Genomic DNA, 144179 nt, shown 5'->3' on the forward strand with positions numbered 1-144179 from the left:
TTGATCACTGGCCAGAGAAGTATTTCTCTTCTATATGAGAGCAACACATGGCACACATCAGAGGGATATGTGGCCCTCGTCTAAGGCCTGCTGGATCATGTTTGTGTTTGTTCTAATTCAATTTTCACTGCTGAGCCAGCATCACACCAAGCACACAACTGTAGAAAAATATGTACTTTAACTTATTTTTTTTCTTTATTTATTCCATTTTTATTATCTATTTCATTTACTTCTTATATATATATATATTGACAATTTCAGTAACCATATTATTGTGGTTGTCCTTTCCAGTGGTGCACAACTGCACTGCATAATTCTGGGAGCTGTTTCTCATAGTTGGATTAATTAGTGGCAAAATATTAGAAACAGTATGATGCGGTGCAGTTCCAAGCAACTGCAAACTACAATCCAAATTCTAATTTTATCTGCCCATGTCAGTGTCAATGAAGTCAGCATTATTGATGAAATGAATACAAACACAATTAAACAACTCCCCCACGAGATAGAGCAACTACATTCTTCATGCACTTGCACATTAGAATGCATGAAAAAAACAAAAACAAATCAGATGTCACTGTGATGAAGTACAACCATGCATTTCTAGTTATCCTTTGAAGGCAGAATTGTGGTATACCTAATAAAGTGTCCAGAGAGGATACTGCAGTTTAGAATCAATACAAGTGTAAAAAGAAGTTAATCGCTTAAAAAAAAAAACATAAAACTTGTTTGCAACCTTAAGTGATGGACACATACCCTTACTTAAATCAATGAATTTCACTTTTTAACATTTGTAGCTCTCCTAAGAGTAAAAAAAAAGCAAAGTGTGGTTAAGAATAGTAGTTCTCAACCTTAAATGTAATGGCAAGTGATGGACATGCATCGGGATGCATTTTGCCGTGAACTTTTAGTTCTCAGAAAAGTGTAAAAAGAAGTTAACCTTAAAAAAAGATTGAATTAGTTATCACGTAACCTTGCATAAGACTTCATACATGTCGCTTTTTAACAGTCTTTGCAGTCACACAAGTGTTAGATAAAGTTAATCGCTATAAAAAATACAACCAAATGTAATCACGAGTGAGTAAATACTTTATGTACTGGCCACTTGAAAATACATTCCCAGCAGTGCTTACAGTATGTGACCAACAGACAAACAGTGTTCCATCTTGTGCGGCGAAACCTTTTAAACCACCAATGTAAAAGCCTGATGTGACCTTGCCTTGATGCCCGTGAGCTGACAAGTAGTCCATGAAAAGATGAATTACGTCTGAATTGTGGATTTCCTGGTAATACAGGCTGAGGCTATATACTGTATAGACAGGATAGTGCAGAGCTAAAGGGTATGCTTGTGGATTGTTCTTGTTGCCTCCCTGCCTTGTTCTCTTTTCACTCTGTAATCATGAATATTTTGTTTTCAGATGCGATTCAAATAGAGTTCCTCTGTTTCCAGCTTCAAGCATGTGCTGAACTAATTTCAAGAACAATAAGATCCTCTTAAGATCAATTTTTTGGTTCCCATATGAAATAATGACAATATACTGACAGTCTGTTCTGGGCTGAAGCTGTCACCAGAATAATCACTAATATTAACTGTACAGGCAATGTTTTAAGTAACATGCTAACATTCTCATATTAGTCACATTCATAACATTCACATTATACAAGTGTAAAAAGAGGTGTATGTCGGGGGTTGGGCATCGTTTGAATTTGAGCGATTCCGATTTCTCGTTTTGATTCCGGTTCATGAGGAGTCTTGATTCCAATTCTTTTCAGAGGTAGAGTCATAAAGGTTTGCATGGTTGAAATGAGGGTGCTGACCAAAGTTCTTGGATGAACTGTCTGAATGCCTCCATGTTTTTTTTTTTATTATATAAACTTTTTATGAATTACTTTACGATGAATTTCTCACAGGGCTATTTTCATCCAGTATATAAATAGCAAAATATTGAACTTGAACATAAATGTTTTGAAGTCTCTTTACATATGAGTACATGTTCACAAGTGATTTTTATTTTTGAAAACCTAATGAAAAAAACAACCAGACATGTCCTGTTGTTTACATGTTGGAGAGTGTCTCATAATGCAGAATAGACAAAGTGTAACTTAACTTATGTTACTGAGTTCCTACAAACCTGCGTGCAGAAAATCAAACAAGTATGGTGAATGCAGTAACACTTGGTCAACTTCCTGGGTAAAGCTAGCGCTAATGTCAGGTCATTTGTCTATGCAAAAGTATACAGCCTTACGTTAGCTGGATATTTGAGTTGGCCACCATATTCGCAGTATAAAGTACAATTTGTTTGCTGCTTCGATGTTGTCATAAGATCGACGTAATTTATTGTCTTACTTATCTGACTGATTGGAAGAAGTGCACCGTAGGCTACTGCATCAAAAACAGGGCACTCTGTAATTTGTACACCTTGAATCCGGAGGTGTTTCATCATGTGGTGGTGCACCCTCCTTTGCATGATGTGATGGCGTTCCAAATGTTGCGCTGCGCCGACTGTTCATTTTTCTTGCAGAATTTCAGCCAAACTTTTGAGAGCGCCGTCGCAGTGACCATGGTTGAAATGGATGGACACAAACACTTACTGCCCCTTCTTCTTTGTTGGTGTTCACTGGCTTCTTCTTCATTGGTGTAATCCAGCCATTTTTTCTGATCGGCGGGCTGGTCGATCATCGAAAGTAGGAAAAAAATTAACAATCCCATGAGAACCAGAATCTTAGTCCCGGCTCCCATCGATGCACGATGCCCAACCCTATTTACCTTTATATGAAACATTGGATCAAATCTGCTCTCAACACCTATGGGAAATACTGTATGTAACCTTGCATACCTTACCTTAATGCATTTTGCTTTCTAAACATTCATTTTTGAATAATTCATGCATTCATCAAGTGATGGACTCTTATGGGAAATTACATCGCGTAACCTTGCATAAGATTCATAAGTCATAATTTCACTTTTTAACATTCCTAGCTGTAATACAAGTGTAAAAAGAAGTTAATCGCTTAAAAAAAAAAACATAAAACTTGTTTGCAACCTTAAGTGATGGACACATACCCTTACTTAAATCAATGAATTTCACTTTTTAACATTTGTAGCTCTCCTAAGAGTAAAAAAAAAGCAAAGTGTGGTTAAGAATAGTAGTTCTCAACCTTAAATGTAATGGCAAGTGATGGACATGCATCGGGATGCATTTTGCCGTGAACTTTTAGTTCTCAGAAAAGTGTAAAAAGAAGTTAACCTTAAAAAAAGATTGAATTAGTTATCACGTAACCTTGCATAAGACTTCATACATGTCGCTTTTTAACAGTCTTTGCAGTCACACAAGTGTTAGATAAAGTTAATCGCTATAAAAAATACAACCAAATGTAATCACGAGTGAGTAAATACTTTATGTATTTCACTTTCACGTTCACTTTTATAATCCCTCATACAAGTGTAAAAAATAAGTTAACTGCTATAAAAAAAAATTGGAGAAAACTTGTTCCCAGCCTTAAATTTAATAATGAGTGATGTCATAGAAGTATAAAAAGAAGTTAACTGTGTTTGAATAAAACGTATACTCACCCTATATTACTGCTTGAGAGGTGCCTCTCTTCACATTCTCCATTTATTTCTATTATTAAATTAGCCATATTGTACTGAGCAGCTGGGACAGAGAAACGCATTTTATGGTCATTGTCAGATTTTTTTCTTATTCTTTGCCATCATCGCTGCTACTCTCCTGGGGTCAGAAAAAGCCAAAGAAAAAGCAAAATACACTAGTTAATCCTTTAGCTAGCGCAAGACAGTTTTTTTTCCATCTATTTTTTAATTTAAACTGATGGCCCATTACCCTGTTATGGAAGTAATGTGAGCATAAAGCTAACATCTGCACAGATGATCTTTTATCCCTCCAACTGCTGACTTCCCTTACAACACATTTTAATTAAGAACGACATGAGCTAATTCACAGCGTGCACTGGTGTTTCCTCCTGGGTCCTCGTCGGCTGTTTTCATTTGCTGGTGTTGAGCTGATGTGTCTGCAATTTATTTCCAGGGGAGACGCATGTGAACGCTTGGTGGGACGGCTCCAGATGAGCACTCGATGACGCTGTGAGTAAAGCACATCACGCCTTCTCCTGGACCACACATACTGCCGATGTAGTGTGCAATCATGCTGGTTAGAATTAGGATGTTTTTTTGTGAGAGGACATTTGTGTAGCATCCCATTTTTTTTATAGATTTTCTTAAAAGGAGCAGTACAAAGCAACACGAGGCGGTGAAGATTTTAATTGCCGCCGACAAGCTGTTGAGTCATCAAGCTGTTATTCAAACGGTGACTTAGCAATGTAAATATGTCAGATACATAATCAGCTGCCTCGTATCGTTTCACATGTCGGGCTGTTTCTTCCTCCTGCCTTTGAGTCTGCTGGGATCTTTTTTAAAGTGTGATGAGAGTGTGAGAGGCAGGAATAGAAAGAAAGGAAGTGAAGATGAGCTTCAGAGTAGGCTGCTATATCTCCTTGCCTGATGCCCTTGGTGTGTGTGTGTGTGTGTGTGTGTGTGTGTGTGTGTGTGTGTGTGTGTGTGTGTGTGTGTGGAGCTTTAAGGCGTCAAACTCCCACAGGCCTTGTCTGTTCTCTGGGGGATGGCGAGAGGCTGGAGGAGTGTGAGCGTACGTGCACTTACACCTGAAGCAAGGCAAAGTGCAGGCAGTAACACTTTTTGGTGTCATACATTTATTTCCCCCCGCCCCTTGTCGTCCTCCCCCACCTGCTCACCTTCACACTGATGCAAAAGCAGGCAACTGTCAATCAAGAGCAAGGCCTAAGCACTCACACTTACTGTACATACTGTAAATGAACATTGGTGTCCATGGTGTGACATTTGCATCACAGCAATGTGAGATGTGTTATGGAACTTTAAAAAAAAAAAAAAAAAACACAGCACTGCTCGTTATTTCGATTCATTTTTGTGGGAAGGGGTTTGTAGCACAAGGGCAATATTGAAACGTAATCACACAGATCTTTGTTGGCTAAAGCCTCCCTTGTCTTGTCATAGCAGTACAACCCTTTTAAATACCAGTTTAAAAGGTGTATATCCTCCATGTTTTCCTCAAAGGGAGGAGGAATGAACAGCCACTAGGAGGTGTTGGCGTATAGCAGGGTTTCCCCTAGGATTTTTGAGGCTGTGGTGGTGGGCTGCATGGGAGGGCAGACTGCCGCCGCTGTGTCGTGCTGTTGCTGCATCTGCAATTTATTTTTATTTTGACAAATAATTTTCAGGTCTTATTTATTAACTTATTTACTTAACTTTGATCAACAACCAGCAGAACATGAACCGAGAGCATTGCAAAACTGTTCATTTCATGGCAAAATTGCTGAGAGCACTTAAAGTGAGAGACTCTAAAGTGTCAAGCTTCCTTTTGTTACCGGGCCCACTTAGTCCAATAGTACTATGTGACTAATACAAAAGTACAAAATTTGCTACTATTTGACACAAACCTAAGTTTACTTTGATGCCTGTTTTAGAGTAATACGAATACATGGGAAATGAATTGTTCAATAATATTTTTTTTTTGTTCAAAATAACACAATTAACAAAATAACAATTTAAATATTTTGATCTGTCCTGAATAAACAGTATAAATTCAGAGTCTAGATTTATGATAGCACAGGTGTATCCAACTTGCAGCACTATTAAACTATTAAAACCCTACAGAGACCGCTAGTCATCAGTACAACCAGGAAAGCACCGAGTAAAAAGGGCCATGTTGGGTCCCCTGCAGCATGGCCTTCTGTTAATAGCAGCGGGGAAGAAGAGGACTTCCAGGCTGATAGGAAGAGATCTCATGATACTGGAGGCCCAAACAGGAAATGAAGGCTGATGCGACTCATCTGAGTACCAGGAGGAACATTTTTAAGACTGAAGAATGTAAAAACTCTATTGTACATAAATAAGGAAAAGCGAATAGCTGAAAATATGGGGTACTACTCAGGAGGTGGTCAACATGTAAACGGAACAGGAATTATAATGAAAAGACAGTTATCCAAATCAGTAATTGGATTTTGGCCCCAATCGGAAAGAATCCTAATGATCAAAATGAAGGCAAAGAAACATTAAACAAGTTTACATGCCAATTACAGGCAATAGTGATGATGAAGTAGAGCAAATATATGAAGACAAACAAATGTCTAAAATGTCTACAAAATCAGACAAAATGATCTTTGTTAAAGGCAACTGAGAGCAACGCCACAGGAACACATCATACATGGAGTCCTGACGACCTCTACAGAAATGAGACGTTTTAGAAATATTACCAAGGATGTAAGACGTTTGTTTATTTCATTTGTAACATTCAAATGAAGTCAAAGGAGATCAGTAGAGCTAGAAACAATTAAACACACAATACCGATTTGCTTCTAATTAAGACTTTAAACAGAGATATGCAGTTGAAGCAGACAGTATATACAACTCACTCACTGTTGAAAATCCCATACAAACTGAAGAAGAAGACATGAATGGTATATAATGTAACAGTCTATGACTAAAGCAGCTGTAAACATCCTTCCAAAAAAAAACAAGCCAAGAAAGAATGGATAACAGCAGAGATTCTACACAAAATGGAAAAGGAAAATAATGTAGAACCATAAAAATACAATGAAATTACACAATCTCGTAAAGAAGCCAATGAAAACTGGTGCGATGAGAAGTGTGTGGAGATTGAGAAAGTGGATGTAGAGCATTGCAGCAAAGAATTACACCAGAGTCCAAGTCCAAGTCAATGCAATGACAGGTAAAAGAGAAAAGAAAAATGGTATCAGGTAGGAGTATCACAAGACTAGACGATGCATGAGATTTTGTCGAGGAGACGAGACAAGATTTTAACATGTAACTTTTAAGAAAACTATTAACTTTTAAGAAAAGTAAAATGGAAAAAATCTAAAAAATATATGACATTATGTTGCAATTTACTAATTTAATTTCTACTTTTATTCTCTGGGTTTTAACTCAGCGTGAGTCCTGTGGTCCTCTGTCTTTCATTCTTTTAAAATTTAATTTAATTTAATTTAATTTAATTATTTTACCTACTTCTTGTATTTATTGCTTTTATTGTTTTTACTTCTTGTTTCAAATATTTTACTGTTTTAATTTTCTTTGTTTTTATTTGATCTTTTGGGTTTTACTGTAGTAATTTGTACTTTTACTAGTTATTTATGGTTTTACTAGTCTGTGCAGCAATTTGGAAACAGTGTTTATAAAATGTGCTATATAAATAAAGTGGATTAGATTGGTTTGGATACTACATTACCTTGCATTACTCCTCACGAACCACAGTGAGAGTCGTTATCCACAAACGGCAAAAACATTGAACCATGGTGAACCTTCCCAGGAGGAGGCCAACCACACTTACGAAACCAAAATTAAGAGCGCAGGACAATGATGCAAAACACACCTCACCTTTGAATGGCTGAAGAAAAACCAAATGAAGACTTTGGAGTGGCCTAGTCAAATTCCTGACCTGAATCCTATTGAGATGCTGTGGCCTGAACTTAAAAAGGCGGTTCATGCTGAAAAAACCTCCAGTGTGGCTGAATTACAACAATTCTGCAAAGGTGAGCGGGTCAGAATTCCTCCATAGCGCTGTAAGAGGCTCACTGCAAGTTATCACAAGTTATTGATTGCAGTTGTTTCTAAGGGTGGCCCAAGCAGTTATTTGGTTTAGGGGGCAATCACTTTTTCACACAGGGGCATGTAAGTTTTGTTTTTTTTCTCCCTTAATAGTAATAAAGTTTCACTTAAAACTGCATTTTGTGTTCAATTGTACTGTCATTGACTAATATTTTAAATTTGTTTGATGATCTGAAACATTTAAGTATGACAAACATGCAAAAAAAGAAATCAGGAAGGGGGGCAAAAACTTTTTCACACCACGACAGTCATGGAAAAAATGATTAGACCACCCGTGTTTCTTCAATTTATTAATCCATTTTAATGCCTAGTACAACTAAAGATACATTTGCTTGGACACGTATAATGATGATAACAAATATAGCTCATAAAAAGTGTTTAATTTAAGAGCTGATATCTAGCAACTTGCTTATTCTTGATAATAACCAAAATCACTTAAGTTCCTACATGAATAGCTATAGCATTGTACTGCCCCAAAAAATTACTTCTAAGCTATTTTTGTGGTCATTGTTATATTTGTCCAAACAAAGGCACCTTTAGTTGTAGCAGGCATTAAATGAACAAGAAACTGAAGAAACAAAGGTGGTCTAATAATTTTTTCCATGACTGTATGTGTACTGTATACAGTATATATATATATATATATATATATATATATATATATATATATATATATATATATATATATATATATATATATGTATGTATATATATAATATTAATGGACTCATTAAACACTATTTGAATATTTGTTTTGTGAGCGTTCACTCAGTTTTGTGTGTCATCACTTTATTATACAATAATTGGTTATACTGCGGGCTGCACGGTGGCTGAGTGGTTAGCACACAGTCACACAGGCCACACAGTCTCTGGGTTCGAATCTCTGCTGGGCATTTTCTGTGTGGAATTTGCATGTTCTCCCCATGCATGTGTGGGTTTTCTCCGGGTACTCCGGCTTCCTCCAAAAAACATGCATGTTAGGTTAATTGTTTGTCTATATGTGCTCTGCGATTGGCTGGCGACCAGTCCAGGGTGTACCCCGCCTCTCGCCCGAAGTCAGCTGGGATAGGCTCCAGCATAACCCCCGCCACCCTAACGAGGAGAAGCGGCATAGAAAATGGATGGATGAATGATTATACTGCAACTTTCCTGTCTTATTATTTATTTGGGGTGTTATGAGGTGCATGCCATTGAGTTCAACCTTAATGACTATATAATCTTTTATTATGCCCTACTTTTTAGAACATATCTTCTATTTTTTCTCTTTCTCCCCTTGCAAGTGAAACCAAGTGGGGAATCGAAGGAGGGAGCAACCAGAAGGCATGAGAGTGTCCTCTCATTGTGGCAGGGCTGGACTTTTCACATGGACCATCCATCTGTCAACTTTCCTTCTCCCTCAGCCTGTGATGGATGACTAATCGTCTTGCATGGTAATGAATGAAGGAAGAGCTGGTGGTGATGGTGGTGGCAACACACAAATGATCTTATTTACAATGGACATATCTGGGCATTTGTAAATCAGACACTTGTCCTATGGGGGTACATTAGTGCATGCACTGAAGGGCATACAGTAAATTATCAATATAATAGCAATAGTGGACTTAAAGGTGAACCACATGTGACAGTGAACTGAGCAAAAGTACCGGTGCATATGGCCTATAGGGGTTCATTGATTTGTCCAGAATGTCTCGGCCAGATGAAGAAGTGAGATTGAGCTTGATTGATTAATTGCATGTTGTGTGTGTGTCCACAGCACATTGCCAACAGTGGCGTCCCAAGACTTATGTCCACATATTACACTGCATGGTCTTTGCACGTGTCAGCGATGCAAGCAGGAAAAGGCGAATAGAAGCATAATTAGATTGTTTCGATGATGGAAAAGGGTGTAGGTGGGAGAGAGGGAGGTGGACAAAGGGGGACACTCGACATGATCGTCTTGTCTGTGTGGGGAGCTGACTTGGGTCTTATGTTTTCCTCACAGTGCGCATGCGTGATCCCATCTGAGCCTCGCAAAGAGCCGCTAAGTTGCGAGTGGAGGTCGCGTTGGGAGCTTCTGCATACGTTCTGTCTTCTTATTTTGATTATTTGGAGGGGACGAGGACTGAAAGAGATGGCGTTTGTACCGCCCAGCGGCGCCACCGAGCCGAGCCTACCTTCAACCTGTGGATAAAGAAGTGTGGACCAACGTGGGATTCGGCGCCGGTCCGCTCGACCCAAACAAAAGAATTTAAAAAAGAAGAAGCAGTGAGTCGGACCTTCAGTTTATGAATGGCCCTGACATGGAGGAAGTACCGTTTCAGAAAGTCCGAAGCAGGAGGAAGAGAAGTCACTGTCCTCCGGGCTTCCCCGTGAGGAGCATCGCCTGCGAGGACGAGTTCGACTGCAAGGAGCTCGAGTCTCTCTTCCAGAACTACAACCTGAAGCTGGAGCAGACCTCCACTCTCAAAGCTCTGGCCGTGCTCATCTTCATGTCGTCCACGCTGGCTGGCGTGGAGCTGCTGTCCGGCCCCAGCCTCACCATCTCCAAGGGTTCCCACCCGGTGCACTGTGTCATCTTCACCTCCTTGTTCATCGTCACCAACGTCAAGTACCTGCAGGTCACTCAGCTGCAGCAGATCGTCAACCTGACCCTCCTCTTCGGATTCACCTTCTCCTTCCTTTGCTGCCCCTTCTCCCTCGGAGCCATGGGTTTGGAGCCCCCGACATCCCCCGACCAGGGCGTGTGGCAGCTCATCCTGGTTACCTTCGTCGCCTACGCTCTCCTGCCCGTCCGGACGCTCCTGGCTGTGGTCTTTGGACTGATGGTGTCCGTCTCCCACCTGATTGTGGCCGCCACATCAGTCACGGTGAAAACACAGAAATTATGGAGGACGGTAAGTGTCATCTCACTTTCTGTTTGCATAAGAATACACTAAAAGTCCCTTTTAACATCCACTGATGTACCATATATGGCTGACTCGTGGAATTTTTCCCCAAGGTACAAATATCCCTAAGCTGTAAAAGACTACTTTTCAATTAGTGGTCCCTCAGTGCAGTGTACACTACTATAGGCTAATCATTGGACTGTTTGTGCAAAAAAGGGCATGGAAAAATCAAGTGTCAGGGATGCAAAGGCACCACACTGTACACCTAACGCAGGGATTGGCAGCCTGTGGCCCACGGGCCATATGCAGCCCATGACAGCATTCAGCTTGGTTCACCAAGCATTCTAAAACTAAAGAAAACCTTAACATTTGAACCACATTTGTTCAGTGTTTACAATAATAAAGGTTTGTTTGAGAGTTGCATTGTATTTGGGGGGGCCAAATACAATGGGGGGGTCATGCCAGCCCTAAAGGTGCAAATATATGTTTTTAAAGGGTGATGGGAGTCCGTTTTGTCTCTCAAGGTACACAGTACACTGTATTATTCAAATTTTTGTATTTAATGCCAATGCAAAGCTCTGCCATACTCTAAAATATTTACCACACTGTATGGCTAATATAATCGTAAGTAAAATAGAAGCAATATGTTTACGCTAGCCAAAAATCCTCTATATGAGAGGAGCGCTCTGCTTTTTGTAAGGACCTACTGCAAAAAAAGTGAGTCAAAGATCCTCTATATATGACAGGAGCGTTTATCTGTTTTTAGGAATCTACTTCAGAAGCACAGGTCAAAGGTCCTCTATGTGAAAGGAGAGATTTGCTCTTTTTCGGAAACTACTGCAGAAGCACAAGTCAAAGATCCTCTTAATGACAGGAGCGGTCTGCTGTTTTTGAGGACATACTGCAAAAACACTAGTCAAAGATCAAAAACAGTGTTCTGCTGTTTTTAGCTATGCTGTAAAAATGTAAACTTAATTTCCAGGCTGGTCTGATGTTGTTGAATCGCCCCGCCCACTAGTACTAGTACAACAATGACCTTACGTCTTTTAAAGCCTAAAATACTGATAAACCATGTGTCAAGGGTACAAATGCACTACTTTGGAGGGTACCATCTCAGGGGCTACCAAAAATAAAACTAGAATGATCCTAATTTGGATCAACAGCAGATTGGACACTTTCAGAGACACCCAGCTCCTGCATACTGGGGACTTTTGTCATTCAAATTAACACATTATTTACTGTGTACATTTGTTCTTTTAACCCAAAACACAGAAAAACTGAATGCGTTCCACCTTGATTCATGAATAAGCCTCTCCATAATGTTGTGTAGAAATTTGTTCAATATTTTTAATTCTGCCAAAAAATACCCAATTTGCAAACAAAACTGCAATGCAATCCCAATTTCAAGTGATATTGTAGGTAAACTTAGTCACTGAACTCCACATTTAGGGGAACAATGTGTTGTCACTGCAGGGTCACCTTTTTTGCCCTGTGGGACCTGGAAAAGAGCCACAGGAGTGCAATAACTAACTAGGCATGGTCTCCTATTGGACCATTATTTCTGGCAGGGAAGGACATAGGGCTGAGCACTTCAATTCAGCACTGAGGACAGCTCCTTGTGGTTCAGTCACTTTTGAACCACGGGTGACAAAACATTCAAAATACTGCAGGATCAACAAGGCAAGCAGGGAGGGATTTGACAAAAATAGTGAACTTGAGCACGATAACAGGCCATGGTTGGCTGGTGGTGATGCATACAAGCAGAGAGAGAAATAGTGTGACTGTTACCCTGGGGATATGAATCAGCCCCAGAGGAGATGGCTGGAAATGAAGGAGTGGAGTGACATCCTGCCAGCAGCAGCAGAAGTAGGGCAAGTCCAAACACCACACACCCTCACGCACACACATACACACACATTTTGACAGTTAAACTTAAATTTAAACCTATAATCCTACAGCTGCACCTACTGCAAAAACCCAAACACGAGTAAAAGATCCTCTGTGTGACACAAGCACTCTGCTGTTTTAAAGGACCTACTGCAAAAACCTCTAGTCAAAGATCCTTCATATATTCTACTCCTGCACACTTAAACATAAACATTTTTATCTTAATTAACTTGAAATATTGAGCATGATTAACTGGTTAATCAATTTTATAGTAATTCCGAGTCAAAAATGGGTATTTTGCATGGTCACATTTTGATAGTTTCACATGAGCACTGGTCAGTAATAAGTAATCATCTTACATATCTTTTATTCCCATCTGATGTTGGCATCCTTCCGTTTGAATGGCTTGAATTTTACCTTCACTTTTTCGTCCACTCACGATGTCTATGATTTACGTCTGCATATTAATTTAATACGAAATTGAAGGGGAAAGTTGAACAATCATGATAAAGCAGTATCCGAAGTACAAAAATACATAAAACCAACGATTAAGCCTAATTTTTGGGGGAATCCCCACTCACAGTAACAGGCTTTCACCGCTGCACCGTGCAGGGACTGGAACACCACTGTAAATGAAATCTTCAAGATTAAACACTCTTAATGCACAAAATAATCATCAAATGTATTTAATTGTTCATATGACGCACACAGAGCAATGAACAACTTCATGCCCATGTGCCTTCTGCTTTCTGCTCCGTTTTCCTTGGACCGTGAGGTGTTCGGGCGCACCCATAAAAGCCACAAATTGTTTTTAATTTTAATTTACGTACCCCTATTACAATCAGTGTATCGTATAATCGTATAACGTAAAAACCCTATAACGTAAATGTTCTCGGAACGGATTATTTACGTTGTAGGGGCGTCTACTGTACTGCAAATGCGCTAGTCAAATATCGTCCACATGACAGGAGCACTCTGCTGTTTTTAAGTACCTAGAGTAATAAAACCCTAAATTTAAGAATGTAACTCCTCGTTTGAGGTGTGAGCAAAGCAGTCAGATTGACCCCCACCACAAATGGAACATCGCTACCTCCAACACTAGGATGTGGGTTCCATTCCAGGAAAAGCAAATTAAGATTTGATCAGTTCATCACGCGCTCGGCTGATGACAGTGTATTTGCTGAGGAGATTGTTTCTCCACCCCCCTCCTACATCGGTGCGGCCGACGAGACACCTCAGCAGCCCGTGTGAAGGACAGTGTTAGCCGCACGGACACAGAGACAGCTAATCCATTAAGCTTGGAGATGAGCCCTGTGGCATGACCCTGCACACACGCACACACACATTTCAGACCTGCACCACATCCGTGGCCCTGTCTGCTTGACATATCTTATTTCCCAAGTTTATTACAGTACTTCTTCCTACTTTTTTATGTATTTTAAAAACACTATATTTTAAAAATATTTTCTCTCACCACCCTCATTATTTTAGTGTCATTCAGTTATAGACACATTAAGTTTTTATTACTAATAGAAATATAGAATCCTGGTTATTACACCGATAGGAACTAAAAAGAGGACATTATTGTTCTTTTAGGACTGAGTTTTCATAATCTTTTCAGCTCAAAGCCCGAATTAGAACTTTGGTTCCTTCCCAAGATCCAAACCTACCAAAAGACATAATTGATAGGCGTAGCATAAACATACAAATGTATGGAAAAGTTTGAAGTCACTGCTTTAGAGGTACCCAAAAGTGCAATGATTTTTTTATGCTCACATTGAGAGTACAGTAAATTCTGGACTATTGAGCGCACCTGAAGTCCCACCCACCAAATTTAAAGAATAATTAAAGCTGCGAGCAGTGTTGAATAGGCCCTTACACCCCCACGCAACTTGGGGTTCACGCGAGTTGGTGGGCACGCGGACACAGGACTCGACGTCAGTATACCTAGTTTGAAAGAAAGCGGGGCGTCTTGAGCAGAATTTTCACATGCATAATATTTATCCAGTAGGGTGCGCCGTCTGAGTCAATGTATACACACAGTAATGGACTGGTGGGTGACCTAACCCACTATTAAAAAAATTTGGGATGATCTGACCATGTGAATGTGACGTTAGCGTCCACCTGACTACTCTAATGCACTACGCCCTGAATCAGCTCTCTAAGCATCATGAGAACTGTAGTTCTTTTAGCCATAAATTAGCCGCATAATTGTTTAAGCCGCAGGTTTTAAAGTGTGTGGAAAAATTTGCGGTTTATAGTCCAGAATTTCCTCCCAAAAGTGAGTACACCTGTCACTTTTCAGCATGCATTTTTACTGCACTTTAACTTCTGAAGCGACTATACTATAGAAAATACTTACAGTATATATACCATACATTACAGTAGTCAGTGTACAGCTTGTTTTGTCGTATAGATTTACTAGCCACTAAAAATTACTCAACACGCATACATTTAGTAAGTTAGTGTAGATTCTGAGCTTTACGACAAAAATGAAGCTCATACAACATACCCTTGTAACAGTATCCACCATTTTGGGAGGACTGTCAACAAGACTTTGAGTATCTGTGGGAATTTTTGTCCATTTATCCATTTGGTAGGTCAGAGGTCACTAATGTTGGACTTGAGACAGGTCTTAGTGGTTAATGTAGTTCACCCCAAAGGTGATCACATTCCTTTATGGACCCTGCTTTGTGCACTGGGAACCAAAAAGGACCCACTTCTACAGTTGCCACAAAGTTGGGAGCATTTGACTATCCAAATTGTCTTGGAATTTAGATACAGACATAAGTGGTGTGTCCCAAGACTTTTGTCCTTGTGGTGTATGTGTCCACAAGACTGAAATAAATGAACTCCAAAAGCAAACACTCCCAAACATAACCGTAAACATCTACAGTTTATAATAACAGCCATTAATGCAGCGGTATCTCTGGTGCAAATTACAAAGAAAGCATTATTGTCTTGTTCATAATTTCTTTGCAGAATGACATAATAAAAATGTCACTACTACCGAAGATGCACTAACTTTAGTTATTGCACCACAAAAGAGCTAATAATTTAAGTCAGACATCCGTGGACGCTACTAAATATCCATTCTTATTCATTTGTGTTGTTACCGGCGTATTTGGGAAACAAATCAACGCATACTAGCCCTGAAATGACACCATAATGGCGGGGAAGTAGCGTGTTGTAAATTTGTTTAAGCGCTCTCGTTTCATTACCTACAGCTATAGAAAAGATTAATGATGAATGACCTGAAGATATGCAGAGAATAACGTATATAATTGTATATCTGTCCAAGGGTAACAGTGTGAATGTGAGTGTCTTGTCTGGTTCATTGTACAAAGTCAAGCAACCTTGAGTGGAGAAAAAAAAAATCAAGGTGAAAAGCAGCCAAGGATGAAGCAGGTGACACATTCTCTCATGCTAAAATAAAGACGCATCATAGGAAACTAGTTCAATTCAGTTTTAGGTACATTAAATTGGGTGGTGTCCAAACTATGGCCCTGGGGTCATTTGTGGCCTGCAGTTCATTCTATAGTGCACATTTTCAAAATAACGTCATATTTTTTTCAAGACCTTATGATATGAAAGTCACATTAATAGGTGTCTCCCAAGGCCATAGTCCTTTTATAGTGGACGTATGTCCAAAAACAAACAGACCCAAATACAAAAGCAAACATGTTCAAGGTATTGGGGGTCATTTGCACAACTATGGCACTGTAATTTCTGCGTTAACGGAATCACAGATGGAATAGCGGAATTGGCCGATAAAAACGGAATCTACTGTTAAATGTAGAATCTCGCAGAAAATGATAGTGTGAATGTAATGCTGTCATCGTGAGGAGGAACATTTGTGACCAGCCCCCTCCTGAACTTAACATGTCAACCTGACAAACCGGCTAAGTCGGCGAAAAAACTCTTACTTGTCACCGAGCATGAGCTCACGTAGAGCAGTGGCCAGTGCAAGCGGGCTGGGTTAGCTTAATTTAGCGGAGCATGGTAGTGCAGCTGTACGTGTGCCACTCACACAGGCTGTATGATGGGATGGGATGCCCGCTGACTTTGTGCAAGTTGGTTGTGAAATAAGGACAAGAGCCAAGGTTGCAAGAGGCACCGCGCTAATACAGTACTACCTCACTTAGCAACAGTCAAAATACATTTTCAACACACACCACACTTCTGTTCCTGTTTAATAGTGGTAACAAAACAAGGGTGTCAGAAAAAATAGCTTGCATTAATCAAGTGATTGCAATCGCTAACCACAAGCATGGATAAAATAGTTGGTTGAGGATTTTGTTGCAATGAAAATGTAGAAAAGTTGGTGAAGCTACAGCCGTTTTTGAAATACTGAGCAGCAAATGTCCAGTGATCTATCGCATCAATACTGTAAATGTAAGGGTTTTTGCATTTAATGAACACACTGACACAAAAAACATACAATCTATGGTGATAAAGTAAGTGTAAAAAGTAAAACAATGAATTAAAAAAAAATTAAATGGAAAAAAACAGAATTTAGGAACAAATAAAATGGAATTTGGGAAACAAATAAAACCGATTTCATTGGGCCTACTAAGCTTGTTCTTTATTGTCCATTTTTGTTCTTTATTGTACATTTTTTAGAAAAAAAAATCTTGACGTTATGCTATTAATGTTAAATTATGATAAGAAAAATGAAATAATAATGAAAAATGTTTGTATTTGAAGCGAAATTCAATATTTTCTGTCATGAGCCAAGCACTCTTGTGCTCCTCCATACAACTATGATTAAAATGAATTATTTATTATATAATTTATTCAAATAATACTACTCCTTTTTTTCTCAAAAATGTGATGTTTTTCTGAAAGATGTATACATATATTTTTGGAAAATATTCTCATACTTTTTTTTTTACCTTATTTGGTTCTAATGCAAAAGGCAACACTCAACAATATGTAGTACCTCAAATTAATGTCAAAAATACTTATATATATAAAAATATTTGTTCTTACCAAGCACTTTTTATGTTAGACCAATTTACTTGTCGTAATATATATTAATATGTACTAAAATATGAACTATACTCCTTAAAATAAGCAAAAAAATCTGCCAACAGAATAAGAAAATTTGTTAATTTTAATAAATATGTCAAATTTGAGAACATATTTCATAAGCCAATTGGTCAAGCACATAAAAAAAAAATTGGGTCAGTCAAAATATTTTAATATTTTATATTTAAATATATTTTTTACCTTGATTTCTGGTGTTTTTTTCCCATTATAACTAACTAGAGTCCGAAAATGTCTGAGAATAAATATTAATAGCAACAATAATAAATTTGGTATGGTGTTCATTCACACCATATCTTTTCCACGTTGACACAATATTTCACTTTCCGACATTTTGTCATTGACATATTTTCCCCACTTCCTGTATGAAAGGATGGTGTTAAAAAATAAAATCAAGAAGCAAATAGGAGTTAAAATACAGACACTATATAACTTCTGAGGTATTAAGGGAATAAATACAATTTGAAAAATGATAAATTGTGAATAAATGGTTAAGAATAAAAAAGAATACATTTTAATTAGTAAAACATTAAATACAATAAAACATTGAGGATGTTGACTGCAAAGCTGTATCAAGTCTTTGTGGGTTATGTCTTTAATTTCCTTGTATTTGATGTAATCTTCAATATTTGTCCAGTTCCTTGAATGTCGTTAACAAGTACTTTGGCTCGCTGCGGTCCTCCATTTAACCTGATTTGCAGTTGGCGCTCCGAGTGCCTTGAATTTTCCCCCTGCTTCCTTAAGTCGTGTGCCTTCTTGACGATGTCAGCATTGCGTTTTGTCAGATGCGCTTTATGATGATGACAGGTGTTGTGTTGTGATTCCTGACAAACCTTGGGGTGCATGTAACCATGTTGTTGACATCCACATCCACCCCTTTTGACTGCAGAAAGTTGGTCACCTGCTGCTCTGTTGGAGCAACATCTTGTCCTCCTTCGTTATCAGAATAAGACCTGCGTGTTATGTGAAGCCCAGTCACAATTACATTGCTCATGCGTGTCGACTGCTCCAAATCATCCGCTCTGCGCATCATTTGCGATATGTGATCCTTTTCATCATTTTGTTTCTTAAATACTTTTTTCACTTTTCCTTCCAGCCCATGCATTTGTTTCCGAAGTGATGCATTTTCATTCTTCTAATCCTTAATGTGTTTCACTTTCGGTTTTCATGCTGTTTATCTGTTTTGCTGTTTAGCTCCTCCCTTATAACATTCAATATCACAATTATCTCCTGTAGCGTACCTGGTTCCTGACCTCCTCCCATGTGCTCCTCCTCTCCTCCTTGGAAGATCAAGGAAACAATTAGCTTGTCGTGTTGGCGATCGTCAGCACTTTTTAACGAGTTAGTTCTTCACGCTAGACGGTATAAAGCCAGTCGTGTCAGGAAACAGATCTGTAATTATAGTCAAGATCTGTGTGCAGGAAAATTGCCAAAATAGTTCCAAACTTTGAGATTGGTGCAGAGCTTCTTTCAGTCCATCCACACAGGAAGTGACATCACAAAAAAATTGCTTAGATTTCAGGTTTTGCTGCGTAAAAGCATATTGTCTGATATTTCACACTCTTTTATTGCACCTCGTACCTTATGTTGAGACTGGTCAGTGTATAAATGCACAAAAATACCGAAAATTCACCGATGGTACATGTACTATTTATGGTGTTTTCATTTTTAACAGGACATGAAGACAAAATGACCCACAAGACTCAACATCAGAAACAGTTCCTTATTCTTATCAAATGCAAGACAGTTCATTTTTACCGTATTTTTTTTTCTTATCTTAGCTGGTTGCCAACACGGTGCTGTTCACCAGCGTCAACCTGTCGGGCCTGTTTGTGCGTATCCTGACGGAGCGAGCGCAGAGGAAGGCTTTCCTGCAGGCTCGCAACTGCATAGAGGACAGACTCCGCATGGAGGACGAGAATGAGAAACAGGTGCGGTCACATTTTGTGCACAATGAAATGACAATGAGGCTGTTTTAGACGTGTCATTGATCTGATGTACTCTCGTTTTGCATCCAAACACATATGCAGGAGCGCCTCCTCATGAGCCTGTTGCCCAGGAATGTAGCTATGGAGATGAAGGAGGACTTCCTGAAGCCCCCTGAAAGGATCTTTCACAAAATCTATATCCAGCGGCATGATAATGTCAGGTAGGGTCCTATCAAACATACATACAGTACATACCACAGTGACCCCATACCCATCTAGGCACTAAACGTAAACTGACCATAAACGCGTTGAACAACTGCATTATACCGTGCATTTAAAGATTTGCCGTTGAGGATCATTAAACAACCCAACATCTACTAACATAAAAGATCCAATTAGGGACTCAATATAAATGGGATAATGGGCCACTAGTGTGCAACTTTTGGGTCATCAAGTCTCAGCTGCTCCCTGGAGGGAAAAAAAACGGCCTGTGATGTTTGGGCGTCCTGCTGTTGAATGAGGCAAATGAAACGATGGCAAGTAGATTTCTCTGGTAGTCATGCATGCAAATGATGTTTCACTGGGAGGCAGTTGATGATTATTATGTTTCTCAGGAAGTTGGACGGTGAAACCAGTAGTAGAGGAACTCCAGAAAAACACATTTCCTCTTTCCGGGGCCATTAAATGGATGGATGCTGGATGGACGCTCCCTAAAATAGATGGGAGTAAAGTTAGTTTCAGAACATTAACTAGACACTCCATTAGGTACAAACTCTAATGAGATCCAAATACAACATTTTTAAAGATATTAATGCGCTGTATTGAAAGGTATGAAAAACATGGGACCTTTTCATGAGAACATCCATTTATACATAAAAAATGTACGAAATTTTTATTGATAGGATAGAAAGGGTACACCCCTACAATACTTTTCTCTCGCATTAGGAGTCACAAAGTGAGTGATAAGAATATCCACTTATTGCTTTTCTTTGCCTTTCTGTTTATTCAGACAACACATGCACACATAATAAAGACGTGTGCTGTGATGTTCGGCGTGTCTGTGAATGCATCACGCAGTCATCTAACGACAATGAGGAAGTGTCATTCCGATGATGAAGGGACAGGAGGCATGTTTGTGAGTTGGAGATAGTGTGAGTGAGTTTTCGGGTCAGAATAAAGTTATAAAATAGCGTCAGACTCTGTGTGACTCTGTGGGGACTCTACACTGTTCCCCCACAGAGACGTGGCCTGTAATTATGCTAAAATAATGCTACGTAATTAATGAAATCAATTAGTCACCAGTGTTAATGCGCTATTTTGGACAGCCCCAATGATAAGTTACAAATAATAAAGATATATATATATATATATATATATATATATATATATATATATATATATATATACAGTTTATATATATTTTATGATTTTTATTTTTATATATATTATTGATATACATTATCATGTGTTGATTGTTCTTGCAAAGGCAGACAATTTGATACAGCGCTTGTATTGGATATCATTAGATATACAGTACGGGAAGTGTACCTAATGAGGTGTCCAGTTAATGTATGTTTGATTATAAACTAATGTACCGTACATTTGACAAAAGTCAGGAAATTTTTGCCCATCCTCGTCAAAATCTATGGGGCTTCTTTCAAAGGAACAAACAGGTTGATTTCGAATAACATAGTACAGGACTATGTTTGATGGAACTGAGTTCAGTCAGTCTGCAATTTTGAAATGATTTACTTGTTTGCTGTTTTTACTTGCCCTGGAACAGCAAGTTTTGACAAGAAAAGTTTGCTCAGCCTCGGGATTAAGATGCTACAAGGGATTACATGCAATAGAAACGACAACATTCTTGTTACATAACACACTTTGTATGTATGTATGTATGCAAGTGTGTGTGTGTGTGTGTGTGTGTGTGTGTTTGTGTCTAAATATGGATACCATCTGAAAGGAGTTTTGCTGATTGCTTTTGTGCCTTCCTACTGATAGTGCACCCTCTGAGAGCCATCCAGATCGGACGCAGATGGGATTTATGTCGTTGGGGTGGACTTTAATTAGAACATAAACAGCATGTGGCTCAATTTACTCCAAGCTTTCTTTATTATGTTTTAGAGAAAGGTGGGCAGTGTTTCATCTGATTAGGCTCCAGCCCAGCGGATATTGTTGTGATCAGTTGCTAAAAATAAAAATATGATTAAACTCTGCCGAACGTGAACGTGGGAGCAGTGAATAAATTGGGGGATATTGAAAGCAAGCACTGCAATAATTATAACCCGAAAGAAATCCTCGTGACATTTTGTGCCATTCAGTGTTATTTTCAAGCCATTTTGGCTGTGTGGAATGAATACAGGTCACACTTGTACAAAAACGAACACATTTGTTCGTAGTCCTCCTCAAAACCATTGAAAATGCAATATTTGGTCCCACATTTATCATAACATCCAATAAAGTCCTTTAAGATTTCAATGTGGACTGCTGGCTTTAACTTAAAATTAGCATATTTGTCCACCAGATGGTGCTATTTTTTTCCATTTAAAGCATGCAGCAAAATCTCATCCATGTGACTGTTTTCTGTGCCTTGCTGCTGGAATAATAAGTGTGTGTTGCTGTTGATATTCAATAAGATCTGGATATTCAGTATATGTGGATATTTATTACACATTGTAAATAGATGATGGATCATTTAGTGAACATGACAAGTTTGTATTCTAGCCTTTCATTATTGAAATGGCACCCCCAAACATTCCAGTTGGCTCAAAGTAAATTATTCTTCACACAAATGCTAATTTCCACAGCAAATATATTTGCCAGCTCACAGTAAGATCACAAGTTCACATGAGTGCTAAATGCAACTTTACACATCCAGCTCTTTAAATACCTTTTCAAAATTATTCAGAGCTGACACTTAAACGGAATAAACACTAACAAAGTGGAGACAAACTTTCTTTAATGCTGTAGAACGTATGAATTGCTTTTGTCTTATTTTCCAGACAAATCTCCATTTATTTAAAGCAGTAGGATGGGTAAGCTTAGTGCATGCTTCACGTACAAGACAATGCAAGTTGGAAAAAAACCCATCACGCCACGAGGGAGGCCACATGAGGTCATTCCATGTGTTTGCTGTACAAAGAGCTGCTGAGAATGAAGCGGTTATGCTATCGCTGCTGTCCATCCAAATGACATTATTTTTTATAATTCTGCATAAAATGATGTCCGGGCATTGCCTCAAGGCTCTTACTAAGCATTCAGCAGCCTTTCGGTTGTCTAGTTTGTATTAAATACAAAGATCTGTATTAAAATAATTACTTGTCGCTGCTGCCTGGCATCAAGCTGGAGATGCTTGAGTGGAAATAGAAAATAAAATTAACTGGAAAAGATAAACTTTATTTGGCTCTCTCGGTCTTTAGTGGGCTTGCAACAGGATTTATTGTGTTACCTCGAGGGATTAGATAACTGGACATGTGTTGTGTAGGCTGCCTATTCAGAATCAATTTGGGTGGTATCCAGTCCTTTGCTCTATTATTGGCCACTGTTCTGTACGTAACCACAATGCAAGTTAAGGTGTCACATTTGGCACACTGCTGTGCTGGAATTCAATTTGCGCTAATGCAACACTGAAACATTCAAAATATTTGTCAGTCACTCGCAGGTTGTCGACGTTAATAAATCCGTCACTCCTCGTTTTGGGTGACGTATGACAGACAACACAAAGGCAGCCATCACTGGACATCGGTATTTTTCATACAAGTAAATTCGCTTCTAATGAATCATAGCAACAAACAAGATCAAATTACACAGAAGTCGAAGGAGGTCCCCCTGCCAAAGTTTTGGAGGTAGTATCACAGCTTTACTGTATCTGAGCCGTAACAGAGGCAGGATGGCTCCTGTAACCACTTTTGCCCTCCTTGTATATGCCGGATTTTTCCCAGCTTTCTCATGTGTTGCTCTTCCTGTGTGAAGAGCACTTAAATGGTAATTTTCCGGCTTTGGAGGTAGAATCCGAGCCATAACAGAGGCAGGACTGCACCTATAGCACATTTGACACTCGCCATATGTAGGCTTTTTTCTCTGCATTCTTGCTGTACTGTTCTGTGTGAACTGATTGGATTCAGGGCTTCCCCTGGGATTTTTTGAAGCTGTGGTGGTGGGCTGCATGGGAGCACGGACTGCTGCCGCTGTGTCGTGCTGCTGTTGCGTCAGCAGATTTTGTTTTTTATCGTGACAAATGAATTCTTTTTTTTTTACGTACTATTTTTCAAGGTACAAAGTGCATCCCTCGGGTCACATACTTTTATCTGGTCGCACGTGCGCATGTGCCAACACGGCAGACCGGTGATTCCAGTGCATGTGGAATGTGGGAGGAAACCGGAGTACCCAAAAAAACTCCTGTGTGAACAGCACTGACATGGAATGAGGTTACAGCCCAGCAATTTCATGCTCCTAAGGTACAATCCGAGGAGTAACAGAGGCGGCACTGCAGACACTGTTTACATAAGCCAGCTCTTTCCTGTCTTTCTCATGTGTTGCTTTTCTGTGTGAACGGCACTGACACAGAATGAGAGAATTTCCTGCTTCGGAAGTATCAGAGGTGGGATGCCACCTGTGCGAAAGTGTATCAGGCAGTGCTGAGAGCCGAGACTCACTTCTCGAGCTGGCTCTGGTGTTGTTATGCATTTTAATTATTTGATTGCGGAATGTTGAGTGGCTGTACGAAAGCACATACTGTTACTGCCCGTTTCCCTGGCCTCTGTGTAAAAGGCAGGTGAATATTGTAAATGCCAGGTCTACTCCTGTTATGGCTCTCATGCGCCAATTATGTGGAATTTCTTATGTTTCCATTGGAATGCCAGGACAGGGGTGTGAGCCTCCACACTTGACACCCACCATGTTGTTTTGAAAGCGATGTCTCTGTCGGACAAGTACTTAAAACTTCACATCAGACGCCGTAACGTAGTGATGCCATCGTCACAGTTGTGCTGATATCCCACCTTTGTTGGTTTCTGTGTGAAAGGCAGAGGTAGCTTCTGTTCGAGATATTTTGTGGGCCTTCTGTGTAAAAGAGGCTAGTGACTGAAATAGTCTTTTTTTTAAATGGTTCTTCCTTGAGCCATGTAGAAATTGCATATGCGGTCTTTGCTCTTCATCTTTCTGTTGAAATGCCAAATGAATGAGGCTATTTAAAGAGTTTTTATTTCTATATGACACAATTTTATTTCCATGTGCAAAATGTAAGGCATTCACGTGTGCAAAGTTTCATGCAAATCTGTGATGTAGTTTTTTCAGACTCATGTTTGCAACCACCACCAGTACCTGTACCAGTCTATAATGACCAGCTTTGTGGAAAGAGGGCTAACAAGGTATTGGCGTCTGTATGATATCCCTGAATGACTTCCCTCCAGCACCTAACAGGACACGTCTTCACCTTGATCCCCGTGAGAATACTCTTGTTTCTATTTTGAGTCGCTGTGCTTTGACTGTGCCGCCAGTCAAAATAGGGCAGTTGCTGTCTCTCTCTTTCTGTCGCTCTTTTTTAAATTTATCTTTGCCTGCTGCTGGCCATTAATTGCAATCTTTGATTAGTTTGCTGTACTGTAATCCAAAGTTAATGCTCAAATCGACAGCCAAATGCCATTTAGGCAGCATTCACCTGTGTTGGACAAATTCATTTTAAAAAAGTAATTAGTTACAGTTAGACATGCTCAGTATTGGCTTTCTTACTGATATCAGTTCTTCATTTCCAAGACCAATATCGACTGTTATCAGCATTGTCAGCAGCTCTTCCCTCAAACTCATGTCAGGTGACTTGTTGTGTCATGAATGAACACATTATGCTTTGTGATGCCACTGGATGCATTTCACAAAAAAAACGTTTGTCTAAAATATGACAAGTACTGCAATGTGAGTTATAGAACATTTTCTCTCAACAAAATAGTCAATAATAGTCATTGAAATAGTCATTGGAAAATCATAACAAGTAATGGATGATATGAATGGATGTACTGTATATGCTAGATTTATGTAGATTATTATTTACGCACATATTACGCATAATTAGTTTAAAATTAAAATAGCATAAAAATGTGCGCTGCACGGTGGCCTAGTGGTTAGCATTTTGGCCACACAGTCAGGAGATGTGGGTTCAAATGTCCGATGGACATCTCTGTGTGGAGCTTGCGTGTTTTCCCCGTGCGTGCGTGGGTTTTCTTTGGGTACTCCGGTTTCCTCCCACACTCCACATGCACTGGAATCACCGGTCTGCCGTGTTGGCACTTGCGCACGTGCGACCAGATGAAAGTATGCGAGTTGAGGTTTGTAACCACAATGCCCACCTACTGTACCTGAATTTTACAACTGATTGGCTTTCCATGAAATTGTACTCTACTTTTAGCCAATCGTCATGACTTACCTGTCTGTCACCATTCTCCCCTCGCCAAAGAAGGACAGTCAGAAAAAAAAACCTTTTTATTTGAAGCTCCTGTCCTGTGCCTGAGCGAGCCAGGTCAGATAACAGCTGTTAGACATCGGTGAATAATAACGTGCCGCATCTCACTGTCTGGAACGGCAATGGCGTTATAATGTTTGAAATAGTAATTCATCAGATTACCCATGACGGGAAAACGACAATTAGAAAACACTGGTGTTCACACATGTCATGTTTGGTTCTAAAAGGAATTCTAGTGTGTTTGCTTTGCTAGTATGGTTCTTTGGTCAAGTGTGAACACACACCAAAGCAAGCGCAACGAGACCGCCTGGGAGTGTATCTTGGTCCCCTTGCACGTTAACTCTGGCGCACGCACTAAAGACGTGACACGGCAAAAAGCAAAAGCAAATACATTGGAAATAGGGCTGCAACTAGAGCCCGACCGATATGGGATTTTCGGGGCCAATGCCGATACCAATATTGGGCGCTGAAAAAGCCAATATCCGATATATCGGCCGATACCCCATATATCAGTCGATATATGAAATAAGAGCATTGATATGCACAGGGTATTAATATACATGAGCATACATTCTTATAATACCCAAAATACAATTCAACACAAAGAAGCGGAAGACCAAATTACCAAATTAAAATAAGGAACTTTAATTAGTAACACTGTCAACATAAGGACATGCCTCTTTGTGATTTACCTTTAGTTGTTGCCACATATTTGTAGTGTTCTGTGCTTTGCTGGTGCTGGAGCCCCTAGCTAGCTTGCGCAATGCAACACCAGAGTCTTTTGGGAAGTGGCTCCTCACCTTACTCTTCCCCTCTGCCTGTAAATGAAAATATATAGATTTAGTGCATTTTGGTAATTAGCCTAGAACATTTTTTAACATTTAACATTTTAAATTAAAAACAAGTGGCTGCATTCAGCTTAAAGTGATAATACATAGGCTAATGTGAGGTGTTACATTTTACCAATATCAATTACAATATCAATTACTCATATTTACTAGCTAGCTGGCTAGTTCCCTCTGAATATTTGCAAACAGCTCAAAAACAAATGCTGAAGCAAACATTAAAAAGTGGAGAAAAAAAATAGACTACAAACAAAATAAATAATGAAAACATGCATCACATTACTAGACTTAATACAAGGGACTAAGCTACATTTTATGTAACAATGTAGCTGTTTTCAAAACATGCAATATATAACATCCATCCATCTTCTATGCTGCTCACTAGGGTCGTGGGTATGCTGGAGCCTACCCCAGCTGACTTCGGGCGAGAGGTTGGGAAGTATGAGGTGAAGTGGGACGCTGTGTATATCTGCATATAATCTTTATTTCACTTTAAAACGCTGTACAATAGTATTAGATCATGGTGGACATGTGGATTAACAGTTGCATCTATCATTGTTTATCTCACAGAGATGCAACTTACATGACGTTAAAACACTGTGATACTAAAACTTGCGTGGAAAAAACTAAAATGTTCTTCTTGAGTTTAACATGGTGTACAAAAAGGTTGATTGTTTCGCCGTTTCTCTCGTCGTCTCCTCCTGCAGCCGAGCGAGTGAGGCAGGTAGAGCGGCACCTCACTGCTCTGTCTGCGTGTGAGGGAGCAGGGCAGGGAGCAGCACAGAGGGAGTGAAAGAATCTCTGCGCAGCAAAAAAAGCTAATATATCACATACGTGCATATCACATGTTACATATTCATCCATGTTGATTCATCTGTGATACGTCATAATCGCCCACAAGCGGCAATTAACAATTATTTTTGTAGTCGATTAACCTGAAGCTAACTGTTACGATTAATCGAGAAATCGGTTTAGCTCTAGACGGACCAAATAATTATGAACCAAACATAAACACTTTATGGTTTGGTCCACAACATATCAGAAAAGAGGGAAAAATGTCGATCACTCTTTACCAAAGTCAAAGCTGATATGTGTGAATATCTTGTTTTGCCTAAAATACAAATATAATACGTCCGCTTTCGTGGATGACTAGGGAAATCAAATAATATTAACATTTGGGAGGGTGCAATCAGAGGATATTTACATTTTTAAATAAAAAAAAGGATTCATCGAATACCGAAATACTTGTCGATTATTTGGATAATCGATTAATCATAAATGCATTAATTAATTTCTGCAGCTCTCAATGGAAGTGCTGACTCTCTGCTCTGCTCTCTCCCTCTGTGTGTCATCACAGTGCTCTCGAAAAATATAGTGGGGACGCTTTCCACACCGTCTTAAGGTAGTAAATATCACAGAATATTCAAATAACTTACATATTCAACCCAGCAGGTTTGGAATACCTGTACCTGTGTCAAGTCCTTACTTTTATTCATATGTTTTCTGCTGCCCCCATGACAAAAATATCAGGGTTTTTTTTTTTGTTTTGTTCTTGACCAGAATAACGAAGCAGAAGTGTGAACGTGACCTTAAAGATCTCCCCAATAATCAGAATAATAATTCATTCTTCCTTTGTTTTTGCCCATTCCAGCATCCTGTTTGCAGACATTGTAGGCTTCACCAGCTTGGCCTCCCAGTGCACCGCCCAGGAACTGGTTAAACTCCTGAATGAGCTGTTTGGAAAGTTTGATGAGCTTGCCACGGTGAGTCAGGCTTATTTTAGCCATCAGTGTTACAGTGTCAGTGTTGACTGTGTCGCTCTGGATGCATACCTAACGTTGACACAACTATGCATGTCTACGTACGGTGGGTGCAGTGCTCCAACATGGCGTCACAGTGAATACTAGAGGCCCCTTTTTCATGTGTAATTATTGTGCGGTTCATTTGAGGAACTGTTGGCAGAGCATTTTAATCTGGTCCACTTTTGCCCTAGGCTAAACGTTGCCTCCATGCTGGCTGTGTGAAAAGACTCAATGAAGTTGCAATTGTCTCCATCTCTCTCTCAGTTTGCATGCAGGGAAAGAGCTCAACTAATCCCATCTGTCAATATTTCACTCGTATGTGCTTGCAGTGCTGCAGGGAAGATCTGCACTGGGAATTTGATTTCACACCAGACTTAAATTTATGTTAGATTTTAAAAAATGTGTTATTTGACTGACGCTGAGCCCCGTAAGGCACCCCCCTTTCCCGCCACAGCATTATCTACTTGTAATCTACCCCCTGTTACTTTCACCAGGCACATGCCCTTGTCAAATCCTTTAATCCAAAAAAGATTACAACTAAAGCTTTTTTTTTTTTTTGCTTTCGCAGAAGTTTTTTTTCCTACTGTCTTTGCCCAGTTCTATTTTTAACCTGCTTGTTTACATGCAAAAAATAGATATGACTGAAAGGAGAATGGTGACATGTTGTATTGAAATAGTTAGCACATCTTTTTAAGTACTCTTTGAATCAGGGTCAGGCTGTTTAACAAATGCAAGCCACCGTCCCACACTTTAGTCTTGTCTTATGTTGAACATGTCCTCACGTACGCATAAGAACTTCCTACATTCACTGAAATTCTATCCATGTCGCCTTCACCACAATCGCAAGTGAAAATACCAGCTTCATAAATCTAACCCTAATTCCAACACAAAAACCTCCAACTACTATTTCAAGTTGGCCTATTATGCATTTTTAAATGCAGATCCAACAGTAATACAGTATGTGTTCCTTTTGATCACCAAGTGTGAGAAAAGTCAGCATGATCATTTCGTTTTCCTTCAATAAACAGGCTAAGTGAGCATGTTAACCATAGCCATTACTGTTAAAATGTGAGTGTAATGTTAGCACTGGATCTCACATAGCTACAGTATGTTAGTGTTGCTAACGTTTGTGTCCTTCTGTCCAATTCCTTAATGTCATGATGTTGTCTGTGATATATGGCATCTACTGTATTACATTGGACAAGTGCATCCTTATAATTTCTGGTGAGTGGAATAAACTGGCTGGATCCAGCTTGTGAGGAACCAAGACCTGTCCACATGGAGCACAGAGCTCCATCCTCAGATGTTGGAGCCTTGCTCTTACCCGAAGCCCTCACTCGTTCTGATCAACTTTGGCAGGAATTGGCGCTGCCAGTGACTCATAGCTGCGGTCACTGTGGACACGAGCGCTCCTCCTCTCGTTTCTTAGGAAGAGCGGGTGATATAGCACATGGCCACTGGGCGTCATCGCCGTAATACCATTCCAGCACCGTCCCCACACCACCTGTCCACTCTTTGGGCTCTTCAAGCTGCATGGGAATTGGGCCAGGAACACACTGTCCTCCTAAAGAACTGTTCATGTTGCAGACCAAGCCTCTTTCTCTCGGTTCCTTCCCTCTCTGCCACTCTAAAGGTTGCACTTTCATATGCGGCATCATATCCATGTCCAATAAAAAGCATGTACGGTAATCCCTCGTTTATCGTGGTTAATTGGTTCCTGACCCGACCGCGATAAATTAATTTAAGCGAAGTAGGATTCCTTATTTATAAATCAAATATTTTTGTAAATAGAGCATAGAAAACTCGTTTATGACCCTCTGCATACATTTTTAAATGTTTTTAGAGCCCTCTAGACATGATGTAACAGCCCTATAGTCACCTTTACACTCCTATTACCCAATATAGTACATATAATCAGAGAAAATGAGCCATTTAAGATAAGAAATAAAAGTCATACTTGTGTGTGTTTCAATAAATGTTTTCCCGGCGTGTGCGTAGGAAGTGACGTTGAGTGTTGTTGAGTTGTAGCTGGTATACGGGCACAACAGATGATGATGATGATTATTATTATTATTGTTATTATTGTGCCTGTTATGAGATAATTCAAACCTGCAATAATTGTTGACAGCAATGGTGTGTATGTTACTAGTGACACCTAGTGGCCAGTGAAGACTACAGTTCATCAACGTCCTTTAATCCCATCCATACATCCATCTTCTACCGCTTATTCAAGGTTGGGTCGTGGGGGCAGCAGCCTAAGCAGGGAAGCCCAGACTTCCCTCTCCCCGTCCAGCTTCTACCAGCAGATCCCGAGGAGTTCTCTCCAACGTGTCCTGGGTCTTCCCTGAGTCCTCCGACTAGTCGGACGTGCCCTGAACACCTCCCCGGGGTGGCGTCTGGGAGGCATCCTGACCAGATGCCCAAGCCACCTCATCTGGCTCCTCTCAATGTGGAGGAGCAGCGGTTCTACTCCGAGTTTTTCCCAGATGACAGTGCTTCTCACCTTATGTCTAAGGAACAGCCCACCTTACGGAGTAAACTCATTTTGGCCGCTTGTACCCATTATCTTGTCCTTTCGGTCACTACTCAAAGCTCATGACCATAGGTGAGGGTAGGAACGTAGATCGACCGGTAAATTGAGAGCTTTGCCTTTCGGCTCAGCTCCCTCTTCACCCCGACAGACCAATGCAGAGTCCACATCACTGCAGACGTACCAATCCGCCTGTCCATCTCACGTTCCATCCTTCCCTTACTGCTGTCCAGTGGTCTCCTGTCAGTGCAACAAATGTGGCTTTGGCCAGCTGGTGCAACTTTGTTGCCTTTTCATTTCCATACAGTTTGTGAATTCTTGTGACGACAGTTCCTCTTGGAGGTGTTCTATATACCGTAATGGGCCACCTATGGCTATCTGTATGAGGTTGTGAAAGCCCCTCGTTGATGGATCCGGAGTCTCTGGCAACCCATCCAATAACTGCATTGTTTATCCTAGTTGTTGCCTTTTTGTTGGTAAGTCCGAGCCTGGTGCACTTCGCCAGTGTAGCTCGACAACCACGGCTTGATCCCACGTTGTCAGCATCCTTGCTAACGTTAGCAAAGATATGCCTAGCCCAAAGGTGGTACTTCAGACTTGTTGTGCTTCGATGACAATTAATCACCGCAATATGTACACACAACTTTGCTTTTATCCAGACTTCCATAAGGTAGCTTTTTAAATTGAAATTTCACGTGAAGCAGACCACTGTCCTCCTCATTCGTCGCTGCTGGTTGCATTTGCTCCGCCTTTCACCTCTCAACTCGAGGAATGTAAACATCCGCGCAGGAGGACTATGCGGTGACATTGTGGTGAAGCTTCGTGATGTAATTAAATTGCGTTATTATTTTCTTTAATGCATTAACATTTTCAGATGAATCATGGCCGTTAACGCGGTAATGTTAACAGGCCTGATATGTATACTGTATATAAAATCTATTTTTTAATAGGCCGTATTCAACCATGAAACAGCATGATTTATTAATTATTATGTTTGAAAAACCGTGACAGAGTGAAGCCGTGATATTTGAACTGTGACGTGGTGAGAGACAACTGTACACCCCTCACATTTCCACAATAATCTTATTACATCTTCCCAGTAGACAGTACTATAGAAATGAAACGTGGATACAACTTTGAGTAGTCAGTGTACAGCTTTTATCACAGCATAGACTTTTCCCAAACGTGGGGAAAAGTGCTTTGCTTCGGAATGTCACAGTGCATGTTGAAATTCATGTTTCCCCTCAGTGACCCACAGCTCCCCAATGATGGAAGCTCTCATGCATCGCCAGACTATGACTCTACCACCACCATGCATGATTATCTTGGTACTCACTTGTGTTGCCAGCCATTTAAACAATGATGGTTGTGTGTTGGTTGGCTTTCAGTGAAAATAAGAGTTTTAGTCATACAGTAAGTAAGGCTAGTGTCATCAAATCAAGACTTAATGAACAATAGCACTATCTTCTTGGCCCACAGAAGCTGGGGGGGAAAAAGAAGAGGTTTACAGGAAACCCACTCACACTGATAAGTGTCGACAGTTTGATTCCCACCACCCACTGTAACACAAGCTGGGAGTAATTATAACTCTTCAGCGCCATTGCAAGAATCTGCTGACTGCTGCTGAGACTGAAGATTAGAGGCGTTAACACTTCGAGAAAGCTTTGGGATCTCGTCACTCTCCTCAGTTTTTCTTTACAGTACAACATTCATGCACAAGTCAATGTCAATGTACAAAAAAATCTTAAAGTTCTGTTTCTTACATATCAGATTGATGATGATAGGAGGTTCCTCTTTAAGAGAATGCTAGCAAGAAATTGACACACCAACTGGTCCACTTTCTCTATAAACACACTCCTTGGCTGAGTTTCCAGCAGGCTGTTCAGCACCCAAAACAACAGCTCCTGTCATGAGATGGATGGTTACTGCGGTGCTTTGTAACATTAATAGCACTGGATGGATTGTGTGTTTTTGCATGCATGCATGCATCCACTCCCGAGGTATGTGAATGCGTGTATCTCTGTCGTTTCCATGGCAGGGTTTGACAAGACGCTTCATTTTTGGCTGCCTTTTTCTCTCCTGTCACAATACCTCGCTGCATCACAACTTTCAGACTCCTCCGCTCCTTGTTTCTCAGCTTCTTGATTGACATGCAGCAGCCTACTTCCCTTAACTGCGTCTGTTATGCCCCGTGGTTCTCCATGCACTCTGGTGCTGTCTCATGCTTCCAATTTTAGATGGCTCATTGATATAGCCATCTACTGTCTCTTTGCTCTTTGAATGGGGCTCAATTCACACTTCAATGCCCATCAAAGCTCATCACCTGTCCCCTATTCAGTTTTTCTCCTGTGTCGACACGTTATATTGTGTTTGTGTTAAGTATTAGGCACACAGGTTACATGGATAATATGGAAAATCAAGTGAATGTAGGAGAAAATCATGAAGGAGTACCGCATATATTCCAAGAGAATAACATTTTTTCAATTAAAAATGTTATAACTTTAATAACTTTTTTGAGAGCAAAAAGTAATTATCGAGAATATTCAGAATATTATAAGAAATGTAACATTTTGGGGGGTGAAAAAGTTGGAGTTGAGGTGTTATATTGTATTATATAGTATTAGTATATACTGTAGTTATATAGTGTTGCAAAAACAGTACAGGAAATAAAAACGAATGTAGTAGAAAATGATGGCGTAATATGTACATGTATTCTGAGAATAAAGTGTTAAAATTAATATTTGAAAAAATTGAGTTTTTTTTTTTAGAGAAAAAAATTGGAATGTTGATGAAAGTTGTAATTTATGTCAAAGTTTTGTCATACAGGTTGAGTGCAGGCACAATATGGGGCATTAAACTCATGCAGTAGAAAACAGAAAGCACCACTTAACCATCTTCAAAAAAAAAATAATAACGAGAATATCATTTTTAAAGTTAAAATTAAAGATGTAAAAAAAAATGATCCTGACAAGCCATTAAATTAAAAAATAATTATGAGAATAAAGTCAGATTTATTTTTTCATATTCCAATTTTATTATTGTAAAATTTGTTTTATTAAAAAAAAAAAGAATTATACTTTTTCTGGAAAAAATATGACTTTTTTGCCCTCCCTTGATGAAACAGTTGCTTACGAACAAACAGTGACTGATCTGCCTGTGGTTGTCAGCTGCCGGGGGCTGGAATCTCTGTATAAACACAACTCAAATACCCTGACGGGGGTTGTCTCATGAGCAGATGCGAAGATCACCACTAAGTCCAACTGTTCCCGTAAGATGACTGTGTGCTCAGAACCGCGCCGTCTGGAGATCTGCACAAACCAAACAAGCCAATCTCGGACTTTGACGTAGGAATGCAAATTATAACTAACTATATTGAGCACTTTTTTGAGATCTACAAAAACTGCTGTGATGGTTCCTGTATTTCAACATGAAAATAATGTCAGACATTTTCTAGAAGTACGTCTGTGTAGGCTCTCAGTCGTACAGGAGTTGTCCATCGAGGAAAAGGCTTCTTGAGACGTCATCTGTACTTCTGTGTAGAAGGTGTCGGACGTTTCGCTCCTCATCCGAAGAGCTTCGTCAGCAAACTAATAAGTGCTGGTAGCTTAGGCCTTAAATACAGTAAGAGTGGGCGGAATTGGTGTGCCAACACCCTCCTCCTATTGGTTCGTTACACTAAGCCTGGGCGGAGCAGTGGTATAATCCTATCCTGTTATTCACACCTACGATAAAAGGGAAGTGTCGCTCCCTGAATTGGGTATGAACGACTCTGATACTGGCTTGTTAGCATCTATTGTTCTGGCTCGGCCCTGCCTTCACCTCATTTGCAAGACTAAGAGCTGTGGGTTTTGGTCTCAGTAACCTGCTGAACACAGGGTCCAAATTAAACCTCAAACCACCATTCCGATTCAATGATGGGTTCTGTTGTTTGACAAAAATAGCTTCCTTTACTCCTCTTTCAAACCATCTGTTATCTTTGGCCAAAATCTTAACCTCGCTGTCCTGAAAAGAGTGATTGGTAGCTTTCAGGTGTAGATGTACTGCTGATTGAGGACCACTAGAATTGTCCCTGCGATGTTGATAAAGCCTTTTTTGGAGCATTTGCTTAGTTTCCCCAATGTAGTGCTCTTTGCATTCCTCATCTTTACAGTGGATGGAATAGACCACATTGCTCTGTTTCTGGTTTGGAGTCTTGTCTTTAGGATGCACCAATTTTTGTCTCAGGGTATTTACTGGTTTGAAATAGGTAGGAATTTTGTGTTGCCATAAGATCCTCTGGAGTTTTTCGGAGACCCCCGCTACATAAGGGACTACCACTCCTCTCCTTTTTGCTTCTGTGGGCTTTTGGGTTTCTTTCCCTACTCTCTTCTTTTGACATTTGTTAAAAGCCCACCGTGGGTACCCACAGGTTGAGAGCGCTCTCTGGACATGTTGTGTCTCCTTTTTCTTTCCCTCAGCACTAGTTGGTATTTGTTCCGCTCTATGTTGGAGGGTCCTAATAACCCCTAGTTTATGTTAATGTTATGTTTGAATCAAACCATCCACTACAACATAAACTAGGGGTTATTAGGACCCTCCAACATAGAGCGGAACAAATACCAACTAGTGCTGAGGGAAAGAAAAAGGAGACACAACATGTCCAGAGAGCGCTCTCAACCTGTGGGTACCCACGGTGGGCTTTTAACAAATGTCAGTGGTATAATCCTATCCTGTTATTCACACCTACGATAAAAGGGAAGTGTCGCTCCCTGAATTGGGTATGAACGACTCTGATACTGGCTTGTTAGCATCTATTGTTCTGGCTCGGCCCTGCCTTCACCTCATTTGCAAGACTAAGAGCTGTGGGTTTTGGTCTCAGTAACCTGCTGAACACAGGGTCCAAATTAAACCTCAAACCACCATTCCGATTCAATGATGGGTTCTGTTGTTTGACAAAAATAGCTTCCTTTACTCCTCTTTCAAACCATCTGTTTTCTTTGGCCAAAATCTTAACCTGTTAATGTTATGTTTGAATCAAACCATCCACTACAACATAAACTAGGGGTTATTAGGACCCTCCAACATAGAGCGGAACAAATACCAACTAGTGCTGAGGGAAAGAAAAAGGAGACACAACATGTCCAGAGAGCGCTCTCAACCTGTGGGTACCCACGGTGGGCTTTTAACAAATGTCAAAAGAAGAGAGTAGGGAAAGAAACCCAAAAGCCCACAGAAGCAAAAAGGAGAGGAGTGGTAGTCCCTTATGTAGCGGGGGTCTCCGAAAAACTCCAGAGGATCTTATGGCAACACAAAATTCCTACCTATTTCAAACCAGTAAATACCCTGAGACAAAAATTGGTGCATCCTAAAGACAAGGCTCCAAACCAGAAACAGAGCAATGTGGTCTATTCCATCCACTGTAAAGATGAGGAATGCAAAGAGCACTACATTGGGGAAACTAAGCAAATGCTCCAAAAAAGGCTTTATCAACATCGCAGGGACAATGCTAGTGGTCCTCAATCAGCAGTACATCTACACCTGAAAGCTACCAATCACTCTTTTCAGGACAGCGAGGTTAAGATTTTGGCCAAAGAAAACAGATGGTTTGAAAGAGGAGTAAAGGAAGCTATTTTTGTCAAACAACAGAACCCATCATTGAATCGGAATGGTGGTTTGAGGTTTAATTTGGACCCTGTGTTCAGCAGGTTACTGAGACCAAAACCCACAGCTCTTAGTCTTGCAAATGAGGTGAAGGCAGGGCCGAGCCAGAACAATAGATGCTAACAAGCCAGTATCAGAGTCGTTCATACCCAATTCAGGGAGCGACACTTCCCTTTTATCGTAGGTGTGAATAACAGGATAGGATTATACCACTGCTCCGCCCAGGCTTAGTGTAACGAACCAATAGGAGGAGGGTGTTGGCACACCAATTCCGCCCACTCTTACTGTATTTAAGGCCTAAGCTACCAGCACTTATTAGTTTGCTGACGAAGCTCTTCGGATGAGGAGCGAAACGTCCGACACCTTCTACACAGAAGTACAGATGACGTCTCAAGAAGCCTTTTCCTCAATTTTCTAGAAGTAATTTAATAATTTGTTACTGGATTGCAGTAATCCCTCGTTTATCGTGATTAATTGGTTCCGGGCCCAACCATGACAAGTGAATTTCCACAAAGTAGGATGCTACATTGTAACACAAAATGTAGTTTAGTCCCTTGTATTAAGTCTAGTAATGTGTTGCATGTTTTGATTATTTCTTGTTTTATTTGTAGTCAACTTTTTTTTCACTTTTTAATGTTTGCATCAGCATTTGTTTTTCCGTTGTTTGCAAATACTCAGTGGCTACATATGGAACTTTTCAATCGCAAGTAAATCTGACTAATTGATATTGGTAAAATGTTTTTGTGACGATCCATTGATTCATCCGTTTTCTATGTGCTAATCCTTTTATAAACACATCATGTATTAGTTAGAAAACACCTCACATTAGCCTACGTATTACCACTTTCAGCCCAATGCAGCCACTTGTATTCATTTAAAAATGACAAATTAAATTAAATTGATAAATCAACTATAGTATCATATTCTAGGCTAATTACCAAATTGCACTAAATGTATATATTTTAATTTGACAGGCAGAGGGGAAGAGTACGGTGTGGAGGCGTTACGTTCGATGGAACGTGTCCAGTGTGCAAGTTAGCCAGGGCTCCAGCATCAGCAAAGCAAAGAACACTACAAATTTGTGGCAACATCTGACAGTAAATCACAAAGTCCAATCGGCCAATATATCGGACATCAGTGTTTTTTTCAGCTCCCAATGTCGGTATCGGCCCCAAAAATCCCATATGGGTCGGGCTTTAAGAGTGGCCATAGCTGTGTGCAGAGCATGATCTTATTGTCACCAGCACCTTCTTCTAACATCGAGCTACTCGGATTTACACCTGGTATAAATGGAACGACATCAACGTCTCGTCTCAAATCGACTTCATGCTAACAAGATGCAATGCGGAGCAACATCACAGATTCAAGAGCTATCCACAAACCACAGGCCAGTTGTCACAACGTTGGTCATTCAGAAGAAGAAGAAGTCTACTAATGTGGTGGACCTTCGCCATGTCCAAAGTGATGGAGCCGCGGTCGGCCCACCATCAGCGCCACTTGGTGGCCATTCCAGAGTTCACAACGGACATTCAGCAGATGGCTAACCCGGTTGCTGGTTGTCCTTCTCATGCACCTTTGTCGCTTATGCATCTCGGGATGGATTTTTCTGGAATGGCTGCAGATCAGGATGAGACTCGAGGATGCGGTGATGCAGGACAGCATTCCCACTCGCCTCTGCGACGTTTCCAACGGTCGCCCCCAGCCTGTGGTTCCGATGGACTTGCGTCGCCTTGTTTTTGACAAGGCTCTTGGGGTAATTTTAGTTTGCTGGCCACTCCTAGGAATGTTCACCACTGTTACATGTTTTTGCCATTTGTAGATAATGGCTCTCACTGTGGTTCGCTGGAGTCCCAAAGCCTTAGAAATGGCTTTATAACCTTTATAACAACAGGGGAAGACAATCACAATCCACGTAGGTTTGGATTTTTTTTCTCCCTAATTAAGAAAAAAGTTTCATTTAAATACTGTATTTAGTGTTCAGTTGTGCTGTCATTGACTAATATTTAAATTTATTTGAGGATCTGAAACATTTAAGTGTGACAAACATGCAAAAAATTAAAAAAATCAGGGAGGAGGAGAACCAGTCCAGGGTGTACCCCGCCTCTTACTCAAAGTCAGCTGGGATGGGCTCCAGCATACCCCTGCGACCCTAGTGAGGACAAGCGGCATAGAAAACGGATGGATGGATGAAAACTATAAGTAGCCAATGGAAAGCCTTTGCATCTGATCCAGGAAATTGACATTTAAAGCAAAGATTACAACAGTGAAACAAATTGACTTCCTCATACCAAGGCCTAAAACTTACAGGATGTTTAAATATATAACAAATAACTTCAAATCACTGGTGACTCATTGCACTGCTTCTTCTGCTGCTGCTTTTGTCATCTGCTCTCCTTTACAGCATGTTTTCCCGTTCTCTTGTTTGTCTCCACCTTTGTGTCTTTGTTGGGGAGCATTGAAGTGTGTGCTCATTTGCATGCATGCATATGGATATGGTGTGTATATGCGTGTGTGTGTGTGTCTGTGTGTGTGTGTGCGTGTGTGTGCGTGCATCTTAGAGAAAGAGCGAGAGAGGCTGCTGGTAATGCAGCCACATCACACCTGTGAAAGTGCTGGATTATGATCGTCTTCATTCATGATTGCATTGTTTCTGGGGTGGGAAACCCTAAAAAAGAGCACAGTTGTGTACAATAATAATGTGACTTTAGGTTTTAATCCTCCACACGCTTACTTCTTATTCCTCTCCCGACTAACCGCATTGTCTGCGATACTTGGGTCACATGACAGCGGTAATCCCTGCTTGGGTTCTGAATCAGCTCCTATAGCCACAGTGCAGATTAGCACAGGAAAAGTACAGAGTGGGAGACTTTAAGCGCCGGGTCTTTCCCCATGTTGGCTGTCGCTCACTGCAGCCCGCTGTTGCCATAGCGCTATTTGTTACTGGGCCACCAAATCACCTGAGGTAGCCCAAAGAGACCTGATCGGCTCAGCACCATGATAGAAGGTTGACTATATCAGAGCCAAATGCTGCTTTCGATACCTCCTGAAGCTCAAAATGTTAATTACAGGGAAAAATGTAATATGGAGTATACAGAAGATAGAAATAATGTATTCTATTGATTACAACTTGTTTTTATGTTTTAATACATAATAAAAGTGGTAGACTTATACGCTATTTTAATACATTTTCAGACCTATCTGACCAACTATTTCAATACACTATATTCACTGTAGTGAACAGCAAGTTGAAAAAAGTTGAACCTAAACATACAAGTGTATAGGATACTATGTAACAGATATGCTGGTGTACTATGTTAGTGTCAAAAATTGAAATATGTGTGTAAATTTCCTTAAAAAAGGACTATCATGACACATATACTCAACCTTTCTGGCAGTATAAGACAAGTATATAGGAAATTAGCAACACGTGTGGGTCAGATTTAATTACAGCTGCTTGTATAACGGTCAAGGGAACAATGGAAATGTAAATCATCTGTTCTAGGGTCATGCTGTGGCCATCATACAGACAATTTTTCAATAACATTTGAACATCCTTATATATATAAGTGTAAAAATAAGTTAACCGCTGTTAATATTAATACATAAAAACAGTAGAATACGCTAGAAAAACTGTGATGACTTGTGTGTCAGATGCATTTAATTATTTGCATTTTGTCATACACGTGTTAAAAGAGGTGCAGATAGAAAATTAGGTTTCATTTTGGAGTTTTCTTGCAATAATACTGCATGTAAACCGTGCATTGCCGCATTCGTCTGCCACTGAGTGCAGGCCACCACCAGCATGCAGAAAATGGCACAAGGACACAATTGTTGCCTTGCCGTCGCTCATTGCTGAAAACTCAACACAGCTCGCATGTTAAAAATAGCGCGTCTGCCTTGTCTTGTGCCACCGACGTGCATAATTATGAGTCTTTGTGCTCTTCGCATGCACGACCAGTGATCCCATTACCTCCATGGAAACAATGAAGGGGTTGTGAGACAACGGCGTCAATGGTAACCCGGTTTCCCTGGTAAAATGAATGTCACATGGCTCATATCCTCCAATAATGGCTCATATTTGCGAGTGATGGAGTGAGTGAGTCCTCATGTTGGCTACAGCATGCATGTGTTACTGTAGCGCTACATTCGTTGAAATACAATAGCCCTGCACCAGAAACCCGCAGATGTCATTCATCTAAAGAAAATATGCATAGAACGTGGGGATGATTTGCATAATATGACAGGCCTTAAGCATTACAGCGTTAAAGTGATGTATGATGAAATTTCCCTAAGCTCATTTGACCTTGAAACTTGCCTGGATTGATTGTAATTGTATGCAAATGTGTATATAATGCTAAAATATATTCTCTACTGTTGTCCTAATGTTTTTTTGTTGCTTGAACTGACAGGAGAACCACTGTCGCAGGATCAAGATCCTGGGGGATTGTTACTACTGTGTGTCTGGACTGACCCAGCCCAAGACTGACCACGCCCACTGCTGCGTCGAGATGGGTCTGGACATGATTGACACAATAACGTGAGTTGTTCCATCATCTTGTTGATGTTAATTTATTCCAATTATGTAGACACCAGCATACTGTAGCTCACAAAAGTGATCATTTCAAGAGACAAAATGAAATTTGGATATCCAGTGGTGTGAAAAAGTGTTTGCTCCCTTCCTGATATTTTTTTTTTGCATGTTTGTCGCACTTCAGTGTTTTAGATCATCAAAAAAATGTAATAATAGTCAAAGACAATATCACTGAACACAAAATGCAATTTTTAAATGAAACTTTTTATTAAGGGAGAAAAAAATACCTACATGGCCCTGTGTGAAACAGTGATTACCCCCCGTTAAAAGATAACTTAAGTCAGATTAATTGAGACCTATTAGTCTGGAAAATGTCATGAGGCCATTTCAAAAGCTTTGGGACTCCAGCGAACCACAGTGAGAGCCATTATCCACAAATGGCGAAAACATGGAGCAGTGGTGAATCTTCCCAGGAGTGGCCGGCCAACTAAAATTACCTCAAGAGCGCAAGGACGACTCATCCAAGAGGCCACAAAACACTCCACAACAACACCCAAAGACCTGCTTCAGGACCTAGAAGACTTACTGTGAACAATGGAACCACAAATTTGTTTTTTTTCAGCAGGACATTGATCCAAAAGACAGCAGCAAGTCCACCTCTGAATGGCTGAAGAAAATCAAAATGAAGACTTTGGAGTGGCCTAGTCAAAGTCCTGACCTGAATCCTATTGAGATGCTGTGACATGACCTTACAAAGGCGCTTCATGCTGGAAAACCCTCCAATGTGGCTGAATTACAACAATTGTGCAAAGATGAGAGGGCCAAAATTCCTCCACAGCGCTGTAAGAGACTCATTGCAAGTTATCACAATCGCTTGATTGCACTTGTTGCTGCTCATGGTAGCCCAACCAGTTATTAGGTTTAGGGGGCAATCACTTCTTCACACAGGGCCATTTAGGTTTTGGATTTTTTGTCTCCCTTTATAATAAAAAGTTTAATTTGCCTTGGACTGACCTGGGCCATGGGCACTTCTGTGCGCTTGGGGGTGGGTCCGGCAGTCTCTGGGGTGCAGGGTCCGTGCTACTTGCGGCCTGCATGCTGCCGGGTGGGCTTGGGGTTGCTGCACTGTGGTGGCTGCTGGGGGGGCTGGGCTGTGTGGTGGGGTGGGGCCTGGTGTCGCTGGGGCCTGGATGGCAGGCGGGGGGTGTGCGCTTTTGGGGCCAGGTCTGCTGAGGGCGTGGTGCTCTGCCGGGCACTTGGGCGTTTTTTGCCACCGGTCTTTGTGCTTTGCTTGGCTGCTTTCCGCGTCTTTGCCTTTCCCCGTTATGTCCGCGCGCTTGTTGGGGGGTGTCGCTCCAGTGCGTGGGTGGTGCGCCATTGTTTCTGGGGACGAGGGGGTGGTCAAGGGGTCTGGCTCCCGGTGGCTGGTGGGACCCGGCGGCTGGTCTTGCCTCCTCGGCTCTGGTGCTCGGCCTCCTTGTAGCTTGAGGGTGTGGCGCTCCATCTCCGTGGATTTGCTGCCCGGTGGGTGTTGGCTGGTGCGGTGTGGTTGGTTGCCTTGCTGCTCCTCCGTTTGTCCACCCGCTTGCTCATTTGCTGGCTTTTCCTGCTTTTTCGTCACCTGCTCTTTTGTCTGCCTTGCTGGGGTCGTCCTGCCGTTGGGGTGGTTTGGCCTGGTGTTTTCATGCTCCCTAGCAGTAAGCATTCTCTGTGGACTGGCCCGGTCTTGGTTTTGCCCTGTCCCGTGGGCTAAACCAAGAACTGTAACAACCACAGAAAATTAACAACAGAAAAATATAGAAATAACACGGCAAAAATAACAAAGTTACCATGTGTTAAGTGTAAAATGTCATTTTTATACTACATGATATGTAGCCATATAGCCGTGCTTATTAACTTTCGAGTCTCTCTCCGTGCATCAATTGTGTTGTGTCCCCCTCAGGTCAGTGGCGGAGGCCACAGAAGTCAACCTGAACATGCGTGTGGGCCTCCATACAGGCCGGGTGCTGTGTGGAGTGCTGGGCCTCAGGAAATGGCAGTATGATGTTTGGTCAAATGACGTGACCCTTGCCAATGTGATGGAGGCTGGCGGTCTACCTGGGTCAGTATGAGTTGTGTCAACTCTGAGGGGAAAAGTGTTCACACAAAATACTATTGTGTGAAAAATAGTTGCTGGAAGAAAAACACTGCACAGAGCCTCTAGCGAGCATATGTGAAGAGTATCTGAGGTCTGCTATGATATGTTGTGATGAATTAACTCGTTGAGCAAATGTCTGTGGGGTTTTTTATGCCAAAATTGTATATGCAGATAATTGAATGATACAAATAATTCAATGTTTTAAAAAATGTATACAATTTGAATAATTTAGTGCGTTAATTAATTATTTTAATTCCTTACTTAATTATTTGTTATGTAATTATTTTATTGTGCATTTATTTGGCGTCATCTAATTTTTGCGCAAAAATCCTCCATATAGCTCAGCATCCCCACACACAATTTGGTAGGAAATTAAATGTAATAGTTATCAGGAATGCTGTTATTATTTGATGCTTTTTAGGCTCCTGTTTTTGAGTGTGCCATAAGAAAGATGATATGCCATTTTAACAGCATCATTCTCACGTGAGCAGTAATTTAAGGCATTAGTGCAGCTGCAACTGTTTTTTTGTGTGCTATGTTCCACAGAAAAGTCCACATCACCAGATCTACACTAGAGTGCCTGAATGGAGACTACGAGGTGGAGCCTGGAAATGGTCACGAGCGCAACGCCTTCCTCCAAAAACACGAGATTGAAACTTTCTTCATAGTGCCATCACACCGACGGAAGGTAGCGCATTTTAATTCCGATTCATTACTTGCTCTTTATGTCTTTCACCAAGAGGAGATGATTACTCTGACACTTTCAGTTGTATTCTTTATTAGGCCGTGGCCCTAAGTGAACCCTTAATACCTTGAGGGCGTACTGTGCAGAGATAATCCATCTGGACGTGGAAAGTCAGACTAGACTCAATTGAGAAGTAGGCTTATCTTCTCCTGGTTGCTTCTCCTGCATTAGCATGTTACAGCAAAAAAAAAAAAAAAACACCCTTAGAGCAGAAAGATTGTGTGGACTAAAGCATCAAGCGCGATATAATGGCGCGCCCACACATTTGATATAGAGATGATGTCACTTCCAGGCTGTAATGGATTCAACTGAGGCTGCAAAGAGGGAAAGTAAGAGGGGGGAGAGCCTGTGGCATCTTTCATCACAGATTTGCAGAGTTCAGTATGCATTCAGATGCATGTGTGTGGCAAATGCATCAACAAGCTGCTTACTTTCATCAGGTCTCTCTCTTATGTTCTACGCTAATGGCAGAAATGTGAAGACCTTTTCGTACAAGTCTTGCAGGAAGGATGTTATATGCGGAATTGTTGCATTTGTAAAGATGACACTTGCAGAATTGATTATATTCTATCATCAGTCAAGGTTAACATTGCTGTTTCCAATCATTTTGGGCCTCTGGTGGTGTTTATATCACCAAAAAAGGACACACACAAATATATACATATTATTTAGTCACTCACTGCACACACACTGTAAGAATTTCCCTGATTTACTTTAATTAAGCCAAGGTAACCAAAATATCAGAAATGCTGTAGCTGTCAGTATGATGTAGCACAGTTCTAAGCAACTGCAAACTATGGCCGCAATCATAATCAATGAAAGATTAAACAATAAAGTAAATTAATTATATTCAAATAAATAAAATTCCAATACATTTCTTTGACATTCAATTAGCTTATTACTTCTCAGACAGTGCCATTCTTATATTTTTGAATATGTGATGCAACTCTGTATTGGACCTTGGCAGGTTTACCTAGTGAAGTGTGTAGGAAGTGACCAAATGACACTTTTTTTATAAAAAAAAAATCAAATCGTATAATGAGCAATTGTAATCTTGGTTAGATGATTGATTAACCAATTCTATAACAGTGTCTATCTTTAAAGCAATAGTACTTGTTGAGCAATGCAGAACATGAAATGCATTGGTGTGTCCATAAAGTACCATATACTATAAGTATATTTGTGAATGTACTTACTTACCAGCACGTTTCTCATTGTGAGTTTTTAAAGCGGGTACAATACTATTATATTATGCAAAATAAGGTTATGTTCAGCGCCAAGCAGTCGACTGTGTATCGAATGACATAGATGTAGTGTAACCTTGTAATACTCTTCATTACTTAGCTCACAAAGCTTCCTGAATGAGAAACAAGGTCCTCAAAGTCCTGAAACTATTAATATGACCTATGAGATTGACCCACTTAGTTCGATCCACTCTCTGGTTAAAGTCTAATCCTAGTAATGATAATTGCATGATGATGATGATGATCATGATGATGTGCACACACACACGCACACGCACACACACACACACACACACACACACACACACACACACATGCTCCCTCACTATGCAATGTCCCTTTTCATAATATCTATTACCGCGTGGCCTATCATGTCTTAATCCCTGTTTCCATCTTTTTCATCTGACCACAGATATTCCCGGGATTGATTCTTTCGGATATAAAGCCCGCCAAAAAGATGAAGTTCAAAACGGTGTGCTACTTACTGGTGCAGCTCATGCACTGCAGGAAGATGTTCAAGGCGGAGATTCCCTTCTCTAATGTCATGAACTGCGAGGATGGTGATAAGGTAACATTTTTGTTTGTTTTTTTTGTGCTGGGATTTTGTGTTCATACACCAAACAACAATGCAGTTATTTGCAATACAACCACCTTTGCATTTTTTTTACCTTGTCATTATGGTATTTCCAGTTTATTGTGTATTTTTTGTATATTACATTGTTACGGCGAACAGCTGTTTTGCCAGCTGATGCGCGAGCCCGTGACTGCGGCGGCCCTGTGACGCGCTCGGCAGCAGGCAGAACCCTGTTTAGATTATTGCAGTTTTCTTTAAGAGAGCACTTGGTAGAGCACATCCACTCCCGTATTCAACCATCTTACTAGAGAGGGGTTTTATATAATTCGGCATTAGTTCGGCCAGTCAAGTCACATGATCATAGCCAATTTACTTTCATGAAAAGTTACAGCGATGAGCGCTCCCGTCTCATCGGCTGGTGCGCGAGCGCGCTAATTACGCAGCTGTGTCAAATCAGGCAGAGTAAAGAGACGCCACTGCATAGCAGAGCAAAGGTTTTAGTTCCTCCACAGAGCTGTGAGAATACTACCAACATAGAGCTGAACGGACAGACGATTTTTCACCTGCTGAAAACTAAAAAAGGAAAAAGGAAAAACAGTCTGGTCTTGTTGAGTGAAGTCCTGCTTAATTGTTCAGCGGTGATACACCCCTTCAAGTGTGGGGAGCACAGCAAAAAAACAAAACACTTGACATACATATATACTGTATATACTGTATATAATATATTTTTAAATATATTTATTATTATAATAATAATAATTATTATTATTATTATTAAGGAGTAGTAGTATTATAAATAAAATAGTGGGAGGCAACAGAATACTTTAAGGTGAGTGCAGCAGCTTGAGAAAAATAAAGACAAAAAATGTTTTCAATGTTTTTCAAGGTCGCATAGTGGTCTAGTGGTTAGAACGTTGGCCACACAGTCACAGTTGGAAATAAAAAGTCAAAAACCCACAAGACGTTCGACCATGGAAAAGCGTGTCAAGGTGGCAGTATGTCAATCCAAATTTCTGCTAATATTCTCCATAGTACAGGGTTTCCCCTAGGATTTTCTGAAGCTGTGGTGGTGGGCTGCATGGGACTGCCGCCTCTCTGTCGTGCCGCTGCGGCGTCTGCAATTTTTTGTATGACAAATAACAATTTTTGTAACTTATTTATTCATTTAACTTACTTATTTGAATGTTTTGAGTGTTTTTCAACAACCAGCAGAACATGAACGAAGACCATTGCAAAACTATTAATTTAATGCCAAAGTTGCTGAGAGTCTAAAATGTTGTGCTTCCGGTGCAAGTTTATCAAAATGAAGCGCAGTGAAACATTTTTATGATATTTTCAATTGTTTTCAAACTAATTGTGGTCAGTATGTGCATAAATAATAAGCTACAGTATACTGTATATATACCTATATAGCATATACAGTATATCCATTCATACAATATATTACTTAACACTGTTTTGCAATTTTCAAAAAATCATTTTTAAGGTGTGGCGGCTTTTATTTTGTAGTGGCGGGCCGCCACGATCAATTACACCCTGAAACCTTGGAGTAGCCAGCCTAGCGCTGGCGGCTAATGCAGTATTGATTACCAACTGATGCGCTAGCCTGGCGGCCAATGCGGTATCTGTGGTAGCATGCAACAATGAATCCAAAGGGTCGTCTACGAATCGTAGAATAATAATATGGCTTTTCATGCCAAATAGGTTGCTAAACAACAACTTGTTTTCAGCTCTGTACAGTGTGCATAGAGCGGTGGTCAACAACCTTGTTGAGGCCAAGATCCCTGGTCTCGGCCGTGAACCTGCGCAACAACTACACTCCCCCACCCCAACCCCAACCATATAAATATATATACATACAGTATATACCTATACATATATATATATATATATATAAAATGAGGATAGCGGAGGATAAGCGGCATAGAAAATGGATTGGGTGGATTATATATTACATTATATACAGTATATACTTATTTATTTTGTAGAAAGGTTTACTTTTATTTTCTACAATATCAAGTAAAAAGTGATAGATATTTAAACTTTGTTTTTAAATACAAACTACTACATACTACATACTCTTCATGACACAATATTGGTGAATGTTATTATTGTTGTGAATATGTCATTTTCTCCTTGTGCGTTCATGGCTGTGTTTGCGCCTGCTTGCCAGTGTCACCCAGAAGTCTTCTTGAAAACATGGATTGCTGTCACTCATCTTTCTAGCCTTGCAGTCGATCTGTCATCCAAGTAAATTCATATTTTTTTTTACTCCTCATTCTAGGACTCTTACAATAATAGTATGGGGTTTCTTTCCAGGGCTAAATAAGCAGCAATCGCTGCTCACTGGTGTTTTATTTTGCAGCTGTCAGTGTCACTTCCTGACAATACTTGTGGCCATTTTTTGTGTGAGCTATATCCTAATTATTATTATTATCCAGAATCACCACTTCATTTCCTCCTATTTTATAGTTGTTTATTTATTTACAGCAGCAGTATGACAAAAATGTTTTTATTGAGTACTTTTATTTTGGTATTGTTTTTTTTTTTCAAACCTTTTTTGGTGTCAAGACCACTTGAACAGATCTTAGGAAGAGTGAACAGGGACTAGGGTGAGAACATCTCCAGAAAATCTGTTTTTCAGGGGTGTAAAGGAGATCTCAACCGTATTATGTTCTTTGGCGGTGGCGTGGTAAAATATAATAATTTGAGAACATAAGTGTATTGTATCGTACTTTCTGTGTGAAAACAATGGGATGGATGGAGAGCAGCAAAGGTGGAAAGTAAGGAAGCCAAAATGGAGAAGGGGGGCAATGTGGTTGTGCTCCATTGCCCAGTATTTAGCAACGCTCTTCACTGTGGCTGCCAAAGACACTTAGTCTCAGCAGGGTGCATTCCCTAATGAAGTTAAATGTGACGGCAATGTCATCATTTGAAAGTATAATCAGCCGCCTCTTTGCGTTGTTGACGCTTCTTGAGCCGTGTTTCTAATATGATCAAACTTCCAGCGAGTGCAGCGGGTACACAAGCTCTTTCTTCTTTATTTCTTCTTTCTTTCCTCACGCAGCGAAGGGCCATGAGGACGGCTCCCCAGAAACTGAGAAATCGCACCAACGCCAACCAGGCCAACGTGATCCAGAGCAGCCCCAGAACGCGGGTCAACCGCTACATCGGGCGCCTGATCGAGGCCCGTCAGACCGAGTCTGACACGGCTGACCTTAACTTCCTCACGCTCATGTACAAGTGCTCGGAGCGTGAGCAAAGGGTGAGGGCTGTCCTCATTTTGTTCAAATGACTGTCAATTTGTGGTCCATCCAATGGGATGTGGTCAAAACGCTTTGGAAGACATGCTAGCATACATGTAGTATATACTGTATATCCTCAAACTTTTATAATCATGAAACAAATGGTTGATGACTTGTGCTCAAATAGGACATGTTAAAACAAGTGTTCTGTAGCAGTCTTTAACGTTTTATGATGCTTGAGTGAATAGTCGATGTGTTAATGTATGGGCTAGTAGCTGTTATCCGCTACAAAGATGTTTTGGTTGATGGCGGCCATGTTTTTCAAACAATCTTGCTCAAATTTTATATACACGTATGTTAGGTCAGTCCATAAAAGTCTTGTAATGATATTCTAAAAATTCAAAGTGGAAATTGTTTCATGACTGTTTTTCAGTCCGTGAAAATATCCACAGAGCGTTTGGACAAATGGTCAATGAGTTATGGCAATGCATTATAAGTCATTTTCGGTGAATGGCTGCCATGTTTCTTGACTCATCTTGCTCAAAGTTTGCCTGTGTGCAAAGTTTGGTGTTCATTGAGCACAAATTGAAAAGAGAAGGAGCAGAACAACCACAGTGTGGATGTAGGAGTTACAGCGGAGCTTTGGTTAGCGTTATTAATTCGTTCCAGATGGTCCGACACCAACCGAAACGGACGTCAATCAAATCAATTTTTCCCATCTGAAATATTGTAAATCCAAATAATCCGTTCCAGAAAGCCAAAAATGTTAACGTAAAACACCTCTGTATAGTTTTCCAATTATAGTTCAGAAAACAAATCCAAATGCATATAAATACATATAAACTATGAATGAAAGGGATAAATGAGCATTTCAGATGACCTTTTCCTTCACTGAAGACGTGGTTCTTGATGTGACTGAAAACAGGAAACTGGTGGTGGTTGATCTCGCTGCCACATCGTGTGTTTGGGAACAGTCATGCCTTCAATGAAGGTAAAAGTAACCTTAAATGCTTTATCCCTTTCATTTGTAATATATATTTGGAATTGTTTTATGCATGTAAAACTATAAACACGTGTTTCGTGTTTCCATTTTTGAGAGAGATGACATCGTAGATGGCCGACATAAGTTCCGGTTCCGATTGCCATTTTGTGTAGCTAGCTAATAAGGAAGGATGTTTTGTGAAAAAAAAAAAAAAATACATGAAGAACACAGTTGGACTAACACAGTGTATTAATAACACGACAAGATGTTTGCCATATTGTATGCTAACTAAAGAATGCACGCAAACTGAGGCAAAAATGTGGTGTAAATTTTAGTTGTTAACCGAATAAGACGCTAACCGGGGCAGACGCTAACCAAGGTTCCGTTGTATCATAGCTGACGTTTGATGTTTTTGTTCAACAGTGCCTCACAATTTAGCAACACTCAATTCCATATCAGTTCTTAACTAATCCCCAGTTGGAATTCACAAAGTGTACTGCTTGGTGGAGGAGATCTGAATGTTCACTACTTCCTGCTCTGTGTTCATCTAAAGTACCACCAGGTTCCGGATGAGTACTTCACCAGCGCAGTGGTTTTGTCTCTGATCCTTGCTGCCTTGTGTGGCCTTGTCTATCTTCTTATCATACCACAGTATGTACACCCCATTTCTCCCCTATTTGTATCTTTAGTTTGATTACATATAGTTTTGTATCACTTAACTTTTGCTTTGTATTTGTATCTTACTCAGGGGCACGGTGGTACTGGTGCTTCTTGTTTTCTGTATCTGTTTCCTGGTAGCGTGTATCATGTACCTGCATATCACTAGAGTCCAGGTACGTTCTTCGTATTCACACTTGATGAAGTTGTCCAGTGTAACAGTTTATTCATTGTAATTCAGCTCTATCTTTGCTGACCAAAGATTTGGTGGAACGTGGCTCCTTGCAGAGATAAAATAACTAAAATAACAGCAAAAGTGGAAAATAGAGAAAAAAGGCATAATGGAACTAGAAAAAGCTAAAATGCTGATACTAACAACTAGGTGTGTCACGATAACAACCTACGAATTATTGTTGATAATTGATATTATTGACAACATTTTTTTAGACCATTTATTCATTGATTATATGGCATAAGAATGACAGTACATTGTATTAAAAGCAATGAACTTTAATTCCTCAAAAGTATTTAACATTGTAATTGGAATGTCAAGAGCTTGTAAATATATTAAACAAACTAACAATATAATACATTTAAAAAAAAACTCAATGAAAATAAAATTGACTCTCAGTCTCTTAGCAAAAATTGCACTTTAATAAAAATCACAATCATAACGAAAAACAATAAAAAATAGACCGTCTCTGTTAAGAAAAAACACTCCAATAAAAACCACACACACACAGTTATGTAGTGTATTGTTAAACTAATATAGGGGGTCATATTTGAGCTGGACCACATACTGTATCTGTGGTGGCAGAGTAAAATAGAACTGTTTCTGATGTTCTTCAACACGTCTTCTTTCACTCGGTTATACAGTTCAGGAATTGCTGTTTGCGACATGTACGTGTACGTTTGCCCAGGCAATTCGTACTGTCTGCCAAACATTTCTAACATTTCCCGAAATGTTGGCTTTTCTACCGTATCGAAGGGTTGCATTTCTTTTGCAATGCAGAGAGTGACACTGTCTGAACACGCGCCGTTTTGTTTATATGTACTTTGCCGACCAAACGCCTCAGTCAGCATTGGCTGTCGGGATGAAGGCTCTGCTCCACCTGTCGTATTCCCCGTCTTCCTTGTCTACTTTCGAACAAGTGCAACATATCGGTTTGTTGGTGTTCATGCGCTCACCTTGTTCATTCTGTTTAAAACCGAAAATATTCCAACCCTGTGGCTGTGCCATTGGCCTTACAAACCTCGCTTTTGTGCCTTCCTTCATGTTAGCGTATGCTTGCTCACAAGGCTAACTTGCTGCTAGCTATCACTCACTAGTAGCCCCGCCTCCACGTACTGGGACGAAGAGGCTGAATGGCTGAGAGGAGGGTTCACTCTCCCCGTTCATTCCACTGTATCACCAATGCGCACAGACAGATGCAGAGTGAACCCTCTTGTCATCTAGCTTGTGTGGTAAAGAGAGACGAGGAAAACAAACACGCATGCTTGCACATGTCAATTTCTCAAGGCCAGCAAGATTATTGACTTTGTGACAGGCCGACTAATAACTAATAAAAACACAAAGATTTATCTTTAAATATGTATAATGAATGTACATGTATATGTTTTTTATTATTAAGTGTTTTTTTATCATAAATATCAAAGGAGAGCTGGACAGCACTGATGTAAAGAGACAAAGACAGGCGGATAAGAGAAAAACAGTGAGCTGTATTATTATTCATTATTATTAAAACACAGTATATTATCATAACTGTGGTTTATTGGGTCTCAAAAAAATGTTGACAAAATATCGTTGAGTGTCAACTTGTGGGACATTAAACATTTCAAAACACACCTGCATTGTTTTGTGACTCGGTTAAATTAAAAAGTCTGTTTGTCAAGTCATATTTTTTCATTGTACTTTTCTTCAAATTAATGTTAATATCTTGTCTCGTCTCCTTCTTGTGGACCCAATCTTGTGCATTGTCTCGTCTTGTGAGTTGAGTGTCTCGTGACACCCCAATGTATAAATATACAGTCTACTGTATATATTGACTTTCAATTTGTTTGTAATTTCAAAACACTTTTTCCCATAGGAAATATATATAAAGTAAATTTAAAAACTCTACAATTAAGTAACATTTTAACATCCTTTTTTCCCACAAAGTGCAAAATTAAATGACAAAAAAAAATACTTAAAACTACTCTTTGCAGAGGCCTTACAGAAAGGCAGTAGAGAGGGCACAAGCGGGAGTTTGTGTAGCGATGCTTTCACTGTCCAGTGGGTTATATATGCAGCGCTGCAAATACCAAGCCTTGATGAATATTTCTTTGTCCAAAAAAGCCAAAGAAAAAGCAAAACACATTTTAGTTTGGTGACGTCTCACAAGATGTTAGTTTCTTTCGACTTTTGAGACAGATTTTTTGAGAAAATGTTGGTGAAACTCAATATTTAGTGTGTTTGACCAGATTCTGATTTTAAAATGAGATGCTTCAGGTAACGAAGATCAAAGGTTATTTTGGTACATGATTCCCATCCCAGACGCCTGTGACAGTTTTACTAGTACTTTTTATTTTTTTATATAGTTATAGGTTGTTTTTTTTTGCAATGTGTCTTTCAGTGTTTTCCAGGGTGCCTGTCCATTCAGATCCGCACTGCTCTCTGCATCTTCATTGTGCTCTTAATCTACGCTGTGGCCCAGGCCTGTGTGGTAAGGCAGCATAGCAACATCCATCCATCCTTTTCATCCAGAATGCTAAACATCTCTTTCTGTTTGCTTCCTATACAGGTGGGCTGCATGCCCTGGTTGTGGGGCGGCGCCAACATCAACAGCTCCATTGTTATTATTGACGTGGACAGCGGCGCCAACCACACCGTGGCCGAGTTGCCTTGCGACGGCGCCCATTATGCCTTCCTGTCATGCGTGGTGGGCACGCTCACCCTGGCGCTCTTCCTGCGTGTCTCCTGGATGCCAAAGATGGCACTCATGCTCCTCCTGGGGGTGCTGTACGTCACCGTGCTGGAGCTCAGCGGATTTCGCAAGACCGCTGGGTGAGTGAGAGGCTCGCGACGCAGTGGGGCACGCCGACATCAGACTGCAGCAGCTCTGCAATCATGCAAATGGGCTGCCTGTTTGCACCTTTTAGTTTTCTGTTGTTTCCTCCAAAAGGAGGTGACAGCAACACATTACAGTACATCTCATCAGCCTACAGATCTTGTTTTGGCACGCAGTTATTGGCTGCCAGTGTTAAGCAAGAAAGTCACGTGTCTGTGATACAGTGAGGGAAATAGATTATCAGAGATAGGGTGAGCCTTAACAATACATGTGCGTCTTTTTAAGTAGCCTTCCCCAACACGCACACACACACACACACACTCGTTCTCCCTTTGAGGCAAGATGCACTCCATCCTCAAATCTGGTAGTTATTGAAGTTCACTTTGACTTGAAATTGCATTTTTGTTTTTATTTTCTGATCATAATAATTGTAATAATATTCTGTTATCAGAACTAATAAAAACAGTACAGATTCATTAGAAATATGTTTCATGCTGAAAATCCAAATCTCACAGAAGGAACTTAATCTCCTCCTCTCTGAGCTGCCACCTTGTCGTGGTGGAGGAGTTTGCGTGTCCTGATGATCTTAGGAGCTAAGTTGTCGGGGGCTTTTATGCCCCTAGTATGACCACCTTTGACAAACAGGTTCTACGTGAGGGACCATACAAAGGGTAGCTGTGGAGCCAGGCCTGGAGGTGGGGAATGATGACGAGCGTCTAGTGGCCAGGCCTACACCCAGCCTGTGGAGGCAACATGGGTCCCCTCTCCAATGGGACCACCACCCAGAGGAGGGGCCAAAGGGGTCAGATGCAGAGTGAGTTGGATAGCAGCCGAAAGCGGGGGACCTTGGGGGTCTGATCCTCGGCTGCAGAAGCTAGCTCTCAGTACGTGGAATGTCACCTGACTGGGGGGGAAGGAGCTTGAGCTGGTGCGTGAGGTGGAGAGGTTTCAGGTCTAGTCGGACCCACCTCGATGCACAACAAGGGCTCTGAAACCAGTCCTCTCGAGAGGGGCTGGACTTGATTCCACTCTGGTGCTGCCCGCAGTGATGGGCAACGGGCAGGGGTGGCAGTCCTTGTTCCCCCCTGGCTCAGAGCCTGTACGTTGGAGTTTAACCTGGTGAATGAGAGTGTAGTTTCCCTCCACCTTTGGGTGGGGGGACGGGTCCTTATTGTTGTTTGTGCTTATGCACCAAGCAGTCGTTCACAATACCCACCCTTTTTGGAGTCCTTAAAGGGAGTACTGGAGAGTGCTCACATTGGCAGCGACAGTGAGGCCTGGAGAGGTGAGACTGGGAGGAATGGCCTCCCTATCTGAACCTGAGCGGTGCTTTGTTATTGGACTTCTGTGCTTGTCACAGTAACGAACACCAAGTTGAATGGTTTGATTTATGTACTGGTTGAAAATAGATGTGTAATAAACTCATTGTAAAGTTGATACAAAGATCATAGCATTCAAAAAAATTAATGGAGCAGTTCAGACCTTTCATCCAAAAAGAACTCTGGTTGTTGCCCTCATTTGTATTGTATTTGTATTTGTATTTATACTTTATTTATTCCACAGCGGGGAAATTCACTTGTTACAGCAGCAAGCAAGATACGCAAGTAAAGAGTACAGTGTACTCTTTTTAAACCATGCAAACTTTTATGACCCTGCTTCTTAAAAGCATGTGACTCGAGAATCATTAGGAACTGGAATCGAGCTGCATCGTTAATAATACCAGACCAATCTTATTGATTTACTCACCTGTACCGGATTTGATGCACAGTTTGTTCTTTGGTTGAGTTGGATTCTGTTGAGAAATAGCGATGCTATTATGCCTCATTTAAAACGTCTTGTCGCAGAGTATCATCCGTGGGAATGCTTGAGTTTCTTACTATTGACGCAATTAGCAATGTAAATGTTTTGTGTTGGAGTCAAAGCAGCATTCTCTTTGTTTTCTGTGTATAACTTTACACAACTCCACGGGGGATCTCCCCAAGCCTCATATGTAGTTTCCTGGGTGGTCCGTCCGGCCGGTGCTGACTTGTGCATTTGGTCTGTTCCACAGTGGGGGGTCCTTCAACATCCGGGGCTCCGAGCCCATCCTGTCTCTGTTGCTCTTCGTCAGTGCCCTGGCCCTCCACTCTCGACAGCTTGACCTCAAACTGCGCTTGGACTTCCTGTGGGCTGTGCAGGTCAGCCAGTATTCAGCTGTTGATCACGATAGAACATCTTGATTTGCCATTTGCTGCATTTAAAGTATTGCCTTATGTGTGGAGGACTATTTATAAACTGCCCAATTGTTCTGGCTCAATCTCATTTGGCATCTGAAGTGTAGAAAAGGGACTATTTTGCATCATGAGTTGGCAATAATGATGTAACCACTTAAATAGCAACATTAGAGGACGCTAAAGATGATATTATCACACACACGAGGTGTTTTACTGACCCCATGTGGTGAAAATGTGAAAAAAGTGTTTTCTATCTTGACAGGCTGAGGAAGAAAGGGATGGCATGGAAAAAGTCAAACTGGATAACCGCAGGATCCTTTTCAATCTGTTGCCAGCACACGTGGCCCAACACTTCCTGCTGTCCAACCCCAGGAACATGGTGAGCCTCGCTCATAGACAGGCAGACACACACAAAGACCATCAGGTAGATACAAAAAAAGAAGCGTGGAACAGCCTTCGAACACATTACGGTACAGATATTTTACACTTGTTTTTCTCTTCATCCTGTTAGGATCTGTACTACCAGTCCTACGCACAAGTGGGCGTGCTCTTTGCCTCCATCCCAAACTTCAATGACTTCTACATCGAATTGGACGGAAACAACATGGGAGTGGAGTGCTTGAGACTGCTGAACGAGATCATCGCTGACTTTGATGAGGTGCATTATTGATTTGCAGCACCAAGAAGATTCACGCTTTTAACATGCTTCCTTTACAGCTGATGGATAAGGAGTGCTACAGAGACATTGAGAAGATCAAGACCATAGGCAGCACCTACATGGCAGCTGTGGGCCTCGTCCCTACCATAGGAATGAAGGTGATGCACCATTGTGTATCTATGTTTGCATGTGCAGTAATTTAACAACACAAAGGACGAAAAGATTTCCACTACATGTTTACTCCCATTGCCGAAACCAGATTTTTGTTTGTTTCCTTTTACTTTGCACTACTTTCATGTGATCCATATCTAGTATCTCCTGTACAGTGGAGCCTCTGAAGTCAACCTCAAAGTGGATATTGCAGTAAAATGACCAGAAACACTGTTCAAATTTCCATTTCTTTGGATTCCCCACAGTAAATAACAGAAATAGAAACATCATAGTACATACTGTACATTTTAACACTATTACTATAGCTGCACTGCGATTGTATTTTGTGATTGGCTGGCGACCAGTCCGGGGTGTACCCCGCCTCTCGTCCGAAGTCAGCTGGGATAGGCTCCAGCATACCCCCGCCACTCTAATACGGATAAGCAGCATAGAAAATGGATGGATGGAAGCCGCACCGGTGTATAAGCCGCACCCACTAAATTGAGAGAAAGAGACAGATTTGTTCTTATGTAAGCCGCACCGTTTTATAAGCCGCACATGTCCACGTCATAAAATGGCATATTGTGGCGCGCACAAGTCTGTGAGAACCAATTACCTTGTTATTTGACAGGGGCCAGTCATGAGCTATGAAAAAACTCACAACGAGTTTGTCAACCCATTGGAAGCTGCTCAGTATAATCGCGCCACACATGGGAGGTGACATCTCCTCTGCTCCATTAATTTTCAATGGAACCTGCGTGATAGGGCGATTATGTCACTGTCCAGCCAAGCGCCACGCAAAATTTGTGCGTGTGAAAGTTTGTGTTTGTGCGTGTCATCGCGGACACGTCAATCATCGTCAATCACTGGACACCCTGTTAGGTCATCATCATCTGACAGCCAATCAATCAATCAATCAATCAATCGTGGGAGACTTGTAGAATTCACTCTGGTTGTGAACACGCTGGTCACAGCCACTCGTCGCCTCCCGTATGCATGGTTTGCTACGTGTTGGCGATGAGTTACGCCAATCGCAGTTGTTTGGCGCCCATAACAGTCTGACTCATCTTTTCATCTTACAAACAACATTAAACTCATCACACAGCAACTTAACACTCTAACGTTATAACTCAGAAATATAAAAACATGTATCAATTTGAGTTTAATATGAAAAAAAACATTTTAAAGTCTTCCCATAGTGCATTTGTTTGAGAAAAACATTTATTTGGAGGCGCATAGAAAGCATAGAAAATGGTGCTGCAATGCTGCTTCTGTCCACCATAGGGAGACAGAGGACCCAAAGCCCAGAGGGAAGTTGACTTCATTGCAGTGCCCCAATGCATTGCTCAGACGCAATGCCTTATGAGAAAAATTTTAAATTCATATTGGGAAAAATGACTAAATTAACTAAAATACAAATATAAGGGATTAAGAAGACACGTTCAAATTCTGGTCTAATAGTATAGTATTCATCTTACAAAAATACATAAAACCAGTGATAAAGCCTCATTTCCCCACTCTCTCATCCTGACATGCACATACATTGACAGGTTACAACAGTGCGGGTACTGGAACACCAACCTAAATGAAATCTTCCCGAGTAAACACTCTTTATGCACAACATAATCATCAAACTTAGTTACTTATTCATATGACTCACTGAAGAACTTGAACTGAAGCTCTGTCTCCTTCCTTCTTTCTACTCTGACTGTGCCCTCTGCGCTGTGAGGCGTTTAGGCTCGTAATTGTGAGTGTTAGGTGTGAATCGTTTTCCATTTTCATTTACTGACCCCCTATGACAATTGGCGTACCACACTTTGGGAACCTAGGATGTAGTGTGAATCCATAAGATGTATACTGTCATCATATTGTGCTTCTGTAGGCCAAAAAGTCCATCTCCGACCACTTGAGCACCATAGCCGACTATGCCATCGAGATGTTTGATGTTCTGGATGAAATCAACTATCAGTCTTACAACGAGTTCGTCCTGAGAGTGGGTATGTCTGCTCACGTAATGAAAGATAAAAAGTATGTTGTGTCATCATTTAACCCATGGTGTGTGCTGGTGTTATATAGGGATCAATGTGGGTCCTGTGGTGGCAGGCGTCATTGGGGCACGGCGACCCCAGTATGACATCTGGGGGAATACGGTCAATGTGGCCAGTCGCATGGACAGCACAGGAGTACCCGGGAAGATACAGGTACCAAAAATGTCTGTTCTATCAACAAATGCTCAAATGAAAGGGTTATGAATGCTGACTTTTTTGGACAACAGCATGCACCCGAAAACTGTTATTGCTGTTTTATCAGAATTGCTTTAACATTCTAGTATATATTTTATAAACATTTATATTTATTTTATTACTCTTTCCACACGGTAGTTTCTTCCAACCAATTAGCATATACTGTAAAAATAATAATAAATGTAATTTTATTATTTATCATAATTTATAAAGTACAATTATTTTATAATGATGTATGTAATAATATATGTAATAAAATAACTACAATTGATTAACAATTCCTGAAAATAAAAGATTTTAAATCTAATTATAATTAATAAAAATTGCCCACATTGTACCGTTTATTTCCATCTTTTCCTGTTTGATCAAATTTGGCCTTGTTGCGAATACATTGTTAAAAATAAGCATCACATGACTGTACATGACTGTACTTGTATTCATCAAAGAGGAGGAGAATTCTTATGGTGATTATGATGCTAAAAAGGACGTTTTTCAAATCTTTGGTACAAATATGATGCAAACCTGACTTGTTTGATACCTATGACAATCCTGAAGAAACATAGGACAAGTTTTATGAAGGCCTGAACAACCTGGTCTCTGATGTCCCAAAGACAGACAAACGTATTGTCCTTGGCGACTTCAACGCTCGCGTCGGTACCGACCATCAAGCCTGGGATAGAGTCACTGGCAAACATGGAGTTGGGAACTGCAACAGCAATGGTTTCCTCCTGCTCAGAACGTGTGCTACACACAACCTGGCCATCACCAACACACTGACTTCCGACCCAAAACAAGACATCATGGCTGCACCCTCGCTCCAAGCACTGGCATCTCATTGACTACATTATTGTGAGGCCAAAGATAGGCAAGATGTGCGGGTTACAAAGGCAATGTGTGGAGCTGATTGGTGGACTGACCATCGTCTCATCATATCAGAAATGAAGCTCTGCTTAAAACCCACGACCACAAGAACAAAAAGTTGTGAAGAAACTCAACACAAAATTGAAATACGAATCTGTTGCTCATGAACTCGCCTCCCTCTTAGACACCAAACTTGCCGATTTCCAAACAAGCTTAGCGATAGAAAAAGACTGGACCTCCCTCAAAATGTCCGTCCACTCTGCTGCCCTCCAGGTGCTGGGACCAGAAACCAGAACCCACCAGGACTGGTTCGATGAAAATGATGCAGAAATCCAGACTCTGCTGGAGGAAAAACTGCAACTACTCAGAGTGTACGAAAGCAACCCCACATCTGCAGCAAAGAAGACCGCCTTCACCAACCAGCGGCGCATTGTTCAAGCCAGGCTCTGGACTATGCAGGACTCCTGGCTCAGGAAAGCAGATGAGATTCAAGGCAACGCCAACAGACACGACACCAAAAGGTTTTATGATGCCCTGAAAGCAGTGTATGGTCCTCCATCTTCTGGCTCATCACCCCTACTTAGTGCAGATGGGAAAACTATCCTCACTGAAATGAAGCAAATCCTGGACAGGTGGGCTGAACACTTTGACAACGTGCTGAACCGGCCCGCATCAATAAATCCCCCAGATAGCCACCAATCCTAGTCTTGACCTCCCTATTTCAACAGAAGACGTCTTCCAGGCCATCAAGCAAATGTCATGTGTGAAGGCCCCGGGTCCCGATGCCATCCCTGCTGAGGTGTTCAAGCTCGAAGGCCCAACCCTCCTTACACGATCTGTTTCAGTCCATGTGGGACCAAGAAACTCTCCCTCGGATTTCAAGGACACTATGATAGTCCACATCTACCAAAGGAAAGGGAATTGACAATCATGTGACAACCACCGTGGAATTTCTCTTCAATCCATTGCTGGCAAGATCCTGGCCCGGGTCCTTCTTAACCGCCTCCTTGAGCTCCTTAGTGCGTGACCACCTCCCAGAGAGTCAGCGGACATGATATTCGCCGCCTACCAACTCCAAGAAAAATGTATGAAACAGAACCGGGACCTCTACATGACATTCGTCGACCTGACCAAAGCCTTTGACGCAGTGAGCAGAGAGGGACTATGGGGGATCATGAAGAAGTATGGATGTCTGGAAAAGTTTGTCTCAGTTGTTCGAGAATATCATGACGGTATGACAGCCAGTGTCATGGACGATGGTGCGACCTCCAGCTCCTTTGAAGTCAAACAGGGTTGTGTTCTTGCTCCAACACTATTCAGCATGATGTTCTTGGCAATGTTGACGGATGCCTTCAGAGACACCGATAAAGGTACAGGACCAATGGTAAATTGTTCAATCCCAGGTGCGTACAGGCTGTCACAAAGGTAAACGAGACAGTTGTCAGAGACCTCCTTTTCGCCGATGATTGCACTCAGTGCTCATAGCAAAGACAATATGCAACTGCAGATGGACTGCTTCTCATCTGCCTGTGACAACTTTGGCCTCACCATCAGCACCAAAAAGGCAGAAGTGATGCTTCAGCCTGCCCCCAGAAACGAGTACCATGCACCAAACATCACAGTCAAAGGACAAAAGTTCCCAACCGTGGACAGCTTCTCTATGCCTGGACAAAAGAACTGTAGGCGGACAACGAAAGTGCTTCAAAGACAGCCTCAAAGCATCCCTGAGAGACTTCGACATCTCCACATCGAACTGGGAACAACTTCCCACTGATCGCTCTGCCTGGCGCAGTCTCATTTTCAAAAGAGCAAGGTCAGTGGAGAGAGTCAGAATGTTAGAGGCAGAACGGAAACGTCAGATGCGAAAGACCAAAATAAAAAAGTGCTAGCAATGCAGCCGCCTCCCACACGTGCCCGAGCTGTGGACGAGGATTCTCTGCCCGGATTGGTCTCATCAGCCATGTCCGGACACACCATCCAAGCCCCACCAGCAACTAAATGAGATGTCATGGTCATCTTCGACTACGAAAGACGAACAACACGGTGGTTATGCAGAGAGTGAAGTAATTAGCAAATTTAGTGAACAACAAAAAGTCACGACTCAAATGTTTGTAACAAGAAGACAAGAAATACAACTGTGTTTAGTCTGAGTAGTAATTTGTTGCTATTCCTCTTTGATTCAAAGGCCGTCAAACTAACCTGACAAGCTCCTGTCAATAGTTGAAGGCTTGAATCCAAAAGAACATGACATTTCCATCTACATCATTTTCCACGATGATCCATCCATCCATCCATTTTCTATGCTGCTTATGCTCATTAGGCTCGTAGGGGTATGCTGGAGCCTATCCCAGCTGACTTCAGTGTACACCCTTGACTGGTCGCCAGCCAATCCCAGGGCACATATAGACAAACAACCATTCACGCTCACATTCATACAATTTAGACAATTAATCTAACATGCATGTTTTTGGAATGTGTATGGGCACACTGGTCACTGGCACACCCGGAGAAAACCCACGCACCGGGAGAACATGCAAACGCCACACAGAGATGCCAATGCGGAGATTCGAACCCAGGTATTCCCGATCTCCTGGCGGTGTGGCCAACATGCTAACCACTCGGCCACCGTGCGGCCAGCCACGATGACGTATTTTATAAATCATCCAAGAAATAATCATTCCTGAAAATGTATTACATATTATTAGAATTAACTACAAAATATGAAATGAAAAATGAGTTGAATATACTGTACAGTTTACTTCCCTGTTTTCCTTTTTTTTTTTTTTAATTATTAGAATAAAATACAGAGATTTTTAGTAAGTAATAATTCAACAATTTTCTTCATTCCAGAAAATGTAGTATTTTATATGTAATTATAATTACTACAAAGTATAAAATAAAAACACAGATGCTTCTTTCCAATATCTTCATTTAGCATCATAAAATACACAATTATGTATCTTATAAAGCATTCGCAAATAATTCCTGAAAATTATTGGACATTTAATTATTATTATTATTAACATAAATGATCAAATCAAAAGCCAAAAAGCTCACCTTGTGTGGTTTACTTCCCTGTGTTTCCCATCCATTCATGAGTTGATTTATGGTCTGTGGACAATGCAGGTAACGGAAGACGTCTACCGCCTGCTGAATTCTGAGTACGATCTGGTGTGCCGTGGCAAAGTGAGCGTGAAGGGCAAAGGGGAGATGCTGACCTACTTCCTGGAAGGCAAGGTGCAGGGCGTGGGTACGGCCACCACATCTTCCGTGGTGCGCTCGGCCAGCCTGGCACGCCGCATCCACTCGTGCGGGAAGACCAGTGTGCCCATCAACATGGGTAGTGTATCGCCGGCTGCCGCCCAGGCGAACGCCGCCAACAGCCAGCCGACATGCCTTCCCTCTTCCCGCGTGCCTGCAGTGGGAGAGGAGGAGGATGAAGAGGATATGGAGGTGATTGAGATCGAGGCTGATGTTGCGGTGTAGACACAAACATGAGACTGAAGGTAAGAAAGCCTTGATGGAGGAGACTTTCCTAACAAGCGACCACGCTCATTCAGGAAATGAGCCATCACAATGGCGGTGTGATTCAGACAATCATACCTACTTTTTTTAGGGAGCTGCTTGCCAGTCTTCACCTCCACGTGTATGTGCATCACTGCAGAGGACATACTGTATTCTATATATTGATCATGGGACTGATCATGCTATTGCTTTTGCACTGTCTTTCTAATGATGCCAAGGATGCATTGCATTATTTACACATGTCACATGGTGTTTTTTTCCTGGTGCGCCTCAGCATGCATGCGTGTAGTTGTGAGTGTGTATGCAAGTGTGGCGTGATGGTGTTGTATGACACAGCAGCACAACAACATTAAAAAACAAAAACACTTACTTATAATTTAGTGCATCTTACTGTAAAGTAGACACTCTCCCCTTGAAAGAAACCAAAGTGATGAGCTCTTCAAGGAATATTTGCGGTGTTTGCCTCGCCAGCCGCCCACAGATTGGCTAGAACGTGTTTTGGTGCGTTTTTTTCCGAGATAAAGTACAGTGGAACGTCTGAAGTTGAATGCATGTCATTTGTTTTGAATTGGAACTATTTCCCATTAGAAATAATGGGAATGGAAATAATCAGTTCCAGGGTCAAACTGTCGCCATCATAAAACCTTTATTATTAACTGCGTGGGCAACATTTTAAGTGAACATTTAAAACAAATAGAAACTGAACTTTAAAATGAAAAATTGTGTGTAAAAGTGTGTAAAAAAAAAAAACAGTGTCGCCAGACAAAAGTATTGGGACATGCTGGAGTCTTACTTTTCTGGACATCCCTGAAGGCTAATGTGGTAAAACCAAAGGAAAAGCACAACAGAACGACCAGTGACTCTCAGCTGATTATTTAAGTTTAAAAATATAAAACGGTAGCGTTCTTAATTGTCCTACAAGTGTAAAAATAAGTTAACCGTTGTTAATATTAAAATGTACAAACAGTAAAACTCTCAATCTGAACTTTTAATACGAAGCTGATTTGTGTTGCAGTTTCAGCTGCTTTTTTAAACCTTATTAATTGTCGTACAAGTGGGGGGAAAAAGTTCGGGACACATTGGAGTCCTGCTGCTTTGAATGTGAGTCCGCTTACGTCACGTTCTTTTCTTGTTAAGGCGGCTCTGGTTAAAAAAAAAAAATAATTAAAAGCACAATACGTTAAGAATGAATTATGTGACTCTGAGCTGAGGTGTCACACGATATGATGGCGTCCCAATGTTCATTAAAGTTCAGAAATGTTACATTTGAATTTGAGCATTCTTAACTGTCAGGCAAGTGTAAAAATAAGTTAACCGCTGTTACTATTAAAATGTAAATCCCCATTTGAACTTTTACTGCAAATGTGATTTACCTCGCATCTCTTTTTTTTTTATATCATTTGTCATTAGGGGTGTCATGAGACACTCAGAGGAGACGATATACGAGATCGGGTCTACGAGACGAGATTACTTTTAAGAAAAGTACCAAGAAAAATTAAAGTAAAAAAATGACGATATATTACAATCTACTAATTTAATTCCTACTAAGTTGTGCGTATGCTACCGGCCCCAACCTCACCCACCGAGACAAAGAGACCGCATGACAGACAAAAGGGCTCACTCCATTCATGCCGTTGTTCCATTAAACAAACACGCCAAGGTACTGAAAGCAATGCACAGAGTGAACTCACTTCCTGCCTGTTTGCATGCGCATGGCAATATATTGAGGCCGGCAAAATGATCATTTATTTTCATTTATTGTGTGATTAATTAATCATTATTGTCCCAGGCCTAGTGCCCATGAGACACTTTTTTTCTGGATGAGACACCTTGTCACGTTTTAATCTCGCCAGGTCTTGTGACACCCTTAACTGCCATTCAGTGTGAAAACTTGGATGTGTTGAGGCTTCTGTGGTAAATAAGCCACTAAAAGCCAAAGGAAAAAAACAAAAATGTACAGAAGGAATGTTTTGATGCTCAACTGATGTGCAAACAATCAAACTTTGAAATTTTGCCCAACCTTAGAGCACATGTTCCACAAAATGTTTGATGGAATTCCAAAATGCACCATCTCAGGGACTTTGGACTTTAGAGGTTCCACTGTATGTTGTCACCACTCCTCTCGGGGCCCAAGCCACATGTGTGATTTCTTGTGTGAGGAAGGTGTGCATGTTATACAAAATAGCTGAATCTGGTCTTTGCTGCTATGGAAATGTTATTTGCAGTCATAAGGTAGTGTGTGAAGCTCCATACATACCTGCATAGAGTATTACATAAAGACAGTATGAAAGCACACACACTGTTTGCACAACGCAAAGTTACTTTACAACACGGAAACTTTGGTGCAATGTTTGGCACGCATTCCTACTAGCTACACCATATAGCTGTATCTTTATTATATTATTACCTGCATTATTTTTTTTAAATTGAGCTGCAAACGTCCTGTTTCTGCCTTACTCTATAAGCTTACAGTGTTTGCGACCTGCCTTTTTACAGTAGATATATTCACTTTGATATGCAGGTCATATGTTTTTTGAGTGTTTTTGTAAATAGCCAAAAAACACACATGTAAACTATGTGGAATCTTGTACAGTGTAAAGTTGGTTTATTGAATATTTTGTAATAAAGACAATATTGGTGTATAAAATAGGCTCACGTGGCTTTATGGCTAAGAATAGTGGAGATGAAGTGATTGTAGGACCTTCTGTAGTCTTTATTCTTATTTGTTTGTATGCAGCAAGGACTGACCTTTGTTGTTAGCTACCTCAGCCATCTTAATACCGATATTAATATCAATACTGCAGCTAGATAATTAGGTCATTCATGCTGCATCCCGTGGCACTTTTTATGACACCTTGCAATGTGCTGCAATATTGTAGAATAATAAGCAATAATACTATTAGATTTATAGAGTGCTTCACATGGTATTCAAAGATGCTTTACTGCAGGGGTGTCTAAAGTGCGGCCCAGGGGCCATTTGCGGCCCTCGGCTCTTGTATTATTGGCCCATTCGGAAAATATAATTTAACAAGAAAACAAAAAAACAACAACAGCAAAAATCGTCAGTAATGGTACATGAAAACATTAAGAGAACAAAAGTAAGAAAAAACAAGAATAACGTTGTAATATGTGCAAAATGAGTCTCATAAAATTGAAATATTAAAGAAAAAAATGTTTATTTTTGAAGTTGTAATATGAGAAACAACAAAATAACTATCCATCCATCCATTTTCTATACCGCTTCATCCTCATTAGGGTCGCGGGGGCATGCTGGAGCCTATCCCGGCTGACTTCGGGCGACAGGCGGGGTACACATATAGACAAACAACCATTCACACTCACAGTCATATCTATGGACAAATTATATGTTTTTGGGAATGTGGGAGGAAGCCGGAGTGCCCGGAGAAAACCCACGCGCTCCCACGCGATCTCCAGACTGTTCCTGTATTGGCCCACGTGCTAACCACTAGACCACCGTGCGGCCCACAAAATAACTAATGAAGATGTAATTTTCAGAAAATTAGGTTGGGGAAAATGTTATGATCATACAAGCAAGTCAAAAAATGATGGGAATAAAGTCAAAATTATAGATGAAAATTTACAAGAACAAAGTAATAGAAATAGTTGGAAAATTTTCAAGAAGCGGCAGTGGAAATGGAAAAAACAGCTGTAATTTCACAAGAATAAAGTCAAAATATTAGAGAAGAAAAGTCACAATTTTACGAGAATAAACTTGTACTATTATGAAGAAATTTTAGTAGAATAGAGTTGAAATATTAAAGGAAACGTGTTCTTTTTTTCCAAGTCGTAATATTACGGGAAACAAACAAAACCAAATTATGTTGTAATTTTTGGAAAATTAGGAAACATTATATATTATTATGGAAATAAAGTCAAAATATTACAGGAGTAATAATATAATAATAACAATGGATTGGTTTTATATAGCACCTTTTTACAAGGTACCCAAAGCGCTTCACAGTGAAGTGAACCCATTATTCTTTCATTCCTCAGTCACACACTGGTGTTGGTAATCTACATCTGTAGAGACATCTGTCCTGGAGTAGATAGACAGAAACGTGGCTGCCAGTTCGTGCCTACGGGCTCTCCGACCACCACCAAACATTCATATTCATACACCAGTGTGGACAGCACTGGAGGCAAGGTGGGTGACAAGGGACACAACAACAGAGACAGTGTAGATGACCTGCTCTACCTCCTGAGCAACTGCAACCCTTCCATCCATCCATCCATCCATCCATTCATCCATCCATCCATCCATCCATCCATCCATCCATCCATCCATCCATCCATCCATCCATCCATTTTCTCAGGCAGAGTGGAATTTCAGTATTAGTGGAGACCTGCCAACATGTATGAATTTGTCATACTCAGCATGCAATTTGGCTCTTGAGTACACGTGTATGCTTCACTGCTCTTCATTTTGGGCATGACAGAAAATAACTGAGAACCACTGAAATAGACAAAATAAATTTCTACCAGCAGTTGAGCAAAAAGCAATTAAAAATTGATTAAAATAAGTATATGAAAATGTGATTAAACCAAAAATATATTGAAGCAATAAATGTATAAATCATCATAATTGATATTTATTGGTCATTACATTAATTATTATTTAAGATTATATTTCACAGTTTTGCCAATTAATAGACGATTTAATACATTAGTTCAGATTTTAATTTAATATGTATTTTAATGATCCATTTATTTGATTCATTTTATTCCACACTATAAAAAATACAAGTAATAATGAACAAGCAAGGTATGAAACTTGATTATCATAACGCCATTAAGCAAGGAGCCTTCATTATATAAATACAAATATTGCATAAAGAGGAAAATACTTTTAAAATATTTGCAAAAAATCTTAAAATAAATGATACTAATGATGTTATTACGGACAGATCGTTCATCAATAAGTATTGGATAATAATCCATTAAAGTTGGAGGAATATAAATAATAAACACCTGGCTTAACATTTACAGCCAATAGAAACCTTGTGCTCTGACCTTTGACTTTCAGCCCAAAGAGGCATGTTGATGTGTTGCTATGAGTCAGCACACCGAGTAGAGGCCAGAACCTGCTTGGTTAAAGTTTACCCCAGGCTCTTTTTTAAGTCTGTGTCCGTCCAGGCAAAAGACATGTAACCTTCACATCAGATAATACAGCACATTTCATCATGTTGATGCGCCTATGCGACTATTACCACACACTGCCAAAAAAGTCAAAAATCAAACGGGAAAGTGTTGTTTTAACGATGGTGCTCAAGTCCACACAGTGTGGACATGACGTTAAGCAACGAGGGGAATCTGAGGCGAAAGACAGTTCACAAACAACCCTCCCACTCGTCAGGGATTCACGGGGTCAAGTTGTTAAGTTACTGGCCCCAAGAGGACATTTCCACACATGTTTTGTTCTAGAAAGTGCACGAACATACAGTAACTGAATCATCTCCTTTTACCCTTAAATACACAAATGAACACCGTTTTGTTTTTGTTAACTGTTGATTTAATTGGCACCTGCTTGTCGTTAAGCTGCACAAATGATGTCAATCACTAATCAAGCCTGACAGGAAACATAGCGGCCACCTTTAGTTGGACTCCGGAGGCCTCCACAATGGATGTTCAGCTGTCGCGTGTGAGTCTTCATCATTTTGCGAGCCTTATGTGACTTTTGTGAGCATTCGGAATCAACTTGGAACATTAAAACTGAAGAATCTGGCAATATTTTAGCTGCGAGCAGCAGCTTTAAAAAAACAATTCATGGCTTGTTTGTTGGAAAGAGAATATTTTTTTCTACTGATTGCAACAGTGCCGCACCTACTTTTGTGCTTTTGATGATAGCCAAGAAACATGTCGTACCAATGCTAATACTATTGTTCAGAGTTGTGCTGTGCTTAAACAACACCAACCATGATTCCGCAAACATTTGAGCCTAGTCCAGCATATGCCATGTTCCATTATTTAAACTGACTTTGATTAATTATATATACATTTATGTACATTAGTTTTTTAACTTATTATTTAGGCATCATTTGGTCTCTTGAAGGAAAATTTAAAAAATTGTATTTATTTATATTTTATTTATCACTTTATTTAATTATTTTTTAAAATAATTGTACACGTATTTCACTCTATGACAGCCATTTTTGAAACCCAGTTTCGCTTTACATATTGTAACAAAGCACCATTAATCCTTTGCGGAAAATGCTCAGACTTAATATAATTAAAAGACACTTACTTTACCCCTAATAGGTGCCTGGTTCTCTCTGCAGGTCACTGTATGGCATTATATGAGGAAAATATAGTATTTCAAGACGTGATGTAATAACACAGGCTAGTTCTGTTACAATTTAGAGTAGGTTTTGGCAAATTAAAGCTGAGATATGTAACAGTATTTTACTTAAAAACAACTACTCATGGTGCACTGGCTCTTAATAAGGAGAACGGTGTTACCACTAAATTAAACCCGAACCATAACTTTTATAGTTGGTATCTTTAGTGGACCAGCCAGGACAACTCTGGGATTACTGAATGTTAATGTTATTGTTTAGAGTTCTGGAAAGTGTTTGCACACACTTTACCACACTAGCAGTAAAAGTTTTATTGTGCTTCCTCAAATACCTGTAGTTGAGCTCCACTCTCTGGACTTGAATAAACACATACCTCCAGCTACTATATGAGCAAATACTAGACGCTACAATACAAGCTACTTCTGTTAGCATTTAGTATGTATATTTATGTATTTGCACATCATAAACGGTTAACATCATTGTGCAGCAGAGAATGGAAGCCAAAAGAGGCTGTATACTGTATCATCCATCCCACCTCACAGGTGTGCCATATCAAGATGCTCATTAGACACCATGATTAATGCACAGGTGTGCTTTAGACTGCCCACAATAAATGGCCACTCTGAAATGTGCAGTTTTGTTTTATTGGGGGAACACCTCTCCAACGTGCCAGACGCCATCGAATGTGAGCATTTTCCCACTCAAGTCAGTTACCACAACGAACTGGTGTCAGGTCGAGACTCAGATGAGGACGACGGGCATGCAGATGAGCTTCCCTGAGACGGTTTCTGACAGTTTGTGCAGAAATTCTTTGGTCATGCAAACCGATTGTTTCAGCAGCTGTCCGGGTGGCTGGTCTCTAACGATCTTGGAGGTGAACATGCTGGATGTGGAGGTCCTGGGCTGGTGTGGTTACAGGTGGTCTGTGATTGTGAGGCTGGTTGGATGTACTTCCAAATTCTCTGAAACGCCTTTGGCTCAGCTTATGGTAGAGAAAATGAACATTCAATACACGAGCAAAAGCTTTGGTTGACATTCCAATTGCACGCGCCCTCAAATCTTGCGACATCTGTGGCATTGTGCTGTGTGATAAAACTGCACATTTCACAGTGAACTTTTATTGTGGGCAGTCTAAGGCACACCTGTGCACTAATCAGCATCTTAATTAAGACAGTAAGAGCAATTATTTCTTCCTGTGGCTTTATTTTCAACAACATACGGTATCAACAGGTGCCACAGCTGGTGACCATCCAGGAAGAATCTGAGTGGGAGGATGTAACCGAAAGCAGCCCAATTCAAGAAGGAAATGAAGGAAGAGTGACGTCAGGTGGTGAGAGGGAGGATGAGGATTATGAGGATGATGGACCTCTAAAGGTCCTCACGTCCAAGCGACAGTCTTGGGACGGCTCACGTTTGCGATCCAGCAGGAATCACCTGGAACCCGCATCTTTTCACGACTCCGGGCTTGATGACAACAGCCACGCAAGTGTGAGCAGAATGAAAGCGATTGACGCATGGAAGCATTTGAAGGAGAACATCAGAACACTTCAGAAAAAGAAGAAAAAGAAGAAAAAGAGGGTGCCTCATTTTGTGAGTAGTCCTTGTTTTAAGGCCCTGTCCACACAGAAACCTTCCTGGGATTTTTTTTTGTTTTGGCGGGTTGCAAAACATACACGTCCACACTGTGCCGGATTAGTAAATAGTTGCATCCAGACGGGAACAGATCACTGGGTGAAAACCATGTAATACACAACGCACACCTGCGTGTGGTGCTGTAAACAGACGCCATGTGACACCAAACTATAGAAAAAGAAATCAAGCTCACAGATCCGTCGTTTTCCTCTTTCCAAGGCTCGTCTAGACTTACAACGATGTGGAATTGCTTCGAGTCTTTTTGGAGTTTGAGACAACAAAATATCAGTAGGATGTCAACTGGGGCGAGTCATGCCAGTCGAAATATCCAGATATTATGTTCACCTCTGGTCATGTTACAGCAAGGGGTCGCTGATGTCATCATTTTCAAAAGGCAGCGGATTTGCTCGCCCACAGGAAATGACAAGCTGGCGTTTTCCGATTTTCCCACTCTGAAAGCTGTTTTCCAAAAATGATCGTTTCAGGTCACCCAGAAAGCAGTTTTCGTGTGAATGAAAAGGCTGAAACCATAAAATACAGTTTTGACCTGAGAATGTTTCTGTGTAGATACCCCCTAAAATTTAAATTCTTTTTGAATTAAAACCAGAGTAAAGTAAATTTTGAAACTTTTTTGCCGGTCATACATGTGTGAAAATAAGTTAACCATAGTTAACATATACAGCGGTGTGGGGAAAAAGTTTTTTTGTTTGTCACACTTATTTTTTGAGATCATCAAACTAATTTAAATATTAGTCAGTGACAACACAACTGAACACAAAATGCAGTTTTTAAATGTAACTTTTTATTATTAAAGGAGGAAAAAAAATCCAAACCTTACATGGCCCTGTGGGAAAAGTGATTTCCGCCCGTTAAAACATAACTTAAGTGAGAATACTTGAGATTTATCAGTCTGGAAAGGTTTTATAGCCATGTCTAAAGCTTTGGGACTCCAGCAAACCACAGTGTGAGCCATTATCCACAAATGGCGAAAACATGGAACAGTGGTGAACCTTCCCACGAGTCGCCGCCCAACCAAAATGACCCCAAGAGCGGAGCGATGACCCATCCAAGAAGTCACAAAAGACCCCACAGCAACATCCAAAGAACTGCAGGCCTCACTTGCCTCAGTTAAGGTCAATGTTCATGACTCCACTATAAGAGAGACACTGGGCAAAAATGGCCTGCGTGGCAGAGTTCCAAGACGAAAACCACTGCTGAACAAAAAGAACATTACAGGTCATCTCAATTTTGCCAGAAAACATCTTGATGATCCCCAAGACCTTTGGGAAAATGCTGCTTCAGGACCTGGAGGACTTGCTGTGTAAATGGAACCATGAATTCTGCTGTCTACCAAAAAATCCTGAAAGAGAATGTCCGGCCATCTGTTCATGACCTCGAGATTAAACCAATTTGGGTTCTGCAGCAGGACAATGATCCAAAACACACCAGCAAGTCCACCTCTGAATGGCTGAAGAAAAACAAAATAAAGTCCTGACCAGAATCCTATTGAGATGTTGTGGCATGACGGTGAAAAGGCGGTTCATGCTCGAAAAACCCTCGAATGTGGCTGAATTACAACAATTCTGCAAAGAGGAGTGGGCCAAAATTACTGTAAGAGACTCATTGCAAGTTATCACAAACGCTTGATTGCAGTTGTTGATGCTAAGCGTGGCCCAACCAGTTATTAGGTTTAGGGGGCAATCCCTTTTTTGTGTGTGTGTGTGTATCAGATTTAGTTGAACTTGTTTTTGTTCTAATATCTGTTGTCAAATGATATTTTAGCAGGATGAGTTTCCCCAGTGGCTGCTGGACGTGATGGTCAACATAGAGGAGGCCAAGACTCATCAGCTGGTGATTGAGTGACATGAGGAGCCTCACCCCTATAAAGACCATGTGCAAACGTCCATTTTCCTTTCTCTTTAATATCTGCCATCATGACTGTGTGCATTAGCCCAATGTCAGTGCTGCATGATGTAAAAATTGGTTCTGTTCTTAACTCGGTCCACATGTATTACGCCTTCTTTTTATGTTCATTTTTCAGTGGCTGTTGATGCACGTTAGGACAACATCAATGCAAACCACGATAGCGCCAGCACTGACTGGTCGTTTTTTGTTACTCCGTGTTTGTGTGTTCTTCTAATAAATGTTATGTTTTGCGTTTTTACTTTATTTGAGAAGAATTATGTGGGCAAAATCTACTAGGAAAGCATTTTTTTGGCAATGAACTTAAAAAAAATAAAATCTATGAAACTATAACAAAGCAAATATTTGATTTTGTTAAAAAGAAAAAAGTAAAAAATTAAAGTAGGTCAGTCATTTGTGATCGGCCTTAAATGAAAAGTCAAGAATAACTACAGTGACCTGGTCAAAATGCACAGCTTAGTCTACATTTATAGGAAAGATGTCAGAGAATATAAATCAAGTTATGTTCAAATTATGTTGAAATTGGGTTCAAATTTTCACCATTGCTTATAAGCCTCAAAACTTATTTAACAAGACTGTAAAAAGCTCAAGATGATAAAAACTTACTGAAACTGCCCGTGCCTAATAGGGACAAATAGCGGACTCATTTGTATTTGTATTTGTATTTGTATTTTATTTATCCCACAGCGGGGAAATTCAAGCAAGATACGCAAGTAAAGAATACAGTGTAAAGAATACATATTGACTACACACACACTTCTAAATTTTTTAAACAAAAAATTTAGAATCGTGCAGTTGTTTTGGTGAAAATCAAAGTATTTACATACTACATATATTGCAATTCAGAAACCACCGTCTGCTATCACGGCACAGGTGGCTTCCAATAATTACATTTAAAAATGTTAAAGCAATTAATTAAATAGTTTAGTTACTGCTGTTAACGTTATATTTGATAGCCCTAAATATAAATACAGTGGAACCTTGGTTAGCATCATTGATTTGTTCCAGGAGTTCTGACTCTAACTGAAACGTACGCTATTCAAATCAAGTTTTCCCATAAAAAATAATGTAAATCGATGAATCCTTTACACATCATTCCTTTTTCGTGGTTAATTGGTTCCAGACCCGACTGCATTAAGTGATTTTCCGTGAAGTAGGATTCAATATTAATAAATGGAATATTTTTGTACTAAGAGCATCGAAAACCTCTTTAGGATTTTTACTTCTTTTTTTTTTTTACCATTATTAGAGCCCTGTAGACATAAAATAATCATTCTTTGTTTACAACACATTGCTCAACTGTAATGCGCAGGCTACAGGATCACTGCAGAGACACAGGATGGCCGCCACTGGCATAGTAAGCTATCGAGCTAACTCGTTAACTTCTCCAATTTACTTATTCTAAACTTTTTCAAAGAGAGTTTCAAACAGAGTGGGGAAGAAGGACAAAGTAAGAAGCCAAAAATTTACCGCTTCCACAAGGAATGGGAGGCGAACTATGACATGTCGGACATACACGGCTGACTACATGCAGTGTGTGTCATGATCCGCACTCTGTTTTTGGTCTGCTGTCCTCTGCTGTGTCTGTGCAGTCCTGCAGACGACTCCTCCCCTGGACTGCGCACCTGCAACTAATCAGCCATTAGATCTTCTTAAGCCATGTCACAGTGATTGTTTCTTGCCAGATTGTTGCCTTGTTTTGCCTGCATAGTGCATGCTTTGTTTGCTCCTACCATTTTTGCTATTATACTTTATGAACTCGTATTCCTTTCTGCCTACTGCGTTCCCTGTAAGAAGTTGAGCTTCCCGGTGACCTTCCGTTTGTTGTGCTTTGTTGTTTCCTTCTCTGTGAGCGCCTTGTATTATAATTAAATATCTTTTCCACCATTTTTGCCTTCTTCTCTGCGCTGGGGTCCACAACACCTAGCACACGTGCCAGCCCTTGTAAAAGTGTAATCTAATCTAATGTCATATAACACTACTGACACCTAGTGACCAGAATACTACATATAACTTTTTTTTTTGGACTAAATAGTCCATAGTCAACCACGACTCAGTTGTCGTTAATTCATTTTCGAAAAAACGTGAGTGAGGGAACGATGTTCAAACTGCAGTGTCGCAAGGGACACTGCAAGTGCCAGCACTTTGATAAAGAAGGTGAGAAACACTACTGAGTTCAAGAAATAACTCATGACAAAACAGGAAGACGCTGTGCATGTGGTTTCTTGCTGCCACATTGTGTCTTTGGGAACAGTCACATATTCAATGAGGGTAAATGTAACCTGAAACTGCCATTTATATTTTTCGTTTGTTATTTTAAGCATTTACACTCAACAAAAATATAACACGTTTGTTTTTGCTCCCATTTTTCATGAGCTGAACTCAAAAATGTAAATTTTTTTCAGTGTGTACACAAAAGACCTGTCGCTCTCAAATATTGGTCACTAATCTGTCTAAGTGAGCATTCGTCATTCATAATCCAGCCACCTTACAGGTGTGCTACATCAAGATGCTGATGGGACCACATGATTATTGCACAGGCGTGCCTTAGGTTGGCCACAATAAAAGGCCATTCCAAAATGTGAAGTTCTGCTCATGAAAAATGGGAGCAAAAACAAGTGTTGCGTTGATATTTTTGTTGAGTGTAGAATTGTTTTATGCACGTAAAACGATAATAGTGAAACTATAAATACGTGTTTTGCGTTACATTCTTGAGCGTCAACCGCTGATGACATCATAGACGGGCGACGTAATTGACTTTTGTTTTTGGTTGCCATTTTGTTAAAAGCTATGCTCCCATGGACGTTTGCGATAAAAAATAGTTGGACTCATGTCGTGTATGAATAACACGACGGCTAACCGGAAAATGTCCGCAAAATTTTCAACAGTAACCGAAAAACATGCTAACTGGGGCAGACGCTAACTGAAGTTACACTGTAATTACTGTCCAATTACAGTAACTTAGAACATTAAAACAGTGACGAACGCAGCACAAGTGTAAACAGCGAACCACTGTAATATGTAAACAGGAAACATTCAGACTTTAATAAGTCACGGCACATGCAGTGATGCTACTGTCTCCTTTTGGAACATCAAAAAAAGAACGAAGACAAAGCAGAACCCCCCGCAGAGTTAATTATGTCATCGCGTCATCTGGAGCAAGATCATGCACGACTGTTGTTTAGATCCCCAAGGTTTTGTGAGATATTAGAGGTTCAACTTTACGGTGCCATGCATCTCAAATGCAGTTTTCTATATTAAAATGTACACAAGCAATCGAAGAGGTTATCTTGTAGTGTTTTGTACACAAGGTCAGCAATGATTCATTGGGTCAGCGGGACCTGCGTAACTCACTCACTGAATTGGCTTGAAGCCTCATCATGCCCTCCACTTTGACAGGTCAAACTATCTGGAGCATCTCACTTGTAATGCTATTTTAGTTTGTTTATTTACGAAGGAAACGTGATGGCAATGGTTTAGTTGATGTGGAACATGCTTTTAAAAAGTTACACTGATGTACGTCATGTGTTTACAGCTTAGAAAAGATAAAGCGAGAGGCCAGGGTTCAAAGCATGAGTGGTGTTTGTGTCCGATTGTGTTTACGTGTGTGTTACTTGCCACAAATACTACACTAAAGGAAGCAAACAATTACTGACGGCTTTCTTCAGACAAACATGTTATGATTCTGCTATGGGGGGGTGGGAGTTATATAATTCTGAAAAAAAGGTCGGCCATGGCCTTGTTTATCTCCATGACGATAAGATGAACCTTCACCAAAGAGACTGAAGAAGCAAATGAGGTTTTGGTGTCAAAACATAACAAAAACACTGAAATGTGACACTAGCGGATAAACATTATTATTATTATGTTCTTAAAGAGACCCCAGCGTCATCAATGAGTCAGTAGCTGCCCCAAACAAGCTTGTTTTGATCTCCAATCGCTTTGTTCCAAAGTCAATATTGACAGAAGACCTGGTGAACCTGCAGCCACGCACGTCAAGCGGGGTCAATCCACTGCTATGTCACAAATATTTTATATCTGTAGGCAGCCTGTCAATCATTAACCCCCTTTGTGGAGGCCAGGCTGATGTATAAATAAGGCAGCACATTGGAGAGACCGGCAGAAAAACTAACAAAGATGTGTGGATTATACAAGAAGATGCTGCTGCTGGCCACCATGGCGGTGGCGAGGTCGTCCCCAGTGGTTGGACCGGAGCCCATCCGCTGCGCCCCGTGCACCCAGGAGAAAATGAATGAGTGTCCCGCTATTCCGGCCGACTGCGGGCAGGTGCTGAGGGAGCCTGGCTGTGGCTGCTGCATGGCGTGCGCCCTGGAGAGAGGGAGCTCCTGCGGCGTGCACACAGCCCACTGTGCTAATGGCCTACGCTGCATGCCCCGGCCCGGGGAAGCTAGGCCTCTGCACGCTTTGACACGCGGCCAGGGGGTCTGCACTGAGGAACTGACCCAAGGTAGTCTCAACATCTTGACCTCAACTAATATGATGAATGATTGAATGATTCTTGTCTGTTCAGAGGACACTGAAGGGGTCCCAGACCACAGCTCCCTGCAGTACCTCCTAGGAGACACTGCAGAGCCCCAGGAGAGCTTCAAGGCCAAAGTGAACGCCATTCGGAACAAGCTGGTGCAGCAGGTGAGACAAAAAACCTGTAGAAATGTAATTTTACCGTCCTTCCACGAGAGGGAGCACAGAAATCTGTTTTGGATTATCCTCACTTGCCACCTCTGCACAGGGTCCGTGCCACATTGAGCTGCACGCAGCTCTGGAGGTGATAGCCAGCTCCCAGCAGAACCTCGGAGAGACATTCACCACCTTCTACCTCCCAAACTGTGACAAGCACGGCTTCTACAAGGCCAAGCAGGTCAGGCCCTCATCAAGAACATTCCAGTGCGGTCCATCTGCCCATCACTAACGTCCTCTGTTTCTCCATCCTCAGTGTGAGTCATCTCTAGTTGGACCGCCCACTCGCTGCTGGTGCGTCTCCTCCTGGAACGGAAAGGTCATCCCAAGAGCGAGTGAGCTCCCTGATGACACCGAGTGCCACCAGGAAGTCACTTACTAACACTTGCTACCGAGGAGTTGTAAATTATTTTATGTACCAAGATTTATTTATTCATTACTTGTATATTCTAAACAGCATTTTTTATTTTTTTTAAGCTTTCCTGTGTTTTTTCCCCTCAATTGTAAATAGGGCAGCACTGTATACATTTGTATTCCTGACTAAATAACTCCATTCCTCAAAAACCACAGCTCCACAGCCCTGCCAAGCCCATTTCAGGTTTTTTTTTCTTTCTTTCAAATCTGGAGCTTGGCGGTGCACGCCACAACCAAACAACACAGCCGCTCATTCATGCAACATGTTGACATTGTCTGAATGCATCTTCATTTCCTCAATGGGGGATACTTTGAGGGCCGCAAGTATGCGCACGTCGGCCAAACGCAAACAAATCAGGGCTCATCCAAGCTGCCTGCCAGCTTCTTCTAACATGGCCTCTTTTTACATTTGTCTACCTCAGATCACCTCTGCTTTTTTTTTTAACCTTTTCCAACATTCTAATATTTATTGTCATTCACTCTTGTGTATTTGCTTTTGTTGTTGATAGCCGAGCCAGCTGCTGGATTATATTGTTTAAATGTATAATATACGATACTGTGCAAACATTTTGGGCCATCGTTGTTGTTTTCCCACAATAAGCTTGATTAGAATCCAATCAGAAAACACAACAGACAGAAGAAAAGGATTGAACTGTCCCATACAGTTATTGCATGTTGTAGTATGCAGTAAAATGTACACTACTTCCAAGTTACGGATGCAAGTTAGGGATAGTCAGCTGAAACCATCTAACAAGGAGCTGAACAGGTGACATTCCCTCATTTTTCCCTCATTGATTGTATGGTTCCATTGTGGATTCCTGTATATGTTTTGTTTTTGCTTTTTGCCAGGGCCTCTTGCGAGGTCATTGTAAATGAGAAACTCTTCTCAATTGATCTTACCTGGTAAAATAAAGGTGAAATTTAAAAAAAAAAGGATCCTCGTTAAGGTAGCAGCTAACTTCAGGTGAGAGGAGGGGTACACCTTGGGCTGGTCGCCAGCCAATCGTAGGGCACATATAGACAAACAACCATTCACACAGTCATTCATACCTATGGACAATTTAGAGATACCAATTAACCTAACATGCATGTTTTTGGAGTCTGGGAGGAAAAAAACCTGAAAAAAAGCCCCACACACAAGGAGAACATGCAAACTCCACGCAGAGATGTCCACCGGAGATTATTAAAAAGTTCAGAGAAGGTCAAATTAAACTAATTTGTAAAGATGAGGTTCATCCTCAAATTTTACCCAAAAGCCAAACATCCCTAACTTTTTGTGAGTAGTGTGTGTTAGAAGCGTTCTCAGTACTACAACAGATTATTAAAAAATAATCAGAATTAATGCACAAAACAAATTGTAAAATTGCCTCTCTGACATTTCTAAAAAAAAAAAAAAAGTGCTGTTTTACTAAATAAAATTATAACTATTTAAATTATGAAAAGCTACTGATGACCTAAAACAGGGTGTCCAAAGTCTGGCCCGAGGGCCATTTGCTGGCACCAGCTCATGTTTTATTGGCCTGAGACATTCTAAAAATAAAATAAAAAACAAGAGCAATAGGGCCATACTGGAAAGAAATAAAAGGTTACCTTACTTCAATGTTACAAGTTATCAGGAAATACATTTAACATGTTTAGTAAAAAAAAAAAAAAAAAACATTTAGGTAAAATGTCAAATCTTTCTCTTGGGTGAAAAAGTTTGGACACTAAACGGCCATCCCCTACCCCCGGCCAAAACCTTTTGCACAGTATTGTTGCTCTTCTGCAACTATGCATTCTGTTAAAGAATAAATAATCATATATGATTGTGTCACTTTCATACCCTGTGAATTAGTGAACATATGAAATTACAAAACATGCCTCAGTGCATTATTTTATAGTGCCTTTATTCAGTAAAAAATACTTTGAGACTTGCATTGTGCTGTCCATGCAATCTACTTATTGACTTTAAGCAGGACTTTTTCATCTTAAAGGTGCGCACTGTCATGGTTAGGTACTGCAATGGGGGCGCTAGCATTCTAACGTACTATATCCCACACTCTTCCTGCTCAGCCGTGACTGCCAATTGTTTATAGCTTCTCTGAGACTGCGTGGACGTGTATGTGCATGCACACTTACAGGCATGTGCCTGTGCACGAGCTGTGAGCGATTGACAGCCATGAATGCCACTCCCCAAATCTCCTTCAGTTTAACTCGTAATTGTAAAGAATGTAGACATTTTTTGTCCAATTTATCTTATATTTTTTGTGTGAAAAAAATGTATGTTAGAGTCAAATAGGGATAGCACCGTTAAGACCTTAAAGGGATAGTTCTGATTTGTTGACATGAAGTTGTATGACATCCCCATCAGCAGTGTAGTGCATCAACAACGACTTACTCCCCACTTTGACCCATGAGCGGAGTTCTGGTCAGATTTCGGTGAGAAGGAACATGGTTCCGGTTAGTTCCTGGGGCTACTTAAGTAAAGAGTTTGGCTTCTCAAAACAATATGCTTTTGAAAGAGTAAAAACATTTGCATGACAAAAATGCCTCCTTGAAAAAATCAGACCTCGCAAATCGCTGATGGGCACTATCGGCTGTCCCTTGTCGTCTATGTGGTGAAGATGCATCCACAGCGAGCGTCGCAGCCCTCTTGTTCCACAGCGGATGAAGATATGAGGGTCGCAGCCATCTTTATTCACACCCCATTGTTTGAGAAGCCAAAGTCTTTACTAAAAAACCCCAATAACTAACTGGAACTACGTTTCTCATCACTGAAATCCGACCAGAACTGGGCTCACGGGATCAAGTGGGAGTAAGTCACTGCTGATGGACTAAACTGTTGATGGAAACGACATTCAACTTCATGTCAAAAAATCCAAACTATTCCAAAACATCAACATATACTGTTCATAAATTCAAACCTGCAACGTTAAATTACTATGATCATAAAACGCAAAGCTTTTTTAAACCTGGAATTTGATCCCCAAGATAGCATTTTTCTTTGATGGTGACCCCAAAAAAGTAGACCCATGGCCCATTTGGCATCCACAGTTTGGGAAACCACGACGGACACACTTAAGAATAACAGTATTGTTTCATTATTTTATAGTGCCTTTATTAAGTAAAAATAGACTTTTGAGGCTTGCTTTGTGCTGTACAGTACAGTACAGGCCAAAAGTTTGCACACACCTTCTCATTCGATGCCTTTTTTTTATTTTCATGGCTACATTCTCACTGAAGGCATCAAAACTATGAATGAACACACGTGGAATTATGTACTTAACAAAAAAGTGTGAAATAACTCCACATATGTCTTATATTTTAGATTCCTCAAAGTAACTCAAAGTAGCTTTTGTGATAGCGCTGCAAACCCTCGGTGTTCTCTCAATGAGCTTCATGAGGTAGTCACCTGAAATGGTTTTCACTTCCACAGGTGTGCCTTGTCAGGGTTACTTGGTGGAATTTAATGGGGTTGGGACTGTGGGGTTGTGTTGTGTGTGTCCAAACTTTTGGCCTGTACTGTACATGCAAAGTACTTATTGACAAAGCAGGGCTTCCCAGACTTTTTCAGCTTAAAACACTAAGAATTTGCCAAAACATCGACATACGCTGTACATAAACTAATAATAGAGTACACTTGAGACATTCAATCACTACAAACATGAATCCCATAGCTGTTGAAGACTAAAATGGCCTTTTTCTTCAATGGTGACCCAGAAAATTTGACTTGCAAGCCATTTTAGGTCCTGAGCCACAGTTTGGGGACCTCCGACTTAAATATTGTTTCACAAGAAATGGCCCTGCTGACCGATGATGATGTATTTCATGTTTGAGCTGCACAGGTCCACTCCCCTGAGGAGCATGCACTGCAGGAAGCAAACCTGGAAAGGAAAAACAAAGTAATGCCTAACACTGAAAGAATGAATGTTCATAGTAATAATGTGCATCTCATCAGCTCTCAGCTTTGGAGATAAATTACTCCAGGTGAGTCTTTGTCAAAAAAGTTTGTGAAGAATTCATCTTCTTCCCAAAAAAAAAAGAGGTTCCGCAGATAGAAATAGCAAACATCCATATATCGGCTGAACCATCTTGACCTCTCTTCCAATATCCTCAGTGTCTGTGGTTGTTTACAGATCTTTCTCGCTGGCAAACAACCCCGCCTGTCTGGCTCCTATTGGCTCTCCGAGTGGTAGTACCGGGCGACTCCTCGTTCCTTCCCATCGAAACCTGGCAAAGGCTGCCCGTATTTGTCCACACACCAACAGAAGCCTCGCTTTCTGCCCTTGGATGGCCGGCACTGGAATTGAAGAGGAGGGACAAAAAAGGTGGACCAAATGTGCAGAAAGTTGAATGTGCAGCATTATGGCTACCAGGCCACTTTAGTCAATGAAGGAGAACAGCGATAGTTAAGAGGCATTAATAGGCAGATTGTGCAGAGTGGACGCAGCCTTGGCCGTGCGGTGGTATTTTCAGCTACTTTTATGGTCTACCTCCTGTTACGCACACATACAGTATAGAGGCCTTAAAGGTAAACAGAAACCTGCTCAAATATTTGCTTAGGGACGTTCGTGAACAACTGAGAACCAAGATCTATTTTCAGGAGCTGGTGGCAGCACGAATCATCTGTTGCTGATTATACCCCACAGCTCCAAATTATGGGTACTACAAATGACTTACAGAGGCTGTGTGGAGCTACCCGAGGGCTGTTATTTTACTGCCAATTTTACTAAAGGTCAACCTCCGCTCTAGTAAAACATGCAGCCATTCGTTTCAAGCGAGAAGGGAGCTGCTGCTGCCGATCAGCATCCCGTATAATCCTCTTTTGCAACACACGCATCGCAACAAGAAGTGTTTTGCAAGAGCTTGGAGCAAGAAAAATGCAACTCACCAAGGAGACATTTAATGCTATTAAGAGATCGCTTGGCTCCACATGTGCAAATTAGACTGGCCCACATGAAAAGTCAGCCACTCCTTGAAGCGCCCTGAGGGCTGCAGAACAGTACTCTGCGTCCACTCTACATAAACAAAGACAATGAGGCTGGCGTTTGTGTGGCTGCTTATGAGATGATTGCGGGTCAAGGGAGAACATGTCCATTAAGCAGGAGGCAGTGCTATGTAATAAGAAAAGCGATGCAGTGCAGCGCAGTGGCGCCTTAAGTGCCTCCATATGAACGCGTCAGAACCGCTCATTTATTACAGAGGGACGCAGGAGGGGAGGGAAGGGGGGTGAGATGGCTGCCACTCTATTTCTGGGCCCTCGCTTCTCAAAAGTCCAGCAATTATGGGGTGAGTACGTCGGGTGCCGGTGGCCACCTTGACGTCTGTCTCGCTGGAAAAGGTTCCCCGGCGTCGTCCCGAGCCAGGCAGCGCCACTGAGGGTTTGGGCCCTGTGGTTCAGTGTCTGCAGTGCCAGTGTGGCTAGGGGTCTACCTCACTTGGTGTGGTGGTGCACTGATGAGGCTCTAATAACTACCAATGAACACAGGAGGACAGATTCACGTCTATAATTGGTGCTGCAGGAGGCCCGCAGCTTGAGTCACTGCACTCTGAATCTTTATTCATGTAGCGTGCACGAGGCAGGACACTGATGCTTTCTTTTGAAAATACTACATCTCAGGGGCTGTTTTTAGATGGATGCAGATAAGACCTAACAGGAGAAGTAGTGATAGCGTTTCTTTGCAAGTACATGAGTGTTTTTAATCTTTTTTTGCAACTCCATGTGCCAATACGTCTTTCTTCTCTGAATGTACTTATGCTTCCCACCTGTTTTTTCTTATAGAAGCCTTTCTTGTCGCAGTTTGGTATGCGGAAACCTCGGGGATTGAGAGTTTCTGTAATCTTGAGGCTGCTGAGAATGGTCTCGATCTCTCGTCGACAGGGACCCTGCACATGATGGAGAAACAGATCAGCGCTTACTGTACCGCCGCTCAATATGCAGAGCAAAGCAATCTGCAAACACCCAAAATGCATGTTAACAACTACCCTAATGTAAACACTGGGTAACAACAAAACAAATGTAAATCTGTACACCTCTAATATACTCCTACTAGTATATTTAGATAACATGTAATGGTCTGTGCACCTCTAATGCACTATATTTAGACAATATTTAATGGTCTGTATATGTCCAGACCTATTAAATGGTCTATGCACCGAGTGTACGGTACATTTAGACAACATTTTACAGTCTGTGCATCAAAAGACCATGTTTAATGCACTATACGTTGTAGTATATTTAGTAGGGCTGTCAAATAATTACAAATTTTAATCAGATTAATCACAGTTTTCAAATTAATTAATGATGATTAATCACCATTTGGAACTACGTCTGAAATATGCCCATTTTTACTGTATTTTATTGAAAGAAAGATAAATGGCAGGGCAGGATTATGTATATTTGTTTGTATTAAAAGCTAAAAATTAACTGAAAATGTAAATCAAGCTAAAAGATCACCTATCTGCCTAACACTAGTTTCTTTAATAGTAGCAGAACATTTGAATCACACTTTAACCGTGTTGTTATGAGAAATGAGACGTTGCGTTCAAAGACACCACGTCATTTAAGTTGTATTCACAATTTTTTGGGGATTTCCGAGCATACTTAAATGCAGCAAATTGTACTTCCACATTAAGAGTTACAATGTCTTTGATAAGAATATCCACCTATTGCGTTTTTTTGTCTTTTGTGTTTATTTAGACCACACATATACTCATAATAGAGATGTTGTTGTGATGTTTGGAGTAGGGTTGCAGCTATCGAATATTTTAGCAATCGAGTATTCTACTGAAATTTTTAATCGAGTAATTGGAAAAAAAATATTTTTGATTGGTTCAAGAGCAATTATAAAAATACACAAGAGAAAATTTCACACATTTCACTAAATAATGAACGACCAATTGGTTTAATTTTTTAGATAATCAACCGTTTTATTTCTAAAATTCACAAACTGTATTTTCTTGGGTCTGATGCACTACATGATGGAGATTTTGTAGATGACTCTATCCATCCCAGACTGTAACGATTTACGTGGAAAAGGAGAGAAATATTCATTGCTTTTCTTAGACATTACTAAGACTAAATGACATATTACATGATGTTGATGGCTGTGCATTTACAGTACAAATCCTAAACTTAGACAGGCAGAAGACACCTTCTGTTATGGAACACATTAGTCTCAACTAAGTGAGTGAGACACGCACTTCCTGTCGAAAAAAATCCTTGATTATTTTTTGGAATTGAGTTACTTGAATTATTCGAGGAATCGTTGCACCCCTATTTTAGAGTGTCCGTGAATGCATCCTGCGGTCGTCTAGTGACAATGAGGAAGTGTCGTTCCGATGACGAAGAGACAAGAGCAGTGGCCATTGCTCTAAGACTGCAAAGGAAGCTCAGCTTTCCCTAAAATGTCCCCCCAAAAAGTGGTAAAATATGTACTGCATTGACTAAATATACACTAGAATACCTTCATCTTTTGTTCAGAATCAGCTACTTATCACAGGTAACTGACACGACTTCCTTCTCATTCATCCCCGCAATGCCATGGCGCTTTTACACAGTCGGACGCTGAGCATCTACTGACTTTGACGAGGAAGCGTAGAGTGGCGAAACTGGACGGTCATTGGATAAATGCTGGGCTTTGTCCCGCCCATCGGACGCTCAGCATCTCTGGGGGTCTGTGGGGAGGTGGGCTGGCCCGGACGCTCGGCTTCTGCATGATGATTGGATGATCTGTCTGAGGCGGAATCCCTTTTTGATTGACAGTGAAATCAGCGATCTTAAAGTATAAACCATTTTCCAAGTTTTTCATTCTGTTGTTCTGACCTGATCCAGAGAATTTATCGATCCCCTTTCTTAAAAACAGCTAGCGTTGCGTTTGACGACTCTCTTCTGTCACACTGCGGTTTCTTTCGCCATCGAGCAGCGGCAGCTGCGGAGCTCCCACTCGTCCCCGTCGTCACGATCACTTACACAAGTACTCACAAAGTTGCTAGCAAGCTGCAAATCATGGCAGATACTAGAATGTACATATAAATAAATAACGTGTTTATGCTGTAGCCCGGAAAAAAATTAGCTTCCCTTCCTTGTATGACCGGCAGCCGCCATTGGACTAGAGATTTTTAATCATTTGACAGCCCTAATATTTACACAATATTAATGATTCCAATTCAATTGAATGACATCCGTTTCATATCTGATCTTCAACCACATATGGAAAAATCCAAATTGTACCGCTTGGAAGCATTTGATGTTATATAACCCTGAATGTGTTCTGTGATTGACTTGTGAACAGTCCAGGGTGTAGTCCACCTTTCGCCTGAAGGCACCGGGACAGGCTCTAGCTCCCCGCAACCCTGAACAGGATAAGCGGAACAGGACATTGATGGATGAATGGTTGGATGTGGGATTGGGGGAAGCTTAAAGGCTGAGCCAAAAAGCCTTGTCCAAAAGTCCAAACACTCTGTTCGCTAATCAAAGCATCCATGTAGCCAAAGCCCAGTACTAGTAGTGGCCAAAGAAGGGCTGAAAATAGTAGCAGGGCTTCCCAACCACCACTCACACCGGCCAATCCATCATCCGTTGGCTCTTGGTGCAGCCGGCACGCGGACGCCTTGTGGCCAAACAACCGCCTGACCCGGGTCAACCGCAGAGCCACGGTCCCCGCTCACTGCTGCCGTGCCATTCTATTGGTCATGAGGCCTGCCAACCTTCAGCAACGGTTCCCCCCAAAACATTTCATCACCCGCAGGAAGAGAAAAACACCAAAGCACAGAGAGAGGAAAAACATTCCAACTGCAAATATTGGTTGTGGTACTTACATACTCAGGCTCCGGTTTGATCTCCAGGGAGAAGTTCTGTTGGTCTGTCATGACTGGTCCTGGAACCTCCATTTTAAAGCTTCTTGTTCTCTTCTGCTGCTCCCGCCGGAGGATTTCAGCCTTGGCAGAAGGGATGAAGGGGTGAAGCGGAGGTCTCACGGGTCCCACAGGCCTGTGGATGCTGCGGTGGGTCTTCTGGAGGCCAGTGGAGTTATGCTCCTCATCCTGAGTCTCAATCATCTCTGTCCAGAACATGTGGACAGAATCATTGTCATTGTGCATCATTTTGAGGCAAATGACTGCTATACATGTACAAATACATACAAATGGCGTACTATATTTAGAGTGTATGTCATGTAATTTAGGTCATATTTAATGGTCTGGGCTGCACGGTGGCCGAGTGGTTTGCATGTTAGCCTCACAGTCTGGAGAACCTTAACCCCGACCCTAATAAGGACAAGCGATAGAGAAAATGGATGGATGACTTTCACAGTGTGTGCGCCTCTAACGTACTCTATTTAGCTCATATTTAATATTCTATGCACCTCTATTGTACTACATTTAGACCACATTGAATGGTTTGTACACTTATATTCTTATCTTCTATCTTATTTTATATTTAAGGGTATGTGCATCTCTAATGTATTGGGTTTAGGTATACTTTATGGTCTATGCACTTTTACACCATAATAAATGGTCTGTGCATCACCAGCTCATATGTAATGGCACGTGCACTTCCAATTTAATACATTTAGATCATATTTATTGATCTGTGCACCTCTAATGTACTACATTTTTATCATATTTATTGATCCGTGGAACTCTAATGTAATACATTTAGACCACATTGAATGGTTTGTACACCTTAATACTGTATTTAAGGGTCTGAGCATCTCTAATGTGTTGTATTTAGATTATATTTAATGGTCTATGTACTTTTACACCTTAATGAATGGTCTTTGCATCTCCAGGTCATATGGTTTGTACAACCCTACTGTACTTCATTTACATCATATTTATTGATCTGTGCAATTCTAATGTACTACATTTAGACCACGTTGAATGATTTGTACACCTTAATACCATATTTAAGGGTCTGTGCATTGTTAATGTTCTGTATTTAAATAATATTTAATGGTCTGTGTACTTCTAATGTACTGCATTTAGACTATATTTATTTTTACTGTTAATGTACTACATGTAGACTATATTGAATGGTCTGTACGCCACTAGCCCATATTTAACGGTCCGTGCACCTTCAATGTACTACATTTACACCATATTTATTAGTCCATGCACCATTAATGTATACGTAGATCATATTGAATGGTCTGTACACCATATTTAATGATCTGTGCACATCCAATGTTCTACATTTAGATCATACAGTATTTACTGATCCGTGTCCCATTAATGTAGTATATGTACACCATTTTGAATGTACACAGCTAGACCATATTTAATGTTCTGTGCACCTCTAATGTACTACATTTTGATCATATTTATTGATCCGTGCACCATTACTGTAGTATATGTAGACCATATTTAACGGTCTGTGCACCTCTAATGAACTACATTTTGATCATATTTATTGATCCGTGCACCATTACTGTAGTATATGTAGACCATATTTAACGGTCTGTGCAACTCTGATGTAATTTTATACAAATTAATGCAAATTGTAAATGTAAATTAAAATATATGTAAATTTCTATTTTTGAAGACCCTCCTACCCCCAACACTCAATTACAAACTAATAACAAATTATTTTGACTAACTAAAATTAAAAAGGTCCACTATGCCATTAAGACAACTCTGTGCTCATTTGTATGCAGTTGTAATGCCCTCAATGTACTCCATGCACTATGTGGATCAGGCATGCAAAATCAAGGTGCACGCATACCTGGGAGTTCATTGACAGGAGCTGATGGTCTCTGAGTGATTCTTTTACTTATCGTCGTCGTTGTTGTGGCATTTGCACAAATCCCTCGCCCCTCCAGCAAAGCCTGCAGAGGTCTCGTCTCCCCGGGCTGATGCTGGCATGAGAGCCCGGAGCCACATCTGCCGGTGTACACGCCGCACGGCTGGCCGAAGCTGAGCGCGCAAGTCAGGCAGCAGCCGCAGCCCGGCTCGCGGACCTTCTCCGCGCAGTCCTTGGGCAGAGGTTTGCACGACAGGCGCGCTCCATCATCGCAAGGCTCGCACCTGATCACCGGACCGAGCGCACCTGACCTCCGGCTGAAAGACGCCAGGACAAAAGTCATGCAAAGTGCACGGAAGCACGAATCCATGATAATAGCGTGTAGGGGGAATAATCCTCAATATGATGACTTCTTCTTCTTTTCTCATTCACGTAAAGCCAACGAACAAAACATCTCAATATATAGACCCTGGTGACTGTAGTCACTCCCCCCGCGGAACTTGTGGTCCACCAGGGGTGGATTGGCCATCGGGAGTACCGGGAGTTTTTAAATGTGGGCCGAAAATTAGGCTGATGGCCGGCCGTTTATCTATTAATTTATCTATTACTGCGCCTTGCAGTGTTATGCTAAATTAAATGGAATTTCGACCGCCCAAGCGCTAGGACCAGGCGGAACATGGCCGCTCAAGTTTTAAAAGTCTGTTTCCCTTTGGCCGCCTACAAGCTCATAGATTGGCTCTGCTGCTTTTTGCTAACGTGTGATTGGCTTGCTGAACTGTTTATGAAGTTTACTTAACATAATACTGTATATAGCAAACGTGGTGTGGCGTGTTAGCACTACATCTAGTTATCTAAAGTATTGGAAAACAAAAACCTTACTATGCTGATTCACTGATGAGCTGCTTTCCTTAACTACATACTTTAACCAAAGGATGCCACATTGCACATCTACACTCTTTTGTGCATGTACATCTGCTATTGTCACAGTTCAAGTGTTTCAAGTGTCAACATGCACTTTTTTTTAGAGCCCACAGACCAGTTTGCTTCATGAAGGACATTGATGTCACAATTTCAATAATATGCACGCTTTACATATTTTTCAGTCAGTGATTATAGTTTATTGTCCTTTCAACAGTTTCACATTATACAGTTATAATGAATAAAATACTGCTGTTACAGTAAAACATCTGCATTTACATTACGCAGATGTTATGTCTATACATTATGCTGCGCTGTACTGTCTGCTATTGCTTATTATTATTATTGTTTTCCATATTTGAGCCAACTAGTCAACGTTCTGATTGCATTCACTCATTTGTATTGCATGTAATCTTGTTCAAACCTATTCCACACTATTCCTCTACCTTTCATGTCAAGATCTGTGACAGGCAGCAGGCCCAGTACAAGCTACAAGTGGTCGTGATCTCGCCAGAGACCACATCAGCCCTGCAAGCTCACCCATGAATGATTTCACCATCATTTATTGATTCAAGCCTCTAGTATATGAAGGGGCATTGTTCAGTATAGTGGTTTTATTCAGGGCTTACGTGTTTGCATGTACAGTACATCAATGGGGTGAGTGGGCACACCTGCAGGTTTGGGAAGACCTGCAGGTGTGTATCTGCTCTCGGGTTGCAGTGGGCCAGTCTGAACCAAAAAGTCCAGGCCAATTTTTGTCTCAGTCCACCCCTGTGCAGATCCACTGATGAACTGCCTCCACTCTGGTATCTGTAATTACAGCGTTATACTACACTTTATTACTACAAATCACAGCAGCAACCTTTTATTTTATTATTTCCATTTCATTTAAATCTACTTGTACACCATCTACTAGTGGGATTTGATTTTTTTTTTGTTGCATATCTACATAAAAGAACCGGAATAAATTATGTAATTGCATTCCTTGAAAACAACAACAGCACTAAAAGACCAATCAATATACAGTACATGTACAGTCTTCTTTCTGTGTTTAGTTGACGAGCCCATATACAAGCAATAGCAAAGATGAACCCATAGGGGGAGCCAAGTGTGTGTTACTGAATGAGTAATGAGTTCAATGACTGTTGTCTGCTACTTGCAACGCTCACATCTGAAGTGACTGATTTTTTGTTTGTTTTTACTAAAGTTAACATGTTATTATTGCATATTGGAAAAATAATTTAAAAAAATGTCAAAGCTTTAATCGGAAAGTGTCCATTCATATTGTAATATTGGAATAATAATAATAACTGTACATTATAACAATATAGAGTCAATATACATCACAAATTAGTGAAGTAGTTAAACAACAAACTTGTTAAAATTCTAATACTCAATACTAAATTTTTTTGGGATAGCTGAGTGAATGCAATAAAGATATTTTAATGCTCTGCTGAATGAATGAGTGAATGAATTTGACTGCCAAGATGGAGGATTACATGGCCAAACTCACCGGGAAGTGGTCAGAATTTTACGACAAAGTATCAGAACTTTTACTGGGGAAGGATAGGGTGCATGTACTTCATTTACAGTTGGCAAGTAAGACCACAAATGTTTTTCAGTTAATAAAACGAATAAATAAATGGGACTAAGTATTTGAAAACAATTTGAAAACTTTTTTGACCAAAATTATCCTCTTAATGAGCAACCTGTATTAACATAAAAAAGCTCCAAAGGAGTCAGTGCCTCACCAGTCATAAACCTTACAGCACGTCAATGGACACAGAGCATCCCAAACATCATCATCAAGGTATCTCATTCAAAATGCCATCAATAAAATGCACCTGTGTTCATCATGGGCCACTCCATCCGAAGCACAGGACAGTATGCTCACCGGACATGTCAGCCTACAGTTTTGAGGAAATGGTGGTCACATCAGATACTGACTGGTTTTTGGACACCCAGTTAAACACACATTTTGGAGTGGTCTATTATTGTGACCAACCAAAAGCACACCTGTGCAGTCGCCATGATTTCGAATGCCACACTTGTAAAGTGGATGAATTATGAATGTTCACTCACACAGATTTTGTCAGATTTGTGAACAATATTTTAGAGTGATGGGCCTTTTGTGGACATAGGAAAAGTTTTACATCTTTGAGTTCATCTCATGAAAAATGGGAGCATTATATTTATTATTACCTCCGCCAAGTTAGGTTATGTGTGGTATGTGTGTTTGTGTTTAAAATAACTTGAAAAGATCTGAATGGGTTTAGATGAAATTTTCAGGAATTGTCGGAAATGAGATATGGAAGAACTGATCAAATTTGGGAGCGATAGAGAAACCATGCATTTTTTAAAGGATTCTTTAACATTAACACACAAAAAAAATGGTCAGAGCACCTGGAAAAAAATAAAGGACAAGTTTCAAACAGGTTGTACAAAATATCAAAGACTGATCTAAATAATGGAATAATTCTGGATACGATGATCCAGAATATGAAAAAAGGAGACCTTTGGAATTTTCATCATAGGAAGACAGCAAAGGAAGCTATAAACATGCAACACTATTATATGTAGCCACGACACGGTGGAATCTGGAGTGTGCCAACGGATTTGTTGTATCTTCAAAAGCTAAGGCGCTAGATCCAGAAGAAAAACGCCATTACGGAAAATGGAATTTTTGTGAATAACGACTCAAGTAATATTGATATCATTATGAATCCAATTGCTAATGGTATGTTTTCATGGTCAATGAATCTAAATATGTCAATAAAATAAATGTAGGATTAATATTTATGGTGTAAATCACAATATGGGGGGAACTATGGCGCTTGGTGGAGGTCTGTGCTCATCGAGTGCTTTTCTAGTTTATCATTATTTTTATCGAGCATATACAGGTATAGTATCTATTTGGTCCTGTTCTACTTATCAGTAAGCATAGCTTACCATAAGGACACATATGAGAGACGTTCCAACTTAATGACGTCTATGAGTGGTTACAGTTCAAGAAAATACAAGTAAAAGTCACTTGTTGCTTCCTAAAGGCTTATGTCAAACGAGGCCTGGCATGCCTCTTACAAGGAGGAGGTACTTTTGGAATGCCAAACATTTGTTTCACATTCAGGAAGAGAGAGGGGGGGAAGAAAAAAAAGCTCATTTTCCTCAGAAGGGGGTCTCTGAGCCACCTGCACAAATTCGGCATAGCAGCAGCAGCGAGCGAGCGTCGGGCCACTTCTTGCAGGAATGTCATCCTGCTGAGCAGCCACTCAATAAAGAGGGAGTGTGAAGAATTTTGCACACAGGATATTACTGTACATGTGCTTAACATAAACCTGCTGTCAAAGCAGTTGACACATTCTAATCTGGAGCAATTTTACAGTGTTTTAGCACTATTTGGCCCGGCAGGTGGCACTAAATATAACCTTGCTATTGGGTGTGGTCCACAACCACACAGGGCACCATGTAATGCAGTCAACTCAATAACGCCTTTACATAGATTTTTTTTACATCATGCATTAAAGTATTATTTCACCAATTGCATGCTAATGATGCATCCAGCTGGATTTTGCAAGTATTATGACTGTACCGATCAATAACTGCAAGCTTCATATCAACAATGGAGGTTTCCACAGTGTCATGAATCATGATGACGAGTGAAAAAGAACAATAATGATAACATTGATATTAATCAGGGATGCTCCGATCGATCGTCCACCGATCAATATCGTCCAATTTCCGTAAAAAAAATCATCGGCGTGGGGCGGCAAGTCCTACATGTCTGCTGTGTCACGTAGGGTTGCCAACAAAATTCTCCTACTGAGCCGACAAGTGTCTCTTCTAGCCAAGAGAATCCAAACTAGTCCGTAAAACCTCAGTGGCTTGAGTTTGACAGCTTGACACAGGCTACGCCAATCGATGCCAGCGTGTTTGAGCACTCCCTTACCAAACCTATTGCCGTTTGACTATTCTTGCGTCTTTGTTTACACACTTTGCCTGTCTGTCACCGGCCGTACTTTACATTGGCGGCAGCTAGACCAATTATGCTGGTCGGATAACGGATAATCCGATAATCCGCCCAGCTTTATTAATTAATGTTAGCGGGTAGAAACCTGTTTATTACTTGCTAAATACAATTTTTAACATGATTAGAGCCCTGTAGACATGAAATAACACCCCTATAGTCACCTTTCCACTTCTATTATTTCTTTGTTTACACCACATTGCACAGACTGCGTGATCACAGTGGGGACACAAGAGACGGCCACATAGCATGCTACCGAGCTAAACTCCGATTTATTTATTCTGAACTTCAACAAAGTTTCAAACAGAGTGGGGAAAAAGGACAAAATAGGAAGACAAAAACTTACCACTTCCACATGGAATAGGAGGAGAACTTTTTTTCAGTTGATCACGTTGGACATGCCATGGCTGACTACATGCAGTGTGAAGGTAATGTAACACAATGCCATGTCTCAATTTAACATTACTGATGCCTAGTGACCAGAACACTAGATGCAATTTGTCTTTCAATATTTTTTTACTAATAATCGGCCACTAAACAGCATTTATGAATTTATTAATTTTTGACAAATTGCGATAGAATGAGGTTCGGACCGCGATGTGGCGAGGGACGCCTGTATATTCCAGTTTTCTCACTGGCCGATGGGGCAGTTATGATTGTGTCTTGTGAACCCTGCCTAGCAAAAAGCGACCACACAGATGTGACTTGGGGGAAGGGAGAGGGGGTGAGCTAGCTAAATTTTATTTAAGTTATGACATTGGACGAGAAACATTCAGTTTTAGACAGTCAGAGTAGTTTTCTTCCTAAAAAAAACCCCACAGTTTAACCACGAGGACTCACAATTACCAATTGCCATTTTTTTTTTTTTTTTTTTTACTTTTTTTGGCCCTACCTCGAGTAGCACATCCAATTGCATCAATTCAATTAAAAGAAGTGAAATAGTGACCAAAGCTCATGCATATCTACTGTGCCAAATTGATGGACAGCTGCTGATTCTGATTCAGTACTGGACACATGAGTTGGCCTGGTGTCAAACTTCAACATGAATCCTTGTCCAGTGTCAGTATGGTTGTACTGCAGCATCTTGCCTCCATTAACACTTCCATCCACATCCACACATCCAGCCACAGGCTTTGAAAAGGGAACATTTTGACCATGAATGGATAAATGTCATCTAGCACGCTGAGGCAAGTTGAGGTAAAGAACGCTCCCACTCAATGTGGCAAAAATCCATGGGAAGTATGATCTCTTGCTAACTGACAGCAGAAGATTTCCACCATCAGTTGTAAGTCGGTCCAGTTTTATGCAGTTTGAATGTTGATGATGTGAAATAATATGACTAACATGCCTGGAAAATCCTCTCATCTGCAAATACACAATGTTGATATTTGGGGCAAAAAAGTAGCAGTAGATCAGGAGTAGGTGAACTACGATCTGCGGGCCACATCCAGACAGCCAAGTGTCTTAGCTGGTGACTTGCAATGCTCTTGCGATGAATTTGAGTAGCAGAGGGAATACCGTACAGTGGTGTGAAAAAGTGTTTTCCCCCTTCCTGATTTCTTATTCTTTTGCATGTTTGTCACATTTAAATGTTTCAGATCATCAAAACAAATGTAAATATTAGTCAATGACAACACCACTGAACACAAAATGCAGTTTTTAAATGAAACTTTTTATTATTAAGGGAGAAAAAAAATCCAAACCTACACGGCCATGTGTGAAAAGGTGATTGCCCCCTAAACCTAATAGCTTGTTGGGCCATCCTTAGCAGCAACAACTGCAACCAAGCGTTTGCGATAACTTGCAATGAGTCTCTGACAGCGCTGTGGAGGAATTTTGGCCGGCTCATCTTTGCAGAATTGTTGTAATTCAGCCACATTGGAGGGTTTTCAAGCATGAACCGCCTTTTTAAGGTCATGCCACAGCATCTCAATAGGATTCAGGTCAGGACTTTGACTAGGCCACTCCAAAGTCTTCATTTTGTTTTTCGTCAGGCATTCAGGGGTGGACTTGCTGGTGTGTTTTGGATCCTTGTCCTGCTGCAGAACCCAAGTTGGTATCAGCTTGAGGTCACGAACAAATGGCCGGACATTCTCCTTCAGTATTTTTTGGTAGACAGCAGAATTCATGGTTCCATTTATCACAACAAGTCTTCCAGGTCCTGAAGCAGCAAAACAGCCCCAGACCATCACACTACCACCACCATATTTTACTGTTGGTATCATGTTCTTCTTTTACGCCTGATGTAATGGGACACACACCTTCCAAAAAGGTCTTGGGAATTATCAAGATGTTTTCTGGCAAAACTGAGATGAACCTTAATGTTGTTGTTGTTCAGTTTTTGTCTCTAACTCTACCATGAAGGTCGTTTTTGCCCAGTGTCCTTCTTATGGTGGAGTCATGAACACTGACCTTAACTGAGGAAAGTGAGGCCTGATTATTATTTTGGTGAGTCTGCGAGTCTGAGCTTTTCTTCCTTTCACTTACCTGCGATCAGCATTTGTTTTGCCCGTATTGTGAGTCTCCGCTCTTTGTCAACACCAAAATAAATGTGAAGACAAAATGAAAAAAACACACAAACCATGTTGTTGTTGGTTTTTGAGCTGTGTACTGTTGGCAGTACATGGACATTCACATCCTTGTACTGATGTAATACCTGTATGTCAAATTTGCCGTTAAAAAGCAGGCACTCACAGTGCGCTATATCATTCAGGCTTTAACATCACCTTCATTATAGAGTGCAGTATTACTGGAACATCCTTATTTTGACTCTCTTGTGCGATGTGACCGTTAGCATTCATAACTGCTTGGAGGATCCACTTAACTGGTACACAACACTAAACTGTGGCCTCCAAACATGGTTTTATTTATACGTACAGTAGAGACCTGCCTTTTCAAAACAGTTTCCATCAGCTCTATCTTGCTGCTCAAACCAACACTACTGTAATGGTTCTGAAGGACTATCCATATTTACTGTATGATTTGTTATTTTCGGATAATTACCTGAAGCCTGAATGCAGTATTTCAGTCTATGAAGTGTATGTATTGCAAGTGTGTTGGAGCGCGACACACCACACACACACACCTCTTATGCAACTGGTTCATCAAGGGTTTATCGACTGCATGCTAATGACTCCAATGCCCATAATCGGTAATCATACCCGTTTCATCATGTTCTCATCAACTCTAAGACACAGCAGCAGCAGCAGCAGCAGCAGCAGCAGCAATATCTGGTCATTATTATGCATCATAAAGAGCCATAAAGAGGCAAAGGCCACATTTCAGAGGTCAGTTGATTATTTTCTGGGGGTGGGTCGGCCCCATTTCTGTAGGTTAGCACCCTACACCTCCCCTCTAGGCGGTCCAAAGCTGTAATTAGAGCTCAGCAAGGTAGAGGACTGAGGGAGAGAAACTCATAGCGTTCACCGCCAATGACGAATTGCAGAGTGTTCGGAAATGGGCTGAAAGTGGCGCCTCTCGTATCGGGCTTTATACCACCCACCCTTTATACCACCCACCCCACCCCAGACAACATCACTTCGTACGTCTGTATTTCTCTGTCTGGGTCACTTTTTAACATGTTTTCACACACGCATGGAGGTTTCCGCACACGTGTGAAACATTGAGGCAGCCGCTCCGTCAGTCAGTCACGCGTGGATTATTATGGCGAAACACACACAAAGTACCCCTTTCAGTCGTGCTTCATTTCTGAGTATGTTCGCAGTAATGATATGCTTAAAATATACAGTAAGTGAGTAGATGGACAATATTGTTACAGACACGCCATTAGTCCTGGTAAACAAAGACTAAATGAGTCGGCGGAGGAGACGCAGACCCTATTATAATGCTCTATTTGTTTTACAAGCGCTGGTGGTCTGCGGTTGTATAATGTGGTTGCGTGAGGGAAGGGTTATCACTGCTGAATGTCAATAGCAGTCAGTAGAAAAGTGTTCTAGATTTCTGTGGCTACGGTAGACACATTGTGGACAAAAGTATTGGCATATGTGGTGAATTCTGCAAAGGTTTTTTTTTATGATTTTGGTCTTGGCCTGAAAGTGCACTCTGATTCCATTGCACAGCATGTAACATTATATAAGAACAAAAAATGCCAACATTTTTAGCAATATAACATATTGGCAGCTACTACCCAATAATACTATAATAGTACTAATATAATAATACTACTCATAATAATAATACTCAATGTAGTAACACTGAATGGATGCAAGATACTGTATGTGACTTCCTCTTTTATTAGTGTGTTGCTTTTTACTCTGTCACGCTAACAAATCTGCACAGAAACAAATACTATTCACCATACGGGGTCTTCAGTTTGAGAGCTTTTCACAGATACAAATTTTAAGGAAAAGCTCAAAGGTCTAGGACACAGCAGGGTCAAACAATATATTACAAAAAACATCATTCTCTGTTTGTCTACAAATTACTAAACTGTATCAGTTCAACTGTGTTCTTAATGTATTTTTTATAATAAACGTTCTTGTAGCATCCTTAGCTTTCGAACAAAATGGCAACTGTGTCGCCCGTCTATGATGTCATCAACTGTTGACAGTCAAAAATGTTAATACAAAACAATACATCCATAAAACAACTCTAAATGCATGTAAACGATGAAGGAAAGGGATAAATGAACATTTAAGGTTGCTTTTACCCTCACTGAAGACATGACTGTTCCCAAAGACACAATGTGGCAGCGAGATAGCACGCGGACACCATCTTCCTGTTTTGTCATGATTAGTTCTCGGATTCACTAGTGTTTCTCATCTTCTTTAGCAAAATGCTGGCACCTGCATCTTTCTGTTGCTCCATTTTGGGTCACTATATTTAGGTGAGAAACACCATTCAATTCAAGAATTAACTGTTGTGTCTTTGGGAACAGTCACGTGAAGAATCACGTCTTCAGTGAAGGTAAAAGTAACCTTAAATGTTCATTTCTCCCTTTCCTTCATCACTCATATGCATTTCGAATTGTTTTCTACATGTCAAACTCTAATTGTAAAACTATAAAAACGTTTTTTGTGGTAACATTTCTGGCTTTCTGAAAGTGATTCATTGGATTTACATGATTTCTTATGGGGAAAATATATTCGCTTAGGAACAAATTGGTGCTAACCCAGGTTCCATTGTACTCTCAATAGGATGAAGTAAAGTAATGTAATGTAATGTAATTACAACCCACAATCCTCCAAATTTTCATGGAAATTGGTTGTGTTTTTGTGCGTAATCCTGCTAACTAACAAACACACTTTTAGTCATGCCCGTGCTCAAATTGCTCATGAATAACACCCGACCCTCTCTTTGCCTGTCTTTGACCTGACCCAAACTGAGCAGTGACCCACAATTTCTCTTATGAAAAAAACAAACAAATAGGGGACCTCACGTAGTGCAGCTATCCCAGAATGCATTTGTTTGTATTTTATTGTCCCCTCCCCCTTCAGTACACTCTAACATTCGTTCAGCTCGGGAGGAAATAGATGCCCCTCTAATTAAAAGCACATAACGGGCTTACATGCAGGAATGAGTTTAACTCTATATTATCTGCAAAGTGGAATGCTGCTATTTGTTTATTCAGTCACAGGCCTGTACTGTATTTTATGGGACTTCCTTTTTAGTCTGGTCAGGAATGTCAACACTGTGTTTAAGACTTGTAAAATAAATCCCTTGTCTATTTTTCTAGCCATTACCACTCCTAAATCATTAATCTGCAGGCCAATACATAGGATTATTGGCGCACAAGTAACACAAACTACAGTATGTGATATATAGTCAAGACTGACATCGTCTAACAATGCCCCCTTTTCAGAACTTTCTCCAGCATTTGAAATAACAGAGGAAGATAAGCTCTACAGGTCGCCACACCTGCAAGTTTTCACTTACTTCCTTCCTGCCCTCCCCGGGAATTCTTCACTTTCAGCACCTGCAGAAAGAAAGACACTAGAAAAGAGGAGGAGGATGAGGGGGAGGAGGAAGGAGAGCTCACGATACTTCCCCTAGAGCAACCATGAAAAGAACCTGCCCGGACGTTTGCTGCCGGTGAGCACACTTCATAAATGAGACACCTGACCTTTCATTCACACTTCATAATAACGACTACCGCTAATGAATGAATTAATTCGTTCTGAGCCACTGCGATTAGCTGGCGACTCGCCCAAAGTCAGCTGGGATAGGCTCCAAGCATACCCCCGCGACACCGGTGAGGACAAAAAGCATAGAAAATGGATGGAATTCTGAGTCATTCCTGCTCCACAAATATATGATTTTAGAGCCCAAACAAACACACAAAAAAACACAACTTTCGCTTGGGTTTATTTCTGTCGCCATCTAGTGGCAACTACATGAACTGCAACACTCGCTACTGAAGGGAGATACTGTAAATACAACTTATAAAATAAATGATCAACAAGATGGTTGTTGTTGCTTATTGTTTATTTACATAACACATCAGACACATTCAATTATACAAATAAGAAATGATGACACAGGTCCTGCATACGTGAGGTACAGATAGATGTGGCATTTTTTAAGCACTGTGGTGGAAGCACATGGAAAATAAATGTTATATCTTATACAACATCCACACACAAAGGGATAATATACCTCCAAGAGCAAGTTTAATGCATAATATACAAATGAATATGGGGGGATCATTATTTATTTGTGCAATTGCAAGTGTGACTTGCCTGCCCTAGAGGGTGCCAGAGGACATTGAGGGCACAACAGCTTAAGAAAAATAAGGAAAAATAAGATGTATCTTTGAAATTTTACAAAGACATGACAATGAACTGTTATTTTAAATTCTATTTTAAAATGTGCCTTTAAATATTAAATAAGGAAGCCCACAATTTAATTCTGTTCCTATATTGCTCACGGTCCCAGACACATTTATTTTAAGTTGAAGTGTTTGTAACTAGCTCATGTCAGGGGAGGAATACACGTATATAATAGTATATATTATAGGGTTTAATTAAAATAATTTTCTCTTTTTTGCTCTTTTTATATCTCACACACACACACTCTTTTCTTGAAAGTGGCCACATTCACATCCAACTTGATAAAAACAAGACTTAAATGCTTATACATATTTAAGTAGGTTTAAAAAAATATAATTTTATATTGCATAGATCAAATATGCAGGCCAAGTATCTCATGAAAGCAAATTATACAAACTTAGCTAGAGAAAAAGCATTGACATTCATCAACAATGTTAATGCCCTTACTGTTTATTGTTGATAATAAGTAAACACAGTATAAATGAAGTCATAAAAGTTCATTGTCAGCAGAATATCATGGTAATATGAAGGTCATCACCATCCTTATCGTTGCTATTTCCAGTTCTTAAGTCTCTCCAGGGGAGGGGTCCCCCTTACTTACTCTTTTGTGAGCCAATCATCACCTTGGCCACAAAGTTGACGATGGCGCTCGCCGGCTGCTCAGGGTCGTGCTCTGCAAACAGGTGACAAACGTTGTCCATGGAAGTGCCGCTTTTTCTGGCCACAAAGCCAAAAATCCTGCATACAAACATAGAAAAGCGTAAATAGCGGCATTGTCGCTGACATTTAATTGCATTTAATAGTTTTCCTTACTTTGCTGATGGACAGCCATCCTTTTTCCACCTGTTATCAATCAAAACAGGACAGAGAGTTTTAATCACAGGCCGCAACATTAGGTACACTTGCACGATGTCATGAATCCAACGCAAGCACATTTGTTTTAGTTTACAGTGGTGAGAAAGGCAAAGAACACATGGAGTTTTACACTACTTTTAAACTGGTAATGCAATGTTGTGCACCACCACAATGCATCACAGAGGACATCTTTTGGATTTTCTCATGCAATCCGAAATAATAGTGTGGAATTTTGGTCATTTTTAAAGTTTTACAAACCTAAAAACACCTGATATTCACCGCACACATTTTTTTAAATTTTAAGGTAAAGATCAAAGGTCAAGGTAACCCAAAACATTAGACAGATAGACAGATACTGTATTGATCTTCAAGAGAAATTCACAAATTATGGTATCTTTGCAACAGTTTGTCTCTATCAGTCTCTACTTGGTGGAAATGACCCACAAAAAAACTACTTTTTTTGCCATAAAATATTGACATTGTGTTGAAATGTAGAAACAAAAAAATGTATTCCTTAATTCCATTTTTTATGCGCACCAAAATGTTATAAGTTCATGATGGGTACATCCACCAGCCATCCACAAAGCTTCAAGCAAATGAGTTTTGTGTTTTCCGTGTAGTCCTGCTAACTAATGAACGATACCTCATCACGTCATCAGTTGATGTCATGTTTTTGAATGAACCAATTTGGTGTACTTAATTAATTTTTCTATGCATAAAGGTCATAAGTATAGAATGCATCTTCACTTAGTACTCACTTTCTATCTTGAGGGTCCAAAGCACAAAATATGACCGTGTTGACATTGTAATGCCTCCTGAAGAAAAGCCTACAGAGCAGATACAAGATGTTAGCTGCTGTGAGGAGAATTGTACTGTGCGTGCATGACACCTACTTCCTCTGGTTGTCAGTGAGGGTGATTCCCTGTGAGGACACCTTGAAATGTACCACCGTGGAAATTGGAGGAGGATTGGAACTCAGAGTCATACCGGTGGCTTTCTGCACCGCCTGGACCCCCGTCAGGGACTCCATGTCCACCGAGCCGAGGTACCACACGTTACAAGCTGCACACACAGACATGGGAATGGTTTACTTCTCCTTATGCAATCGCTTTGTGTTAGCGATGACAAAGCATGTTATTAGTCTGAACTTTTTCTTTTTACGTTACACTTTTTTGCTTGTTTTCCTTTTTTTTTTAAATAAATAGTTCAACTTTCTTCTCGTGCCTTTTATCGTGTAATATTTTGACTTCATTCTCATAATATTCTAACCTTATTATGGGCATATTATAACTTTTACCCAACCTAATTTTCCTAAAACTGCAGCTTATTCTTTGTTTTGTTTGTTTCACGTAACACGACTTTAAAAAAACAAATTTTTTAGTCTTTAATAGCTCAACTTTAAGCTATTTTTTGTCTTAACACTTTATTCTAATAATATTTCATTTTTATTCAGCTTGTTATTCCAGTCATGCTTTTTTTTTAAAAGTTTAATTGTATTGAAGAATGTGCTGAGGGCCGATAAAAAAACAGCCGCGGGTTGTAAGTTGCCCCCGGGTCGCACTGTGGACATCCCTGTTCTAAGAGTTCTTAGAAAGTCCATTACCTGCTCCTTGTTTGAGGAGCTCTGCAGCAGAGTTGGTGACAGATTGTGAGGCGTTCTCCGCAACATCCTCTAGTGGGTCTAAAAGCAGCAATATCAATCAAGTCAGACAGGGAAAATGAACAATTGAACCTAAAACATAAAGCTCCAACAGAAATAAAATGTTACCTCTGTCTGGAATGATGAGTTTGCAGGGTAGAGCCAAGGGAGTAATTGAATGTTGGCAAACCAGTGCAGTTAAACTTCCTGTAAAACACAAAACAAAACAAAAAAGCATATTGCTTAGAAAATAAAATACATTGTGCAATATTACTTAATGGCTACAGCAGTTTGCTAGACTCCCCATTATAGATGCATTATCATATAAATTAGCATTATTATGATTCACTGTCGATTTAAAAACACAGATTGGATGAATGGATGAATGGATGGATGGATGGATGGATAGATGGATAGATGGATAGATGGATAGATGGATAGATGGATAGATAGATAGACAGACAGACAGACAGACAGACAGACAGACAGACAGACAGACAGACAGATAGATAGATAGATAGATAGATAGATAGATAGATAGATAGATAAAAGCAAATTTCACAAATTGCGTAAAATTGTGTTACTATTTTTAATTTAAGAATTCTCAGCAAATGCCTGTTTAATGATTGTTTGCTTATCATATATCACAGTACTGTGCAAAAGTCTAAGGCCATATTATTTGAACCGTACTTTAATTATAACATAAAACTAGAGAAATACCAGAGCCTCACCAGGGCGGAAAACAAACTAAGACGTGTAGAGTGTATTTATGTTTGTTTGTTTGTTAGTTAGCAGGCTACTCCCTGGTCCATTGGGGGCCAACCATCAGAGAGTGCCATTATGGTATGTGGTTAGCGTCGTAATTCTAACAAACAATTCTGAAGGCATATAAATGATGAATGAAAGGGATAAATGAACATTTAAAGTTACTTGTGCCTTAATTGAAGACGTGACTGTTCCCAAAGATAAATGTGGCAGCGAGACACCACGCAGACACCATTCTCCTGTTTTGTCATGAGTAAAAAATAACTCATGACAGATTTCAATCGTGTTTCGCACCTTTTTTATCAGAATGTGGGCACTTACAACTTTCTTTGGCTCCATTTTGGGTTATTGAGGTGAGAAACACTATTGAACTCCAGAAATAACTCATGGCAAAACATAAAGATGGTGTCTGTGTTGATCTCGCTGCCACTTTGTGTCTTTGCGAACAGTCACGTCAAAAATCACGTGTTCGACAAAGGCAAAAGTAAACTTAAATGTTCATGTATCCTTTTCATTCTTTATTTATATATATTTATATTTGGGCTGTCAAAGTTAACACGTTAACACGTTAATGGAAATTTCCTTCAATGGCATTATTTTTTTGACACGTGATTAACTCATTCAATGCCAAAGACGTATTTATACGTTTTTTAAAACCTGAACCCTCGCTCCCAAAGACGTATTTATACGTCTTTTACGTTTTTTTTTGCACCAGAGGCAAAATGAGGTGATGACGCAAGCGCACAATAAAAGAGGTCACGTTTCATGCAATTTTAAGCCATAAAAACAAGGTTGCAAAAGTGCATTTGATAAGAGCTCGGCATGGATCATTTCCATGTATTCCAGCAAGGAGGAAGTGAGGGAGCGTGTAGTGTGCAGAAGATTACGCATTGTTGGGAAATTTTAATGCATGCACACCCACACACGCATGCACACACACAGTTTAGTTCCAAATGTAAAAATTGTTGTGTTGTATTTGTAAATAAATTGTTATTTTGATGTAAAACAACTCTTTTTTGTGTTGTTTATGTTGTGGTGCAGTTGTTTAGATATTTGAGCTGTCAGAAAAGCAAAACATTTGTGTCCAAGTGAAAGCTATGCTTGAAAAGTGTTTTTCATCCTTTTTTGCTGGGAACTGATATTTTCCTGAAACTTAAATATTTTCTAGAACAGAGAACGAGGGAAAAAGGTAGAAACAAACTTTTTTTTTGATGAAAGACAAGAGTCTAATCTTTCTTTTGGTAGGTTCCATGTTTATATAGCCATAGAACACAATATTCTGTGTGCCTTGAAAAATCAGGCAAAATCGTGGCAGTTGATGTGGAGCAACAACCGGGATCAAATATTGAGCAGAAATGGGAATGGGAACAAAAACAAAAAAGGGTATTTTGAATTGTAAATTTAGCTTCAAAGCCCTGGCAGAGCCCTGGCTCTCTCGACAAGACCAAAGTTATTTGTGTCTACTCTCGCTGTGGGTTGAGCTGTCACGGACTATGTTGAGTCTCAAATGCCAGAGAGACGAGAGAAGGTACTGCAGCACTGCAGGTACTTTTTATTGTCATTTATACAGTGTTACCTTGGCAGACGAGTGTCCCAACTACCGAGTGTGCTTTAGCTGCGAGCCGACTCTCGACTGTTTTTTTGCTTTGAACGTCGAGCTAAAATTTGGGTTACGAGCTGCTACGCAGGCATAGCTGAGGACAGCTATTTGTGGGGCTTGTGTCAGTGTAACAAAGGCAAAAGTGAGCTAGCAGACACACAGTGCTCGATTAGATGGTAGTAAAGGCTCGCAAGGGTATTTGTTAGCGTTATTATTATTATTTATTAGCAATTTATTAGCGTTTGTGCTTGAACTGCTGTGTTTGTCAAAGACGACAGAATAAAATTTGCACACTGAAAGACCCGTGTTGCCATACGTCCACGTCGTTGAAGTGGACAGACTAAGACAAGTGTGATAAAATGTGAGTAAAAGAGGATTTGTGTGTTTGTATATCTCTGTAAAAGAATGTTTGGAAGTGAAGTATAAGCTATAACCTGACTGCACTACAGTATATGGGTGCAGTCTGTAAACTACTGACTGTTCTTGAACAATCTATTTTTTGTAAGTTGTCAATATTTCTTTTTCTAACACCCTGTTTTCATTTCACTTAGTTGGGGGGGGAGTTTGCAAACCTTTCTTTGTAATGTTAGTCAGAATTATATTTTGTGAGATGATTAGCTTTAAGAGAATGATATGTGAGTGATTGACAGTTTACCAGTGTTTACTTGTACATTGTGTTTGGTTTTTTTTTATACACTGAGGTCCATTTCGTGTTGCGCTGTTTAAAAAAACCCCCAAATGTTTAATAAACAAAAATGTTGATATATATCACATATGCTATTTATTATCCATTATCATGTTGATAGGTGTATTAAAAAGTTTAAAATGATCTTTCAAGGACACACTTGACTTATTATAGATAATCTATCTGCGATTAATTGAGATTAATTACGAGTTAACTATGGACAAAAAAAATGCAATGAATCGTGATATAATCATTTTAAAATGTATTGATAGCCCTCATTTTGAATTGTTTTCTGCATGTAAAACTATCATTGTAAAACTATAAAAATGTTTTTTGTGTTAACAATTTTGGCTGTTTGGAACGGATTAATTGGATTTAGATTATTTTTTATGGGAAAAATTGATTCAGTTTGTGTCCCTTTTGGCTAGGTTCTGACCTGAAACTAATTAATGATGCTAATCAAGTTTCCACTGTTCATCCTTTGCCCTTGCACCAACCCTCTACAAAGTTTGGTGGGAATTGTATTTTTATATTTTTGATGTAATCCGGCTAACTGCATGCTTCTATTTACTGCTTTACGATGTCAAAATGACTGCTGTTTTTAAAACAACAAAGCAAGAGGTGGGCTAAGACTTTTGCACAGTACTTTACATGACAATGGTATTGCAATACATGAGGAAACACATTTAGTAACAAAAAAAAAGTTTGCGAGGTTGTAGGATTCCCCAGTGACCAATAGAGGGAAGTATTGTGCATGGAGCAGTTAGCATGGATGTTCAAATGAAAAGCGCCAGATGATGTCACTGGTCTAAACACTCACCAAAATAGGGCTCATTGGGGCAACCTTTCAAGCGAACCCCCCTCTGTGTGCACTCAATCAGGAAGTGGCGCACTAATTCATTAGAAAGATCTCCGCCTGTATCACACACACACACACACGCACACACACACACACACACACATAGACAAAAACAAAGATAATTAATTCATCAACAATGGCAGAACTAGCCTCCATTCAACAAACTCTTTTGCAGCAAGAACAGCCGCTCTGAGCAGGCTGCCCGCGTAAATTCCCAGCCTTGAGGAGTTACAAAATACACACACTGAAAGTCGTTCCCGCTCATGAGATAAATGGGATTATGATTCAACAGAAGCGCCTCGGAGGGGGCGGGACGAGCTGAGGAATGTCTGGATACAAAGGCTTGGAGAAAGACCAGCTCCTTAAGATGGGTTGAGTTTCACACTAATAAGGAACCACAATGGGCTAAACGGAGAATGCAGGGGGGGGGGGCAGTGTCATGATGTCACCACAGGTGCCTGTGGACTGCTAAAGGATGGAGGCGAACAAAGGGACAGGTGGGGGAGTGGGGTGTTTCAAATGAGCAGTTGCCAAAAAGATATGCTGGTACATTTTGTGCATGTATGCTGTTAGGAATGAAGTTCACAAAACGGAAATGGCCATTCCTGCCATTCCTGGTGACCCCGCAAAGGTGCAATAATATGCAGCTCTCCTTCAGTCCTCCTTTGTTTCACACTGAAACATATCCAGAGAATCTTTGATTTAGTGTCCGCAGGAGTTGTTTTCTTTCCAAAAATAACCCTTCTCAAACAACAATCAGCCGTCTATAATCCCTCTCTATGTGGAACAGGGAGCTTCCCAGGAGAAGGCCCTGGGTGGGAGAGGACCTCTGGACTGAGCACATCCTTTGTTTAAAGGCTGAAATATTAGCTGTTCATCTGAGACTATCAGGCAATAGTGGTCTGTTTTTCTTCATGGCAATGACGCCCAAAAGGAGACGTACAGTGTGAGAAGGCCAGACTCTCAGGTTCCAGGATGAGGGCAAGTACAGTGGGCTGTAACTCTAGATGAGGCTATGGGAGTGATTCCCAGGATGGCCCTGTGACCAGGAGACTGATCCCTGGTAACATACTTTGACGTTTACAAGTAACACCATTTGTTTGCTTGTTAAGGGAGATTATAATTTCTGAGGGGCAACGTGTCAAGTGTGGGATCTTAACCTAGTTCACATTTAAGAACAGAAGCTCTGCGAAACCCTTTAACAACCGACAAGCTCCAAAACTGACTTTCCAAACTGATTTATTACCTCGGTCTGCTAGGAGTATCCGGGAGAGTCCATTTTATTGGGGAGGCTTTTAAACCTTTACAAAAAAACATATCAACAACGGTTTTATAAGCTAAATACTTGAAACTGCATGATTGGTACTCGCCTTGTCACCACTGTACATGCTAGCGATGTGTTTCCATTGTGAAACCAGGTACTATGAATTACAGTCTGTAGCTGACCATCACAAACTGAGGCCACACCCCAGTTCAGAGTTTATGCAGAGCTAAACTGGCCAACTCCTCCAGACATAAGAAATCAGAATATACAGCGGTACCTCGATTAACTTTTGCCCTGGTTAGCACATTTTTCAGTTAACATCCAAAATGTAAAAAAAAATAATAATAATTTTTTTTTAAATGGTTTAAAATTTTGCCTTGGTTTGATTTGGCCAAAGGTGTTAACAGAATTCTTTGCATAGACTTTTTGCGGCATAAGTGCAGAAACTATTTTAAAAAAGGGATTACACTCCAAGCATACTCTCCTCTCCTCCCCGTCCCTCTTTGCAAAATTAGGTAAAAGTGATGTTAAATGTTGAGTTGTCCATTCATTTGTCATTTGTAATTATGCTTGTATTACTTTCTGCATGTAAAACTATAATTATTGTCTATACAATGTGTTATGTATATGTTGGAAATTCCAAAGCACCTAAACAATAGGGCTTTCCAGATGTATTCCATACCTTTCTTGGTCTGCTGGATAACTGAAGGTGGAGGTGTGGCCACCTTCATCGCCAGCCCGTAGGCCCCCCTGAAGGAATGGCTGTCCCGCACAATGAAACAGCCTGGCTCCTTATCCTTTAAGACTGAAATTGCTGTGTGATAGAAACATGATGACTGTGAGTTTGCTTATACCGACAAACCTAACTCATAGACTAATAATGAGCATACCTTGGTCTCTTGAGATGTCAGGCTTATACCAGAATTTTGATGTGTCCTGTACAAATTTGACAGTAACCTGCTTGCTGTGAAGCACATCTGCAAGACAAACAAGTGTGAATTGAGAGTGCTTGTCAAGCGATGGTATCTCCTTAAAACCATTAGTTCAAGATCTCACCTGGCAGAAGTGAACCTGTTCCTGGCATTTGAGCAGACAGATCGGGCAAGACGTTAGGGAAGGGGATACTCAGCGAGCTCCCACTGTGCGGACTTGAGAACCCACTTAGCGCCGGAGAGGTTCTTTCAAGTGAATTCTCCCTGTCCGATGCCCTCTTCTTCTCAGGCAGATGTGGGGGTTGCAACTGGAGGAGCTGCGACTGATTCCCATCCAAAGAGTTGAGTATATCTCTTTCCATAGGCCCGTTTCCTACGACAGACAAGGTGGCAGTGGGACAATCCGAACTGTAACCTAGACCCGTGTCCTCTTGGTCGTTAAAGCTTTGGGCTGGACTGTGGCTCAGGGCGTAGCAAGCTATACGGCTACGCTGGCTGCTACGAGGCGAGCTGTGGGCATTAGGCGCCGGGTGGACATGATGGTGGCCATAGTCCAGTGAGGTGGAGCACTGGGGGGCTTGTCTGGCGGAGGAGATGTTGCTCAAAGAGGCTTGATGGTTCAGGACAGGATGCTCCCCCTGCCATGACTGGTTCAATAATGGACTTCAAAAAGACAAGAGATGGTCAATCCTTCTGATAACCAGCACTTATATCTTTACAAACTGGACTAGATGGAATTCTACCTATCTGTCCTCTGATGGGACCCAACCATGGAGGCAGAGTGTGCGGCATTTAGCGTCCTGTGGCAGTTGATAGTAGAATATGACATATCGACTCCAGCATGAGTCATCAGCCCTGAAAATCCCTGTGATTCTGTGAATGGGGCAAGAAAATTACAAAAACATGGCACAAAATACCCATATAATTTGGAAATACTGCCATAGAGAAAAGTTGTGGATTTAGTCCAATCAATGGTTATGGTTTAAATGAAACCACATGTCATTAATCTTCATAAAAGCAGCTACCAATTACTACGGCCTCAAATCCGATTAAATTGAGTTTCCTGACATAAAGAGATAAGAGTTTAAATGTTGTTCTAAGCATGTCAAGCATTAGGGTTTCTTGTTGAGGCGCTGGTTTCTTCTTGTTTCTATTCCTCACTGTGTACACAGAGACACTTTCAAGAAGGGGGCCAAAAAGTTGTTCTTTGTGTCATGCTTCCTGGCCCACAGTAACCATGGTGATGAGTCAGGACTGAATGTAGCCGGGATTCTTGCTTGGGTGTCTGGTACTTAAGAGGCACAGCGGGGGTACAATGAGTTCCCAGAGGAAAAAACTGTAGGCTGCAACGGCGAGTCAATCATGCAGGGAAGTTGAGTCAAAATGAAAAGCAAGTTGGATTCATGGCAATATCGTGTGTCTGTTTGTGGCCACTTGCAGATTTATGATGTTGCTGTGACATGTGCACTGGCAGACAGCCTCTAAACCAACATCAAGAAGGGATGAAATCCTTCTCTTTGAACTCTTCCTATCTAAGAACAATCTGGTAAAGCAGAATGTCTTGCACCACAGACAAACCCCACAAAACCAAAATGATATATTTAAATAATCAAACTTGTATAGTCTGAAGAGGTCTGCTCATTAAGAGTTCACCAAAACCCAAACCGAGAAGGCAAAGACTCAAAGATCTTGCAAAAGATTGGCTTTTTGTTTTGTTTTCAGGCACTCTCGCAAAACCATAATTGCAAAGGACCTCTCTGTATAACTCTTCTGATGAGATGGTTAGTCCAACAAGTTGTCACAGGGCAGACATGACATAAAATCAAACAGTACAACACCAGTTGCTATGAACTTACCATGGTCAGTTCTATAGCCTCCATAAGACTGCACGCTGGGAGATGGTGTTTGCCGGAGGGAATGAGTGAATTCTGACAGATTTTTCACTGGAAAAACAAAACAAAGGACACGCTTATCACCAACGATGTTATACATGCACAGGAAACCAGCGTATTTACACATCATTGAATAATTTATATTTCGGATCTGAAACAAATGTGGATCAATAACAACCAGGTAGTTTGTTCATGTATTACAAAAGCCTCCTGGATGACTCTCTTTTAAGATGTTTCTATCATTCCAGTTGGATCTACACTGGATGTCTGGGCACCCTGGGCGGATGGAGAGTCTAATGTGAGTCTCTTGTCTGAGCCTTAACCCTTAAAACCACCTAATCCATTTCAACAAACCAAACCAGCAGGAAAAATTTTGCACCTTAACTTGACCGCTGATCGACTGTCTTGTTTGTCAGAAGCTTGTGTGGGTTCTCTACCGCCTAGCCTTCTAATCCAACACCATTCTTGGACTATGCGATGCAGTCTTTCTGACTATCTTTTGCATTCAAAAACAGACAATCGCTGCTCACCATAGGGTGTAGGTGGAGATATAGGGAAGGCAGGTGTGGGAGGAGTGATGTCACACCCAGCGTCAACCCCGCTGTCTGTGTCTGGACCTTGTCCCCTATAATCAGCACTGTCGTTCCTGCACAACATGGTATGCTGCAGACAAAAAAGACACAGCGTTTGGAACCACTGAAAACAGATGGCGGAACAAGGGTATGGTGTTAAATTTACCTGGGACTGTGGTTCACAAGGGGAGTAAATCCTCTGGCTGCTGAACTCTGGCGCCACCCACCCTGAGCTGCAGAAGCTTTGGAGATCTGTGACATCACTTCCTTGACGACTGAGATTCCGAGTGACATCCCCGCACCCTTCATTGGACTGCACAGCTGGCCATTTACAGGCAGAAAGGAGGCAGGTTGTTAAATGTTAGCTAACCAAACATGGTTGAACAGTACAGTGGCAAAATAGAAGATATTCTTTTTAAAAATGACAAAAAGAGACTTGGGATTGATAAGATTCAGATTTGTTCCTCAAAAGCCGCTGTCACGTTTTGAGAGGATAGCTGAGGAATGCTGGGGATCTACCTGGTGGTCCAGAGAGCGCAGGGTTTGTGTGTATGTGTGTGTGCGTGTGGGTAGGGAGACGCAAAGTGTCAGTGTGACTACCCTAAAGAACACCACCACTCAGCACCACGGTGTTAATTTGAGCCCTCCCAGTGAGCTCCGGACTCCTCTCAACCCCCGAAGAATGCTAATGATGCCAACGTGCTAATGCTAGGGATCATTAGTCACGCTGTTTGGGGAGCTGAGTGTTGCTGTCATGCATACCTGATGGTGGACACTTGCTCATTACATGCTGGGGGTGCTTTGAGAATTTTTCATTGTTTATTTCATTTTTTAGCCCGTAATCCAAATAAAGTATGATGGTCTAAAGTGCATGTGTGTTTTGGCACGTGTGCACTATATGTGTGGAAACAGAAGAGGCGCTGCTGATTCTGTCGCAACTAGCTCTGGCTTACATCCACACAGACTTCACCAATACAAGCATTAATTAGCTCAATATGACAATGGCATGGAAACAGAAGTTCAGAACATTCAGAGAGAGATTCTGCCAACCTTGAAGTGATTTTAGTGACTTTACCAAAGTTAGCATGCAGGCTAATGAAGTTGGCATGGCATTACTAGGCCATCTGTAGTGGGCAACTAGTGCACACCGATTACGTAAGTATCTAATGTAGGTTTGATTGCTACTCCACTAACAGTTGATGATGAACGGTTTTCCGTCTGGTCCAGCTGGTCTGGGGTGTCTTTTCCAGTTTATTTTGGGTAGGTGGAAAAAAGTTCACTGCAGAGTTTGTTAATGCTAACAATTCTTTGTTTGTTGTGATGCAATCTCTTGGAGCAATGTCATCCTCACCATACACACAAAGCCTTTCGGGTATTGTGCATTAATGTCGGATACGCTTTGTGAGCAGACACCGTGCGTCCATGGAGGTTGAGAGAATCAGAGTGTTGGCCAGGAGAAGCCGCCCGCTGTGGCCGGGCAAGGTGCATTAATGTCGGATACGCTATGTGAGCACCTGTCGTGCGTCCACGCAGGTTGGGAGAACCAGAGTGTACAGCTTGAGGAGTCGCCCTCCGTGGGTGGAGCCGCTGCCGGGGCCGGGCAATGTACACAATGTACTTTTATATTTGTGACACACGCAAGGGTCACGCACTCCTCCTATGCCTTTCCCTTTCGGGATGTAAGGCCCGCCCGCTTTAGAGTTAGGGTTACTATTGTTGACGAAAGTAGCACTAGATGTGAATAGATGCGCCAGTAAAAATGTTCTGGTAATGTTTAAAATGATCAAAATATGGCAAAATACTCTATGTCGTGCATGCTATTATGAATGTACCTGGTCAAAGCATGTATATAAAACCATAAAAAAGTGTTGGCGGTTTTTTAGAGAGCATAATCGTCGAAAAAGGTGTGTCCCATGCCGTGCATTGTTAGCTCCCTCATGCTAACTGTTTTTCTCTCTTTAGAAGGGAAAGACATGTGTGCTCATGTTTCACGTTTCACACATGATGGGAAAAATTCCCCAATAAGCGCTGCGTCCCTTTAAGTTTTTTTTCTCTCAGAAAGCAAGTCTTTCGCTGATATGCACAGACAGGTATGACTTCTTTTGCTTGCGGGCTCACAGTTCCTTGCTTGGAAATTCTTCAGGCCAACCACAAATACATACTGGAGTGTGATTCACACATGACCAGATGGATGACTGCCTTTCCCTCTGCCTCATTAGTTCTAAGCTGTAAACACAGACTGAGTGTATCACAGCTGTCGCTGACTAGTCACAAATTAAGAAACTGAAACCTACTAACCCTGATGTTCTTCCAGGTTGTAATGGTCGGAATTTGAAGAAGACTGTCATCTGCAACCTTTCTGACGTTGTCAACATTGCGGTTAATGACTTTACAGTACAAGAGTTGTTAGTGGAGGCGAATGGACAGTGGTGCATGCCATGCTATGTAGCTCATGGTGGTTTTGCGATTCAATGTAAATCACAAACAAGTTGAACGAGGAGCCAACTGATGTTGAAAACAAATCTTGGCAGTTTAAACTTTGATTCATATTAGGCCATTTAAGCCTGTGAGAATATTAAAATGACAGACAAAAGGTCAAAGCACAAAGAACGTGTTTTAAAAAAACCCGTGTTGGTGAGCCTGGATTTTTTTTTTGGTATTATTACTCTTTGTGTGAAATTTGCTTTGAGATACAGTCTTCAAAAAGGTCTGCCCTCCCTCTCCTCATGTAATGCACTGATCCCCTGTCAGATAACTATGCGGACAAGCCTCGACAGCCCGCCAACCTGCGAAACATACTGAAAACATCTGAAAAGCTGGCAACAACCCTGCTATTTCTGCCTTAAACATGCCAGGTGGGGAGCGGGGGGAAGAGGGAAGGCAAGCACTGCTTACTTTACTTTGCAGTAGAGTTGAAGAACTAATATTGGGTTGTTATAAACCTGTATGAATGACCTACAGTACTTGTTCTGCCACAACAACATATTTCCTTACATGTCTTACCTGTCTGCTGTGTGTTTTTGTCACTGAATCTGACATCGATGCCATTTGAGCATTTGGAAGCCGAGCCATTCACGTGTTTTTTCTTCACGGACTCGTTTTGGTTGGAGAGAGGAACAAAGGTGGGATCCAGGTCCATGATGAGCTGGTTAAGCTGGTCTATGGAGTTGTCAATGTCCAACGTTAGAGATTTGAACTCCTCATCCCGTTTGTTATTGTTGTTATTGTTGAGCGTCGCCTGTTCCTTGTGAGGAGCTGTTCTTCTCAGAGAAGTTGAATCCTGCTGCTCCATGGACAAGACATCTTTAGGTGAACTACTCCCTTGTTTGTTGCCTGGGTACCTTTCTGTGTCATTTCCATCCTCAGGCATGTAGATGAGCTGTTGCGCAGCGACCATCTGCTGTTGGCGGACCCATGAATGTGTGGAGTAGCTTCCCTGTCTGTAGACATGTTGCTTTGGTACGAAAGCGCTGCTAGGGTTGGAAGTGGCCACCGAGTTGCTCCTGGAGCCAAGATGGCCCCTTCTAGCCTCACCGTAATGTCTCTCATATTCCTCCATGGCAGAAGGTGCAGGGTGATGAACATGAGTCTGGCTTTGGCTTTGCTGCTCCTCCCCTCCAGGACTACAGAAGCCATCAGAGAGGAGGGAGTTCTGGCTGCTCTTGTGACAGGACGATGACAACGTCCCAAAGCTGTCAACACTATGCAGATCATGCCCTGTAATGACTTCATCATCCAGGATGTCAGTCTCCCTCTCTTGAGGATGTGGATCTCCGTTAATGTGCACTTGAGCTGGGACTATCTGATGGATGGCCACTCTTGGGGCTGGATCCTCCATCTCCTCCAGCGAGGTGTCCTCAACTCCAAATCTGCTTAACAGCCGTTTGAGCTGGGCTTTCTCCTGGTGGCTGGGACCCAGGTTGGACCGGATGGTGGCAGACGTGACAGAAATGGACAAAGTTGTGGGTTTGTCCGCCCAAAGGGAGGTGCTAGACAGGCCAGAGTCGCTGCTGACCGAGAGGGCGTGGTCACTGTGGTCGGGACTGGAGGTGGCCGAAGTGGTGCAAGCCCCTCGCCCTAGCGTGGCCTCTTCTCCGTTGGGGTTCCTCTTGGTGGACGGTTTGTCCTGACTTAGGCTTTGAGAGCGAGGTGCTGTAAACAAAGGAAACAAAAATCTTAGGCATCATTATATTGGTCGTTTTAGCAATGATAAATATATACAGTATCCTTGTCCATCTGTTTGTTGCTGAGCAGGTTACAGATGACATACATACCAATTAGAATTGATTTCATCGTGACCCAAATGGGGAAAATTAAACTACTGCAGGATAACCCACCACCACAAACTAATACAAAGTTTCAAAGTAATTGCTTTTGTATATTGAGCATAATCATGCTAATTGTCAAACAGATTCTGTCTTTTTGCAATTACCAGTACAAGTTCTTTCCTACTGTCTGCTGTCGCCATGACAACTCCTTGCCTCCCATCAGGCATCTAGCCAAGATTGCAAGGGGGAGCACACAAGAATCTTCATGCTCAGGTTATATAACAGACCTCCAGTGTCTTCTTCTTGTGTGCAGCTGAGAGTCAGACGGCTCCCAGTCTTTAGAGTTCTGACTTCTGCATTCCTCACACTGCTGTGATCAAGCCACCCTTCTCCCTGTCGACTGCCCCTTGACCTCGGGCATATGTCCAAACAACCTCTTTAATCCTCGAGAAGCACAGGAAAAGAACCAGAGGTCAGTTTTTTGCGGCCAGGCCGAGTCACATCCATCACGGCTGAGGGGTTAAACTTGTATTAAACTAGATGAACTCTGTTCCAAGTTTCTTTCTGATTCCCCAGAGGCGTCTTGTGCTTTTCCCTCAATCTGCGGCATTAAGTCCAAGCCTTTTCATTCACACCCTGACCAGAAGATCTAAATACCAGACACGCATGATAATTCTGTCCCTTTCCTCCTCCTCCTCCGCCTCCTCCTGCTGCTGCTCAAAAGCTCCTGTATGTATGACTTACCCCCCACTTGCACAAAGTGGTTGAATGTGCATCCGGCCTTGCCTAGCTTGGCTCAGGCCTTCCACACAGAGCTTTCCAGTAAAATCCTCATAACATTCCTCTCGGTGAGCAAGGTGCAAGCTGCTTTATAGACAGATGTTTCCCCTCCATGCTGCCCCATCTTTCCCGTCATCGCTCTCCCATAAACTCCTACCTTTTCCTTCACATCCAGGTAAACACACAAGAGAATCCACAACTCCAGGGAAGACGATGAGGAACACAGGCCACGCAGAGGCACAGAGGCGGACATGGCTTTCCCAGGGCGGATAATGTTCAGGGTGAAATCACTGGAGATCGAGTGAGTTCTTCCTCTGTTGAGAAGGTGAGAGTGTTTGCACTCCACACAAGGAGTCCGATGGGGGGGCCTTGAGAGTTCCAAATAAGGGCAGAGGAATGTAAACACGTGAGGCGGAGCTTAGAGGAAGGAGGTGGGCTGGGGAACGGCAGTAACCCGACCTCTTGCCCTGCAATGAGGGACTAACCCACTGGGGAGAAAAAGAAGAAAGGAAGAAAAAAGGCGGCCCAGAAAGAAAGAGAGAATGAAAACAACATTCCTTGCAGCTGCAGAAAAACTTTTTAATTAAAGCAATTGCCTTCTGCTGCAAGAAGTGGCAGCCTAGTTGTTTTCTCTTCACTCCCGTGTGTCATTACATCACATTCCTGCCATCTTAGTGTACAATATCAGCCAGCAACAGATGTGGCCAAAACTCAATTACGGGGTTCCATAACCCTGTTTTACCTTAAAGATGTGAACTGGCTTTAAGCAAACCTGGCTGGTACACAGACCCTCAGTGAAACAACTACACCAAGTAATCCAAAACTCGTCAATGGTGACCGTCATTGCTTTGGTCTTGGAATTATCTATCAGTGATATTTTATAGCGACCCAAACCTCCAATTGGAGGCGATCTGATCAACGACTATGCAATCACAAAAAAATTAATTCCTTCAGTCCTAAATTCCTACAATTCCCACATCCCGTGTGCCAAAACTGTCGCTCGGAATTATAATGATGTTGTTTCTTCTTCCCACTTAGAAAATATGTTCACAAAGCAGCAACTACAGTGGAACCTCAATCATTCTCAAAGTTATAAAATTTAAATCCAACCAAAATTTTTATATAATTGCAGTTTGTTGAATAATTACTGCACAGCTCAAAATAGTAAATTATCGATTAAATGATGACAGCATGGCACAGTTGTCAACTATTTAAATACAAAAATATATATAAATATCTGACAATATACAATATTTGTTGAGGGAAAAGCTTAATGTTTTCTAAAATTGCACAAAAATGTAACCTGATTTACCCGATTTTGGTTTCAAAATTTTATCATATATATATATAGATATAAATACAGCAGCTGGGATAGGCCCCAGCTCACCCGACCCTGTCTTTAAATATTAACATTCTGCATGGTTATCCAGTAAGAGAGGAAAAAAATGCACCTGTTCAGAGTTTCTCCTTTAATAACCAACTTCCAAACGTTTCCAGCTGCTCTCTACAAAGACAGTGGTTTGTCAGTAAATACCCTCTTCTGGGCTGCTTTTAAATCCCAGTCTTAATTCACACATAGGGATAAACACACACCGTTGGGACTGATTGGGACAGGAAAATCCATTGAAGTAAATTAGTTTTTTCCCCTCCCAACACACACCATCTTAGCACTTTTGTGGTAAACGTTTTTTAGGCTTCCTCAACTCGACAAGCTTAAGGGGGAGAAGGGTTCGCTGCATCTGGTGAGAAGAAGATGTAGAATTCCCACAAAGCCCTGCTCGGATGTAGTGTTTACATGAGAAAGCAGGGTTGTAAATATCCCACATGAATGCTTCGAAATCAAGCAGAAAGAGAAAAATCGCAGCTTTGTTCACGTTTTTGCTTGAGTGATTGCTCTTTTCATTGAATCTTAAATGTTTATGTGAAGGTTATTTTGAACGACGTAAAAGCAGAATAGCTAATTTTCATCAAACTGAACTTTCATAAAAACATCCCAGTGAATCATGAGGATGGGTGGCTCTGCATGTGAGTGGGTCTATTCTGGGAGGCTGTTGCGAATTGCGTGGTTGTGTGGAGCGCGCCGACCACAGTGAGGACAGCACACCGCCGCCAATGGCGTCTCTGACTGCGCGTATGTGCAGGGAAAGGCGCTAGTGAGGGAGTATGATGGTTCAAGCATGCCCATTCATTTGGTGGGAAAAAAAAATAGAAATTCCCTGAGAACCAAGCGCTCGTGTACAACAACGCAAACCAAAGAGGATAATTTTAGCTCATTTTTGTTTTCCCACCATAGTAAAAGTCAAGCAATTATTACAGTACCTTGCAGTTAGTATAATAAAACAACAACGGCATTTACTGCATGGAAGCGTAATTAAACGTTATTTAAATTAGACACATATATTTTATTATTATTTTTCAACTTAATTAGTCAGATTGGTCTACTGTAGTGTCTAAGAATGAATAATTGCAGTATAATGCACATGTTTTATACTGATGCAACCATTCATAAGGTATTAATTAATAATTCAAGTCATTACAGGTTTACAATGAAGCGTGTCACCAAACACGTTTTGACCCTCAAAGGCTGCCATACTAGGAACTAGCCAAATGAGTTAATGTCACTATAGTACTATTCACTATTAGCTTAGGGAAACAAATTAACATTTTACTATAATAACTGATGTGTGTAGTAAAATTACCACTCCTACGTGAGCGATGAAGAGTGACTGGACTGCCAATGGAAGTCAATGCAATGCACTCTGGGACTTGTATCAGCTGCTCTTGTGCTATATGGATACTAACTGACCAGTTTTGACATAAAAATATAAGACATAATCATAAACATACTGTGGTCTAATGTGAGAATGTTAGAAAACAATAATAAATAAGTGTTGTTCTTCAGGGTGCTTGGATCAAACTCCCTGTTTTTAAATGTCCTTCCATCACGATGTTAAGTGGCTACATGTTAGCATTAGTAATTTCATGTTTTTTAACAGAAAGTTTAAGCTTCTAATCAAGTTGAACATACAGCATGTAAAATTAAACTATTCTGGAAAAAAAATGCCAGGTGTTGAAAATAGTGAACATAATAAGCTGCAAAAATGGTGAATTCCAGGCTGCAAAGGTTAGATGCCAGTCTCTAGCTAGCTACCTGGTGACTCACCAGTTCTTAGAAAGGTAGTTGATGGGTGTGTTTTATTGTTGAACAGTTTTATTTTTTTCATGTAAAAGAGTGTTTAACTTACCTTAAACATTTGTGACAGCTAATGTAAAAAATAAGGGTGTTTCTGCAAACCCACTTTTATTAGATATGTTAAACACAGAAGGAATTTGTGTCTGTAGTTGATTTCACGGTAGTACACCAGTAGCATACATTACAATATGTTTTTCACACTTGTGTGGCCATTAAGAATGTTCAAATGTAAAACATGGCCTAGGTTATTATAGGTTTTATGATAGCAAAAGTTTGACCCTGGAGCAGATGAATTACCGTATATGTCCATTATTTCCAATATCCATAACAGTACCTTCAGCATCACAGATGTTCTGGTACGAGTCCCAGCGGATGAGCGGGTCGACGGTGTTGTAGTCCACTGTGACATCCACGCCGTTCTGCCATCTGTCAGCACCTGGGCCCAAAAGAAACATCAACTCTATCAATGAGCACTTTTTAGTAGAACTCAGGGGAACATCCCAAAATACTTTACCGTAATAACATCTGAAATATCTCAAAGGGGAATGAATGCAAAAGTCATCATATCCAACTGTGTTCATATTTATTATCCATACATCCAATTCTCATGTCTTACGGATTTATGGTATGAGACATGTGGATTTCTCATTTGCTTTGAGCCAGACAACCTGGTTCCTCTGCATGAACGTGTAGCTGCAACTTATATTTACCCTGCTGACATGCATAAGCATAAATCTCGTCATCTGACGCACTGCATGAAAGGACCAACGTTATGTTCTAAAATGTTGTACTTTAATTGAAATGAAGCCTGAGCTAAGGATTAGACAGTAGTGACAGAATGTACTACTGGGTTTTCTCCGGGTATTCCGGTTTCCTCCCACATTCCAAAAAAAACATGCATGTTAGGTTAATTGGTGACTCTAAATTGTCCATAGGTATGAATGTGAGTGTGAATGGTTGTTTGTCTATGTGTGCCCTGCCATTGGCTGGCGACCAGTCCAGGGTGTAACCCGCCTGTCGCCCGAAGTCAGCTGGGATAGGCTCCAGCAAACCCCCGCGACCCTGAAGAGGAGAAGCGGTATTGAAAATGGATGAATGGATGTGTCGACTATATTTGGTAACACAGTATGAGCGTAAACGTGACTAGAGTGTTAGTTCATGTCTAGAGAGCTCTAATAATGTAATGTCGTAGACAGGTTTTCTATGCTCTGACTAGGGAAATATTTCATTTATAAAGAAGGAATTCTACTTCGCAGAATTCACTTATCGCAGTCGGAACTGGGACCAGTTATCCGTGATATACGAGGGATTACTGTACACTTACAAAGACACCCATATGGACTGACAACATTAGGCATACCCGCACATTGTAATGACATCAGATTCGAAACAACGTAATTATTAAAATTCTGGTTTATGTTTTTAGCGACATAATAGAGACAAACGATTTGGATCCATCCATCCTAGTACTGGTGTATAGTATTTTTTGCATAACCCGATTAATATGCATGAATGAAAATTCATCCATTCATCCATTATCTATGCCGCCTGTCCTCATTAGGGTCGCGGGGGTATGCTGGAGCCTATGCATTAATGAAAATAATAATCTATATATTATTACTAATATATTATTAAAAAATCCAATGTGTTTTTACATACCTAAACAAGCAAGTATTATTATTATGAAGTAAAGTAAGTAAGGATCGGGATGGATATTTTTGGCAGCTCGGCACAATGTGAGCAATATAATGGAGTAAATATGAATTACATACATAACTTATTTATTTTCCACTCTTTGCACATTATTACGTAAATTACATGTTGCCTGTACAACTACAAAGCTCAAGCATTCTGCATTAAGTCCCGCAATACCTATAAAACACCAACTGCTGACCATACCGCTCTGCAAAAACCTTCCTGTTGCCTCTCCATTCCATTTCTGTCAGGGTGAGTAGTTTTATTTTATTTTACTTTTATTGTAGAATGCTTAACTTCTATTAGGAAATTAAAAATGTTATTTAAAATGCTGCCTGGATGGTTTTTATGACGTAAACAAAAGAGCAAAGGAAGCGAAGAAAGCTACCTGGAATCTTCTCTGGTCCCTCAGAGAAAATCAGCTCTACTTTGCCATAATCTGGAAATCTGTGATCTGAAATACAGTATAGAAGCAACATGAAAAACTGATAAGATACACAACATTCTTGTTATTGGGTTCTGGAAAACAAGACTATTCCTCTCTAAGTGCCACAGAGACTTAAATTGCCATGCTCCTTGCAAAAGCAGCAAGAGGAGCAGACGGCTTGTTGCAAACGCGTCAAGACTCGCACTCTGCTTGGTTCTTTTCCCACCTTTGTTGGCAGCCTCCATGTCCTCTTTATCAAACATCAGGTTGTATCCCCGCACTGCTCCTGTGTGGAACTGCAGCTGGAAAATAACCTCCCGCTCAGAAGAAACCTCATTCTTATGGTAACATTTAATCTAAAAAGAGAATAAAAGAAAAATACAGAGAAGCTGAAAGAAAATACTGATGTCATTCGGGCCACTGTGTATTTTCTCTACCATTATGTCCCCTTTGAGAAGCTGGGCCGGCTCCAGGGTGACACAGATCCGCCCCCTGTGGCCTGGACCAATGTGACTGTCATGCAAAAGTTTAAAAAGTGAGTTTTCATAGTAATTATGAACTCTGAATAAGCATTACACAGAATACTGGTGTTACTTACTAGATTCCGGATGAATACACTGCTTGCATTGCCTGGTAGACCTTGACGTACGGTCGGCAAACTGGGAAGAATGATTCGTACATGTATTCATGATATGTTTTTTTTTAGCAATGAACATGCAAAAAATGAGTGCTTTTACTGAGAAACTTTAAAGCAAGGGCACAGTCTATTTCCTGTCAGGCACCAGGATGAAATGCGCTCGCTTTAAGGGCTCTATGTGTGTCTGAGCGTGTGTAGATAACACTTCTTAAGTGCTCTGATGTGGTTGCGTCAAGAGCAGCTGCAGCTGTGTGTGGCGGTAAACAAAAATGACTTTTAACCTCCAGAGGAGTCAAAGTTGGGTATTCCGTGCAAGATGATGCAGTGCAGGAACAAAGGTGAGGTGTTAATCTTCATGGATCCACTTAGAAGACTGTTGAGGATCCAAACATACCTAATAAGGCAGAGATAAATCAAAGTTATATAAGTTGGCAAAGATTCATTACAATGGTGTGTTCAGTGTGTCCCAATATTTGCTGCAGTTTTCCAAATGGACTACTTTGGTACTAACCTAGCTAACGTGCGAGCAAAACATTGGCTCATCTTAAGAGAACTGTAGCATAAGTACCATATCTACTGACAATTTTGGTATAGTAAATGTGTTAGCGCCATTAATAGCTTCCTTTGATAGCTATGTCAGCGTCATAATAATAACCATTTGTGCAGGTCTGCTGTGCTAGCACTATCACTATCTTCCATTAGCATCTATTAGCTTAACTGTTCTGTTAGTTACATTAATAACTTTATTAGAAAGTTCATTATGGTCTAAATTTGATCGTTATGCGGCCTTGGTGTGACTGGCTACTTGGTGTGTGGCCTACTTTATTTATTATGTATTACTATGTAGTTTTACTGTTGTGTCAGCTTGTTTATTAGCTTTCTTTGATAGCAATGTTAGCCTCAAGCACTATAACTACAACTACAGCTACGCTGATAGCATCTTTTAATTGCGTTAGTGATAGTTATGTCGCCTTCACTTTATAGTTGTTTATGTTAACAGCTTCATTATGATTTGTATGTGACAGTTGTGTTTGTGTATTATTTGTTTTAGTTGATAGTTTTGTTAGTTAGCTTCGTATGCATTGCGTTAGCTTCTGTATTAGTATAATTTACAAGTACAGGTTTCAACTTACAGTATGACCCCTTTAACAAGTTTTGTTTTACATTTTTACTGGCAACTGGGCCAAATAGATTTTTTACATTTGTGTTAGCTTATTAGCATCCTTTATTAGCTACATTAGCTTCAAGTGTCACCACTTTAGTAGCTAAACTGTTTCTGCTTCTTTTAATTGTTATTTTAGCTTCATATTGGATTTGGATTTTTTGATTCTCGCCAAACATAACTGACACCTGTTGACCTCTGTAGAATACTACATATCTTTAGAACGTCTTTGAATGCGTCTTCTGAATGCCTTATATTTGTATTTTAGTTAATTTAGCCATTTTTATACTGGAAAATGCTCAATTTAGCCAAACAAATATATAAAATGTACTTAAGTATGCATATTTTTTTTAAAATTAATAATAGGCGATATTCACCAATGAAACAGCAATGATTTATTAATTTATTTATTTTTGAAAAATGGTGATAGAAGGGAAACCACAAAATTCAAAGCACAAAGTGGCAAGGGATTACTGTATACTGGAGTGTGTGTGTGTGTGTGTGTATGTTGTTTTTTACCGCTTCTGTGAAGGTGTCATCAGAGCGGACACCTTGTCGTCGTAGTATTTCCTCATCGCGAAGCGGTCCAGTGCCTGATCAGCACTTTAAAGGAAGACAGGGGACAATTTATCAAACATTTCCAGCAATGATAACTCAAGCGAGAGAGATGAAACTTGTGCTGCCCTTGTAATCAAAGTGCGTTAACCCTGACTTGTACAAGGTCAGCACAGACACACATGCATAGCTACACATGCATAATAGAGAAGAGTGAAAGTAAGCAGAGAGACAAGGGATTCCCGTTGAGAGGAAGAGAATGGCAGCTTTAAGTAAACAGGGAGGCGGAGAAGAGGCCACAGAGGCTGGAGTGTGTGCACAACTCGGCCATTCAGGCACCCCTAAAACCAACAAGCATGGAGGCCTTTTCAATCAGCCCCTCGCGCCCCCACCCTCACCGCCCCCACCACTCCCCGGCAAATCTATTCGATTGTAAATCCACTGTTTTCCTATCTCTTGCACTTTTCTCTCCTTTTTTTAGGTCTTGTCTTTCACCTTTCAACAGCATGTCTGAATAGATTTCACGAAAGTGACACTGTGGCCGCCAGCTATGACAGTCTCCTCTCAAGCTGATTCATGAAACTCTATATGAGGTGAATCATTGCTTAAATTGTGTGGTTTGCCTCCCCACCCCCCGTTTGTCAGGCTTTGGATCACCTTGACCTTGAATTACAAGGGGTAAATAAATGAGACAAGGTGGAGTAGACTTATTTTGTGGTCCTCCCAATGAGTCACGTCACATTGTTGTGGTTTGTTCGCCGCTGACAGGGAGTGGGCAAATGACAAACGCTGACTACAACCCGCAGTAGACATTTACAGATACTTGAATGCTTACCTGGCGGATACGTCGGTGAAATGGACAAAGGATGAAATGACAACACCGATTCGACCCTTGCCTCCCTAGGAAACAGGATGACAGAAGATGATTAATCACAGTAAAAAGGCATTTGAAATACTTTTTATTACCCATTTATTGACCATTAGCAATTTTTCCCTTTGGGGAAACAAGATGTTATCAGATTTGAGCTCAGTGAGCGGCTAAACCAGGGGTGTCCAAAGTGTGGCGTAGGAGCCAACTGCGGCCCACAGCTGTTTTTAATGGGCCCTGGTAATTCTAAAAATACAATTCAACATAAAAACAAAAAAAAAACAAAAAAACGACACCAAATATGGCAAAAAAGGAGCAGTAATTTTACAAGAATAATGTCAAAATATTAGGAGCATAGTTATAATAATAAGAGAGAAAAGTGATAATCTTAAGAGAAAAAAATGTCAGAATTTTACAAGAATAAAGTCGTTTTAATTTATTCATTCATTTTCTATGCCACTTAATCCTCAGTAGGGTTGGCGGAGTATGCTGGAGCCTATCCTAGCTAACTTTGGGCAAGAGGCGGGGTACCGGGATACCTATGGACAATTTGGAGATGCCGATTAACCTAACATGCATGTTTTTGGAATGTGGGAGGAAGGACCCGGAGAAAACGGAGGCACGCACGGGGAGGACATGGAAACTCCACACAGAGATGCCCAACGATCTTCCAGATCTCCTGACTGTGTGGCCAACATGCTAACCATTTGGCCACTGTGCGGTCCAATAATAAATAATAATAAAGTCACAATATGAGGACAAAAACATGTTAAGCATAAAGTTAAATCACATTTAAAAAAGGATGTTATTTTAATAATGTCATGAGAAGTTACATCATGAGCAAGAGCCCAGAGCCATAATTCCCGCCATGTTGTGATTTACACTATAAATATTAGTTTGACATTTATTTTATCTACATAGTTAGATTGCAAATGTTAGCATGCTAGTGGTGCTAACATGCTAACTTTAGCATGCTAACACATAGTATAATATTACTAAGTGTTTATATAAGTGTCTAGCTGTGAAAATGGCTAAAAATGATACTATGCCAATGTCAACATGCTAGCAATGCTAACATGCTAACGTTAGCATGGCAACACCTAGCATGATAGTGCTAAGTATTTATGTATGTGTGTAGGTAATAAACAAAATGTTAGTATGCTAACATTAACCTGCTAGCCCTGCTAAAATGCTAACGTTAACATGCTAACACCTAGCATGATAGCGCAACGTACCGGGAATGAGTTGACAATTTTGATGTTGCAACGATCTGAATCGGTTGAGAAATGTGGAAGTAGTGACAACTCTTTAGATTAAAGGCATTTTGCATTCCATAAAATGGGAATGTCAAAAAAGTGGGAGTTCCTGGTATGTGGGAAATGGCATGAATGTCCTTAATTAGTTGACTGCTTTGATGTTGAAATGGTCTGAATTGCTTGAGAAATGTAGAAGTAGCTAGAATTCTTTAGATCAAAGGCATTTTGCATTCCGGAAGAAAAAAAACATAGGAATTTTTGTGCTGTGGCTAATAGCATGAATATCCTGACTTTGTTGAATGAGTTGATGTTGGAATGAGGTGAATCGTTTGAGAAATATGGAACTCGTAGTAGGTAATAGCAGTTTTACAGAATTTGGGGAAAATGTTGTATTTCGTTTGAGTATAAATATAGGTAGCCAGAATGTCCTGATTGTGTTGAACAGTTTTATGTTGGAATGGCTTGAATCGGTTAAGAAATGTCGCAGTAGTAGCAGGTAATAAATTGTTGTAGGGAAAAGGGTGAATTTTGGGAAAATTTAGAATTTTAGATTTTGGATCACTCCCAAATTTTAACCAGTTCTTTCACATCCCATTTCTGAAATTTCCTGAAATTTTCATCCAAATGCTTTCAGAACTTTTCAAGTTATTTTGAACACAGACAGACAGACAGATAAACGCAGACAACGCAGGTTTAAGCCTGGAACTTTACATTATTTCCTTTGAGATTTAAAAAAAAAAAAGAACAACTTGGATGTTTTGTCACAAAATGGTTATACTTTGGAGGTCCCACTGTCGGAGTCAAACCTTTACATGTACAAGCATTGTTTAAAGTTTGTTGTTTTTGATTATTATCCACTTGTAATTGCTCACCCTGCAGTGTATAACAACCACGTGAAGCGGGTCAGCATTGAGCCAGCTCTCCATGGCTTTACAAATGGTGCAGATCTTATCCAAAGGTGGGGCGTGCAGATCGGGCCAGCCTGTATCCAGAGTCTAAAAACAACAACATACTGTGATTTCATCATTAAAATATGACAGACTGCTCATAACCTGTTGATATCTGTAAACATTTGTTTGTTGTTTGAAAACGACTTATTTATCTTCTCAATCAACTACGAAATGAAACTTGTGGGGAGCATGCTCTGCTTCAGAATGTCATAATTATATTGGAATTCATTTTTTCGTCAGTGAATCGCAGCTCCCCAGTGTTGGCAGCACTCATGCATAGTGTTGGGCATCGAGCACCGATGGGAACTGGGACTAATATTCAGATTCTCCCGGGATCGTTCATCCATCCATCCCTCTTCTATGGCTCTTATCCTCACTAGAGTATGCTGGAGCCTGCCCCAGCTGACTTTGGGCAAGAGGCGGGGTACACCCTGGAATGGTTGCCAGCCAATTGCAGGGCACATATAGACAAACAACCTTTCACTCTCACATTCACACCTAGGGATAATTTAGAGTCTCCAATTAACCTAACATTCATGTTTTTTTGTATTGTGGGAGGAAACCGGAGTACCCAGAGAAAACCCTCGCACGCACGGGGAGAACATGCAAACTGCACACAGAAATGCCCAACGAAGATTCAAACCCAGATCTTCCCAATCTCCTGAATGTGTGGCCAACATGCTAACCACTAAGTCACCGTGCGGCCCCCGGGATCGTTAATTTTTAAAAATTTCGATGCCTACTTCTGATGATTGACCAGCCCACCGATCGGAAAAAATTGCTGCTTAACACCAACGAAGAAGAAGCCGGCGAACACCAACGAAGAAGAAGCCTCAGGAAGCATTTCTGTCCATTTCAACCATGGACAGTGTGCGTAGGCGCTCGAAAGTTTGACTGAAATTCTGCAAGAAAAATGAACGGTCGGCGCAGTGCAATATTTGCAACGCCATCACATCATGCAAAGTGCACCACGAACATGATTCATGTTCATGTTTTTGACACGGTACGCCGGACTTATTCCAACCAGTCAGGTTAGTAAAACAACAAATTACGTCAATCTTATGCCAACATTGAAGGAGCAAACAAACTATACTTTATACTGCGAACATGTTGGCCAACTCCACTATCCAGCTAAAATAAGGCTGTGTACATTTTCATAGACAAACGACCTGACGGTAACGCGAGCTTTAGCCAGGAAGTTGACAGACCCCACCAAGTGTTTCTCCCTTCACTGTACTTGTTTGATATTCTGCACGCAGGTTAGTAGGCACTCAGTAAGATGGTGAAGTTACACTTAATAAGACACGCTCCAGCACATAAACAACAGCATATGTGTAATTGTTTTTTCATGAGGTTTTTAAAAATAAAAATCATTTGTGAATGTGTACTCTAATGTAAAGTGACTTCAAAACATTTATGTTTAAATTCAATGGTTTGATATTTATATAATGGTTGAAAATTGCCCTGTGAGAAATTCATCGTAAAATAATTCATTAAAATTTCATATAATTAAAGAAAAAAATTTAAAAGTGATTTCAGCGGAAAAAACAGCCTATTTTCAGAAAAAAACAACAAATAATTAAATAATAATGTTTTGACCAAAATCCGCAAATTTGCAGGATTTTGGTCAAGGAATCTGACTGTGTGGGGATCCACTGTATTGTTCCTTGAGAAGATATAACTCGGTGTACCTCTGTGAAATATTGTAACATTTGTGAAGTAACCAAAACTTACCTTTGGATTCATTTTTGACAGGTCCTGCCTTTTCTCTGATAGGTTGATAATCTGAAGAAAACAAAAGAGTCAATTTGGCATTGATTCTTGTAATAGATATAGTTACAGATAAGGTCAGCATGCTGAGAATCATTACTTTGTCAACATCCATGCAACAATGACATCAATGCTGTCTGCACTTTGACGCCTGACTACAGCATCACAACGCGGTACATCACTGACCAGGTAATTGTCTGCATGCTTGGACTTCAGCATTCGAGTCACATCCTTCAGGTTGTGAGCATAGATCTCTTCCAGGCATCCTCGAGGGAAGGACACGGCAATGATGCGCTCTGTGATATAAGTCAAGTCCAGCTCGTATCCCTCCTCCATGTTGAATCTGGGTCCCTCCTGATGAAAAACAGAAAATATACCAGTGAATCAGGGCCTTCATGCTTCACGCCATTGCTGCTTGTGACAGGTGACTTTGCTCGAGCAAATATTTGATGGTCAAAGTCCTCTGCTCTTGTCATTGTGTCCCAAGTTTCCCGCCTATACCTTCGCAAGAATGACCTCAATACCAGATTGTGTCATAGAGGCTGTGGTGTTTGCACAGTAACGGTCGACAGTTTAGCAAAACGAATAAGCAATGGATCAACATGTGTATTTGGAGAGATTATAACCTCTATCTCTACTGGAAAGATAGTTAGCTAGTTAGCTCCAGTTTTTATTCATCCTATGCTAAGGACGTTTCTGATCTCATTAATTTATTTTCTAGACCTTTTCTTGTCCTCATCCAGCTGTCTTCAGGCAAGAGGCGGGGTACACCCTGGACTGGCTGTCAGTCAATCACAAGGCACATTGGGGCAAAAGAAGTGCATCACATTCACACCTAGGAACAATTTAGAGTCTCCAATTAGCCTAACATGTATGTTTGTTGGACGTGAGAGGATGCCGGAGTAGCCGGAGAAAACCGACATACACACAGGTAGAACTCACACAGCCGTTCCAACCAAGATTCAAACTCTTGACTTCCTGACTGTGAGGCTGACATGATAACCATGATCCAACTGTGTGGCCAGTTCCTGGACTGATACTTTTTTAATACTGATACTAATATGTTACCTGATAGATGTTTTTATTCTACATCCGACAAACCTTTATCCCTGTCATAATTTCATAATAGTTTAAAAAATTAGTCCAGGGTTGTTGTATTTTTTTAACTGTTACTATTTAAATGAACTATGTTTAGGAGGCGGGTTTACAGAAACATAAACGCCCAAACTCTGTGGTTTGTACTACAGTATAGATGACCAAGTGTCTACATTGACTGACTATAGGAAAAGTTAACAATGGAAATGAATGAGCAAGATTATTTCTGTGAATGTTCTGAACTCCTGTTTTGATGATAGTGTCATATTGAGACGAATAATGCTGTTCAGGTGGCATATCATGGTGTGTCATGTTGTTCTTCTTCAGACTGCAAACTACATGAGACTGAACAACAGCACCTCTCTCTGGTGGTTGCAGTCAAGTAGTGCACTCATTTTGCCTCAAGTGCTTCAAGACACGATAAATCAAAAATTAACCCCACATAATCAATGCAGAAATGAGGAAAACTGGTGTAAAACAATCCAACTAAAATGTCTCACTCAAACCTTCTAATGCTTCTAAATGACCCAAGACATAGAGCAGCTGTCGACATCTTGGTAAAACTTTATGACTAACATTAAATCATTAATCCCTTGGCGCCAGGAAGATTTTTTGATACATTAGTGGGATTGTATCCAAACAAAAATTGCACAAACAAAAATCCCAACCGTTTTCCCGAATGAATGCCAAAAGATATCATCATCCTTCTGGAATGACCCTGATTGTTAGCCTTGATTCAACTATTGACAGTCAAGAATGTGTCTGACAGTTGATTCTGAAATGACTGCAGGCATCAACCCAGCACTTTCAAGGGGGGCCAGAGAGGGAGTCATAAAGCGGGAACGTTTCAGCCGAGGCTTAAACCAAGCCTCCGAGCGGAATGAAAGAGGCCATGTGTCTGAAGAGGTCATCACTCGGGGAAACAGAGCTGGGTGTTTGGTGTGTGTGCGTCTGTGTGGAAGCCTGGCCGAGAGGTCCTTAGGGATTGTTAGAACTAATGGTGGGGTTAGTCTTTTTCCCTTGAGATTCCCATGAAAAAAAAACTGTTGACTAATGGGAAATTAATGAACAGGTTGGCCAGTACTTAGTATCCGCGTGTCTCCAGGGCAGGGATGAGAAATGGGAGCTTTGTACTGTTTTGGATGTGTCAAAGTGCTTTGCTAACTAGAGATTAGATTGGAATCTAACCAACACTTAACCTCTGTGTGACCCAGTGTTGTGAAAGTCTTAAGTTTATTTGGTGTGCCAAAAGTAGAAAAAATGCTTCACATAGGAGTAAATATTGCACGCTACATAACTTAGAAAGGTAGAAAGGTGAGAACAGATATAACTACACAATCCTAAGGAAATTGTGCACATTACGTATTCATTGTCTTCTAAGAAATTGGGTGGGGGGTAAAAACATTTATTTTGATCAGTCCACAAAATTAAATGTGTTCCACACTGCACAAGTTTATATAAATCTACAAGTAGTTTTTATGTGACTGTCATTCATTTATTAACTTTGGGGGAAATTGACAATTAATCCATTATTTTCGATTGCTATCATTCTTAATGTGATGGGAGAATCTGAATGTTCAGAACTCCTCTCATGCAAGTGCCATACTGAGCAGAATAATGCTGCCCGAAAGAGTTGGGCTGTCGCATGGATGTAGCTCAACTTCCCAAAGCAGTCAAGTCAAGTTGTGATATTGTCATGTTTAAACTAGCTAAGACATACATTTGGCATACGATAAAGATTTTAATTCAATTGCCCTATTGCATGTTGAGGATGCAACCTTCAGAAAAAAATTGAGAGAAAATTGAGAGCGACAAGCTGCAACAGACTGCAACGTGTCAGTGTAATGTATCGCGTTGTAGCAAGTGTGGCTAAATTATGACCTTCCATAGAGCTGCTTCTATAAGTTACTCCTTGACTCCATTGCGGGAAATCGACTACATTTCTTACGAGTATCATTATCACTGGAAGACGAGGAATAGCCAAACATGTGACACACCAAGGAAGAGCGTGGAGGAGGAGGAGACAAAGAACCATGCTTACTGCTAAGCTTGCTTGGATGTAAAGTAGCGAAACAACAGAATAATACGTGCTTAGTACAGGGGTGTCCAAATTTTTCTCGACGAGGGCCGTACACAATAAAATCAAAGGATACGGGGGCCACTTTGATATTTTTACATTTTGTAAACCAACCCATGTAGATATACAAGTACTAGCAAGTTATATGGAAAAATCAGCCTGCCTGGTGACAATGCGAATACTTACTTTTTCTCCACTGCTCGTTTTTTCATTTTTGCTGTTGTTTTTCAATTTTACAAATTTCAACTGTCTTACTGTAGCTTTTTTCAGAACACTGTGACTCTAGTCCCATAATATTTAGACTTTATTCTCATAATATCACAACTTTTTCACAACAAAATTTTCAAAAAACTTGCAACTTTAGTCTTTGTTTTGTTACTAATATTGTGAAAATTATTTAGAAAGTATTTTTTCTCATAGTATTACGACATTATGATTGTCACAATGTTACACTTTTTCGTATTAATATTATGACTTTATTATAGTAGTTATACTTTATTCTCATAAAATTACAATTTTTTTCATTTTTTTCTTGTTTTTGTTTGTTTTCTTGTATAGTTGCGTTTAACACATGCTGAAGGTCAATTAAAAAAATCACCCATGGCCCGCAAATGGCCCGCGGGCTACACTTTGGACACCTCTGATTTGGTACGCTTTAACAGAAGTCTAGTTGAAGCAGTTGGTTACAGCGGAGGGTAACCAGCTATGAACAGGAAATTAGCAAGCAGTTTAATAAGAGTCTAGAGAGAGAATAATAAACAGCTAAAAACAACTACACAGAGCAACTACACTGTAAGCACACACGTCCGAAAACTAGAAATGATGCAATACTGTATGTTACAGCATATGTCAGCTCTGTAAACTGTAACCTGTTTTGAAAGGATTCTATCGTAATTTATATGCCAAAAAATATATTGTGGTACAGTCTTTCCTCGCCACATCACGGTTCGGATTTGTAGGATTCACTCCATTACGTTTTTTCAAAAATATAATAATTAATAAATCATGCTGTTTTGGGCTATTATTAGTAGGGCTGTCAAAAATAGCGCATTAATGGCGGTAACTAATTTATTTAATTAATTAAGCTAATTTTTTTAGCGTAATCAACGCATGCTCATCATGTCAAGCCACACCTCTCTGTTATGACAGCAGACATTGGCACAATAGTGTCACGCAATCACACAGAGCCTGCCGCTCTTTTATAAAGTTATTCTGACCTGAACACATCAACAGCAGTGCAATTCCAACACCACATATGTATCTCCAACTCACAAACACGTCTCTAGTCTGTTTGTCATTGGAACCACACTTCCTCCCTGTGACTAGACGACCACAAGGTGCTTTCAGGGACACTCCAAACATCACAACAACGTCTTTATTATGCATGTATGAGCGGTAATAATTAACAGAAAAACAAAGTAAAACAGTAAATGGATATTCTTATCACTCACTACCATGTGAGCACAATTTGCTGCATTTAAGTATGCTTGGAAATCCCAGAAAATACATCTAGACTCAAAACACGTGACTTAAATTGTGTGATGTCTTTCAGCACAACCCCTCACTGCTCTTAATAGCACTGTTAAAGTGTGATTCAAATGTTCTGCTGCTATTAAAGAGACCCGTGTTAGGCAAATGCATTTTGTGTGGTATCTTTTAGCTTGATTTAAATTTGCAGTTCATTTGAAGCTGCCAATACATACAAATACTGTATAATCATTCCGTTCCTAAAATTCAGTAAAAATGGGCATACTTCAGACATAGTTGCAAATGGTGATTAATCATGATTAATTTGAAAACTGTGATTAATTTGATTACATTTTCAAACATTTGACAGCCCTAATTGTTAGTCAAATAAATATGTTTCTTTAAGCAAATATTATTATTTTTTGTCTAAATTAAGCATTTTCAAGCACAAAAATGGCTAAATGGACTAACTACAAAAACAAGGCATTCAGAAGACACAAGGATGCGATAACATGTAGTACTCTAGGCTGGTCACTAGGTGTTACTATAATGTTTGGTGACACAGCAGCACTAGACTTGATCACCGGAACAACAGACTTTTATGGTAGGTTTGAATTATCTCACAACAGGCACAATAATCCCTAATAAAAACACGGGCCACTGTTGCAGCCGTAACACACACCAAGCTAAAACTCAACTCCGAACTCCAACGTCACTTCCCATGCGTCCTGCTACTCAGTTCCCTAAGGGAACACATTCATACCAACTCACACAAGCACGAGTATTATTTATGTCTTAAATGGCTTCTTTACTCTTTATATATCTACTATAATGGGTGATACAAGTGTAAAGGTGACTATAGTGTTAGTGTTAGTGTTAGCTCATGTCTATAGGTCTCCAATAATGATTAAAAAAAACTATTTAAAAGGTCGTCAACTGGTTTTCTATGCTCTAACTACAAAAATATTCTATTAATAAATAAGGAATCCTACTTCGCAGAAATTCACTTACCACGGTCAAGTCTGGAACCAATTAACCGTGATAAATGTGGGTTACTCTACTGCGTATCAACTGGCGGCCTATTTACTAATTTCACACCATTCTGTTATGTGTCTCTAAGCCCCATCTTTATCCAAGACCCTTTCTCCCATTCATCACTGGAACTGAGGTGAATGACTTGCCCCGGCACGCACTAAAAGATAATTGCTCTTTAATTTGCTCCGAATGCTTTTGTTCCAGTATGAGCCACAACATTAACTCACAAAGGCAGAAAAAGCAGTGTGCCAAGGAGCTCAAAATCCCATGGCCACCCATGGCACTGTGAGAGTTAGGATGGTGGCTAGGCAGATTTTCTCGCAACACCACCAAAAAACTAGTGATCAGGTCTGCTGTGAACAAGCTGTGACAGATTTATTAAGGTCATGATGTTTGGGGGATTAGGGTGTGTCTGGCTCCCTTTGCCCTGCAGCTCTTACCCCTGCAAGTAAGAGTTTGACTAGGCTGCACAAGATGGCCCCAAAAAAGTTATCTTTGTGGGTAAAATCTCCAGGAATTGAAGTATATAAAGGTTTTAGGGAAGGCTTACCTCTGTTAGAGAAGCCACACCCTTCACCTAACCACCACTTTATTATGGAATATTCCTTACAAGCAGCTACAACGTGAGATAAAAGTTCCAATTCCAAATGTTCTGAGATAAGGTGTAAATCATGGCCTAATCATGTGGACATTGGTCTTGTGGTTGTTTTTATATTTGGAGTTCATTGTGGTGACAAGAGTTGGCAAAAACCTTGCATACTTGTCAAGGAAAGGTTATCCACAGTATTGGGTTGAGCCACAGGGATGTTTGTTTGTGTCTGATTCTGCCGGTTGCTACATGTCGACAGGCTCCCGGGCTGTAATTTCCATCAGTGATGTCATCATCATCGCGTAGATTGCTTTTGCATATTTGTGAAAATGACTCATGGAGACAAGAAAAACAAGCTTAAGGAGGCAGGAAATATTTGTTTTACATAATGTATGTCATTAATTGCAGACAAAATCCACCAAATGCTATACATCATGGGTGTCCAAAATGTGTCCAGGGGTCATTTGTAGAGAGTGCTGTTTTTGGCAACCATTTTATTTTTAGTCTTAGTCATTTGGAAGAAACTGCTTCTTGTTGTAGTCACATTTTAGTCAGTTCTATATGTGATAGTTTTAGTCCAGTTTTAGTCTAGTTTTAGTCGATGAAAACTAAAAATGTTTCAGTCTAGTTTTAGTCATTTCAGTTTCAGTAAAAAAAAATAAAATAAAATAAAAACATAAGTTGTGTCTAATGACTGGAAATTGGATGAGGAAAAAAACAGAACAATTACTCTTTCTCTGTATACAAAGTATAACTCCTGTAAAGGTCTACAAGGGGATACAACACCAAATGTAGGTATAGCATATCTTAAAAAACATAATATACACATGCGTGTCTGTATGTATTATATATTATGGGTGTCACGAGATATATAGATACATGGATGGATGGATGGATGCATGGATGGATAGATAGATATATTCATGTTTTAACATTACACTTGCTGTCCGCTCAAAAATCCCTGCATGTTCAATATCAGGGGTTGCCAACCTTTTTGAAAACAAGAGCTACTTCTTGGGTACTGATTAATGAAAAGGGAGACCAGTTTGATACACACTTCTGAAATAGTCAGTTTGCTCAGGGTACCTTTAAATATATGTTATTATTAATATCCACAAATCAGTGCGTTGTTTCCCACCAAAAGTGCTCCCATTGCCCACATCACCGGCCACCGGCGTGTTGAGAAGGAAGTGCGCTGCATGCTAAGCTAGGATGCATTGCTACATTTTAGTTTTTGACTGAAAGATTACATACACAATAGGAAGAAATGTCATGCATTTTAAACGTTGGATAGACCACCCACTAACATTTTCGTCCAGTCTCGTCTCATCAACGAAAACTCACTCACTACTTGTCACGTTTTAGTCATCAAAGAGAGCTGTTTAGCTGTCACCGTCTTGTTTTCGTCATGAAAAAAGCTTTGTTGATGATATAATTGTGTTATCGTCATCGTTGACGGAGACAACACTGTTTGCAGCTGGTGGCTGATTATTTTAATCCGCCCTCTACACATTTTTAGAATGCAATTAAACATGAAACCTAACAAAAACGGAAAAAAGAGCAGTCATTTTACAAGAATAAAGTAGAAATATTATAATAAAGTTATAATATTAACATAAAAAATTGTAACTTATGACAAAAACAAATGTAGGAGCATAACATCGTAATAGCAGAAAAAGTAAAATGGCGAAAAAGTAATAATACACTTTGTCACCTATATCACAAAACTGACATTTAGTAAGCTGTTTTTTCTTTAAATACACATGACTTGCTAGCTTATCTACTTGTACATGGGTTGGTTTAGACAATTTTAAACATCAAAGTGGACCCAGCATCCTTTGATATTGCCGTATGCGGCCCTCGCTGGGAAAAGTTTGGACACACCTCCTATAGTCGTGAAAAAATTAGGACAACCCATGGGGTCATGTGACATATGTGGCACCTCCTAAAGGTTGTGCTCAACATTCTCTGGAACATGCTAGCACATATGTAATACGGATATCTTCAAAGTTTTATATCATGACACAAATGGTCAATGACCAAGTACAAGTAGTTGCAAAGTCCCGCCCATGCCCCTGCAGAATCAACCTCAACCCCCAAACACCTCATTCAGACTACAGACGACCATATTTGACTCTCTACGTCGGTCATATTGTGACAACACACAATGGTCATTTTAACACATTTACCCCCACTGCAGACTGTCGGTCTTAGGACCATAAGGGTAGCTTGAATCCAAAACAAAATCCCCAAAATAACACAGGAAGTCTGGATGCCTCCACTAAATTTAGGCTGCATTTTCTCTTATCCGCTTCATGTCTTTGTGCTATGAGCACTTCTTGATCCCCTGGCTTTAGACTCCTGCTGGTACTGGAGTTCAAATCTAATAGCCGCCTAAATAACTGCGATACCACCTTCACTTATCCCACATATTTAAACTTGGAAGGCGTCTATGCCTCACACTGCAGCAAAACATATCCAAAGTGACATAATGGGAGAGGGACAAGGCCAGAATCCCGTCCTGCCTTTTCCTGCCGTGTCCTCAAGCTCGTACTGCGGCTGTGACACCCATTTGCAGCAGGCTGGAGAACTGAAATAAACAAAGCCATAAAAACTAAAGCAGAAAAAGCCACAAATTGGGTAACTTGGTATTTTGGGCAAGTTTATATGGTAACGCTGGAAAGCTAACATGTAGTTGTCACATTTTTTTATGAACGGGGCAGAAAAAAATTAACATAGGCCTCTCTCTGTGCAGCTTTAAGGCTCCAAAAGTACTCCCTAATTATCGTTCCCTATCCCAAGGTCATGTTGGAATGTGTCCCAAAATGGATTACGTTCCCACTCTCACTCCATGTTCATTCCAAAGCATTTCATAGTGCTTCAGTTCCTCAAAGGTCCCTTCCTCTTTTACTTTAATGGCTTACACATGTCAGCCAAGTGGCACACAAAATCAGGATTGTACATTTGTGCCGTTAAATTGCTGCTTGCTATATGCACAATTCTTGGCCTCCAGGGACATACATTGTTCAAAATCCTCCGACTTCAAAAATAGAAGCAGCAACAAAAGCCATAATTGCCAGTTCAAAATTATTTCTCCTGTCTGGCTTGGTCTGTAATTAAGGCAAATCTTGAAAGAGATCAGCTTGCTTTGGGAATGACCTGCCGCTGAAAAGAATGACGAATATGGAGGCTTGTGTCTCATTTTAACTAGTGATGTACTGTACTTAGGGTGCAGAGGACTGGAAGTTGTCTTGTACATGTCATCAAAATGATGACCACCCTCAGGGGGGCTTGAAAACGCAGCAGCTGTGTGCTCCATGAAAATTCACCAGTAGATCAAACATTCGACAAAAGTACCAAAAAAAGAGAGCCTTGTTTCTTTTTGGCGCTCCCGGCTACAGTCTTCCACAATAATGGCAGCATATGTTTCACATTATGACCTGCGCCATTGAAGCAAGTAGATGAGAGTGAGTCATAGAACGTTCAATAACCAGAATAAAAAAGGCTTTCACATCACTTTGAATGACTCCCTTCTCTGTCCACTGCTGAAAGCACACATCTCCATGCACACACCTTAGTGGGACACTGCCAAGGTAAATACTGTGAGAAGTAGCCTGTTTTGCTATTACAAACCCGATGAAATGACAAAAAATACTCCACTGTGCACCACAGTAATCCTTCCGTTAGCTTGTTGTGAGCAGGCAGAGGTTACAAATCCTCCCTGTTGGTAATGATTGACAGTGTGGAAAAAGGAGAAAAGTTCAGCCTTACCTTTGCAGACAGCATGGAAGCTACTTTGGAGTCTTGCTTTGCCCTTCTTTTGTCAGTCAAGAGGTGCAGAAAGAGAGAAAGAGTTGGACGGAGGTTAAAGAGCCCTCAGCCCGTCATTTAGCTCACTCATCAGAGCCCCTCTTTGCACAATCAGAGGCTCAAGTTGTACCCCAAACACTTCTTGCTCTTCTTTTTTAAAATCCTAAACCACACAGAACGCAGTGGTGCACAGAACCACCACTTCGACACACTTCCTCCACAAGCCGAAGCTGCGCGCTGCAGCCGCCACAAGTCCAGGCATGGAATAGTCCTCCCACTGCACTACAGGGCCGTCTCCCACCGGTTACCTCCCCCCCGCACTTTACCCCCCCAGCCTCCTTCTCTCGCCATTTGTTCACACGCACACGTCCTCCAGACAGCCCCCACAAGACCTCTCCCCAAAGGGAAGACCGCAATACATATGAATTAATATGAATGATCGTGCGCCTTCGTCACAGTCCTGCAACATTGTATTCAATTCTACAATGTTGGCCTGTATTATTTATTAATTTATAATGTTATTAGCCTTGTAAATGTAATCTTGGATTCTTTAAATATTCATATTGCCAACGCAACGCATACTTGCTTTGTCTGGGTTAATGTACTCTTAATCATAATAATTATTATTGTTGTTATTATTGGCATTATTCTTATTTGAAGTTTTTAATCTTTTTTCAAAGTGATAATTTGTTGCCGTTATCAGTTTGTGCCTTCCTGTATGCAAATAATACTGTAATACTTGAAGTAACTCCAAATAAACTATTTATATTGTATGATCGTTTAAATTATTCAATATTATTTTAAATACACACATGTATTTTTAAAACAGTTTTTAAATATGTACATTTTTTAAACTGACCTACTACCTGATGGATTGAGTCTGGTCGAATTGACTGGTTTGTTTTCTTATATTCTAATAATTAATTATATTCTAATGTTTTCTTATATTCTAAATAATTAGTCAAGTTGTCACATTAATATTTGCTAATTTAGAATTTTTTGATTGAATTTCTCAATTATTATTATTAGCATTTTAGCAAGTTTTTCTACAGCTAATTTTTATTCTATGTAATGTGCATTCATTGGGAAAAATTGGCCACAGTTCTAAACCTGGGGATTAGCGCCACCCAGCGGTACCAATTGATACTGCTGTCCTGTACCTTGCATTCCCGTATCACCGCTGTCCAGTAAATGAATACAAGAATCCAAATAGTAACAAAGTGTTTATTTTTCAATCAATTTTGAGAAACATTTAATGGCAGGGTTTTTACTTTGTTTTAAGGTGATCAGTACTTTTACATCAAAACATAGCATGTATCTCTTTTGCTGAGCCATCAAGATTCAAGCTACAACAAACTGTTATCAAAAACTTGAAAAAGAATGTGAACAAGCACTCTTTAAAAAAGCCACATATTAAAATTAAAATGAGCTTTTACAAGTATATTCATTTCTGCAAGTGTGTCAAGTAGACTAAGCATAAGTTTCATTGAAAAAAACAGATCAAAGCACTCATTTGAATACGAAATCGCATTCATTTCTAAAACATCCCAAATTTCATATATGCCAGATAAACCTTTTTTTTTTTTTTAAAATGTGAAACTGTAAAGTTGTTAATGAAAAGCTAGAACTATTACTGACAAGTCTAGAAGTTGTGCGCATTAAGATTGAAAGTCGGCACTATAGGTGGCACTGCTGGATGAGAAGCTATAGTTGTATGTGGATGAATAATCCACACTGCCTCTTCTGGATCCACTTCTGGAACCAGCCCTGGATCCAGACTTAGATCCTGGGTTGGAGACATTGTAAGGGCTGCTGATTCCCTTTGAGGATACCGAGGAGGCCTGAAGCATCTTCATACCGTTGCTCTCTTCCACCATGCAGCTATCCATGGCTTCCTTGTAGGATATTTTCAGTTTGGTCTTGGGGCAGGTCAGATTCTTCTGGTAGCCGCGTGTATTCTGAAGCTTCTGGGCGCCAAGGCCATCTAGCCAACCTTTGCGGATGGCCTCTTCAATGGTAATGCGTTGTCCAGTGCAAGGCTCTATCAGGCCTCCTGTCAAGTACTGGAACTCCAGAAACCTCTGTCCAGCCTCATAAGGTAGCCACGTCTCCTTCACTGCCTCTGCGGCCGACATCTTTCTCTTCGTCTTCACATCCTCAAAACCAGCATAGGCCTTCTGTGCAGCTTTCAGCTTATTAGCCATGGCTTCATCAAGAACGCATTGATGGACAGCGTCCTGCAGGGTTAGTCTCTCACCAGTAGCAGGGTTGATGATTCCTCCAGTGCATGCCTGAGCCTCCAGGAGTCTCTGTGCTGTAAGGTTATCGACTATTCCTCTTCTAACTGCTTCTGGAATGGTTATCTTCTCCAAAGTTTCTGTGTCAAATATGGCTGCCACCGGGCTCTGGTCATCAAACATCTCAGGGGGAGAGACTGTAATGGAAATACTGCTGAAGCGTTTGCGAACTGTTGGAGAAGATGGCGAAGCCTGGATGGGACTGCTGCAGGTCACCATGTCGTCGACTTTGCTGGCTGTGATTGTCATCTCGCTGCTGCTGCTTTTGCTGGTAATGTGGTCAGCAAACTGCGTCAAGGTTAGTGTTCCAGACCGATACTGATCCAGGGTATTCTGGTCAATGATACCATGTTCCAGACAGTCCTGAATGTCATACTGGATCCCTGTTTTCCTGTCCACAATCACCAAGCGTGTAGAGCCATCTGACCCTTTGATAGTGATCTCCTCCCACTCACACTCCTGTTCCGACAAGTCTAGGAAAGTGTCATAGTCGATTAGCTCCTTGTGATAAGCTTCCCTCACTGACATCTCCAGACCGGTGTCTGGGTCAACAATTACAACCCGCCTCTTGCGGAGGACATTGCTACGGCTTTCTTGTGACTGGGGTTTGCTCTTATCTTTTAGAGGCAAAAGTATTAGGCCGGTCTTGGAATCAGTCATGCACCTCTGCTTCAGTTGAAGATAGGTCAGGTTCTCCTTGGTGTTAGGGTCAAAGAAGCCTTTTGTGTCATCGCCTTCATAGGTGAGGATCTCATTCATCTCCTTATCAAAATATCCTCTTTTATAAGCAACAGAGACATCAATACGGTGACTTTCTTTGGGGTCAATAATGCCACCACTGGCAATTTGGGCCTCAAGTAGACGGATTCCATGGCCTTTCTCAATGAGATCTTTCTCAATGGCTTGGAAAAGGGAGATTGTCTTGCCTGTGTTTGGGTCTTTATATCCAGTGACTGCCTTTTCTGCAGATAGCAACTTATTCTTAAATTCTTTTCCTACCAGGCCTCTCCTTGCAGCCTCCTCTACTGTCAAAAAGACATTGTTGACTGGGTCCACAATGAATCCTGATGCAGCCTGGGCTTCAAGAAGCTCCAATGTGGTTCCCCTCATCAGCAAACCTTCCGTCATTGCCTGATAAAATGGCCATATTCTGTCATTGGCCTCATCGTAAATACCTGCAATACACGTAGATCCGTAGAGGTAAGACCTCAGCTTCTCCTCAATATCTCTACTAGTGAGCTGTCCCTGTCTAAGCTTATGCAAATCAGTTTCATCAAGCAATTCAGCATCAACAAGCTCTGTTAAAGAGACTTGCCCACGCAGACCCTTTACTGTCATGGGTTTCTCCGGGCCATGCAGCAGAAGCAAACCAGAGACAGGCTCCACTGTACACTTCCTTCTAAGGTCACCATAACTTATATTTTCTCCTGTTGCTGGATCTAGGTAGCAGGCAGGTTTCCGGTTCAAAGCCCTATAGAGGTCCTCATCAATAAGATTGCGATCCAAAGCCAGATCTTTTGGCAGGAACACACTCAAAACAGGATCCAATATACCGCCAACAGACTCCTGAGCCTGCAACAAACGGAGCGTTGTCTCCTTGTCAACGCGGCCTTGTTTGCAAGCCTGGCCCACAGATAACACTTTGCCCGTGTAAGGATCTTTGAAACCAATGCTCGCTGCTTCAGCTTTTACCAAGGCATCTCTGTCTTCTGTGTCCACAATCCCTCTGGAGCAAGCGGTGTCCACGGGCATCTTGTCATTAAACGCTGGGTCTGCTATGTAGCCTGTTGCTGCCTGAGCCTCCAGGAGCATGAGTGCACTCTCTGGGCTGAGGAGGTTTTTGCTTTTGGCTTCGGTGAATGGCATTTTCCCTTGAGAGCCTGTCATCATGCCGGCAATAACGCCTGTACCCTTTAGGTTAACCTGGATGTCGACAGCTACCTCGTCCACGGTCTTCTTCCCCTGCAGCAACAGCTCTAGAGTTGCTTTACTGATAATACCACAGTCACAGAGTTGGTGGGCTGTGACTTTGCGCCGCACCCCGTCGAATACAAGCTTAGAGGGGTCGATTGTCTCCATCTTCACATCCGTCTGTGTCTGTCTACTTAACGTGCTCGGTCTCCTCTGCAACCTCTCTATCTCCCTCTGCAGTGCATCTCTCTTGAGAGCTAGCTCTGTTGCCTCTTTCTCAGAGGTCAACAGCCTGCTCTTGTAGCGTTCCTCAACACTTCGCAGCTCTCTCATCAACCTGTCAATTTCCTTCTT

The 144179-nt window shown here is 40.7% G+C and overlaps 5 protein-coding genes across 15 annotated transcripts in view; 2 read left to right on the forward strand and 3 right to left on the reverse strand.

Annotated features, from left to right (window-relative positions):
* Positions 1 to 9093: 9093 nt before the first annotated feature.
* On the forward strand, positions 9094 to 66149 carry LOC129175005 (adenylate cyclase type 1-like). Of its 9 annotated transcripts, XM_054766523.1 has the most exons (21): positions 9094 to 9108; positions 9660 to 10551; positions 19260 to 19409; positions 19509 to 19627; positions 28357 to 28468; positions 41087 to 41214; positions 43151 to 43309; positions 43892 to 44033; positions 45747 to 45902; positions 48976 to 49173; positions 50689 to 50786; positions 50884 to 50968; positions 53405 to 53494; positions 53573 to 53835; positions 55890 to 56016; positions 56315 to 56476; positions 56564 to 56710; positions 56770 to 56868; positions 58743 to 58857; positions 58937 to 59061; positions 60238 to 63082. In XM_054766523.1, exons 2-21 carry the CDS (start codon positions 9943 to 9945, stop codon positions 60667 to 60669), a joined length of 3516 nt encoding a protein of 1171 aa, XP_054622498.1. In that variant the 5' UTR covers positions 9094 to 9108; positions 9660 to 9942; the 3' UTR covers positions 60670 to 63082. The 9 variants fall into 9 exon arrangements, 7 of the variants coding, with proteins under 7 accessions (XP_054622498.1, XP_054622502.1, XP_054622499.1 ...); XM_054766524.1 differs by lacking the exon at positions 9094 to 9108 and having other exon boundaries at positions 9617 to 10551; positions 56315 to 56431; XM_054766525.1 differs by lacking the exons at positions 9094 to 9108; positions 60238 to 63082 and adding an exon at positions 63091 to 66149 and having other exon boundaries at positions 9621 to 10551.
* Positions 66150 to 77491: 11342 nt separating this feature from the next.
* On the forward strand, positions 77492 to 79403 carry LOC129177657 (insulin-like growth factor-binding protein 1). The gene is made up of 4 exons (XM_054769011.1): positions 77492 to 77826; positions 77890 to 78008; positions 78109 to 78237; positions 78313 to 79403. The coding sequence occupies exons 1-4, from the start codon at positions 77496 to 77498 to the stop codon at positions 78436 to 78438; spliced, it is 705 nt and encodes a 234-aa protein (XP_054624986.1). The 5' UTR covers positions 77492 to 77495; the 3' UTR covers positions 78439 to 79403.
* A 1147-nt stretch (positions 79404 to 80550) lies between these two features.
* LOC129177656 (insulin-like growth factor-binding protein 3) lies at positions 80551 to 89729 on the reverse strand. Its single transcript, XM_054769010.1, has 4 exons — positions 89173 to 89729; positions 87270 to 87511; positions 84216 to 84335; positions 80551 to 82749 (listed from the first exon to the last, which is right to left on the reverse strand). The coding sequence occupies exons 1-4, from the start codon at positions 89558 to 89560 to the stop codon at positions 82624 to 82626; spliced, it is 876 nt and encodes a 291-aa protein (XP_054624985.1). The 5' UTR covers positions 89561 to 89729; the 3' UTR covers positions 80551 to 82623.
* Positions 89730 to 100566: 10837 nt separating this feature from the next.
* LOC129171841 (tensin-3-like) lies at positions 100567 to 139893 on the reverse strand. 2 transcript variants are annotated; one of them, XM_054760874.1, is made up of 27 exons: positions 139579 to 139893; positions 129731 to 129898; positions 129509 to 129559; positions 127697 to 127819; positions 125536 to 125600; positions 124665 to 124748; positions 123265 to 123377; positions 122945 to 123005; positions 122784 to 122859; positions 122573 to 122702; positions 122308 to 122373; positions 120559 to 120660; positions 114987 to 116135; positions 112150 to 112304; positions 111942 to 112074; positions 111376 to 111462; positions 110263 to 110392; positions 109644 to 110182; positions 109478 to 109564; positions 109270 to 109401; positions 107285 to 107380; positions 103544 to 103621; positions 103379 to 103456; positions 102669 to 102837; positions 102534 to 102602; positions 101734 to 101763; positions 100567 to 101658 (listed from the first exon to the last, which is right to left on the reverse strand). In XM_054760874.1, exons 1-27 carry the CDS (start codon positions 139591 to 139593, stop codon positions 101514 to 101516), a joined length of 4131 nt encoding a protein of 1376 aa, XP_054616849.1. In that variant the 5' UTR covers positions 139594 to 139893; the 3' UTR covers positions 100567 to 101513. The 2 variants fall into 2 exon arrangements, with proteins under 2 accessions (XP_054616849.1, XP_054616859.1); XM_054760884.1 differs by lacking the exon at positions 110263 to 110392 and having other exon boundaries at positions 109644 to 109892.
* A 934-nt stretch (positions 139894 to 140827) lies between these two features.
* Positions 140828 to 144179, reverse strand: part of LOC129171839 (desmoplakin-A-like) — a 16861-nt gene continuing 13509 nt past the window's right edge. For both annotated transcript variants that reach the window (XM_054760847.1, XM_054760858.1), the window contains exon 24: positions 140828 to 144179. This exon is cut by the window's right edge and continues 306 nt beyond it. In XM_054760847.1, coding sequence (XP_054616822.1) covers positions 141276 to 144179 — 2904 coding nt within the window. In that variant the 3' untranslated portion in view covers positions 140828 to 141275.

The sequence above is a fragment of the Dunckerocampus dactyliophorus genome, chromosome 2, assembly GCF_027744805.1.
Source record: "Dunckerocampus dactyliophorus isolate RoL2022-P2 chromosome 2, RoL_Ddac_1.1, whole genome shotgun sequence".
NCBI lineage: Eukaryota > Metazoa > Chordata > Actinopteri > Syngnathiformes > Syngnathidae > Dunckerocampus > Dunckerocampus dactyliophorus.

Bases quoted from the DNA above. Each gene is read 5' to 3' on its own strand.
- LOC129175005 (XM_054766523.1), top strand. From the start codon at position 9,943: ATGAATGGCCCTGACATGGAGGAAGTACCGTTTCAGAAAGTCCGAAGC. The intron at 53,495-53,572 runs GTAAGGCAGCAT...CTTCCTATACAG, and splicing joins CTGTGGCCCAGGCCTGTGTG to GTGGGCTGCATGCCCTGGTT. The intron at 58,858-58,936 runs GTATGTCTGCTC...GGTGTTATATAG, and splicing joins CGAGTTCGTCCTGAGAGTGG to GGATCAATGTGGGTCCTGTG.
- LOC129177657 (XM_054769011.1), top strand. From the start codon at position 77,496: ATGTGTGGATTATACAAGAAGATGCTGCTGCTGGCCACCATGGCGGTG. The intron at 77,827-77,889 runs GTAGTCTCAACA...TTGTCTGTTCAG, and splicing joins CACTGAGGAACTGACCCAAG to AGGACACTGAAGGGGTCCCA. The intron at 78,009-78,108 runs GTGAGACAAAAA...ACCTCTGCACAG, and splicing joins GGAACAAGCTGGTGCAGCAG to GGTCCGTGCCACATTGAGCT.
- LOC129177656 (XM_054769010.1), bottom strand. From the start codon at position 89,560: ATGGATTCGTGCTTCCGTGCACTTTGCATGACTTTTGTCCTGGCGTCT. The intron at 87,512-89,172 runs GTATGCGTGCAC...TGTTCTGGACAG, and splicing joins TCCTGTCAATGAACTCCCAG to AGATGATTGAGACTCAGGAT. The intron at 84,336-87,269 runs GTAAGTACCACA...CATCATGTGCAG, and splicing joins TCAAACCGGAGCCTGAGTAT to GGTCCCTGTCGACGAGAGAT.
- LOC129171841 (XM_054760874.1), bottom strand. The intron at 110,393-111,375 runs GTAAGTTCATAG...CCCCATTCACAG, and splicing joins AGGCTATAGAACTGACCATG to AATCACAGGGATTTTCAGGG. The intron at 103,622-107,284 runs GTGAGTGTTTAG...TGTGTTTTACAG, and splicing joins CCCCAATGAGCCCTATTTTG to GAAGTTTAACTGCACTGGTT.